Here is a 138463-nt window from a genome sequence, read left to right as displayed (position 1 = left end):
CACGAAAGCAGCCACTCGATCTCTTAATTTTCGGAAGAAGTTCTCATGCTTGCTTGCTAGTTTCCTATATTCTTTGCTCATAACAATCATATGGATTGACTGGGAGACAAATTCTTGTATCACGTCCTTAACAACCTCAAATAGAATAGATTTTTGTCTAGTTAAGACAAAGATATCCTCGGTGAAAGATGGAAGAAAATCCTCAAAAACAGATTCATCATCATCATCATTTATGTTCTTTCTATGTGATTATGTATTCACTAACTAGAAACTAAGATGAAATATGAGTCTCGAGTTACCATCTGTATATTAATGTTCGTTATCATTAGGGGTGATTTATATTTTACTCTTCCTATTTAAGATATGTAATAGAAATTGATTTTCCGTAATGCATCAGTCACCAAAATAGTTATACTATTATAATGGAACCAATCTTCTCAATTTTAAAATTCTCAGCGCCTGGATATGATTCAAAATAAAAAAAAAAAATTACACTAATATACAACGAAAATTATAGGAATTATATATTTATATATATATATATATATATATACCATTAATGTTACTATTAATTATATATACTATTAATATTAATCTTATTATAATACTATATTATTAATAATATTATACTATATTCATATTTATATATGTAGTAAATTTTATATAACAATATATTTAGCATAAATATATTAATATAATAGAAGGGTTACACATACAAGTTATTTTGGTTTATAAATCATATAAGTTGGACCAAATCTAATAACAAGGACGCTCACCCATACGAGCGTGTCAACACGCGTGCTACTCAATGGTTTCTATAGCGCGCTTCGCGTTCTTCCTCCTTCTCCTCCTTCTTCTTTGCACTTCTCTTCATTTTTCTTCACGTGTTTCGTCTTTATTATCCTTTTTTACTACTGTTATTGTTGCTACATTTTTTTCCTTCTTCTCTTGCTATTGTATTTTTTTTTTATTTGATTTTTTTCTCTCAAGAAAAATGATGATAATATAAAATAAAAAGATGAAGAAGAAAAAGTAGCAGAAGATGAAAATGAGGAAGAGGAAAAATTTTAAATTATGCAGACTTATCAGAATAAAAATACACCCAAATATTTTCGTGTTACACCCAAATAATTTACTGCAAATACAGAAAAATATTTCTTCTAATGTTAGATTTTTTCTTCTGAGTTGAACCATACCTTAGCCACTATTAATTGGATTCAAAACAATAATTAATTTTATTCTGATCCAACTGACAATCTGAATCTGAATTATTCATTATTTTTAACAACGAGATCACTGAAGATGAAGGAGAAAGAGAAAAAAGAAAGGAGAAGAAGAAATTCCAATGAAAAAAGAAGAAGAAAGAGAAAGAGGAGGAGGAAGAGGTGGTGTTGATGACGACAATAACAAAGAAGAAGAAGAAACAGTAACGGTACCAGTACGAAACGCCTGAATATAAATGACTTGTATAAAAAAACGCATTTACGTGGAGAATAATTCTTAATATATATATATATATATATATATATATATATATATATTTTATTAGCATAAATATATAAAATACTTTAATATTAATGAATATAATAACTTTCACATTCGGTAACAGTTTAATATTGATTTAACATATGCATTATTAGTATTCAAAATTTCTTATATTAATACTAATATAATATTTTTAACGATCATAATAATATATAATATTTAGATTATTACACATAATAATATTAATATAAATAATAATATTAATAATAGAAAAAAATAAAAAATACTAGTATACATGTAATTGGATAAAAAAAATACTAGTAACATATACTACAAAAAGGGCAAATATTTGAATTATATATATTACCTACTAATATTATTATTTAGGATACATGTAATTGGAAAATTATTCTAATAATATATATGATTTCATAGTTAATTATTCGTATAAGTTATTAACATTAACATTAAAAAATAGCAATTTTTTTTTAAATTTATCCAAAATATAATACAAGAATAAATATATACATGTCAGTACTTACATTATATAAAAAATAAATCATTACAAAAACCAAATTATATTAATATTAATATGATATATAATAATGTTAGTTACTTAGAAAGAAAAAAAATACATGCATAAAAATACATTGCTCATTGAGTCATAGAGTTATTAGGATATATTCTTCATGTTTTTATATGTCAATATGTCATACAAGCAAATGAGCAAGTTTTATGGGAGATGTGCGTGTCTAATGTCTGACATGATAAAATCACTGAGTGTGTAACATTATGAACAAATCTTTAATTGGATTTACTAGGTGAAGTTGAGCGTGATGGAAGGTTTGAACAAATTCCATCAAATCTTGAATGCAAATATGCAATACACATATACACAAATAAATAGAATGCTTTATTTGAACGGCATGATGAGAAAATAAACATGGTACGTACTTATGGTGATTTTATTTGACAAATTAAGGGTTTATTGTACTGATACAATAATTTAAAGGTGAAAACTCACGTGCAATCGACCTTACGTGAAGTTGATAACTGAGAGTCATTAGATGAAAATTTAATCAAATAAATCAAATCATCTAACAACTCTCAGTTATAAACTTTACGTGAAGTTTAGTGTACCTGAGTTTTTACCTAATTTAAAAAGAAAAACACGCATGGGGATGCAGCAGATACAAGTTGCAGGGTTTGATGATACACTAGTACGGATCAGTAGTGTTGTTGATCAATAGCAGTTGGCGTAAATTTGTGAGGAGATCATGGAGTGTCATGGTGTAAGCATCTCCCATCTTGGCAATGATGGTAATACCCAGAGTCGAATTCCCAAATGGCAAAACGCTGCTGCCGGTCACACTCAGATGAAGATTTTCAAGCTGCTCCAATATCTTCACCTCAATTCCATTCTCTTTCTCGCAGTGGATCTCAATCAGCACCTCCTTCTCCTTCTCCAGCATTCTTGCTTCAACATCTGGCAGCACTTGTTTTTCCTCCTTGCTACGCCAATCCTCCACTTCCTCCTCGTCTTCCTCGCTGGTGCTGTCTTCGTTGTTCCGACACAGCAGCTGAGTCTTGTTGAGGAATATTACTGGCTCTGTTGGGCCCCTCTTATTATCATTGTTCCGCTTTTCCAGCTCCCTCACACGTTCTTGAAGCTGTTTCACGTAATTAATGGCTTCCCCAAGTATAGAAGCCTTGTCCGTCTACACATACATATACATATTGATCATGAGAAATTACTAGCTACAACACTCCTTATCTATTGTTAATACAAGATGATCTACTTAATTAGTCCGCTAGTAACCTGTGATAGTATCTCTTTGGCACAATAAAGGCCACAGTAACTTTGTGTGATTATTATATTAATATTATGTTATCTGGCACATGTGATGTGATGATATTATTCTAACTTTTAATAATCCATTTTTGTTTTACTCTATCTCCACTCTCTAGTACATTTTTAACATTTCTGCAACTGGCCTTTTCTCGAAAATAGCAAGACCCGCAGCTCGCAGCTTTGATGCTTGTGAAGATCCAGAATATGGATTCTATTCTCTTATAATGCAACTTATATGGAATTTTAAATTTTAATCATGTCACTTAATTTGAATTTCCGAGTTTTAATCAACTATATATATATATATATACATCTAATAAACAATAATGTAATCGGTAAAAGGGATCTCGTATAGTATAGTAAAAGATTTAGATTCGTTGAATGCTGAAAGGTTAAGATAGCAGGATCAAGTATATTTTATGATCTTGCTTCCAAATGAACAAGCAGGTATATTGATTAAGAGTGATGCATGTATATATAAATCCGATTTGATTTAGGCGAATTATAGGAATAGGTAGGTGAAATTGAGTAAGTGATGGGATAATTAGGGAGGTACCTTCTTCAAGCCAGGAATAGTGGCGGAGAGTGCTATGAACATCTGGGTGAGTTGCTGTCTTCTTTTTCTCTCAGCCATGATGTGATCCACAATCTGAGAGTCGTTTCGACTCCTGTTTGCTGCTCCTGGCTGGGAGTGAGGGACGGGGATCCTTGCTTGCTGCGGCTTCTGAGGAAGGTTCCGTTTCTTTGATAAGGAGGGCGAAGGGGTGGTAGTGGCAGCACCCGAACCCGCACCCGCACCCACCCCCAGCGGTTGTTGTTGCTCTGCCATGGCAGGTATTATGGTTGAGTTATCGAAGGAGAGAATGAATGTTCGGGGCCTTTTTCCCTCCGCGCTCTTCGCCGTGCCGGTGGTGACGAGATCCACAGTAGAATGATTGTCAATAAAATCCGGTGGCATCTGCAGGATTTCTCTGAGGAAATCGTCATCATCATCAGGTGGCTTCTGGCACTGCTCCAATGATAAGAAGAAATCTCCATGATCATGGTGCTCTATTTCCTGTACGTTTATTAACAATTACCTTAACAAATAAAACTATATAATACTAGCACTTTTCTCTTAGCTTTATACTAGTTGAGTTGGTTGTAATTAGTAATTACCGTGTGTAGAGGCCAGTTCTCCCAACACTGCTCCATTCTTATTTTTAATTAGTGTGTTTGTTTTGTGGTATGAAGGGAAGAAGAAGAAGAAGGATGTAAAGGAGGGTAGAGAGAATGACGATGATATATGTGGAGGGAAACTCGTTTATCATGCAGTATGATGAGGATGGATTCGGTGAAATGATTGAGGAAGGCAGGGGTCTGTGGTGGGGGCCCATGCTTGTCATGTAAGAGACCACATGGGACCTCTTCTTCCTCTACACACACCAACCTCGCCCCTTTATTACTTTTCTATCTCTTTCCCTAACTCGCTTACTATTACTTTTCTTTTCTCAATCAAACACACACACACACACTTTTTTTAGTAATGGAGCATCCAACTCTTTTTCTAGGGTACTTGCAACAAGTTACAAGGCTACAGTGGACCATCATTAATATGATGCACATCGCGGTGGACGAGCCTCACATGGGAGCATCCCTCTCCCAAAATGCTCTGTTTTAGTTTTGTCTCATTGGATTTTTTTTATTTATATAAATAGAAAGCCAAAATCAGTTCTGTCAGAAATAAATAAATAACACAGGTGACCAAGTCCCGAAATAGCATCTTGTAAAAGCAGTATCCCTCTAACTATATCTATATATATATATATATATATATAGTCCCGCTAGAGACACAAAATGAATATCCACATACTATCTAGAATAATTATCTGAGTATTAGGAATAATAAACATCTTTTCAAAAATTTAAACTAATTTTAGGGTTTATTGATTTTTTGAATTTAGCGCTCTAATACTATGTCATGATACCACTCATCCCAAAAGTTTCGATTGATAGAAAAAAGATAACACTAATGATTATATCAATATCCCTAATGGCTCCTCATACTTTCTCGTATATATAATTCACGGAGTCATTCATGAAAAGATTCACCGTTATGCCACGCACTGATGAAGTAATAGGCCTAGTGCTTTTTATTAGTTTTTGCGTGTATCTTCATGGACTACTAGTAATGAGTACATGTAGATATTCCTATATATAGTTTAATTAACTTATCCATTCATTCATCTAGCTGTGTTATAATTACGTTTTTACATGGTTAATTATTGGAAAACATCTTATTATGAGGCAGGAATGTATATTGAATTGAAAACAGTAATTTCTCATAAAAAAATATATATGTGAAAATGGTTGGTCATCACGAAAAAAAATATGATTGAATTGGAATATATATATATAGAGAACATATGTGAACAAATAAATGGAATAAAATCCACGCGGAAAAAAACAAGGAAAGACACGACGAGAAGAGTAGAAGGGACCAAAGAATGAGATATGAGATAAAAGAAGATAGAAGTATATGTTTTGGTTAACAAGAACAAATAAAAAGACAAGAGAAGCTACTTATCTCCTTGTTGACTCCTCAGTCCTCACCTCACAGGCTGTAAATTAAATATGCAGCCATTATTGAATGAATATTTCTTTTTTTTTTTTTAGTTTTAATCACTACCTATATAGTGTATATATAATTTTTTTTGTGTGACCATTATTACTCTTGTCTACAAATCAAACTTACCATGCAATTGTTGTTATTCGTACATAGTGCAGTATTTATTTATAATATATTAAACAGAACTTAAAGTAGTTTTTCTAATCTTTTTTAATTTTTTATTATATTATGTCAATTTAAGTGGCTAATTATTATAAATTTATTTATTACTTATGTAATTGAATTATTTTTTAATATTTTTGTTTTTAATTGAATTATTTTTTAACTTTTTTTTTTAAATAAATACAATTCAAAACAATAAAAAAAATTGTTAGTTCTCATAATTTATCAAAAGACAATTAAAATCAACATAATTGTCTATTATATAATGAATCACTATAACCGATTACAAATAAATAATATCACCCATCACAACACGAATAATATAAATTTTAAATACAATTAATACCAACATAATTATCTATTATGTAATATTATAATGAATGATTATAACGACTACAAATATCATAGAACAACATAAATATTTGTATACCTAAATAATGCATATTTTTTATTTTAAAATATCCACTCATATTCGCTGTATAACTATTTTAACAAAAATTAAATTTTTATTTTTGTGATCTTATTACATAATATATTAAAAGAGATACCAAGAAAGTTGAGAATTATTCTCAAACATTTAACTTTATTTCATATTTTTTCACAATCCTAAGTTATAGTATAAAGAATGAACTATTATATTTTTATCTAAGATCGCTGGCATAGTCTAAATTCATTTTTTATACTATAATTTAGGTCTTTTTTATTTTTTTTTCTCATTCTTATGATATATTTTTTTAAGTTATCCAATAATTTTCATATTTTTTTATTCTTTACTTTTATAGAATACCATATGATTTCAATGTTAATATTATTTTTTTTAGTAAATATAAATTGAATAATAAAACACAATTCATCTTCTCCTTTTATACCCACTCTTTCTTATATTTACTATATAAGATTATAATTTAGGGTTTTTCTTCATTTTTTTTTCTTCCTCTCGACATCTATTTTTCTTTAGGTTACTCTATATTTTTTTATATTCACTTACTCTTTATTTTTATATAAGATACTATATTTCTTCAATGTTAATATTATTCCGCTTTAATAATATAAGTATAAATTAAATAATAAAATAATTTTTTTTCATTTCATATTCACTCTACTTCTTATATTTACTATATAATTCACTTCACATTTTTTTATCTCCTCTCTTCACATAATCTCATATTATTTATTTATTTATTTTTTTACCAAAGATAGGAAGATTTGAACTCACGACCTCTTAAATAAGTAGAGACTATGCTATTTGAGCTATAACGCATATAATTTTATTCCTTTTTCTTTACTCTTACTAATATTTTAATAAGTATTTAAAGAATATAGTTGATGACTCTAACTCTTTTTTAGATTGGTAAATGTGTATATTAAGTGCTAAATACTTAAAACACTAGAATATATAGTGTCTTTTGTAGTTTCTTTTTTTTATTTTTAATCTAATTGTATTTATTAGATATATATATATATATATATATATATATATATATATATATATATATATATATCACTTTTTTTCCCTTTTAACAATTCATAATTTTTAGTATCATTTAATTGTAATCAGTGGTGAAGCTTAGTTCAGACAAGGGGTGCCCATGCCCCCCCCAACTTTTATAAAAATATTAGTAATACTTTTTCAAAAGATAAAAAAATAATTCAATTGGCTTACATACTTTACTATGATTTAAAGTACCTAATAAGTTCAATAAACAACACTCTCTCTACCTTTAAGTTCAAATATAAAAAATTACATATTTTTTATTTATTTAATTTAATATTATTTTATATTTTACTATTTATTTAATTTAATTTTTTATATAATAAAAAATAATAGAATATTCAATAAGTATTAATATTATTGTATTTGTATAAATTGATAAAAAATTCAATAAATATAATAAATTTTAATATTTGCCCTTCTAACTTCTTATTTACATATTCTATAGGATATATATTCCAATTTTTATATAAAATAATAATGAAAAATCAAAAAATTGATGCATTTTTTAAGAGGAAGGTTAATATTTAAGGAGAACATATAACTTTTACAATATCAACACCTTTAGATAGTTCTTCTACTTTAATGAATCACGAAGAAAGTGACATACAACATTCAAAAGTTCAAAAAGTTACATCGGATGAGTTTGACCTTAATTTTTTGGAACGAGACTCTGACAAACGGCTTTAAAATTTGGCAATATCATCCAAATCAGAGAGATGAGATTAGACGAACTTATCTTAAATGGGTCCATATCAAAAGCTTTTTGACAATTATTTTCTATATGGTCCCCCAAAATTTTGTTTCAAGTTCCGCCACTAGTTGTAATGTTATTAAAAATATATGATATTATTATGATTCATAAAAAATAAAATTAAAAAATTAAATATTAATTTTAACTATTGAAATATCATTTTGTATTTTATCTAAGAATTTTATATTTGTATGATAATATTTAATAAAAATATTATTTATACATTAAAATTAACTATTAATATATTAGTATATAAATATATATGGTTTAATTTATTAAAAAAAAAACTATACCAAAACAATATCTATTTTGCTTCTGCCCATAACGCGAGTCTAGATCTACTCATTGAATCATTTTACCCGGTACGTTTTGGAGATGGAAATCCTGATTTTCTCCACCCAAATAGTTTTGAAGATAAAAAGCAGTCAATTGAATGACAAGTGAGATAGCCTTGCACGGAATCTATATATATTATCTCACTCCTTCAATTAAAGTCGGTTTTGATGATACAAAAACGTCAAACTCTTTCAATTATTGCGGGACCATCTACTACTTAATCAATGAAACGAGGTACGGTTACAATAATTTACCATAAGAGATGTCACACATATAAATTTAAATTATTAAATCAATTGTTTTGTTTATGTGAGCAATAAGACACCCTTCACTAAAACACGCTCCGTTTTGCATACAAGTACACTGTACACGTGCTGAATTTGTTTGGTTAGTTTAATTTGAGTGATGAAAAATTGTAAAAGCAGCTCTTAAATGTATCCTACTCGCGTTGTTCTACTTTTCAGCAATCATTGTCCTCCTATGACAGTGATGTTCTTAAGTAAAACATTTATTAAATAAAGTAGCAACTTCAAGAAACATACATGCGTTGTACTTGAAATTTATTAGAGTTGTGAATTAATGGTTGAAGTTAATAAGGTGAAAAGAATGTGAGCTATGTACCATGCACCCTTTCCCTGTCCCTAAAGTAAATTATAACTCAGCAAGTAGCAACTATGTAGAAATTGTTAGATTAAGAAAGCCATAAAGAGGAAGGGACAAACCGTTAATTGCCCATCGCAATTTCAATTTCTTTTTTTTTTTTGTGTCTTACATTACACACACTCATACAGACTAGAAGTAGAAAGATTTCTATATTCCATTGGGCTGCAATTCTAATTATTTTTTGAAGTTAGTTTATTTTGGACAATGGTTTGGGGTCGGGTTGATACTCTGCCCAAATCTAAGCCACGTTAAATTCTTTGATCTGATGGGCCGACGGAGATGGCATTATATATTTTGTTTTTCTGTTTTAAAGTGATTGTGAGGGGCACAAAACCCTTAAGCCAATTGTGCATCCATGTTACTAATGGACCACCTTTAATTTAATTTGCTTTAAGCAAAATAATAAGGAATGAAGTACAAAGGCTGTTCCTATTAAGGAGCTAGCTAGCTTGGAAAGAATGAAATACAAAACTCATGCTAAAGCAAGCTCTATCTTATCCAAAAGTGGAAGTTAATATATTTTTACACAATTTAAATTATTTAATACTCGTTCTACATGCAGTTGTATATGTAGCGTTAGATTGTGAGGCAAGAAAAGGAAACTCAAGTGAGGGACGAGAAAGTTGATATAATTCGAATTAAGTTAATAAAATAAGGGTAATGCTAGGTAATTAATAATTTTTTGAACAACATCTCCAAAATATCCACCTAAATCTTAATAATAGAATAACCTCTAATACCATGTCATGATACTACTCGTTCCAAAAGTTTCAGCTGATGGGAAAATGTAACACTATTGATTATATCTCTAATACTCTCTAAACCTCCATTGTACACATTGTACAAATATTCTATTAGCTCCTCATACTTTCCCAATAATTAATAATCTAAGATCTACACTCTACATCAGTTAGTGTGTTGTGTATACAATAATCATGTGACATGTCTTGCAGCACTCTGCACTCTGCATGCAAAGAAGGAGCGTTTTGGTGTGAATTATATTGCAGATGGCGGAAGCAAAGTCGATAGACGACAAGCGTTTTCATCCAAAGTAAAAGGAGGAAATTAAAGCGATGATGGAATCAATGAAAAAGTGATGTACGGGTTTTCAAACCCCTCTATATATCTAATATCTTCCTTTTCGTACCTCCTCTACAGTCACTTTTGGATCAATAATATATTGTATGATTTTCTTATCCCGTTTCATATCCTTAGAATGATCACGATATGTCGTTGCTTTTAAGTGCCGGAGAAGGACAGAAAACGAAAATGCAACATGTGTATATGTCCCTACTCCATTCATGGATCATGTGAAATACTTGACATACACGCATCTCTAGTTAGCTGCGCCTGCTAGTAATATAACAAACTTAAATTGGTTGTTTTTGGAATTTATTTATTAGAAAATGGATGATCAAGTGAATGAATGCCTTTGCCGCACCAACAACTTTGATGAAGATTACCTCCTGAGAGAGACCCTCCAACAGCCGCAACAAAGCAGCCAGACGGCCATCGGAAATAGGGCAACAAGTTCTTATATACTGTCTTTCGATAAATCGGCAAGTAAGAGGAGAAGAAGCGCTTCAGAGACGGCGGATCACATAATGTCAGAGAGGAACAGGAGACAGGAACTCTCTAGAAAGTTCATTGCACTTTCCGCAACTATACCTGGCTTGAAGAAGGTCACCTCTGATCTATCATCATCACTCTTCTAGTTATATCTATCAATGCATGTAATTGTGATTTATTTATTATTATGTAGACGGAGAAGGCGCACGTACTTGAAGAAGCCATAAAGTACGTGAAAGAACTAGAAGAGCGTGTGAAGGTGCTAGAAGAAGATGGCGAGATAAGCATAACGAGATCTCATGTGTGCGAGTGCGGCCACGAGACACTTCCAGAAGTTGAAGCAAGAGTATTGGGGAAGCAAGTGCTCATCAAAATTCATTGTGCCACTCAATGCGGCATTCTCATCCAAATATTCTCCCAACTTCAACTCCTTCATCTTTCCATTTCCAGCAGTAACGTCTTGCCATTTGGGAACACTCTTGACATCACCATTATTGCTCACGTAGGTAAATCCACAATTCTATATTCTCTTCTCTTCATTACTCACATTCACAACTACTCCATCGTTCTACAGATGGGTCACAAATGCAGCTTCATAGTGAAGGATCTAGTCAGAAACCTCAGACAAGTGGCTATGCTCAAAGAAGAAGAATGTCAGAACCTACCAAATATACCAACCAAGGTCACTCATTAAGACTACATCTCATGTATGAATTTTATTTTAAGTTATTCAGTATAACTGAAATTCATATGCTTCGACTCTTGGAGTAACGTCACTCTTGTCTACATTCTTTGACCTCATAGCTGTATTTCCCTGTATACAAATAATAACATTACTTCCAACATTTTCTTTTCTTGTTTGAGTCAACACTAATAAATATTTTATTTTTATTTACTAAAAATGTTGATCTAATCCCCTAACATTTTACTCTTCTCTTCACAATTAATATCATGTCTTTTGTATACGATATGATATGACGGCGAATATTTTTCTTTACTCTCTAGCCAGTAGCAACACTGTGTCAGAAAAAAAAAATAATAAATAAAGACAATAAAACATTTTGGGAAACAAGCTTCACTATTGGTCAAAAGGTGAACAAATCCATGTATCGTGAATGTATCATCTCGTTTTACTTAATTTATACGTGAAAGATAATATATACAAATAGAACTGAAAGCGATCCGAGTTGCTCGACTTATGAATGGCATTAACGTGTTCATGCATTACATAATACACTAAACTGTGATGGTAATCTCGAACGACATTTCTTCAATTGAATATTATCTCTCCACTCAGCTTCCATTTCATGTGACTTGCTAGTTTTACATTTTATCCTTAGTAGTCAAGTCAAACAGTTACGTAACATTGAACTCAATCAACAGTGTCAAATAATAATAATAATAATAATAATAATAATAATAATAAAAACTCATTAACTTAATCAACTAACAATTAATCTGTTTTTTTTTTATCAACTTGCGCAATATGTATCCGTCATAAAATTTATCTGCAATTTTATTGACTTTGCCATACCTTCGTTGACATGATTTGTTGTTTGTTTGCGTTTTTATGGCATTATTCCAATATTAGTACTCTCTATTTACAGAACTGAATAGATTCAAGATATACACCACAGTTCGAAACAACAAAATTTCAGGTTGAAACATCTATACTAATGGATCCATATGCACAATTTTTATGAACATAACACGAATGATTCAAATCAGTGTGAGGACTTTAGCCGGATGATTCTTGTATTTATGGATTTTTGCCAACCTGAGAGTTATTAGTTGACGAGGATTCCTTTGATGAGGCAGACACAAGCCCATCTTTGATTTCGTTATGCTCAGGCAACTGTTGTTCCGGCTTCGCATCATCTAGACAAGTCATGAGATATCTAAGCTGCAGAGTTTAAGACAGTATCAAATAGCCGATCCATTTGTGTTGTATAATAAGCATAAGTATGTCACCCCTTATAAATATTAAATAACTACTGTACAAGTTTAACTCTCACATCAACCAATATAAAAATATATTAAGGAAAACGGTATTTTAACCTGCTCTTCCAGGCTTGCTACTCTCTCCTCCGACAGTTTTAAGAATTTTCTTTCCCTGGAAATAAGTCACACCATACAGTTTTCAGACCTTTGGACCAAATTTCCAACCACTCAAGCTCAAGTAATAGGCATCAGTAGCACCAGAATTACATAATCGAAATTGCTAAAATTGCCAAACAAACATGAAAGCAGCAATTATGGACATTTGATTTAATCAAGGAATCCTCATACTAAATAAGTAGTACATAAAGTTTAACTATTTTACAAAGAACACATCAGCCATAAGAAAGATATAAAAGATAAAACAATACCTCTCCTCAATCTCAAGCAACTTTGCTTTCCAAGCATCCTCATTTTTAACAAGATTCTCATTAAGCTGCAGACACAAAACACACAAACATTTGCAATACAATTTCCTGTCCTTATGATATATTAATGAGGTCCTGTGATTATGGAATGGGAATTTTTCATAAGAAATTCTTAACAATGGATTACAACTTATTACCTCCTCCAGAAATTTCTTCTCTTTGTTACATCTGTCAATCTTGGCCTGAATCTTCTGCTGTTTAAGACTGACGGCCTTCTGAACAGCTTTAGAGATTTTGGTCTCAGTTTCTTCTTTTACCTCTTGTAACAACGACTCAAAATACTACAATTAACACATAGAAAAGTGAGCAATTCGGGTATGTTGGACATGATGCAGCCTCAGCAGATTCACTGCAACTGACTACTAGAATCCACTTACAGATTTTTGGTTTTCAAGTTGAGTAGCAAGCAATTCATTGTACTCATTGACAATCTGCAAATGTAAAAAATAAAATTAAACTTGCAGAAGAAGCCAAGATTTCAGAAAAATAATTTGACTAGTTTTGCAACATTACTGCTTCAACTTTACTATTAAGTAACGCCTCGCTCATAGAATTATCTTCACAGCTGCAACTTCCACACCCATTCTCTGCATGAACACAGTGAGTGTTCAGCTCAACCAACTTCCCATCGGTTTTGGACTGAATAAGTCTATGAACATAGTTGTCTCCCGCAAAATCCCACACACGCTTAGTTTCCACGTCTAGGGCATAGCAATGCTGTGTCTCTTTCCAGTGCATGATGGCATGTCCTGCTTTATATCTGAGACACCATTGTCTCAGGAATAAGATACATATGGCTGGGATACATTCAGCAAAGAAGCAGTATAAAAAACAAGGGTTGAAGACAAATTCCCTCACCTTCCACAGCCAACAAATCCGCATATGACACATATCCAAAGGTTCTCAGTGGTCCGACAAACAGAACATATCGATTTTTCAGCTTGCTGTTGGCAATAGCGGCACACCTGAATAAAATAGCGGGAAATTACTAAGCAGACAAGTACAGAGATTCAATAACTAGCACTACATCAAACTTATTTAGACATGCTAGCTAAATTAATGAAAAGTCCGAAAAGAACAATGAATTCAAACACCCAACAAGGCAAGCACGCAAAATAGTTCAAACAGCACAGTCAAGTGTACGCTATGTACATGTTAATAAATGTGAGGCACAGAAAAAGATTGGCTCTGGAGGGACTTACAGGACAAGAAGAATCAGCCCATTTTGATATGCACGAACAATGAAAAGAATGATTACATATAGTGGTGAGAATTCCACTGGTGTCTTGATCTAACCGCTCTGCAGACAACACAAAACATGGATGGAGTCATAGATGGTGATGGATAATATAATAGTGAGAGTGGGCAATGCATATCTAAAGGGGAGGTTTTACCAAGGCAAACTGGACATGTGGGCTGTTCAGTGGAGGTAGCATTGGATGGTTGGGCATGTTCAATGGAACCAGTGTACTGCACATCCAACGTGAAAAGAACACGGCAAACCTCAACCTACAATTGAAATAAGAAGAACAAGTAAGAGGCAGTGAGAGAGGCAGCTAATGGAGAAAAGAGAATGGATAAGGACCTCCAGAGAGGAGAAACGGCGGCCATTGTAATGCTTGAAGAAGCTGTCGGTGGAGTCTTGATCGTCGAAGCGGATCAAAACGCTGTACTGATCTTCCGTTCCATCCATTCTGAAACAAGAAGGAAAGAAAGTGAGAGAGAGATCAGTGAAGGGAAGAACAGAAGGGGTAAGGAGGGAGGGTAGTACCTGACAATGCGCATCTCAAGGATGTGGTGAAGGAAGGAACCACAGAACTGGCAGAAGTCGGCGTAGGTCATGTGATTGGGGACGCCGACGACGCAGACGAGGGGTTTGCGTCCAAAAGGGAGGGTAGAAGGGGAATCTTGGTCGGGGAAGAGATGCATGAGGCCGCGGGTCTCCTCGATCCTAGGGTTTCCGGAGGAGAAGTTGAAGACGGAGGTGGAGAATGATGAAGGCTCCTCGTTGGGGATTGGAATTGGAATTGGAATTGGGATTGGCGGTGATGAAACGGCAGTGCTGGAACGCCAGCTAGTAGACATGGCTACACCTAATATTCAACCCTTCTCGCGCACACACGTCTCTTAATCTTAATCACCTTTCCCTCCTGCTCCTGCTCCTCCTCTCCTCCTTCACTCCCCGCTTTCCTAAAAAGTAAATAATATACTCTTCAATTCACTATTCTACAACTCAATGTTTCCATAAATCATAATCCATTTCTTTTTCCTTTAAAAAAATTCAAAGGAAAACAAAGCCCATCTATATCTAATAACTGATTTTTGTTTTTTAAAAAAACTTTTTTGAGTTTAAATAGTTCAGTTTCATAGTAATTTTTCGGGATTAAGCTTGCTTTCAGCTAGAACAAAACCTGCGATTTTTCATTTCGGTGTTTATTATTATTTTTTAAATTGTTAAAAGTTAAGTAAAAACTCAGGTGCAGTGGACTAAAGTTGATATCTGAGAGTCATTAGATAATTTGACGAATAAATGACCATTTGTACCCATGAAAGATGAAAACGCTGACATTTGTACCCATGAAAGCTCGAAACTAATCTTGTACCCATGATAGATGCTGTCCGTGTGACAAAAGTGCCCTGGCTTGGATCTGAGCTTGGTTCGTGGGTTTCCGAACCTACGTGGCACTCCTAACCTCCTCCCCCCCAATCTGAGCCAACCATTCACCATCATCATCTTCATCTTCATCTTCTTCACCATCACCATCACCATAACCTCCATAACCTCCATCACCATCACCTCAGCACCGTCACAGCCACCTCCCTTCACCACAACCTCCGGCGACAACGACTTTAAATCGAATCAGCAGCAGTAGCGGCATTAGCCGCACCAACAGCTTCCCGCAACAACAATGCCATCGAACAACTTACAAAGGTATTGACATAACCCTAATGCAATAATGTCTCAAAATTCTCAATCAACCATGAAAATAGAACGGTAACAATGAGGGTTTTGGAATAAGGATAACTTACTAAAACTTGAAAAGAACAGAGGAATGAAGCGGCAGCAGTATTAGCTTCGTTTAAGCACAAACAACCCCACGGCCACCACCACAGCAGCAGCGATTTCAGCACACAAGAGAGGAATCAGAAACAGAGACAAGGCTGAGCAACAAACGGAGACAGTGGTTTCGGCAACAGCGGCGGCGACTCCCGCTAGTGACGACAACGAGCTCCCGTGATGATGACGGCGACTGGGTGTGGCAGTGGTGACAGGATCGGCTTTCCCTCTCTCTCTCATCTTCGCGCACTTTCTCTCCCTTTTCGAAGCTCGACAGTGACGCATAGTGAGGCGCGATGACGGCCCTAGCTCGATGGTGGCTGGACAGTGGCGGAGCACGACGGCTCCTCTTCCCCCTTGCGGCGTCTCTGGCTCGCGATGGTGGTGGTGCGCGACGGTGGCTGGTGACGGCGCGATACCCCCTCTCTCGGATCTCTTCTCGTGCTCTCTCCTCACTCTCTGAATCTCTCGTTTCTCTGCTCTCTTATTTCCTCTGTTAGTGTTAGTGTGTATGTCATGTGTTTTTGTCGCCGGAGGTTGTGGTGAAGGGAGGTGGCTGTGGCGGTGCTGAGTGATGGTGATGGAGGTTATGGTGATGGTGATGGTGATGGTGAAGAAGATGAAGATGAAGATGGTGAATGGTTGGCTCAGATTGGGAGGGAGGAGGTTGGGAGTGCCACGTAGGTTCGGAAACCCACGAACCAAGCTCAGATCCAAGTCAGGGCACTTTTGTCACACGGACAGCATCTATCATGGGTACAAGATTAGTTTCGAGCTTTTATGGGTACAAATGTCAGCGTTTTCATCTCTCATGGGTACAAATGGTCATTTATTCATAATTTGACTGAATTAACTAAATTTTCATCTACACTCTCACATATCAACTTCACATGAATTCGACTTCACCTCAGTTTTCACCTAAAAGTTATTGGTTTTTCTTTTTGTTGAGGGACACAGCCGATTTACTCAACATTTTGAATTAAGACCTAGTCAACCTAATCTTTAATATTTAGTAATAAGATTAAGAATCCAATAGAAAATAAACTTTAGTAGAAAAAAATATTAAGAGTTTGTTATAGATGACTCATACACTCATTATTCAAACCAAAATTCTAAAAACCGGATCGATCATCAAATCATTTTAGTTATTGGTTCATTAGTTTATTGGTCCAACCAGTCTAACCGTGGTTCAATAAAAAAAACTGTTTTATAATAAAATAATAAATAAATTATAAATAAACATTCTAAATATCTTTCAAATTTCAAATTTAAAACCTTCCGTAAAATTCCACTAACTAAATGTAATTAATCATCAAAATATGCAATAACTTGCTGCAAATTTGTTGACAATTTATATAATTATACTTCCATTAAAAATAGTTAGATTGAATTAAAATACACAAGTTAAAGATAGAGAATATAATTTTAATGTAACTAAGTCAAAAAGTAAAACAAAAAAATGATAGTGTTGCACAATAAACACACAACAGAGCTCGAAACATACACACAACACAACAGAGGCTGAAACAAAAACTCAACAAAGCCTGAAACAAAAAGAATCCAAAACGGAGGACAGGGACAGTGCAACAAACAATGAAAACAGAATTTTGTTTATATAACAAAACAATCAAAACATGAATCATACAATCACTAATTGCAAATTTTCTCTTCATAAGAACAGAACAATGAAAACGTGAAGCATATAATAAATCAAAAGATCACCAATTGCAAATCTTTTAATAAGAACAAAAGTTAGAATAGTGAAAAATGAAGAAAGATTAGTAGTTTTCAATCCAATTTTAACAAAGCTCATCACAATGATTAACAACAAAAAAAAGCAATGAAGGAACAGTGAATCAATAACATAGGCAGTGCAAATTCAAAAAACTTTAATAAAATTTAACTACAGAAACAGACAGTAAAGCAGTAATAGAGTTATCAATTTAAAATTTATCATTAAATACATTCAGTGAACAAAACCAATCAACCAAGTACTCACTGGGCATTTGAAAAAAAAAATCAAAAGAACATTTAAATCACAGCAAAAACAGAACAACAATAGGAACATTTAAAACAAAGCAACCCAAAAAATATCTAAAAATCACTATTGCTGAAAACAATGATTTGATCCGTGTATGCTCAAAGAATTAAAAGCTAAGCTTACAGGAAAGTGAAGAATACCAAAACCAAAGAACCTTAAATCACAGCTTAAATCAAGAACAGAAAATCACAACAAAAACAAAAAAAAATTAAAAGTAATAGAAGAACAACAGAACAACAACACAAGAACAATTAGCAAATTCACAATAACAGTTAAAATTTACCAGAAGAACACTAATGCAAGTGAAATCATCATGCTAATATGTTTTCTGCAAAGATGCTATTTGTGCAGCTAAAATTTCCTAATTACTAGGATCCAATTATTCTAATTTCACATGCAATCAACTTAGTAAGTTTCTAAAAGCTAGAAATTATAAAATCAACCAAATATGGTTAAAGCATTTCATCAAACATGTTGAGTGTGGTAAAATTTAAACAAAATAACAAAATTCAAAGCTTAATATCAATGTGATAGAGAAGAGATCATAACTATTGTAACTTTAATTCAGTCTATGAAATAACCCAAACCACTACCAAATCAAATAGTTACTTATTATAATAGAAATCAGAAGTTGCAGAGTTTGAAGCAGAGTATTGGTGTTGTTTGAGTGTATTGTCTGGTGGCAGGTTTAGGGAACTCACGGCGGCGACAAAAGAGAGCAGTTCGACGGCTAGGTGAAGCGCGCGGGTTGGTCGCAGTGTTTGAAGCAGAGCAACGTGGCTTCCAGACGAACACGAATGCGATCTCGAACGGTGAACGGCGAGTGAACGCGAACAGTGAACGCCGAAGAACGCGAACGAAGACGACAGCTGAACGAAGACGCGAACGTGAACGGCAAACAAACGGCGACGGAAGCGCGGCTGAGCAGACAAAGACGACGGACACCGATCTCGAGGAAGCAGCCGCGATCGGTGACAGCGAACAGGGGTTGAAGACTTCGATCACGAGGGAAGCTAGATAGACAGACGGATGGCGAACTTTGAGTGAGACGGACGCGGCAGTATGCCACTCCTGGGGTTGTGTGATTTGATTTCTTTCTGAATGAAAGAAAAAAGGGGGAGAGGGAGAAAGAAACGAAGGAGCTTCCGTTTTTGTGTAAACCGGGCGGGTTCCGGTTCGGTCCAACCAATCGGTTCTTATCCGGTTCAACGATTTTTTACCGGTTTTTTAAATGACAGTTTTACATACCTGATTGGACTGCTAATGTTGTCGGTTTGCAGTTGAATCGGTCTGATTAGTCAGTCCAATCCGATTTCCAGAACATTCATTCAAACTTTCACCTCTTATTTATAGTCATTCACATCCGTTAATTAACGATTAAATTTAATCAAAATTCAAATAGAGTGTCCAAAACATTCATTACAAATATCTAACATACCATATTTTTTAGATACTTCTAGATTATTCTACACTCCTCTTTATATTTTTATATACATTCATCTTCTTCTAAAATATTCTATAACTTTTCATAGTCTTTTAGAATCTTCTAAAATATTTCAAGATCTTTTAAGACATTTTAAAATATTCCAAAACCATCTAAAACAATCTCAAAGACGCTAGAATATTATACAAATACGGTTAAATATAACATTTTAAAATTTATTGTGACATATTGCCTGATAGAGTATGTTCTCGCTTTTATATTCTACAAAGGGCCTAAACCAAAATTTTATTTTGTTTTAAAAAATATGAACAGATTGAATTTGAAAACCTTGTTAAAATAATTAATAAAAAAAAAAACTGAACTTTCATTCACTATTAGTTAATATCAAAAACAATAAAAGTTAGGAGAAGGATGGTGAGAGATGTTCCAGACGAATCGGCTACTGCTACTGCTACTCTCTTACATTGATGAGAATTATCAATGGAGGTGCTGTAATTTAAGATATCAACTATGTATGGTATTTGCAGCATAGGATCTATCCGCCAAACATGAAATTATCATTTAAGAAATAAGATACTTTTAACTTTCGCATATTGGCTTGTAATTGTTACAAGTAAATGAAGCCTCGGATTTCAAAAAAGAAAATAAAATACCGCTAATTATATCATCGTTACAAGCAGTTTCCAACGACTAATCATATGGGTAAAGAAAAAGGAAAATTGCCACTTTTCAGATAAAGCACATATAGAATGGGTAGGATATGAAACCAAAACACATAATGTAGGAGAAAGCCAAAACTCTGGAATAGACAAATTCTTTCGGCTTTGATAGTCATTTATCACCCACCAGAAAATAGAGATCTCCGAGCCAAAGCAGGTACTGAAATGAACTGGTCTATATATCAAACTGCAGCAGCAGGAATATGTGATTCTACTGACTTCAGTATCTCTTCACCAACTTGTTTGCATCCAACCAGCTTCTGCATAACACAATCCAAACATCAAGTTAGTCACCAAGGAGAAATTCCCTGTAGTGAAGTTTCATTTGCTTCCATGTCCATTTTCGTTATATAGTGTCAAGTGTTCAAAATAATAAAACAGAGATGCATACTGTTCCAGCAGAATATATGTCCGCAGTTCGAAATCCCCTGTTCAAAGTGTCCAGAACTGCTTTCTCTATTCTTTCAGCAGCCCTTTCTTCTCCAAGGCCATATTTCAAAAGCATAGCAGCACTAAGAACAGTAGCAAATGGGTTTGCCTTGTCCTGCATATAAATAATTATCGTGGTAGCAACTTAGTATCTGTGTTACATGAAGGGAAATGAACAACGTGAGTGTACCGGAAACCAACCTGTCCAGCAATATCAGGTGCAGAACCATGTATAGGTTCAAAAAGTCCAGGTCCCTGCTCCAACAAAAATCCAGTAAACTCAAGTTGAAGTGGAAATGTTAACTTGCTCAAAAAATAGTCCAAAGAATTGCAAGATAAACTCAAGAAACATGCTCATCATCATCTATATTCTAATTCATTAAGAATACTCTTTTCATACCGAAGCACCAATGCTAGCAGAAGGAAGCATCCCAATGCTTCCAGTAATCATTGAAGCCTCATCTGATAATATATCGCCAAATATGTTGTTTGTTAAAACTGTGTCAAACTGCAAGATTCAGAATGAGATATTATAACCCCTACATTTATACATATTTCTTTTGTAAATATAACATTGCATTACAAATAAATGAAATACAGATTATGCTAACTTGTTCCAGAAACAAACCTGCTTCGGGTAGCGAACCAGTTGCATTGCGGCATTATCAACATACATGTGTGTGAGTTCGACATCAGGATATTCCAGTGCTAGTTCTGTAACTATTTTCCTCCAGAGCATTGATGCCTGAAGATTTAAAATATAATTATATTGTCAAATCTATCTCTTATGGCTTAGAAATATTAAATATACCATCAGAACTCAAGGCAAGTGACTTATACTTATTTGTCAAGGTTTCTGGGCCATATAACATAAACAGATTGTTAAAAGATGACAAATGATACAATCTTCCGGATTTCAAGTATAAGCAAGTTATGGCATGCAGCTTACCAATGTAAGAAAATGTAGATCATCTTAAAATACTCAGTATATCAAACCAGACTCAAGAAGCCATGGACATTTCACAAAATTTTGCGGTAAGTGTTACGGCTAAAACCAGCACCACATACCTCTAATACATTGGCTTTGTCAACAGAACAAAGTTTTCCACGCCGCTTCCGAGCAATCTCAAATGCCAGACGAGCTATCCGATCAATCTGTCATATATATTGATGATCATGATCATTAATTAATTAGAGGATCATAGATCCATTGAGAATGTACAAAATAGTTATAGAGACAAGAAAGGAACAACTTCTCACCATAAGAAAACTACAAGCTACTTCAGAGCAAACCAAGAAAAAAAAAAGTGAAAACTATAAGCAACACATTAACTTAGATGTCCCTTCCACACAATCTTTTTTCCATCCTTCTTTATGAAAAATAATCTCACATCAAACAATTGTGAATGTTCTGAATCATTGGATATATTTTTCACAACATGTGTTGGCTCAATCGACTATTCTGAATCACTGTATAATAATAAAATCTGTAATCAAATAGTGCACATGAATTCTCTTCCACTTAAGTATTCAACCAAGGTCAACAACCTTGACAAATTCTATTGCAACCATAGCTTTTGTTTATATTTCACTCGCAAATCACAAGCAAGTTATAATTCATGCAGAGAAGCATGTCCAATTAGTAAGATACCTCATGAGCAGAGTAAATCTCAGTGTTAAATCCAGTCTCCTGGCCATTTTCATTGGTCCCAAAGCCCCTGGGTTTTCCAAAATATATACCTGAATAAGCAGAGAGCACGGACAAGAAGATTTAACCCTAAGAATCAGGGGACAGCAACTAGAAATTGAGTATAATGAGTGGGGAAGCGAAGGAGGACTAACCGCCAGTGAGTTCCCTCACAACCATGAGATCAACACCTTCAGCAACCTCTTTCTTAAGGGTTGAAGCATCCACCAACTAGAGGATAACCAGCACAAATTAAAAGGCATGCAGATTATTTCCATGTGAGAAGAAGCAGCAAGAGCTGATTAGTACCTGTGGGAAGACAGTGGCTGGTCTGAGATTTGCAAAAACTTGAAGGCCAGACCGGAGCTGAAGCAACCCAGTCTCTGGCTTCAGATGTTTCTCGTTTTTATCCCATTTATAGCCTCCAATGGCACCAAGAAGAACAGCATCGGATTGCTTCGAAACAGCAAGGGTCTCGTCGGGCATGGGGACTCCGGTGGCGTCCAATGCAGCGCCACCCAGAAGCATCTCTCGGAACTCGTATGTGATCCCTGACGCAATAAGGGGGAGAAAGTTGGGAAAATTGTGGGATTTTGAAGAGTGAAAGACCGGATGAAGTTGGGAAAAGGGAAATGGGGAGGATACCTTCGAAGGAGCCGGCGAGGACAAGAACGTCTTTTGCGACGGAAATGACTTCGGGGCCGATGCCGTCGCCGGGGAGGAGGGTGATGGTGTAGGAGCGTTTGGAAGGAGGAGCGGCGGCTGCAGAACACCTTACGGAAGCAGGCCTTGAGGAGGTGGATGAGAAGCGATTGAAGTGCGTGAGGGGCTTCGGAGGATGGAACAACTGCAGAGAACGCGCCATTATTTTTCTGGGTTTCGAGCTCGACTCTTCTCCCACACTCTTTAGTCTTCAGCTCATTGGACAATGGCCGACGCCTCCGCACCAACCTTTTCTTATTATTTTTTTTAATTATTCTTGTTAATTTTTTTTTGGTGTCTTAATGTTTTTAATTTTGTGGTTTATTATTATTATTTTAAATTTAGGAATGAGACTCAAATTCGCGATCACAGATAAATATAAAAAAATTATTCCATTTGAACTATAATTTGTTGGCTAATTTTGTAATTTACACATATATCAATCCTAGTGTATATATAGGGCAAAAAACCAGTATAAGCCAATGCCATCTCAAATTGACATATATAAGCCAAACTGAAAATCGTTTCAATAATGCGCAGGATCTTGTATATATATAATTCGAACCGATATGGTTCGAACTGCAAATGAAAGTAATTCGAACCGGGGCAGTTCGAATTACAAACTGAATTTTCTTCATAAATCGAACCAGGTCGGTTCGAACCTTGAGTGCACATAATTCGAACCAGGGAGGTTCGAATTATAGAGAGAAAGTGTAGCCTTAGTAATTCGAACCGAGCTGGTTCGAATTACACAAACCATAGTTCGAACCGGGCCGGTTCGAATTAGTGGGAGAGAGACCTCTATATAACCGTTCTAAACGTGAGTTGGTCTCATTAGATGGAGTATAATGGCTAGTGAGGAGAGTTTTGTTGTTCTGGTTCACCACAGAGGATCCATTAAGAGGAAAACTCGTTCCAGAGTGAAGTTCACAGATAAGGATCCTCTCTGTGTTGTCGTGAATCCAACGACAAGGTATGATGACCTTGTTAGATCAGTGCTGATGAAACTTGGCCTGGAAGGTGTGAAGCGGGTTAAGAAGTTTTTCTATCGCATTCCAGTCACGATCCAGCACGATACGGTGAAGTATGATTGTCTCACGATTGGTAGTGATGAGGACCTGCAAGTCATGTTTCTTTGTCGGAGGCAGTTTCCGGAGGTGAGGACACTAGAATTCCTGGCAAAGCTGGTTGATGTGGTATCCAGCTCAGGGGGTTCGAACCGGAATACCACCGATGTAGCCACGGCAGCTGGTTCCAGTTCCAGGGCTGTCGTGGCTTCTTCCTCCGTCCCAGTGTACGAGCCAACGGTCGAACTTGTCGCCTCCCCGTCTTTTGCTGTTGATCTGAATGACGGCGTAGGCGACGAGGTAGGATCCTTTGATATTCTGCCGAACGCCTTACAGGGCGTTCCACCGGTTGGCGTCGGAGACGGAGTCTTGGGTGATGCAGAGGAGGACGACGTCGAGCCGGATACGATTGAGGATGACAGCGTCGACGAGGTTGGAGCGAATGGGCCTGCTTTGGCGGGCGGTGGTTCTAGCTCTGGCACACAGCAGTATCCACCACATTTTTCCTCGTTGGACCTGGACGCCATGAGACACGAGGGGGTTTTAGGGCACGCTGTTGGATTCGGAGCTAGAGAGGCGGAAGGGACTGCTGGTCTGACAGAGTTCCAGGTTGGTCAGCAATTCCAGGATAAAGATGAGGCCCTGTTAAGCGTGAAGACTTACAGCATCCGGCGAGGGGTACAGTACAAGGTGGTGGAGTCAGATCACCGCCGGTATGTGGGCAAGTGTTCCGAGTTTGGGAATGGGTGCATATGGTTGATTCGACTGAGTCTTCGGAAGCGCAAGGGCATTTGGGAGGTCAAACGGTACAATGGACCTCACACTTGCCTGGCCACATCCATCTCGAGTGACCACAGGAGTTTGGATTATCATGTGATTTCGGCGTTCATTATGCCAATGGTTAGGGCTGACGCATCCGTGAGCATAAAGGTGCTCCTGAACACCACGGCAGCGCACTTTGGTTTTAGGCCGACTTACCGGAGGGTTTGGATGGCAAAGCAGAAGGCTATTGCCCTCATCTACGGTGACTGGGATGAGTCATACAACGACATACCTAGGTGGGTGTTGAGTGTCCAGCTGACGATGCCTGGTAGTGTTGCGGTCCTTAAGACGAGCCCGGTTCGAGTTGGAGGACAGGTGGACGAGTCTCAAGCGTACTTCCACAGACTTTTCTGGACTTTCCCGCCATGCATCGAGGCATTCCGTCATTGCAAGCCGTTAGTCAGCATTGACGGCACACATCTGTATGGGAAGTATGGGGAAACGTTGCTCATCGCGATTGCACAGGACGGGAACTCCAACATTCTACCTGTCGCATTCGCACTAGTAGAGGGTGAGAATGCGGAGTCCTGGACATTCTTTCTCTCGCACCTTCGACAGCACGTGACCCCGCAGCCCGGTCTGCTGGTTATATCGAACAGGCACAACGGCATCAAGGCTGCGCTTGAGGCCCCTGACGGCGGTTGGTTACCGCCATCTGCGTACCGTGCATTCTGCATACGACACGTAGCGGCTAATTTTGCCCTTACCTTCAAGGGCAAAGACGCTAGGAGGCTTCTAGTGAATGCGGCGTATGCGAAGACCGAGGTTGAATTTGATTACTGGTTTGATATTCTGCGATCTGAAGATCCGGTGATGTGTGAGTGGGCGAACCGGATTGATTACTCCTTGTAGACTCAGCATCGTGATGAGGGGCGGAGATTCGGTCACATGACGACGAACATCTCCGAGTGTGTGAACTCAATCCTCAAGGGGGTCAGAAATCTCGCTCCCTGTAGCATCCCTGGTGAAGGCAACATATGGTAGGCTTGCGGAACTCTTTGTTCGCAAGGGGAGAGAGGCTGAGGCCCAGATGGGAACCGGATAACAATTCAGTCAGCATTTGGTGAAGTGTATTGAGGCCAACTTGAAGACGGCCAGGTGCTTCACGGTGACGCTGTATGACCGGGATAACTCCGAGTTCACCGTAGCAGAGACCACTCCGACTGGTTCTTTCTCCTTGGGTACTTACAGAGTATCACTTGCCTCTCGGACATGTGACTGCGGGTACTTTTAGGCTCTTCATTTCCCGTGTCAGCACGCACTTGCATGCTGTGCCTACTCACGGGTCACCTGGACCTCTTACGTTCACAACGTCTATCAGATTAGCTCGGTGTTCAGTGTGTATCGGATAGGATTCACAGCTCCGATCCCGGAGGGCTTCTGGCCACCTTACGACGGGCCCACGGTGATTCCGGACCCTGACAAGAGGCGTGCAAGAGAGGGTCGTCCTAGCCTATGTCGCCAACCGGACACACCGGACTAGGATAGGGACGAATATGGATGAGGCAAATCCCAATCGGCCAAAGAGGTGCGGCCTATGTCGCCAACCCGGACACACACGACGTAGTTGCCCACAGGTTGGAGGATCGTCTCAGACAGGGCGCCATTAGTGCGCATGTTGTTAGTGTTAGTATTATTTACATTTAAGTTTTCCTGTTAGATGCAATGTTTAAGCACGTATGTAACTAGTTGATCTTTATACATTGTACTTTGATTGTTGCGAGTAGTAATGAATATGTTTTCTTTCATAATGAGTACTGCTGCATGTTCCGTAGATGCAAAATTTAATAAGTAAAAATAAACACTAAACTGTTTCATGATTGAATGATTCTAAATAGTCAATGTCCCACAACACAAATAACAAATAACATAGGTAAACAGACTATAACATAACAAGAAAAGTACATATCACTATCATACATGATTGAACGTTAGGGAACATAATACATGAAACGTGAATCATCTAAACAGATGCGAGCCAGTACCACAGCGACGGGCTACCTGTGCCTTCTGACCTTGGGGGATAAACGGCTCCTCATCCTCGATGTCATCCCCATCCTCCTGTGGGGCAGGCTGTGCAGGTGGCACAACATGCAGGGGTGCCGCCGACGGCCCTGCGACAGACTCTGATGCAGCGGTAAAAGCGAATGGAGGGGTACCTCCGAGACAGAACTGGTGACCAGCGGATGAGGATGGAGGCTCATTCAGATCAACATCTAACGGGGCCTGTGTGCCTGAGGTCTGACCACCACTGCGGGGAGTCACGTCCCCCTGCATGATGGCGGTGATCTCCTCTAGGAAGCGTGGACTCCCGAAGTCCCCAACAAGCGTGTCTGACCCAATAAAGTCTGACCACTGTGATCCCGAGATGCGCCAAGGTGTACCCCCTGCTCAGGCTGGTCATCGGCTGGCACACCAACGAAGTAATGTCCAAGAGGGCCCGATCCAAGTCCAGCGTCACCTGTGTCAGCCCCGTCACTGATAAACCCCATTTTTAGGGTTTATCTTATATTGAATTTAGGGTATTTTGATAACCTTTTCTCGCATTTAACCTATGAATTGGCATGGTTTTGTAATCTCTCCCGTATTTGTGCCTAAGTGTAAAAATATGCTTTTTAAGCCTTATTTTGATGAATTCTAGTTCTTCTTTGATTCCATAAGATGCCTTGATGTGTTTGCTAGTAATTCCAGGATTGAAATAGGCTAGGCATGGATCAAGGGAGCAAGGAAGAAAGCATGCAAGTGGAGAGAAGCACAAAAAGCCAAAGAATTGATCTAGGCCATGCACGCGCACGCGCACAAGGCGCTCGCGCGCACATTGCGAAACAAGCCTGGGACGCGCACGCACCTGTGCGCGCACGTCGATGACGGCACATGACCTCACTAATGCACAGTGCCTGGCGATTTGAGAGGGTTTCTGAACCATTTTTGGCGCCAATTGCTAAGGGAAAGGGATAAAAGGATGAAGGATTCTAGAGAGAGAAGCTCACTTCTCTCTTGAATTAGGATAGGTTTAGTTCTTAGATCTAGGTTAATCTTTGCTTTTTCTACTTCTATCCTCTTAATTCCTTGTTGTTACATTCATCTTCCTCTTCTTTTGTTGTAATTTTCTTTATGTGTTCTTATACTTTGTTGTAGATCCACTTTTGTTCCTTCCTTTCTCTTTCATTCAATTCAAGGTAAATCATAATAATTGTGTTCCTTTTGATTTGTGTTGTTAATTCCTTTCAATAATTGTTGTTAGATTTTGTTCTTGTTGTTGATTTACTATGTTTTCCTTTTATGCCTTCCAAGTTTGATGAATGCTTGGTTGGATTTTAGAGTAGGATTTTATACTCTTGGCTTGGAAGGTAACTTAGGAACCTCTTGAGTTATAATGTCCAGTGATTGATGATTGGGAGCCATTAACCCTAGTTCTCACTAATTGAATTAGTGGAGAGTTAGGACTTATGGACTAGGATTGATATAGCTCATTTGACTTTCCTTTACTACTAGTTAGAGGATGATTTAATGAGATTAATCTTTGCCAATTCTCATATTGTGATTAGTGATTAGGATAGAGATCCTTGACCACCAACCCTTGCCAAGACCTTTTTAGCCATTAGTTTACTTTCTTGCCATTTATCTTTCATGCTTCATATCAAAACCCCAAAATAACTCACAACCAATAACAAGATACTTTATTGTAAATCCTAGGGAGAACGACCCGAGGTTTAAATACTTCGGTTTATAAATTTTATGGGTTTGTACTAGTGACAAACAACTTTTTGTATGAAAGGATTATTGTTTGGTTTAGAAACTATACTTTACAACGAGATTTCATTAGTGAAATTCTAAACCGTCAAAAATCCAATAATCAAAATGGCGCCGTTGCCGGGGATTTGCAATGGTGTTATGTTATTGGTTATTGTACATATGTGAATATTGTAAATAGCTTGTCTTTTGCTTGTTTACTAGATTTTGTTAGTTTTATTTTTGCTTTTCCACCATGAATTCTCACTTTGGCTATGAGTTTGGTTCCAACTATGTTGTAGGAAATGAGAACTACAATGAGGATGTGTATCAAGGATGGGACAATCAAAGGTGGAAGGAGCCATATGCGTATGATTAATCTTCATGGCAACAACCTCCAACCATGCACTATGAAGAAGAGCCATTCTATGATGCATATCAATCCAATGGCTATGGTGAATTACCTTGTGACTTTCGAAAACCACCATCATATGCCTATGAATCTCATCCTCAACATGAACCTCAACCATACTCACAAGCCTCTCCATACCAAGCACCTTCCTATGATCCATATCCATCATATGACCAAACCCCCATACCATACTCTTATGACCATTATGAGCAAGAACCCTTAGAACCACCACAACCTTATCAAGATTACTCCCAAGAACCACCTCGATACACACAATCTCCACAACCTTACCAAGAAGAACCACCTTCCTATTATGAACCCTCTCTCCAAAATGATGAGCCTTCTTACCCACCACAAGCCCCAATAGACGATCCTCTCACTTTGTTACTTCAAGGACAAGAAGCCATGAAGCGGGATACACTTGAGTTTGTGACCAATTTGACCAAGGTGGTGCATACTCTAGCCCACAAATGCTTGAAGACTCAAGGCAATTCCGTAACCACATGTGAAAGATCGAAAGAAGAGCAAAGTATGAAGGAGAAATTGGAAAATTCGGTGGAAAAGGAGGAATCAAATTTTGTGTTGGACCAATTGGAGAAGCCTATGATCATTGAGGAAAAGGGAAAAGTGGTTGAAGATTTAGGAGATGTTGGAAGTCCATGGGAATGTAGCATCATGGAGCACTCTTCCAAGAAGCTTGATACTGATGTTAAGGAGGGTGCGCAACCTCCAAGGCATACCATCATTGGAGATTTGGAAGAAGCTTATCAAGAGATGGATTCAATCATGGATGAATTTCTCTCTACAATAGAATCCTCTCCCATTGGACATGAAGCTAAAATTATAAAAGAGTGTGCACAACCTCCCAAGGAAGACGGAAATGGCATGGTGTATATTGAAATTGAAGATTATGAAGAGTTTGATCAAGAGATGAATTCACTCATCCATGAATTTCTGTCCAAAATTGAATCACCTCCCATTGGGCAAGATGAAGTTCTTGAAGACAACACCAAGCCAAGTGGAAAAAGGGAAAAGGTTGAAATTGAAGAAGCTTGTGAAGAGGTGGAAATAACTAAAGAAGAGCCTAAAGAAGTAGACCTTGCATTGTCTAAGTGTGGGGAGGTCTCCCTTCCCAAAGCACCATCCATCATAAGATTCAAGTGGGTAAAACTCTTATCCCTAAGCTTCACTTTCCCACTTGAATATGGTTTAATCGAAAATGATGGTCAACTTAGAGCTCTTTATGGAATTAAGAATAGGAAAGAGTTGTGTAGTGGTTGGAAATTCGGTATAAAAATTATAAAGGCCAAGACTCTAAGGTATAGGAATGAGGATGGAACGGAATTCACCGTGTATGGGTCTAGAAGGAAGCATTGGTGGAATAAAGAGAATTCTATGTGTCAATCACCCTTATGTCAACCAACCACCCGACAAAATCATGAAACTCAACTAACGGACGGGTGTGAAGATAAGATATGGGATCCCGGTTCGCTATGCGAAGACCAACTATGGGGACTCATATCTTGGGTAGAACTTTGTCCAAGCTTGATGAAGACGGTTGGAAATTCTGTCAACCAATTGAGAAGCATGGATCCTTGGAGATTCAAGGATGAGTACAAACATAAACCACCATGACAATAAGCCTCTCAAAATGTCCAACTTAAGGACTTAAACTAAAAGTGCTAGGTGGGAGACACCCCACCATGGTAAACTCTTTCCACTCTCTTTTAAATTGGCTTAATAAGTGATTTGAGTTGCCATTGTAGGTAGATGTTTCATACAAATTTGTTTTTACAACTTAATTATTAGCTTAGTCACATGTATGTTGTGTTTAGTAGTAGATGAATAATATCAAGTTGCATTTTTTGTGAAGTGTATGATGGTTGATTGAATAAAGAGTTGTGAACAGTATGGGAAGCACCCAACAAAATTTTTCAAAAAAAAAAAAGGGGTGGACGCGCGCGCACCATGTACGCGCACGCGTCCCTGTGCGGATGCATCATCGCCCACGTACCCGAGAGTTGGGCCTCTCTTGGGCAAACATTATGCCCTGAGCCCAACCGGATCCACGCTGACGCGCACTACGTGCGTGCGCGCCGATTATGCGAACATGGAAGTTCGCGCGGACGCGCCCCTGCCGCGTCCGCGTCGATTTGCTGCTGCAAGATTCTGAGCCAAACCCCAGAGAGTTGAGCCAGCTCTGGGCCATCCTTAAGCCCTTGGCCCAACTCAACTCGCGCGAACGCGTACATGCCGCGTTCGCGTCCGTACGCCACGAGAAGAAAAGAACGCGAGCGCACGCATCGCGCTTGCGCGCCATATGGTAAACTGCCAAATATACGCGGACGCGTACATGCCGCGTGCGGGCAGGTCTAGTAGCGCAACCTCCAGGCCATTTTCCAGAGAGTTAGGCCTGATCTGGGCCAACTCTAAGCCCCTAGCCCAACTCCAAGCACGCGTGCGCGCATGGTACGCGCACGCGTCCTTGCCTATTTTGCTCATCCACGCTTAAGCGCGTTGTACGCGCACGCGTAGGTCCCTCGACTCTTCAATGCACGCGGACGCGCAAGGTGCGCGCTCGCGTCGATTCAAAAATGGGGATAACCCTAATACGCGAAGAGTGTTGCGCAGTCGCGCACTCATCTTCTTCCCCCTCTCAACCTCCATTTCCATCTTCTTCTCCCCCATAACCACCGCAGCTCCGCCATCGCCGCCGCCGCACGACCTACCTCCGTTCTTGACCATCAATTCTCTTCTCCTCTCATCACCACCCGTTCTCTCTCACCCCTCTCACCGTAACCACCCTCTCCGCCGCCACCCCGTCGTCACTGCCGGCGACTCTCTCTCTCTTCTCCCACCTCACATTCGCCTATCACTCTCCTCCTATCACCACTGCCAGCTTCTTCTACTTAGTTTCTTATCCCTCCGCAACACCACCGAACGGCCAAAACACCGCCGCCGACTGTCCTCACCGCCACCACCCACGGCGGCGCCACTTCCCTGAATCTGCTGCCGCCGCCCCTATCCTAGTCCACCTTCCCATTCCTCCCAGCTCCCAGGATGTCGGATAAAGGAAAGGCTATAGCCACTGCCACCTCTTCCAAGAAGAGAAAACACTCTACCCCCTTCATTCTCTCCATCTACAAGCATTATGCTAAGAATCCACTGAATGACGAAGAAAAAGAAAATCAGCAGTTACCTTCTACCGATCCAACTAAGTTTCCCAATCTCTACTGTGAGCTTCGATTTTCCAAATATCGAACAACAAAGCTAAATATTGAGAAGAAATTGCTCCTACCTAATGATGTGAGACGGTCGATTACTGGTCGGATCCTTGAGTTGGGCATAGATTTTGTTGATAGAGATTTGGGGGATATCAATATATCTTGGGTGAAGGAATTCTACTGCAACTTCTTCCATCCCACCTTGGATTCGGTTCAGGTGAGGGGTAAAGAGATCATGATTACTGAGACCGCCATTAGAGAGGCATCACAATGTCGACATATTCCTGATGACTTGTGTACCCATCAGCAGGCAGAGATAGCCATCCATACCATGATCTTCGATTATGAGGCGCTTAGGCGCGTGATTGGGTTACCGGATGCTGCATGGGTCATGGATGCGACCAACACCAAGCCTAAGGGGATGCTGTTTGTTCACTTGACTAAAGAGGCCAAGACTTGGCAGATGATCTTTGCCCACTACGTCTTGCCTACCACTCACTTCTCTGAGATCCCCATGGAGATGCTTCTGCTGATTGGGTGTGTTATGGAGGGGAAGGATGTCTCTTTTCCTCGACTTATCCGACAGTGCATGTGGCGGTCGCATATCCGTGGCCTACTCCCATTTTCTACTTTGGTCACGAGTATGGCGGCCCTAGCTGAGGTCCCTTGGTCAGATGACGATGTGATACCACCACCACCTGATACAGATGACAGGGAGGTTACTATTCCTTGGGGTGGTTGGGTGCACGAGAAGCCCCCAGCTAGACGCCGTTCTAGGGCCAGAGCAGTAGTGGGGACACCTTCACCATCAGCCCCTACAGCAGCCCCATCCTCTTCCACGGCAGCAGCTCCATCTTCATCTACAGTTCCTCCTGCAGCACCTGAGCCTACCTACCTACTGGTCCAGCGGCTATTTCGGTTTTTAGAGCGCGAGAGGCGCCATGTCAGACGCCGACTGGATCGGATGGACTAGGCGCTCATTTCTCTGGGTGCTGAGTTACCTCCGCTTCCCGACTCTCCGGCCTCCGATGAGCAGGATCATCAGGAGGAGGATGCGGAGGCACCGATTCAGCAGGATACCCCTCCAGTTGCGCCGGACACCACAGAGACACCACAGACACCTGCAGAGCCGGTCCCACAGCCACAGCCAGAGCCAGAGCCTATCATTGTACTTCCCACTGATCCTCCGGTTTAGCATCAAGGACGATGCTTGATCTTAAGTGTGGGGAGGGCACCGGTAGCATTATTTGGGGACCGGTGAACTTTTCGGCTACTCTCCTAGTTATCTTATTTTGCATATCTATTGTATATATTTTGATGCATTTTGAGTTTATTTTGGACACATTTACTGCTTATTTTGGATTTTAGATATTTTGATGTTTTTGATGCTTATGGATATTTTTAGATGTTTTGGATGATAGATTTTATACTTTTAGTTGGATTTTTCTTTGTGCATTCTTGCTTATCTTTCTTTTTAGTTGTGGTTGTGATTAGAAATCATACTTTGAATTGCAAACTTAGTGTCACCCTTTTTGCATAAGAAATTGGTTTTAAGTAAAAGAAAATGGTGAACTAAGAAAATTTTTGAATTTTTCAATCACAACAATGCTTAGTCAAACATTGAGATTTTTCAAGAAGTTTAATTGTAGGGCATTAACCCAATTGATTGAAAGAAAATTTTTTGTGAAACTTGCTTGAATTTCATACTTTGTGAAGCATGTATTGAACTAAGAACACAAGCTTGTGAGACTCGAGCCTATTGATGTGGTTACATTTTATAACCACGTATCTTCCATTCTTGTGTGAAATTGTTCTCTATCTATGATTGTGATCCTTGATTTGCTTGATTCTTTATGTCCATTTATCTATTGTATTTGTGCATTTATATGATTGAGGCCATTATTTCATTAGCCCACTTATCCAAATAGCCAACCTTTTACTCCCCATTGTTAGCCAATTTTGAGCCTATGCTTAACCAACTTATTCTCACTTTAGCACATTACAAGCCCAAGGCAGAAAACCAATGAAAGTCCTTGTTTGAATCTTTGATTAGCCTAGGCTAGTGAGAGTGTTTATTATTCAAAGTTGGTGAGGCTTGGGAACATTGGATGGGATAAAAAAGGGGTAGCACACTTTCATGTTTAGGAATTGGGTACATACTCATGTATTGATTAAATGTATAGACCTTATACATTGATGTTCTTGTATATAGTTTGAAAGAAAAAGAAAATAGAAAAAGAAGAGAAAAATAAAATGAAATGAAAAGAAAAAAAAATGTATATAGAAAAAGAAAGAAAAAAAAAGGGAAGAGCAATAAAGGGGACAAAATGCCCCAAAGTGAAGTTAATAAAAAGGGAATCAATGCATAAGTGTTGTGAAATGAAAAGAAAATGCATGAGTATGTGAAAAAGTGAGGAATGGGTAGTTAGATTAGTACTTAATTGTATAGGTCATTATATAGGTTAGGTGGGAAAGTTTAAGTTAATCAAAGATTCAAATCCTAAGTCCACTAGCCATATATGATCCCACCTTGACCCTAACCCCATTACAACCTAAATGAAAAACCTCATGATGAATGTATGCATGCATTGAATAAGTGGTGATTGTTAGAAGAAAATCAAATTTTGGAAAGCATGATTAGAAGAGAATTGAGTGAATTAACCCTTAAACACTTGAGTGAATAGAGCGGATACACATCCGGTGAGGGTTCAAAAGTTCAATCACATGTGTTCACCCATATTATCTATATTCTTGCAAGTTTGAACTCTTTTAATAATTCAATACAATTGTGGTTTGAACTTAATTCCTATTGCCTAGCTCTTGTGCTTATACATGCTCTCTTGGGAATTGATTTGTTTGAACTAAGCATTTCCATTTGCTTAGACAATTGCATTTAGATAGGATTCATATAGTTTAGTTGCATTTAATAAATGTCATAACCCTTAGTTCTTTCTTATTTTAGCATGAGGACATGCTAAGGTTTAAGTGTGGGGAGGTTGATAAACCCCATTTTTTAGGGTTTATCTTGTATTGAATTTAGGGTATTTTGATAACCTTTTCTCGCATTTAACCTATGAATTGGCATGGTTTTGTAATCTCTCCCGTATTTGTGCGTAAGTGTAAAAACATGCTTTTTAAGCCTTATTTTGATGAATTCTAGTTCTTCTTTGATTCCATAAGATGCCTTGATGTGTTTGCTAGTAATTCCAGGATTGAAATAGGCTAGGCATGGATCAAGGGAGCAAGGAAGAAAGCATGCAAGTGGAGAGAAGCACAAAAAGCCAAAGAATTGATCTAGGCCATGCACGCGCACGCGCACAAGGCGCTCGCGCGCACATTGCGAAACAAGCCTGGGACGCGCACGCGTACCGTGCGCGCACGCGTCGATGACGGCACATGACCTCACTAATGCAACACGTGCCTGGCGATTTGAGAGGGTTTCTGAACCCATTTTTGGCGCCAATTGCTAAGGGAAAGGGATAAAAGGATGAAGGATTAGGGGGAAGGCATAGAAGGATCAATTAGGAATCACTTAGGGAAATATATAGAATATACTTAGGATTAGTTTAGAATTCTAGAGAGAGAAGCTCTCACTTCTCTCTTGAATTAGGATTAGGTTTAGTTCTTAGATCTAGGTTTAATCTTTGCTTTTTTCTACTTCTATCCTCTTAATTCCTTGTTGTTACATTCATCTTCCTCTATTCTTTTGTTGTAATTTTCTTTATGTTGTTCTTATACTTTGTTGTAGATCCACTTTTGTTCCTTTTTCTCTTTCAATTCAATTCAAGGTAATCATAATAATTGTGTCCTTTTGATTTGTGTTGTTAATTCCTTTCAATAATTGTTGTTAGATTTTGTTCTTGTTTTGATTTACTATGTTTCCTTTTATGCCTTCCAAGTGTTTGATGAAATGCTTGGTTGGATTTTAGAGTAGGATTTTATACTCTTGGCTTGGAAAGGTAACTTAGGACCTCTTGAGTTACTAATGTCCAAGTGATTGATGATTGGGAGCCATTGACCCTAGTTCTCACTAATTGAATTAGTGGAGAGTTAGGACTTATGGACTAGGATTGATATAGCTCATTTGACTTTCCTTTACTACTAGTTAGAGGATGATTTAATGAGATTAATCCTTGCCAATTCTCATATTGTGATTAGTGATTAGGATAGAGATCCTTGACCACCAACCCTTGCCAAGACCTTTTTAGCCATTAGTTTACTTTCTTGCCATTTATCTTTCATGCTTCATATCAAAACCCCAAAATAACTCACAACCAATAACAAGACACTTTATTGTAAATCCTAGGAAGAACGACCCGAGGTTTAAATACTTCGGTTTATAAATTTTAGGGGTTTGTACTAGTGACAAACAACTTTTTGTATGAAAGGATTATTGTTTGGTTTAGAAACTATACTTTACAACGAGATTTCATTAGTGAAATTCTAAACCGTCAAAAATCCAATCATCAGTCACCCATCCCTGTACCATACCACTCACCTGCATGACCGCCATCGTGTGTGCTAGTACCAGCAGCTGCAGCAGCCCCTGAACCACCCCCGCCAACGTGCCCATGCTGATCGTCGCCGTCGTCCCCATGGTCAGCACGCCCCCTCGCCCTACCTCCCTGGACTCGTCGTCCGCCTCTAGCGGGACTGGCGTCGTAATCATCGTGCACAGCATGATCAGGCCACCTCCACTCATGTTGGCTCCGTCGTGTCCCCACACCCATCCTCCTCTCAACCCTACGCCTGTCCGGCACGTCCTCAGGACGATCCATGTCAGGAACTCGCCCCGGACCCCGCTGTGAGGCCTCAACTGGAATCGGAGCTGCTCTCGAATCCCCCAACTGTGTCTCCGGAGACAAGAACCTCTTCCCATGTTGACTCCACCAATCAAGGAACGCATGGGACGGTCCGGGGTCGACAACAACGTTGAACCTCAGCACACACTCCTGACGAGAGTCCAAGTGGAGATGCCACTTCTGGAAAGTAGACGGGAACCATCGATCGCCGTCTCTCCCGTCCTTCGACATCAGAAAGTCGATGTTCAGGGCAGGATGCAGAGGGGGCTGCACCCCTCCAAACTGCGGAAGAACACGATCTATCTGATGCCACTCTATGACAGCAAAGTAGATCAGCGCGGTCACAGATCGCCACAACGCCATATGCCGAGGCTCCAAAACCTCTGGATGCACAACCTGAAGTACGTCGGGGCTACTGTACGGCATCCATATAAACTGCAAAAGGAACTCACCCTTGTCAGGCCAATTGTAGGACACAACTAGAAAAGTTTGATTATAAAAGGACACTTGTTAACTAGCATACTCACCTCCCTGTCCTGTAACCGGTCTATCCTGAGCCTCCACATCTGCACTCTAGGACCCTTCTCGCTCCCGAAAGGGTTGTAACCTGACCATCTGCACCATACACATGTGTTACATCTACTGAAATATGTGTTCAGATTATGCAATAGAATATTAATGAATACGCAGTTATGTATGTCAAATTGAAATAGAGAAGGCCTAGTATAGTACCTCGAGGCCAACGGCCAGCACAACGTCTCATATCCTGCAGGCCTAAACCGAGGAAAGCGCCAAAAGATCCAAGACTGAAGTAGCTGAAGCGGGCCCACTAACTTGACGACATGTCTGTTCGCCACTCGGCACATGCACCGGTACAACCAAGCCAGTGCTGCAGAACCCCAGCTGTAGGTACCCAGCTCCTCCAGCCTCGCTACGTACGGAAGCCATCTGATGTGAATCCGGTTCCCAGACTTGTCCACAAACAGCTGCGTGCCCAACAACATCATGATGTACGCACGTGCATATCGGCGCACAGTGTCATCATCTGCATCCTCAGGGCACTCACCGAAAGTCTCCTGAAACCAGCTGCAGTTCACTGCGTACTTCTGAACCTGACTGGGAGGAGGTATAACTCCGAGCAACTCCTGGAACCAGACCCAGGCTGGACGGCCACTCTCGATGTATATATGGAACTCTGACAAGCACCCGCTCACGTAACGGCTGTCCACTGGCAAACCCAGCTGGTATGCCACGTCCTGGAGTGTGATCGTGCACTCTCCGAACGGCATATGGAACGTGTGCGTCTCGGGACACCATCACTCCACGAATGCACTGACAAGGGCCTCGTCTAGCCGAAACCATCGGTCGTTCAGCCTTGCAAGATGGTATAGACCTACCATCTGCAAGTACGGAACGTATCTGTCATCAAGTCGCATGCCCTGCTGCCGCCGCATGCTCCTAATGCATCGCTGGGGCTGCGCACGAAATGAACCGCATAGTTAGAACCAGCTTAAAAAACCAACCACAACCGTAAGCAGCACGATAAATCATCAACAAACCATTCTGCTAAATAAAACCCCATAACATTACATGAAAGATAAGCAACTGGAAAACAAACCCATAGACCGCACAACTAAACCGCTAACATAAACCAGCTTAACGAGATCCACTAACAAGAAACAGCTTAACTAAACCGGTTTACATAAAAGAGCTAGCGTAAAACAACTACCATCAAACAAGTCAAACAAATCATCAACATAAAACCACTAACGAAAATCACCTACCCTAAACCACTAACATAAATCGCTTGCATAAACCACTAACATAAACCACCAACATAAACCACTAACAGATACCACTAACTTAAACCACTAACATAAACCACTACCCTAAACCACAAACCTAAACCACTAGCATAAACCACTAACTTAAACCGCTAACTTAAACCACTAACATAAACCACCAACATAATCCCCTCACATAAACCACCTGCATAAACCACTAACATAAACCACCATCTAACCCACATGCAAAACCACTAAGGCACAAATACCGCTAGAATCAAAAATATTTCCGTACTAACCTCGTCGTTGATGACCCCGGCTATATGAGCGACTCCGTCCAAGCGATATAACCGTGCCGGATCGTCCCCCATCAGCAGAGTATTCCGTTCAGGTCTTCTTCGGAGAGAATCTAGGTCGTTTTCTCTGATATTTTGTGGGGTAGGAGGGAGGAATAATAGTTCGAATGAGGGTGATTCGAACTCCTTATATAGCCGAATCACCCCTAATTCGAACCACCTTGGTTCGATTTATGAAGGAGCACGCCAAGGGTAATTCGAACCAGCTTGGTTCAAATTACATGCGTTGCACACTTGGCTATAGTTCGAACTTGCCTAGTTCGAATTACATGGGGTTGGAGTTCGAACCACATTGGTTCGAATTACATTCAAAGTTCCTCTCCCCTAATTCGAACCTCCCTGGTTCGATTTACTTGTGTTTGTAGTTCGAACCACCCTGGTTCGAATTACATAAAAATAGCATCTGGCTTATTGCTGAAACGATTTTCAGTTTGGCGTATTTACGTTACACCTTTCTTGATGTGGCTTATTAGGGTTTTTTGCCCGTATATATATATGTATATAAAATATAAATCAACAAATCAGTTATGTATAAAAATAAATTAAACATTATATAATATATATATATATATATATATATATATATATATATATATATATCTCAAAAGGATTAATTTATCAACAATAATACTTTGTGTATAAATCTATATTATTTTATATAACTTTGATATTAATTTGTTTTATATTTAAATCATCTAATTATTAAGTAATCTTTTTTAATGTAAAAATAATAGGATTAGTTAGTTCTATTTCTCGATAGGGATCCGCAAGAATGAAACTCAAAGGAATTGACAGGGACCCGCACAAGCGGTGGAGCATGTGGTTTAATTCGATGCAAAGCGAAGAACTCAGTTTTTATTGACTCGGTGCTCTTGATTTATTTATTTTGGGAATATATATATCTATATATGAATTTAGTTAATGTTGATGCTTTATTACACTTCCCCTTTTTATGAGATAACCATAAAACCTTTACATATTCGAATTCTAAATTTTAAGTGACCCCAATACATCTTGCTTGCATATACCATATACTATATATAAATATTGATATATATGTATCTCCAATTTGAATCGGTCTCAATTGATCCCTTGTTACTTCTCCTACGATAAGTATTAGTTCGAGATAGGGATGACAGGATTTGAACCCGTAACATTTTGTACCCAAAACAAACGCGCTAAAGATTTTCATAAATAGTGACTTTTATCTAATCACAAATTCACAAGTTATTTTATCTTCATTGAAGCAAGAATTGGAGTGGTTTTGTGTGTGATTGCTTAATCTAGTTGCAGCGTAAGTAACTTCAAATTTATTCTCCTTCCTTTGAGCTTCTCTCCCTCTTCCTTTCTAGCTTAGTTCAAGTCTAATGAGTTGTTCCAATTGTTGCTATGACTGTTTTTCTGCTGTTGTCACTGCTGTTCTTCTCCTTTTTGGTTAGTGGTTGTCAAAAGTCAAAACCGAAAAAAATATAATAAATGTTATAATGTCTAAGACATAATACCTAATTTATTAAAAAAGACAAAAAAATAATATTTAATAAATTTTAAATATTTTACTTTTATTTTATATATTTTATTTTTTACTTATAAAAATAAGTTAGATAATTTAGACATCACAATAAAAGGCACCATAGAATTCACCAAAAATATATAAGAAGAGTGAAGCTTGTTGTTCTATCGCTTTATGGCTGAAGCTTTGCTGTCTATATAGATTTAGTGAGTTGTGATGGAAGAAAAATATTAAGATAGGAAGAATTGTTAGTTAAATTGTTAGCTTGTTAATTATAGAGATTAGTTTGTCATAGTCAGGTTAGTAAAATTAGTTATTCTCACTTACATGTATGTATATATATGTGACAACAGGATTTGTAATAGTTAAGAAAAGTAAATGAAAAATACTGAAGACAGTTTTACCTCCAATCTTCTTTCTCTCTCGAATTGTCTCTCTCACCTTCTACAATCTCCTTCTTTTTTAATCTACAATTGATTCAGTCATGGACGCAGAATAAGTATTTTCTCACTATAGTAGATGACTACAGTAGATACCCTTGAATATTTTTTATGAAATTAAAATCTGAGACAAAAAGACCAATTAAAAACTATGTAACCATCATTGAAATTCAATTTCATAAGACTATAAAGTGCATTTGGTCTGACAATGGCAAGGAGTTCTTAATGCATGACTTTTATGCAGCCAAAGGCATATTGCATCAAAGGTCATGTGTGGCAACTCTACAATAGAATGGAATAGTAGAATGCAAGCACCAGCACATACTGTAGGTAGCTCGATCCATTCTATTCCACTCCACTGTCCCTAATTGCTATTGGGACTTTGCCGTCACCCATACTATCCATTTGATCAATAGATTGCCAAGTTTCATCTTAGAAAACAAAACACCTTTTGAAATGATTTTTAACATCAAACCAGATTTTAAACATTTAAAAATTTTTGGTTATCTCACTTATATCTCAACACTTGCAACTGGTAGGATGAAACTTGATAAACAGGCCAAAAAGTGTGTTTTTTGGGGATATAAGGAAAGAACCAAAGGTTACATTGTTTTAGATATATAAAGCAAACAATTATTTGTGTCAAGAGACGTCGTGTTTTTTGAGTCAAGTCTGCCTTTCACTGAGGCAGCGCCTCTCGCACCTCCTATATCTCGCACAATATGTGCTAAGCCCATTGACCCATTTCTATACATTAAGGCTTATGATGCCACACCACAACATCACAATGACCACAATTCACCCAACATTTCATCACAATTGCCTCTCATTTGACAAAATTCATGTTATCAGATCACCCACACACCACTGAGGACTCACACGGGGGCTCTCTCACAAACTCCTACATCAACTCCACTCAGAAGGTCCTTAAGGATCCACAAACCACCACGCCACCTAGCTGATTTTCAGTGCATGCAAACCTCTAAACTTCTTATTGCACAATCATCATCATCCTTGTATCCTCTTTCACATTGCATATCATACCATAAACTCTCATCTACTCGCAAGGCATTGTCATTGGCTGTTTCAAATGCATCTTAACCTTCATCTTGTGAGGAAGCTGTAACTCAAAGATGCTGGAAAGAGGCTATTAATATAGAATTAAATGCTCTAAAGTCAAACCAAACATGGGACCTCACCCCTCTTTCTCATGGCAAGTCTGCAATTGGTAATAAATGAATTTTTAAACTGAAATTGAGGCCTGATGGATCTGTTGAACGTCACAAGGCCCGGTTGGTTGCAAAGGGTTATACCCAAATTTTTTGTTTTGATTTTTTTTTTTATACATATAGTCCCATTGCAAAGATGGCAACCCTTCGGACTCTCTTGACAATTTCAGTAGCTAAGAATTGGTATTTGCAACAACTCGATGTCAATATAGCATTTTTACATGGCGATCTAGATGAGGAGATTTATATGAGACCCCCTAAAGGCCTTCATCTACCAAGACCAGACCTAGTCTGCAAACTTAGAAAGTCTCTCTATGGCTTAAAACATGCCAACAGGCAATGGAACGTGAAATTGACTTCAATGTTAGTTAGTTTGGGGTACAAGAAATCCATCAATGATTACTCTCTCTTCACTAAACAATCTGACAAGTCGTTCACTACTGTTTTGGTTTATGTGAATGATTTAATACTGACAGAGGATGACCAAGATGAAATAAGAAAAACAAAGATGGCTCTAGACAAAGCATTCAGCATCAAGGACATAGGTGATCTCAAATATTTCTTAGGATTGAAAATAACTAGGAGCAACAAAGGTATCTCTGTTTGTCAAAGAAAATATGTCACTGGTTTGTTGAAGGACTATGGCTTGAGTGATGCCAAACCAGTTAGTACTTTCATGGAGTATACATCAAAACTATCCAGATCAGCTGCACCTCTGTATGACGACATTTCAGCATATCGCAGATTGGTTGGGAGATTGGTGTATTTGACCACGACAAGGCCGGGCATTTATTATGCAGTTGGCAAGTTAAGTCAGTGTTTGGACTGCCTCAACAATAGCCCACTATCAAGCAACGATTGGTGTGTTGAAATACCTCAAGAATGCCCCTGCTACTAGCCTTCTATTCCCTACCTCTTCTGACCTCTGTCTGAAAGGCTTCACTAATGCTGATTGGGCATCTTGTCCAGATACCAAGAGGTCAATTTCTGGGTATTGCTTCTTTTTAAATGATGCTTTGGTTTCTTGGAAGAGTAAAAAGTAACTTACTGTAGCAAGGTCATCCTCAGAAGCCGAGTATAGAGCCATGGCAGCTGGTGTGTGTGAGGTTTAATGGTTGTCCTATCTTCTGCACGATCTTAATATTCCTATTACTCAGTCTATTCCCTTTTATTGTGATTACCAGTCTGTCCTTTATATTGCTGCGAATTCTGTGTTTTATGAAAGGACTAAACACATTGAGGTAGATTGTCATGTGGTGCGAGAAATAGCTGTGCTTGGGTTAGTTAAGTTGCTACCTATCTCAAGCAAAAATCAAACAGTGGATATCTTCACCAAGGCCTTAGCACCTGGTCCTTTTCAGAACTGTTTTAGCAAGCTAGGCCTGTTCGATTTGTATGTTCCTCGATTGAGGGGGAATGGTACCATTAATTTTGTTATTTGATGATTGACATCTTCCCTTATTGCAAGTTAGTGATATGAAATTCTCCATTTCTCCAACTTGAGGGGGAATATTAGTTAGTTAGATAGTGTCATAGTTAGATTGCAGTTTTTTTTTTAATCTAAGTTGATATTATGACAGTATGCATAACTATCAACTTAAGGGGGAATATTAGTTGGATAGTTAGCTTGTTAATTGTAGAGATTAGTTTGTCTAAGTCAGGTTAGTAAAATTAGTTATTCTCATTTACATGTATGTATATATATGTGACAGCAGTATTTGTAATAATTAAGAAAAATAAATGAAAAATACTGAAGGCAGTTTTGTCCCCCAATCTTCTCTCTTGAACTGTCTCTCTCACCTTTTACAATCTCCTTCTTCTTCTAATCAACAATTGATGTAGCCATGGACGCAGAACACAGCAGTTTTAACAAAAATGTTTCTTAGAAGAGAAAATGATTTTCTTGCCTGTGATGATTTGTGTTTAGCGAAGAGAAAATGTATTTATTTGGAAATTCAACTCTTAATCTTTTTATATAGGCTTTCGGGATTGAATTCTTTTCAAAAAAAATATAGCATTTCATCTATTTGTATTGAGTTTGATATTTCTTAAAAGAAAAAAAAAGTTAAGATTATGTAAAATTTATTATTTTTGGCTAGTACTTTTAGTTATAAATTTAATATTTTTAATTTAGTAATTTAATAACATATTTTTAACTCATATTTTTAAATATTGTTGTTATTTGTTGAATAAAAACAATAAATTTTGCTATTTTTTTAGCATTTTTCATTTTAAAATATATGTATCTGTATATGTATGTATGAGATATATTTGTGTTTAGCGGAGAGAAAATGTATTTATTTAGGAATTCAACTCTTAATCTCTTTATATAGGTTTTCGGGATTGAATTCTTTTAAAAGAAAATATAGCATTTCATCTATTTGTATTGAGTTTGATATTTCTTAAAAGAAAAAAAAAAGTTAAGATTATGTAAAATTTATTATTTTTGGCTAGTACTTTTAGTTATAAATTTAATACTTTTAATTTAGTAATTTAACAACATATTTTTAAATATTGTTGTTATTTGTTGAATAAAAACAATAAATTTTGCTATTTTTTAGCATTTTTTATTTTAAAATATATGTATCTGTATATGTATGTATGAGATATATGTTTAAATTTATATTTTAAGGGAGAATGAATATTATTAATATTTTTATCAAATTATAATATAGAGTATTATTATTAATATATATAAGCTTCTTTGGATGGATTTTTTAAAAAAAAATAATTTTTGAATAAGTCAAAGTTATTTTATATTTGAATATAAATGTAAGCCTTTTAAAAAGATATATTTAAAGATAATCTTTTAAAAAAAATATTTTATCATTGATATATCATTTTTATGTTATAGGAAATATGCTTATCAAAAAAGGAATTTTATAAAATTGAATGAAATATAAAATTTTTTATATTATATGAAAATAATAGAATATAAAAAATAAAGAAGTTCCTATACCAATTAAAATATCAAAATTTTACAAACTAGCTACTATTTTTTAGTATTTTTAAAAACATAAAATGATTATTAGTTAGAGAGATAGCTAGTACAAGATAGCAGAGAGAGAAAAAATAAAAAAAACTTGTAAATTATTATACCTTTTAATGATTTATGATAGTAGCTATGTTCAAAAAAACTTATAAATCCTTTAAAGATTTATAATGATAATCAATTTTTATATAAATCTTTACACTCTATAGTGATTTATAATGATAGTCAATTTTTATATAAATATCTATAAATATAATAATTTATGTTTAAATTTTGAAATATTTACATCATGTAACAATTTGTATAAAATAAATACAAAATTAAAATGTAACTATTTTAAAAAAGTTATAATTGAATAAAATTAATTCATTATTTATTTATTTATGTAATTTGTCCTTCAATTTATGTGGTTCTAAATAAGATTTTTGTTAATGAAAATTTAGGAAGCCATAACTTAAGTAAATATACATAATTGAATATTTAAATTAGAGAATAAAAAATTTAATATGAGGTCCTAAATCAGATTTATGCAATATTCATAGTAGAATATTTTTCATATTTAGTTAAATAATTACAGGAAAATAAAAAATTATATATTTTGTTATATGTAGAGAGGTAAGTGATGGACAAATTTTTTCTTTTCATCTTCAGTTATTAATTTACTATTTTTTTTATTGATTTTTTTAAGCCATTTTTACTATTTTCCGGAACCCAATATTTATTTAAATTGAAATGTACAAAATAGTTAGTTCATCAACTCATGCAGTCCACCAATTAATTTTTTTAGTAGTGCCATTAATAACTAATTAGACAATTTTTTTGATACGGAGACAGAAAATAAAAAAACGTCTAATCTATTAATATCATTCGTGATTATTGTTTTAACACCAATTATCCACGCGTCACCTTCTCACATTTACACTATTTGTAAGTATACTATGTTGATAAAAAGGATAAGCATTACAGAACTTTTCTATTCTTTATAATAGAAGAATATATATAAAATTTTGTCTGTATATAACTTAACATAAATAGAGAAAACGATAAATAAATTTCTAATTTTTTAATTCGAAAACAAATTTATCTCTTAGGATTAAAAAATACAAAATTATTTTTTATCTTATAAAATACGTGACATTTAGATCTTTTTGTATAATTGCCTAATCAAAACATAACGGAATGAGCTGATGTGTCGTCCATATGCTTGTTACGACACTTACGTGGTCCGTTGTAAAAAAGTTTGAGGACGAATAAGTTTTTAGACTTCAAAACAATGTCATTTTAGGATGAGTCTTCTTCGCTTGGCTTCATTTTTTCCCTTATGTGAAGCATTTCTGAAGGCCTTGCAGCTGAAATTTTGTTCATAAATAAAGAAAAGGATAAATCTTTATATCTCAAATTCTCCATTGAGAAACAAACTTGAATCAATGGGATCTTTTTTCTATATTTCAATTTCCATGAAAAAAGGTAAATTTTCACACAAAAAAAAGCTCAAGAATTAAATTAAATCAAATAGAACCTACTCCACTACCAAAATTATCAGATACAACAGAGCACGTTCATGTGACTGTGAGTCCTAATATGAGTAAGAGCACTTTTAATCCTCTCATGTCCTTGAAGTTGTAGATAAAATAACTCAAATGAGCAGCTTTCCTTGCAAAGTCAACATGAGACAACATGAAAACTGCAAACTGTTGAGTATTTTCATCCAATCTTAATCAATAATTAAGATTTTCCCTTCAAATTAATAATTACAAAATCTATTCTAATAGATTCTCCCACATCAAATAAGTGAAAATTAACAGAAGAAAATATATGAGAATGAATAAGTTAGGAGGAAAGTTGAACCTAAGGAAGAGAGGCAGAACAACATGCTAAAAAAAGGATCCGAAAACGAATGTAGATGATGGCGGCGATGGAGACAAGGAAACAGAGGTGCGGAATTGAATGAAAATTTGATGATGGAAGAAGATTCATTCATTCATTCAACAAGGCTCAGACTGGATCCTTCCCCTTGCCGCGATTCTTAGTCGACAAATAACACACAAACGAACAAATCAAGTAGAACCACCTAAACGTGCTTCTTTCATATATGCTTCGTTTTCTGCCGATGTGATAATTGGTCACGCAACCACCATTCGCCACCATCGCTAGCAAGAAATCCCTTGTGCGCTGCCGTTGTTGATATCGTCGGAATACACTTCCACTTTGTTTTCTGTCGAGCCGCCATCGTTTTTGACTTTTCCATTAACGGTCTCTACCACTCTTTTCTTCTTTTTCAACATTTTCTTTCGTAACTTTCCGACTAATAGCACCGTTGATGAGACGATGACGACCTCCCTATCTTGTTGGTGGCGGTGGATGGAGATTCCAATCTAGGGTTTCTCGAAATAGAAGTCCCGCCTTTGTGCTTTTAACTTCTTAGTTCATCTAGAAACAAAACCTTAGTGATAAAGAGAATGCTTCAGATAGAAGGGAAAATGAAGATAGAAGTCAATGACTTATCACAAAAACGACATGATTTTAAATTTTTTAACACGTAAGTATCAGCTTATTCTGTTATATTTTGATTAAGCAATTACACGAAAAAATCTAAATATTACACATTTTATAAAGTAAAAGATAATTTTATATTTTTCAATCCCAAAAAATAAATTTATATTCGAATTAAAAAATAAAAAATTTATTTGTCCTTTTTCCGTATAAGTATATGTATACCTTTTTATTTTATAAATTGAAAAATAATAAAAGTATATATTGAACAGTATACCATGCCGTAAAAAACGTAATTCATTGTGTATAAAAGCTGAATTAAGGTTCTCTCCGCAACTGATTCCCGTATACGACGCTCCCGAAAGATAACGAACTTAACAAACTTATAAGTTATAAATCCTAACAGCTATCTTTCTCTCTTCTCATTTCTCACTGCTAAATGCTCATGAAATATCGCACACACTCTCTTTCTCTCTTTACTTTCTTTCTTTACACCGTTTCACCCACATCCAATTCCAATCAATTCAACAATGGCCGCTGTCGCTTCACCTTCCTCCAGAAACCAAACGCCGTCCTCCTCACGCTCATTTTCCTACCCCTTCGCTTCATACACCTCCGCCAATTTCGCTCCCGGAGTCTCCCCCATCGTCCCCACGCGCTTCTCCTCCTCCTTTGGCCACCATCGGCGTTGTTCTTCCACCTCTTCGCCGCCGTGTCCAGCATCCGTGAGATTCTCCTCGGAGCAACCACCAGGTTCCCCCGGGCAACGCTCCACGGCGATAAACAAGAATCAGAGGAAAACCGACGCGATATCATCTTCGACGTCGAATCACCAGAGGAGGACGTGCATGTGTTCCCCTACGACGCACCCTGGCTCCTTCCGCTGCTCCTACCACAAACGCCTCGCCGAACAGCAGCAGCAGCAAACGGCGTTGCTTCATTGTGCTTCTTCTTCGAGTGGTAACACCCTAAATCTTCGAAGATTGGCGATGCAGAACTCGCTGGTGCGAATCGGAGGAGTGGAGGGCGAGCTGGTGAAGAGAGCTCTGTGTGCTTTGATCAGACCCTCCTCCCACAGCCATCGCCGCCGTGAAGCCTTTCAGCCAAGGCCGAGCCGCCTCTCCGTCATGTCCAAGGCAGAACATTACTGACATTCTCTTCTTTTTGTTTCTTTGTTGATCAAATCATCCTTTTAATTTTTTTGCAAAAGGAGGATGCATTAAAAAGAAAAAAAAAAGTTATAAGTGTGTTCTGAATCTGAGGCATATTGTTACTCTCTTGGAAGACTGGGAACCTTTATTTTTTTGGTACTCCTAGTGGAAAATTAGGAAAGAATTAGTTGTAAAGTTAAGTTGAGTAGTCTCTGTGAATATATTTTTTTGTCCTGTGATTGTGATGTTGAATTTGTGAATAGTATTTCTCTTTGAAAAGAAATAAGAAGGAAGACATTCATGTTTCTAGTTTTTCTCTTTCAATTTCGTTGAATAGATTATTTGTTTTATTTGTAGAAGGTAAGGCTGAACGTGCAACTACAAGAGTGGATTATTGGGAATCTAGCATTGTAGTAGGTCAATTTGATTAGATAGATTAGATATACTCCAAGAGTAAAAGAAAGTGTATGAAAATAGTAGGTGTTTTTGGACATCCAGAATCCTTGTCCTATAGGCCATTGCTACCAAGTTGTGAAGATTTATCTAAAAACCAAGAAGGTTAGGTTTGGACTGTTTGGTAAACTGAAATTCTTATCAAGACTGAGATTGAGATTGGTTGAAAGAAAGCAGTAACGAGGAGTAAGAAAAATGGTTGTGAAAGAGGGGAGCAGACCACCCTGGGTGGGTCTTGGCGCCGCTGTTTGGGTCCAAATAGCTGCGGGAAATGCCTACAACTTCCCGCTCTACTCCTCCGCCCTCAAATCCGTCTTGTCCCTCAACCAGCAGCAGCTCACCATCCTGGGAGTGGCCAATGACGTCGGCGAGAATGTGGGCATCCTCCCTGGCATTGCATGCAACTTCCTCCCTCCTTGGTCCCTCCTCCTCATTGGTGCTCTCCTCTGTTTCTTGGGCTATGGCGCTCTCTTCCTTGCTCTCACCAGAACTCTCTCTACCTTCCCCTATGTCCCCCTATGCCTTGCTCTCTGTGTTGCCACCAACAGCAATGCATGGTTTGGAACTGCTGTTCTTGTTACCAACATGAGGAACTTCCCTCTCTCCCGAGGCACCATCTCCGGCATCCTCAAGGGCTATGTCGGGATCAGCGCCGCAGTCTACACTCTCATATACACCTTGTTGCTCAAACACTCTGCATCAAATCTTGTGCTCTTTCTCGCACTTGGAGTTCCCATTGCATGCTTGATCATCATGTACTTCATTCGCCCCTGCACTCCTCCTTCTGGTGAAGACTCTTCTGTCCATGTCCATTTCCTCTTTGTTCAAGCCGCCAGTGTTTTACTTGCCACCTATCTTGTTACAACCACAATACTCTGCGACATCTTTTCTATCACTGGTGCTCTCTCTTACGTCCTAGCTGCTATAATGCTTCTGCTTCTCATGACTCCCCTTGTAATCCCTCTCAAGATGACACTATTCCCTTCCCATCCTCTTCATCTTGTTACCTCAAATCAAACCGATCCCTTGCTGGCACCATCTTCCTCGGCTGCCAGTCTTGTTGACGAGGATGCTTCGGATATTGAGACACTTCTTGCAGAGGGTGAGGGAGCTGTGACGGGTAACAAAAGGAGGCCCAAGAGGGGAGAAGACTTCAAGTTCAGAGAAGCCATAGTCAAGGCTGATTTCTGGCTTCTCTGGTTTGTTTACTTTTTTGGGGTTGGTTCAGGAGTAACGGTTCTCAACAATCTCGCTCAGATTGGAGTTGCTTTGGGAGCCGATGACACAACCATATTGCTCTCACTCTTCAGCTTTTGCAACTTTCTGGGTCGTCTTGGTGCCGGTGCTGTTTCTGAACACTTTGTTAGGTAAGATTAGCAGATTTTTGCGCAGTGGAAAAGTCTAGAGAGCCAGCAACTTTTGTGTTTTGTGGCCAGCACTTAACCATCAAAAGAAAAGTGAGTGATCTTTTACCATTGGATGTAATCTCACACCATTAAAAACATTATTGATGGCCAATTGATGGTTATAAACCACAAAAGTTGCTAGCCTCCTAACACTCCTCTTTGTGCAGTATTGTATAGCATTTGTTAGATTTTTAGCACAGCAACAGCATCAAATTGTTGTAACATTTGACAGGTCCATAGCTCTGCCTCGAACAATTTGGATGACATGCACACAAATAATAATGATTATAGCATTTTGCCTCTATGCTTCAGCTCTTGACGGCACTCTCTATGCAGCAACGGCTTTGCTTGGGGTATGTTACGGGGTTCAGTACTCTATAATGGTTCCAACTGTGTCTGAGCTCTTTGGTCTCAAGAACTTTGGTATTACAAGTAACTTCATGATGCTAGGGAATCCAATTGGTGCCATTATTTTCTCTGCTTTGCTTGCTGGCACTGTGTATGATGCAGAAGCTGCTAAGCAAGGAAGCTCAACATGCTATGGTGCAAATTGCTTCAGGCTCACTTTTCTTATTCTTGCTGGTGTTGTTGGACTTGGTACCATCTTGAGTATCATTTTGAGTCTCAGAATTCGCCCGGTCTATAAAATGCTCTATGCTGAGGGTTCATTTCGTCTCTCTCACACTTCAAGTCACTGAGGCTGCACAATAAGCATACAGCAACTACTACATCATGTTGCTACCCCAATCATCCTTTTTTTGTGTTACTTTGGCAAGAATTTGAGCATTAGGGTCCTTATTTTTGGATATGAGTTTCATGTATTCTGCTTTATACGTATCAAATTAGCTTCCCTTTCTCCAAGGGGGGAAAAATATCGAATAGAATCTTTTGTCAAAATTAGATGATTTTGGTTCGAGTATGAGAATCCTCTGAAATCTGCAGCTACTGATAAGATGATGTATTTCCATAATTTCTTCAAATTAAACGAAGTAACATGTGAATAATTTACCATTAAGGAGAGTAGCTCAGGAATTCAGAGACAGAAATGCCAAATAATACAATAAACATCAAAATATACTCTGTTAATTATGTACTGTGAGTGTGACAGTAAGGATTATTAATAGTACAATACAGTTCATAAACTCAGACCAGGCACACTCTGACCCTAGCTACTTTTTGAGCTGACATGTAACTTACATTTATGAAAACAAGCACACAATCTCAATATTGAAACAGACATGAGCTAAAACTTACCATCTGATCTGGGTAACTAAGATTAAGAATGGAACTGCTGAAAGGAAAGGAAAGTAGGAAACCAACCTTATGCTACAAATCTCTCTGGTAGAAAAACCCAGAATACCCCTCTCAGACTTATAATTTCCAGTGATGGATTGAGTAAAATCCCAGGGGAAAAATTAAGAGGAAAAAAATGCAAAAATGTTACTCAGTTTGGCTTTAGATCTTGGAACATGGTATCCCATTTGATCTCTTCAACAGCAGCAGACCAGTAACCATCATCATCATTATCAACATCTCCAAGGTCCATCTTTTCCTCCTTCTGGAAATGGTAGACCACAGGACTAGAATACCCTTCAAGAGCAGGCAGCACGGTAGGACTTCCATTTGTGAGGAACAGTCTCTCTTGCTTCTTAGGAGGCATCATCTTCCTCTTCATCAAAGCACTCTTCCATCTTGTCCCTAAACCACCACTGCTAGGCCTTGGTGATGGCATCAACACAATTGCAGAGGAAGATTCTTGGCGTCGAACCAACGTTCTAATGGAATTGGCGAAGCTCTTCTTTGTCCTCTTGATAGCCAACATGAGCCTTGCCACTGGATGAGGACTACTCTTCCCTTTGTCCTTTCTTGCAATCTTGAGGATTTCTAGCCTGTGCTTGGCTATGGAGATGCCCATGCTTTGGAGGAACTCATGGTTCAAGTATATTATGTCTTCTTCTTCAAGCTCATTCTGAGCAAAGGCAAGGCCATACTCATACACTAGAGATGGCTCAAGGCTAGTCTTTGAGAGCCATGAGAACCAATCCATAGCTGCTCACTTCACACTCTGATTTTGTATTATTATGATATCTCTTTGTAAGTTTGTATATAAGGATTTAGCAGCAAAAAACAAAAACTATAAAAGAAAAAAACTTAGCAAGTTTGAGGAGTGGCTTACACTTTGTGGGGGTTGTGCTATATATGCTTTTAGTTTTTAGAGAAATTGGGTATTGGATGAATCTTGAGTGTGACTATATTTTAAAGTTAGAACTTAGAACTTAGCAGTGGCATGGGCATGTGGGGCATGTCTAACCCATGTTCTTGTGTTTACTCACACAATAGTCCAATTTCTATTTACTAATGCAATTTAATTACCGGCAATCAAGGCTAAGAGGGAAGAGAGTAGTGTTATCCACACCCTATTACACTTTTGGTGTATGTAATTAGTAGCATAGAGTGTGTGATTAGTGGAAAAACATAATATGTTATTTGTGGAACATTGATACTTTGATTGAGACATAGGTTAATTGAACGGTAAGCAAGGCATTCTATATATTCTTCTCTGCTACCAAAGGTTGTGAATAGTCTGAACTAGCTAGATATGGTTCGGTTGATCTTCCTTTACTTGTTGAATTTCTCAAAAGTATTACACTAGCTATTCCATTTATGGGTTGTGATGCACTTTCCAAAAGTGAATAACACACCAGTTCATATCCACAACTTCCTCAACTTACAACTTCGACTTTTCCACTTGTGAAGATATTAATTGAATAAGTCAGAGAGAAGAAAACTTAGGACTTGTGACATAGCTAGACAACCTTTAAACAAGTCAAGTTGGGGGCAAAAAGAATTTTCTTTTTTCTTTCTGGAACTATCAAGGAACCACTAACTATAATCAATTTATTACCTTGATTAGTATATGTATATATCACTATTGGAGTCTGCTTTTTCTCGATACACCCGAAAACAGGATGAAAAATTAAATGAGAAAGTCACAACTCACTTAACTATACAATTAGATTGAATTTGATTTGTACTGTTGAACTTGAATGAGCACCTTATCTATGTCTATTTTCCTTTCCTTTTTCATTCTCCACCTTCATGTTTCACTTCATTTTTGTTCAATCTCGACACAGCTGTATATCAAGCTTTGTATCGATAATTTCAATTCGAAAAACAAATACGACTCCTCTTAAGAAGTGAGCTGGATGCGGGACTTATCAATTTTAATGTCGATATAAACTTTACATATAGTGAATAAGTATTGAAATTCTTGTATTAATGATAATAAAATTGTACAAACAGATATTCAACAGAACAAAGATTAAAATAAAATCAAATATAATTAAAGTGCAACCAAGACAATCTAGAAGAAGAAAAAGAAATTGCTTAAACAAAATAATTGAACAAAAAATTAAATTGAATCAAAGAACTAAATCGAAAAAGAAATAATTAAAAGAAATAAACAAAATGAATTAACTTCTAATATTCACATGCATTTGCATTCTATGATTTTTCAATATGTCGTTTTACAATCTCCTGATTGAAATCTTTGTTTTGCTGAGCTTTCCTTGACCATTATCCTCTTTATCCAAGTTCTTGTTCTTACTTGCTCCTTAAGAACAACTACCCACGTTTTCTTACCACAACTTGAGAGACAAGTAATATTCTCTAAGTTCAAATTAAACTTATCCATTGAGGTCTAATTTATATGCACACATGTTAATTGTGTCTCATTTTCATCCCTCTATTCGACTATCCTGTATTACCATTTGTACTAAGTTGCTTGGGTCGATACCTTAGCCAACACGTCTTACGTCGACCAACATGAGATCTATCTTCATTTGCTTTGCTGTCGAAATTACTCATTATAATCGTTGTCTAGCTAGCTAGCTAGGCCATAAGTTTGAATTACTGTGATTTCAGAGATTTAAATTTGTAATAATGAGGATTTTTACCCTCTCATCATCATCAATGAGGAATGATTAAGCCTTTTAAAATGATAATGATATAGGTTTATAGGCACCCAAATCCCAAACTATCCTGAGATATGAATTAAGGATCGTCTAAAGTGAAAAAGTTAGTAAAGTGACTGAAGAGTTAATTATTCTTAAATTAAAATAGTAGAACACGCATTTCATGAAAGTTACAAAAACCAATGATATTAACCTTTTACTTTATAAATTTCTGATATATTAATGTCGGTTCCAAAGTGCCGTGATGCTCATTTTCTTGTTTAATTAATTTGCTTTTTGCAAAATCATACAGTATTATTGATTAAGTTGCATATGATTTGATGCTGCTTTCTCCAAGATAAAATTGAAGCTGAAAGTAATAAGAACAAAAACGTAATCTATAACTTGTGGTAGCTGAATGACAAGTCACTTTTTTCGCCAAATCGTTAGAGCTTAAACACTGTCCATTATTGTCTCCACTATTGTTGTTTTCATGTCCCAATTTTGCTTTTAATTAGGAACATGCTAGTGTGCTACTATCAATAAGAGTTTGGATCTATACAACTTCACGTGCACAAATAACGAATAACTATTCCCATGTGTGTTACATTGAGTTGGGGCATAGTTGAGTTCTAGCCTTCTAGGTAGAGTAAGAGTATACTAAATTCACATGCTAATTAATTCCTTAATTTACACTCTTATTTTGCAAATTACTTTATAATAAGAGGACAGAGTTTGTTTAGATATTTAAGCCCAATGACTAATCCCTCGGGGTACTGCAGAAGCACACAAAGTGGGCGACCCTCCCAAGCAAGCAAGCTCAATTCCCATTCTCCAGTGAGTATCAAACCTGGGAGAAATGATTAAGGGACACAGACCCTCATCCATCTGTACCAACTTGCATTGGTATCCCATATGAGACCATCACTATCCTTCGGCCTAGTTTTGGGTTGAACCACATATATGCCAATTATTGGAGTCGGATTTGGAGGTTTTGATGCAAACAAATGAGGGAAAAAAATGATGCATGAACTACTAATCAAGTATGTAACCAAAATAAATTAGACACAAGACTCCATGTTCCTTATTTGTCGCTTGCTACTACCTATGAAAATAATGGATTGTTTTGATTTATCTGCTTGGTTCGGAGTACCAAATCAATTAAAAACATCTTTGGCATCAACCTAACATAAGTACTGAACACTCTTGGTGGCTTTCATGCTGTGGAAATGAGAATCTAGTTAGACAGGAATAAAAGAATCTTTAAAATGAACATTCTCAAATGTTCATCTCTTAGTAATTGTCTTATACTTTGTTTTGACAAAATATCATGAAAGAAATTAGCAATGGTTGTGGTAAAGGTGTGTTTGTAACTTTGTGGGTGTCGAAATAATAATTGACTTTCAAAATCATATCCGATATTGCTTTAATAAAAAATCCAGCAGGTTGGCACTTCATATATTATGAACTTAATGCCCATGCAAGTTGCAAAGGTGTAAATTATTACTACATTACCACTACTTCATATTTACTTAATAATTTCGTTACAAAAAATTGAAAGAAAGATCTCAGCAAGAGCATTTATCATGTGGCTCTTAAATATGGATCATGTGAGTATGAGAATCCACCATTAAGAGTGCTTCTGTTTCCACCAAACAGAGAAATAAAATGATCTGTGAAATTATGGGATTATTAAACTTGCATGAGATTTAGTGGGACAAACGCCATGTTACTGCATTAGAAAGAGAAACTAGATGTGTTCTCGATATTCGAATACCGTTCATAAGCTGTCCACTATAATATATCTATATTTCTATATTAAAATATTAACTCACTAAGCAGAAAGTCTTCTCCCTGCTTTTTATGGCAGTTTGAAGTTAACTCAAGTTGTCAACTCCATTTTTTTAACAAATACCTTGGATACTAACTTATAGATAATAATAGCATAAACGTGTAATGCGACTAAATCTCTATAGTGGTCCCCCAAAATCAGCCCGTGCACCGATTTAGCCCCTGAGATTCCAATTACACTATTTATGTCCTCCAGATTGCGATTCGGGCAACATAATGGTCCTTCAGTGAAATTCCCGCGTGACTCATACCTTGCTTTATGTTGCCCAGATTGCAATCTGGAGGACATAAATAGTGCAATTGAAATCTCAGGGGCTAAATCGGTGCACGGGCTGAATCTAGGGGACCACTATGGGGATTTAATCCGTGTAATGCATCACTTTTCTACAATTTATTCACATCAAACGGAGTTGGGCTAAGCTGCTGAAGCCTCGAAAAAGGAAGATACAGGATAGCATTTGAACTCAACACACCTCCATGGATCCGTTATTGAGGATCCTAAAGGGCTAAAACCAAGAGGTTAAGATCAACTTCTGAAGGGTTACACCAACGATGAATCCATTCTACACTTTAGAATCCCTTAAGAGGTTAAGAGCAAACAATTAGTCAGACTAGGAGGGCATGGGCATGTAACAGATCAGTGAATATACAACGAATGGAAATGGACATCATGTTTTTAAGACGTAATAATGATGCAATGATTTTATTAAAGAGTATCGCAACTCAGACTACAATCTATTTCCAATGTGATACTGTTATAGTAGAAAAATTTACAGGTGTTTATAAGGGTCGAGTTTGATTCCCTTGGTCAATTATATTGCAATTCACAAAACCAAAACATTTATATAAAACTGTTGCCAAGAATAAGTTTCTGAACCATTGAAGACTTGAAGTTCATCAGTGAACAGAGATCAAATTAGGTTCAAATGTTTCACCTAGTTGAAAGAGTTAGTAGAGAAAATTGGTAAATGAAACCATTGGCAGCATACATTTTCTGCTTAAATATGATAACAGATCATGAAAGTATACCAATCTATTATTAACTGTTACAGCACTGTTCTTCCGTAAAACCAATGGCATAATTAAAAATTAAAAAATATATAAAAATAAAAAAGAAGAAGCAGCAGAAAGAGCCAAAAGAACTGTATACATAGCCATATCCATGGCAAACTAATCCGCCAGAAAATAATCCTCCCAATATGAATGAATCAGTCATCATTCCTCAAAGGTAAAGGCCTTTAGAGGCATATGTGCATCACATAGTCCAAATTAGCAAAGCCCAGGGTCTAAAAGGGAACAAAAATGTATGCCTTTCTCACCTAAATAGAAGGATCCTACCTACTCTGCCTTCTCTTTTCGTTTCACATACGTAGCAGATCAGATGAATAAATCACCTCCCTCTGCCTTATACTCCAAATTCCCATTTGATTCCTATGAAAAGCAACAAAACCAAAAATGTCACTCAGACTTGCTCTGAATGCTATACACATTACCAATGACTCCAATTACACTAACAACCACTGAAAGTATCAGCATAAACCATGATAGAATCCATTCTCCATGGCTCAATCCCCCCTGATGGCCTAATCTCAACACAATAATAGCAGGAAACATAAATCCCAATGTAAGAGCCGTCGTTGCCCCCGTGAACTTAAAAGCTGTCCAGATGTTTGGAATCATGGTAGATCCAATATATATGAGAACCAACAAAACTGCTGTCAGCCCCAAAGATCTCTTCCTGCTTTCTGATAGAGGAGGTGATCCCTCAAACAACAAAGCATCCACTGTTTGCCTCAGAGAGAAATGAATGACAGGAAAAACAAGTATCAAGTGGAGAATGTAGCCAACCCTGACTATGTAGTCTAAGGCTGCACTATAACGAACTCCAAGATCCTCGTCAAAATTAGTCAACACGTCAGACTCTGTGTCTTTCCCAAATAGCAGAAAACCAGACATTGCTGTCGAGATATAAACTAGGACGCACAGTATTAAGGTGATCCTTCCCACTCGATTCATCTTCTGAGGAGACCGCCCGGCGAGCTCATTGTATATTGGCTGCACGTTAAAATGGCAGACAAATGCATTGGTCATGATTGGAATCACCACAAGCAAGTCCAAGATGGCCGTCTTTGAGCTCAGATCAGGACCCAACCGTGGAGCCTCAATCCGTCCTTCAACAAGCTTAATGAACGCAACGGAAAAAGTCACTACGACAAACACGACGGCAAGAGCCACGGAGGCAGCCGAAGTCATGCTCAACGAATCGATCTTGTCCAAGGAACAAAGTGGGGCAAGGAAAACCACCATGACAACAAGAATAACAAGCTTTCTCTGATCCCAGACACCATTCCCCATTAGCTGGTCAAAAACCCCCATATGGTGAACAGAACCGGACATAACATCCCCCATGATTATCAAGTAAACCACCAGAACACCGCCATTGTTGACTATGATGCAGATCTCAGACATAATCCTGGCAGTTTTTCCCATAGCATGTTGAACAACCTCCCCATAGGTGGATGCTTTAACCAAAACCGAATATCTAATCAACAATTCTACACTAATCTCCGATAAAATCCCTATAAGAATGATTAACACAATCCCCAAAACCACTCCAAGAACCTTCATGGTAGCAGGGAGGGCCATCATCCCTGCACCTATAATGGTGGTAGTCAAATTAAACACAGCTCCGGGCACCCCGGAACCATGGTTATGGCCAATGACAACAAGCGGGTAATTATCAATGTCGATTTCGAAATCATCGTCAGCGTCGCGGTCATGAACTGCAACCTTAGACCCCAAAAACTCGGTTTCATCATCAAAAGAGAGCCTATGGAGGGATTGAGGGGAATCATTCTGAGGTTGCAATTCTAGATATGAGCTAACGGGTAACGAAGAATAATTAGTATCCTTAGACATGATATCGAAGATGAAAACAACAATGCTGCGGACAAGGGAAGAAGGATCTGAAGATCTGTGCGGAGGGGAAGTGAAATCTGGAAAATATTGAAATAATAAGAATCAAAGACGAGAAAACTTACAGATATTAGAGATGGAGGTGATTCAGGAATTTTGCAGAGTAAACCTAGATCCCGGGGTCAATGGATAATGTATTGGGATTCAATAACATTCATTTTCTCTCTCGGACTCAGTCTCTGCACAGCTATGGAAACAATCAGAGGCACGCCAATTTTGAAGGAGAGAAAGGTCATTGGCTCTGCTCTTCTTATTTTTCCTACGTTTCCTTTTCCCTTTTTTTTTTCCCTATTCATTAATAAGGGCCCCGCTACACATACAAGCAAATAACGCATACAATCCTTACAAGTTGGCCCAACTCAGGTTTAATCCACGCGCACTCCCTTCCTTTAAATGGAGCGTCAATTTCACGCGCGTCACTCGAACGATTACGCTTCGAAAAAACCGCTCGTTATGGCTCACTCTTCCTCTTCTCCTTTAAAGATAACACAAATCCTCAAGTTTCAAGCAACATTCCAAACTGAAGAGACATTTGAACTCGTCGCGAATAATAGCAGAAACCATCAACAAAATATTATTCAAGGTACGTTATTGTTTTACTCATCTTGTACATTTTTCACATTTCTGTTTCTGATTTCGAAATCGAAGAACTATGTTTTACTGTTCTTCTATGTTCTTCTAGGTTTTATTGATCTTCTTGTTCTAAGAAATTGAACACATGGTGTAAATATATTTGATCCAACTATAAGTAAAATTTTTTTCCATAATTAAACTCTCTCTGGTGTATTCAAAATGTCTGATTTACAGGTACTATAATATGAAGTGGTGATCCAGATAGATTGGAACCCATATATGACGGTCTGCATAGAGATCTGCATAATACACCCAAACACAGACTATAAATACACCCGATAAAAAATTAAATTTACACCCCTGCTGCAGATTTTAACCCAACACTACCTGAAAGCCACTTGTTGTCCACAAGTCCAAAATTAATTAAACTCTCTCTGGTGTATTCAAAATGTCTGATTTACAGGTACTATAATATGAAGTGGTGATCAGATAGATTGAAACCCATATATGACGGTCTGCATAGAGATCTGCATAATACACCCAAACACAGACTATAAATACACCCGATAAAAAATTAAATTTACACCTCTGCTGCAGATTTTAACCCAACACTACCTGAAAGCCACTTGTTGTCCACAAGACCAAAATTAATTAAACTCTCTCTAGTGTATTCAAAATTTCTGATTTACAGGTACTATAATATGAAGTGGTGATCCAGATAGATTGGAACCCATATATGACGGTCTGCATAGAGATCTGCATAATACACCCAAACACAGACTATAAATACACCCGATAAAAAATTAAATTTACACCCCTGCTGCAGATTTTAACCCAACACTACCTGAAAGCCACTTGTTGTCCACAAGTCCAAAATTAATTAAATTCTCTCTGGTGTATTCAAAATGTCTGATTTACAGGTACTATAATATGAAGTGGTGATCCAGATAGATTGGAACCCATATATGACAGTCTGCATAGAGATCTGCATAATACACCCAAACACAGACTATAAATACACCCGATAAAAAATTAAATTTACACCTCTGCTGCAGATTTTAACCCAACACTACCTGAAAGCCACTTGTTGTCCACAAGACCAAAATTAATTAAACTCTCTCTGGTGTATTCAAAATGTCTGATTTACAGGTACTATAATATGAAGTGGTGATCCAGATAGATTGGAACCCATATATGGCGGTCTGCATAGAGATCTGCATAATACACCCAAACACAGACTATAAATACACCCGATAAAAAATTAAATTTACACCCCTGCTGCAGATTTTAACCCAACACTACCTGAAAGCCACTTGTTGTCCACAAGTCCAAAATTAATTAAATTCTCTCTGGTGTATTCAAAATGTCTGATTTACAGGTACTATAATATGAAGTGGTGATCAGATAGATTGAAACCCATATATGACGGTCTGCATAGAGATCTGCATAATACACCCAAACACAGACTATAAATACACCTGATAAAAAATTAAATTTACACCTCTGCTGCAGATTTTAACCCAACACTACATGAAAGCCACTTGTTGTCCACAAGACCAAAGTTTAGCAGAAAATCATTCCAATTCCTATCAAATGAGTCTTTGCTATGAGAGTTTCATTTTCCCTCTCTGCTACATGTAATCAATTGATTCTTAATCTCGTTTTTCTTTCTATTTGTGCTCCGAACTCTTGTAGAAAAACCTACAACCTTGGTATAGTTCCTGTAAAATTTTTCAGCATCTTCAAGGGTGGTAAAGGTCATTCCAACCTTCGGAATAAATTGGTCATCAACAACAGAGAGGTTGCAGAATACACCATGTCAAAACGAAACTGGAGTTACAGAGAGAAAAACTAACGTCAATGACGAAGAACAAACCAATGAGAAAGGAGAGGAAAAGAACGATCGAAAAATCAGGGGAAGACGTGCGAGAAGAAGAACGATGAAATTTGAAAAGAAAGAAAACAAAGAAGGAAACAAATCTTTTAAATTTGGTAGTTATACAAACGCGAGATCTTTGTATAGCGCGTGTAAGTGACGTAGAAGTTGCAGCGCGTTTTAGTGGATTAGGCGTTAATGAACTTGTAATAGTTACAAGCCCTAATCACTTGTATACTAAGCTTTTCTCCATTAATAATTAGCTCTTAGCCTCTTACTCGAGGTCCTTAAAGTTAATTTTTCCCAAAGTAAATATCTCATGTCTTTCTTGTTTTTTTTTTGTTTAATTTTCCACGTTATCTCCCACGACGTCAGGACTAATTCGTCGCAGATCTGAACTTCATTTAAGGATTTATCGTTGGTTCATGTCTTTTTTTGTTTCTCGGAGGATTTTTTTTCTTTTTGTAACGATTAGCCTATCCAAGTTCAAGTTCAAGTCCACAAAACATAACCAACAAATGGACAAATCAAGGCCCATCCATTCCAAATCTACATAATACTATCATTGGGATAAATAAAGGTAGCTAACATAACTAAGAAACCGTGATGTGTGATATGGTGATATCTCATTCCTTATATTATATAGCTGAGGTGCTAATTTCTATCAATTTTTATTTATAATTGAGTAATTAAAATATTTTTTTGTAATTATATTTAATAAAAATGTCTTTATAGATATATTTTCTGAATGTATCTCTTTATATATATGTTTAAAATATAATAATTAATTATTATTAACAATAAATTAATAAATAATATGTTAATATCCTATACTTTTCCATAAAAATATGTGACATTTCATCACCAGCCGATCTAGCTCTTAAAAAAACCCCTTTTGTTTAGTCCGGTTCCTTAAAGAAACCAAAAACAAAAATAAGACGGGACTCACTAATGAGGACATGAATTATTCCCATGTTAGAGATGTATTTATAGGATATAGAATTATTCTTTCAAATTCATAGATATTTTGACATGAATAAGCTTTTGTTTAATTTGTTTACTTGAAAACAAAGTAACTTTAAGTAAACACAGAGTAGTGATTGATAAACTTCCAAAAAAAAAAGTTTAACACCACTTTTCTGGAAAGATAAAGGAAAAGAGAGAGAGAAATGGCAAGTTAACCTATTTTTATGTATTGACTATTGAGAATAGAAGAAAATATAGTGTGTTGAGCTTAATTATTATATTTTATATTTGATTGAAAGAGAGAAGATAGGGTGAAGAGTAATTGATTGAACAATGTGGTACACTTTCTTTATGTGCGACTGCCAGCTGAGAAAGCATTGTGCGTACGCCACACAAGAACAAAGAAACAACTAATACACTGCAGTCGGTGACGGTTTTCTCACCCATTCGTCTCGTCTCGTCTCGTCTCACTTTTCGTGCTTCCCCTTCTCCACTCACTTTCACTTTAACGCCTTTTATCGCGCTATTTTCAATAATATATAATCAGAGTGCAAGGTTTCCTAGATGAATATTGTTAATTAGGGTGTTTAAATCTAAACCGACTCAAATTAAACTGCTCATCCAATTCAATTCAAATTGAAAATCGATTAAAATCGTATTAATTTGGATTTGATTAGATTCTATTTTTCACAAACTGCTGGATCGGATCGAATTTCGGATCTATTTTTCATACCTGATCCAATCCAATCCAAACTGCACAATGTACTATAATATTATTATTTTATTATTATATTTACAATTATACTTATAACATGTTTAATTTGTTATACTTTTTTATATTACTCAGTATTATTATTATTTAATAAATATTTTATGTTCAAATGTTATTTATTTATTTATTTTAACTAACCTATAATTTTATTTCTATTGTTATGTTATCGTCAGCTTTTAAAGATATTATTGAGACTTGTTATGTTATTGTTGATTATTTAAAATTTGATGTTAAAACTTGTTATATGCATTTAATTTTTTTAATTTACAAAACCGTAAATCCAATTCTTCAAACCGTACCGCGAACATATCTATTAATGTTAATCATACGGGGAAGTTTTGAAATGTATCTAAAATATTAGCAGTTAATTTTAATTATTATATATTTTTATATTAAAATTAATTATTAAAATTATTTAAATACCAGTATATTTATACATTTAAAATTCTTCTCGTTATATATATAAGAACAAATTTGGTAAAAAGAAGGGGATGGAGGAAAGCCTCATCTAAGAACAAATCTAGAATGAAATAGGCTTTATAAATAGCAACACAGCAAAAACAAAACAAGTGATGACAAGACAATGGCAAGGTGAAGCAGAAGAGAAGCCCAACCTACTTTCGCAGCTGCTGGTATGGCGGCGTCACTGAGCTTCGCACTTTGCAGGAACAGCACGGAGAGGTTCGCACTTTGCACGTTGAGCAGCAAAGCAGCGCAAGAAAAAGCCTTCGGCGAGCAGAGCGGCGCCGATGCAGATAAGAAGATTGAGTGATACTGGTGATGGTGTAAGTGTTTGGGAGAGGATTAAGCATGAAGAACATACAGATTGAAAACTAAGAGAGGACTGAGAGTGAGAGGTCTACCTAATTGAGACTTGAGAGGATAGTGAGTCTGTGAGTGCAGTATGCAAGTTATGTTTTGTTTAGGCACTCTCTCATCAGGCAGGCAGACGAGGGTGACCCGAGTTTTAGCCCGACTGCAGTTGAGTGATTTTCTCGGGTTTTGTTTACCAATTACCTAAAATGGATTCTCTCCATTACTTTTAGAATGAATATCTCATCCGACTCCTAAAAAATTATCTCGAAAGAATAATGAGATGAAAAAAAATACTTAATCCGGTTTCTGATAATTTTTTTTGGGATTGATTAATTTTTGTACCAAAATAAATAACTTTGTTCATACCCTGGCCCAATACTAAGGCCTAGGTCCAATCAAAAGGCCTAATCCAAAGGATTAGAGCCTAGCTAAGTACCGACCTTCACACAAGAAGTCGGTATCAACCACGACTTGGTACGAAGAAGTCGGTTGTGAGATTAGCTGGCAGATAAATACTCATTCAAATGAGTAACCGCCCCTAAAATCTCTCTAACCACTTCATAAAGCCGTATCTTAACCTCCCTAAGATAATGGGACGGTTACCATCCTAAAGATACGGCACTACTCCAACGGTGGTTATTGGCTCACCACTATATATACACTGACACCCCTCAGGTATCACTAAGTCCAATACTCTCTAGACCTGCTCGCACCCTTGCTAACTTAGGCATCGGAGTGTCTTTGCAGGTACCACCCCCCATTCATACGCGAGCACAAGTCAGACGGAGCCTCCCGAGTTGCGGACCTACACGGAGTCCTCCTCCACTATACATTTGGGCCGCCGAACGCCATCCATTGGACTAATCTCCGGTTACCTACCGTAACATTGGCGCCGTTGCCGGGGACCCGAGAGATCATCCCTCGATGGCAGAAAGATCCCATGAAGAAGGCCATGTCGAAACGGATTCTGAGCAAGAGAATCTAGACATGGGCAATGACAATGAAGACACAGCCCAACATCAAGATAATGACCAACACAGAGAGGGTACCTCTGGAATGAAGAATCCAAAGGTAAACTCCTCAGATGGTCGTGAATCAGAAAAGGGTGGACCATCCCACGTAACTGAATTGATGGGACTAGTCCATAGCCGCCTGGAGCAATTGGAACAAGAACGGGAGAGGCAAAAGGAAACCGAAAGGTACCTTAAGGAAGAGATGGAACGGCGAAAAGAGTTAGAAAGAAAACTCTTGCAGCTAGAATCCTCTCTCAAGAACTCCCGCGACGAAGGAGAAGATCAACTCCCAGGCGGAGAAGATCCTTTCAGCGAGGACATAATGAGGGCAAAAGTTCCAACGAACTTCAAAAGCCCTGATATGGACCTCTATGATGGAACTACGGATCCAAAGCATCATCTTAGCAACTTCAAAAGTCGGATGTACCTGGCTGATGCCTCCGACGCTACGAGATGCAAGGCTTTCCCGACCACTTTATCGAAAGCAGCGATGAAGTGGTTCGATAGCCTTCCCCCGAGATCCATCACCAGTTTTGAAGACCTCTCAAGGAAATTCTTGATGAGGTTCTCCATCCAAAAAGACAAAGTAAAACATGCACCGAGCCTCCTGGGAATAAAACAGGAGGTCGGAGAGTCTTTACGAGCCTATATGGAAAGGTTCAACAAGGCATGTTTAGAGATCCAAGACCTGCCCACAGAGGCAGTAATCATGGGGTTAGTCAATGGACTCAGGGAAGGTCCCTTCTCACAGTCCATATCTAAAAGACACCCCGTCTCTCTAAGTGATGTACAAGAAAGGGCCGAAAAGTACATCAACATGGAAGAGAATGCCAAATTAAGAGACCTAAGTTCACGACCTGGACCTACTTCCTCCTCTAGGGAGAGGGAAAGGGAAGTCAGGAAGAAGGAAGAACCCGGCCTCGAAAGGCCCAGAAAGTATCACTCTTATACTCCTCTAAAGACTTCTATAGTGGATGTATACAGAGAGATCTGCAACACTGAAAGGCTGCCACCCCCAAGACCTATTAAAAACAAAAAAGGGGGAAGTCGCAGCGAGTATTGTGAGTACCATAAAATATATGGTCACTCCACCAACGACTGTTACGACCTCAAAAATGTGATAGAAAAGCTGGCTAGAGAAGGCCGGCTTGACAGATATCTCATGGAGAGGTCGGACATCCACGGAAAGAGAAAGCGGGATGACATGGACAGGAGAGATCCGCCACCACAAACCCCAGAGAGACATATCCACATGATCTCAGGAGGATTTGCGGGAGGTGGGATCACCAAATCTTCTCGCAAAAGACATCTCAAAAGAGTCTATCAGGTCGGGGATGAGACACCCGACCTCCCCACTATCTCATTCACGAAAGAAGATGGGCAAGGGATAATCCCCGGGCATGATGACCCCGTGGTGATAACTATGATCCTAGCCAACGCCCATCTCCACAGAACCCTAGTAGACCAAGGAAGCTCGGCGGACATCCTTTTCAAGCCCGCCTTCGACAAACTAGGGTTAGATGAAAAAGAGTTGAGAGCTTACCCCGACACCCTATACGGGTTGGGGGATACGCCAATAAAACCACTGGGATTTTTGCCCCTTTACACAACTTTCGGAAAAGGGGAAAAATCGAGGACTTTGAATATAGATTTCATAGTCATCGATGAAGGGTCAGCCTACAACGCCTTAATTGGCAGGACTACCCTTAATCGACTCGGAGCAGTGGTATCAACTCCTCACCTCTGCATGAAATTCCCAACTCCAGGAGGAATAGCAACGGTGAGGGGAGATCAAAAATTGGCAAGAAAGTGCTATAACGAAAGCCTAAATCTGAGAGGAAAGGGCAAAGAAGTCCACACCATAGAGCTGGGCGGCACAAGGACAAGAGAAGAGCTACGACCCCAGCCGGGTGGAAAAATCGAGGAGATACAAGTCGGTAAAGAGGAAGGAAAAACGACTTACATAGGAGCCAACCTAGGTGAAACCCTGAAACAAAGGTTGGGTGAACTCCTAAAAGCCAATTCCGACCTCTTCGCCTGGAAGGCTTCCGACATGCCCGGGATTGATCCCGAGCTCATGTCTCACAGGCTCTCGGTTTACCCAGGGTCCCGACCTGTACAGCAAAGAAGACGCAAGCTCGGCCCAGAGAGGGCCTCCATAGTAGAAGAGCAAGTACAGGCGCTCCTGGAAGCCGGCTTTATCAGAGAGGTCAAATACCCAACATGGCTAGCCAATGTAGTGCTAGTCAAAAAACAAAACGGTAAATGGAGGATGTGCGTCGACTATACCGACCTGAATAAGGCCTGTCCTAAGGACCCTTATCCCTTACCAAGTATTGATACCCTGGTAGACTCCAGCTCAGGGTACCAATACCTATCATTCATGGACGCCTACTCGGGATATAACCAAATCCCGATGCATGAACCCGACCAAGAGAAAACATCGTTCATCACACCAAAAGCCAACTACTGCTACGTGGTCATGCCATTCGGATTGAAGAATGCAGGAGCTACGTACCAAAGGCTGATGAACAAAGTGTTTTCCCCCCACCTAGGGAGCCTAATGGAGGTATACGTCGACGACATGTTAGTAAAAACCAAGCAAGAAGTCGACCTCTTAACCGACCTCTCACAAGTTTTCGACACTATAAGGTTGCATGGGATGAGATTAAATCCCGCAAAATGCGCCTTTGCAGTAGAAGCAGGGAAATTTCTAGGTTTCATGCTAACACAAAGAGGGATTGAGGCCAATCCCGACAAGTGTAGAGCCATCCTAGAAATGAAGAGCCCGACTTGTTTAAGAGAGGTTCAACAGCTCAATGGCCGACTTGCAGCCCTCTCCAGATTTATGGCAGGATCGGCACTAAAATCCCTTCCATTATTCTCCCTGTTAAGGAAGGGATGCCAGTTTGAATGGACTCCGGAATGTGAGGAGGCGTTCCAAGAGTTCAAAAATTTCTTAAGCCAACCTCCTATCTTGACCCGACCAATACCGGGAAAAGACCTCGTCCTATACCTATCCGTCGCAAACAGGGCTGTCTCATCAGCCCTGATCACAGAAGACGAGGTCGGTCAACACCCGGTCTACTTTACCAGTAAGGTTCTACAAGGCCCTGAGCTAAGGTACCACAAACTAGAGAAGTTTGTTTATTCCTTAGTGATAGCCTCACGAAGGCTACGACCCTACTTGCAGGCTCATACAATAAGAGTCCGTACAAACCAACCCATGAAGCAAATCCTCCAAAAAACGGATGTTGCAGGGAGAATGGTTCAATGGGCGATAGAACTCTCCGAGTTCGATTTGAGATACGAAACTCGGACTGCAATTAAAGCCCAATGCCTCGCCGACTTCATCGCGGAATACGCAGGTGAACAAGAGGAAAAACCGACCACATGGGAACTCTATGTAGACGGATCCTCCAACAAGACAGGGAGCGGCGCAGGCATAATATTGGTAGATGAAAAGGGGACCCAGATAGAGGTCTCCTTAAAATTTGAATTTCCGGCTTCAAACAATCAGGCAGAATATGAAGCCTTGATTGCCGGATTAAAGTTAGCAGAAGAAGTTGGCGCTACAAAGGTGATGATCTACAGCGACTCACAAGTGGTGACTTCCCAAATAAGTGGAGAATATCAGGCGAAGGACCCCAACATGAAGAAATACTTGGAAAAAACCTTGGAACACCTAGGGCACTTTGCGGAAACCGAGGTTAAGCACATAACTCGGGATCTAAATAGCAGAGCTGACGCCCTGTCCAAGTTAGCAAGTACCAAACCCGGAGGGAACAACAGAAGCCTGATTCAAGAAACCCTCCAAGAGCCCTCGGTATCAAAGACAGAAAATGAACAAGAGGTACTCGAGGTAGTCGGCCTAAACCTCGGATGGATGAATCCCTTAGTCGAATACCTGAAATTCGACATCCTCCCCAAAGAGGAGAAAGAGGCTAAGAAGATCCGAAGGGAAGCACAACATTATACATTGGTGAGAAATGTCCTTTACAGAAGAGGGATATCAACACCATTGCTGAAGTGCGTACCGACCTCAAGGACCACCGAGGTGTTAGAAGAAGTACATAGTGGAATCTGCGGAAACCATCTCGGAGCAAGATCGTTGGCCAGGAAAGTAATCCGAGCAGGATTCTATTGGCCGACCTTGCAGAAAGATGCCACAGACTTTGTGAAAAAATGCCAGCCATGTCAAATGCATGCAAATTTCCACGTGGCTCCACCAGAAGAGCTCATTAGTATAACTTCCCCCTGGCCTTTCGCAAAATGGGGAATGGATTTGTTAGGTCCTTTTTCCCAAGCACCAGGGCAAGTCAAATACTTGATCGTGGGAATAGATTACTTCACAAAGTGGATCGAAGCAGAACCACTAGCCACTATCACCGCTCAAAGAAGTCGCAGGTTCCTCTACAAAAACATTATCACAAGGTATGGAATACCTTATTCCATCACCACAGATAATGGAACTCAGTTCACCGACGCCACCTTCAGAAGTTTGGTAGCCAGTATGAAAATCAAACATCAATTCACCTCGGTAGAACACCCACAAGCCAATGGGCAAGCCGAGGCAGCTAACAAAGTCATACTGGCAGGACTGAAGAAGAGATTACAGGAAGCAAAGGGAGCTTGGGCTGACGAGCTCCCCCAAGTGCTATGGGCTTATAGGACGACCCCCCAATCCGCCACAGGAGAAACACCCTTCCGACTAGTTTATGGCGTAGAAGCCATGATTCCTATAGAAATCAGTGAGCAAAGCCCAAGGGTAATTCTCCATGATGAGGTCGGAAATGTACAGGGGCACAAAGAGGAGCTTGACTTGCTCCCCGAAGTCCGAGAAAACGCCCAGATAAGAGAAGCGGCACTAAAGCAAAGGATGACTACCAGATACAACAAGAAAGTCATTCGAAGAGCATTTGCCTTAGATGATTTGGTCCTAACCAGAAACGACATTGGAGTCGACAAATCGGGAGATGGAAAGCTCGCCGCAAATTGGAAAGGGCCATACAAAATCAAGGAAGTTTTAGGAAAAGGTTATTATAAAATAACCGACCTGGATGGCATTGAACTACCAAGGTCGTGGCATGCTTGTAATTTAAAAAGGTACTATAGTTAAAAGCGAACTCTACTCCCTGATGTACTCTTTTCCCAACTTCATGATTTTTTCCCAAAAGGGTTTTTTCTGGAGAAGGGTTTTTAACGAGGCATCATAGTAGAGGCTAAGGGAAAATATGCTGTCAAGACCCTTAGTAGCAAAAAGGTACCTTCCCGATTAATAAAGATCTTTTTGCATTCATAATATCTCTTATAATATCCTCCTTTATTTTTCTAAGTCTTTCTACGAAACGCGCCGACTTAAGCTCGACAAAGCGTGAAAATCCCATGAATCGACCTAGATGGTCGTCAGGATAAAACGACGAGGTACAAGTCGGTGTAAAGAGGTTATACAAGTCGATCGTAAAAACTCGTGAACTAACCCGACTCATAAGTCGGAAAGTGATCCCGAGTAGATAAACTCGGAAAACTTTGATCCACAGATCAGAGTATAACACCGAGTAGAAAAAAAAACGCATCGCAAAAATAACCTAAGTCATAAAAACTCACTAAAGCAAAGTCGAGTATGAAGGATAACAAAAGAGATATGACAACCTGAAAAGTTTAAAGCTTGCATACAAGCCTTTTCCACGAAAAAGGTTCGAAAAAATAATGCAAGCTAGCAGAAGGTTTTCCGAAAAGATCAAACATATCCAAAACAGAAAAGCATGTGCACGCATAAGGTAACTTAAACCCTTATCTAAAAAAGGGCGTTTATTTTGTTAAAAACCCTTATCCAAAAAAGGGCACGGATCATTTTGTTTATGGCCTCAAAAGGCCAAGAAGCAAATTGTTCAACACCACCAGCAAATAAATAGAAGTTTAAAAAAGGGGGGACCCACAGGCCGGGCCCCCATATAGCCATAAAATTAAAGAAGTCATTTTTTGGAATCACCACCACCATGAGGAACATCGCCAGGGCTGGAAGGAGGAGCCAAAGAGGAAGTCAGAGCAGGAGTGGAAGAACCCGGAGCATCTTTGGAATGAGGAGGAGACTCTATAATCCTCTGCCCCCGAGTCTTTAGGTCTGACTCTGAAAGGACCTCGGGAACAGGAGGATCAACAATGGCGCCATCAATCACCACTTTGTCAGGATGTAATGGAGAAAGATCCAAGTCGGGGGCTATAACCCTGACCTGCTCTAGGAAAATTCTCCAAGACTCCTCGGCGCCATCGGCGATAGAGTCCTCCAAGTCAGCATAAGCAGTCCGAGAGTTCAGCAAATCCTTCTTCACCTCCACCATATCTTTAAATAGGCTTTGGTAACTCTCCTGGGCTGCCTTCCTTAAATTTACCTCCATAGTACATTGGGCTCGCAGCTCGCTCTCCTTCTTCCGGAGGTCGTCTCTCTCCTTCCTCAACTTATCCCTCTCCTCCTTTAACTCCTTCTGATGTTTTTCAAACATAAGAAGCCTCTCCTCCAGCTCCTCGACCTTTGGAGAAGTCCCCAGAGAGCTAAGAGGAGTTTTCTCAAACATGTCCAAAAGCTTGCCACAAACTCCCGCCGCCCTAAAATTTTCTTCGGCCAGAGTGGCAAGGTGTTTCCGAACAGAAACATCATCCATATTGATAAGTGGGTAGATGTTCTTTCGGACGAAGGCAAGAGCCTCCGCCCTAACACCACCTTCCCAAGAAGGGCCAGACTCTGAAGTCTTGCGCTTCTTACTCTCTGGCTCGGAGAACGGTTGGGCAGAAGGGAGTGGTTGAGCCAAATTTGAGGAGGAGGAAATAACAATAGGTTGAGAGGGAGTACCCACGTTCCTAGGAGGAGGAGGAAGAGGAGGAGGAGAGACGACCGCCTTACCGGACCTAGCCCGGGACTTCGCCTTGGCTTCCTGCACCCGCTGGTAGGACTCTTGAGCATTTTTCTTTGCCATATCTACAAAAGGAACAACCAAGTTACAAGCCGGTAAAACACAAGTCGGCAAAATACAAGTCGGTAAAATGCAACTCGGAAACAAGAAATGCATGCACTACCTATGCAAGATTGAACAAATACCGACGTCCCCTGGAGGACTTTCCTCGTATCCAAGTATGGGGCCCTCCCCCATGCTTCTCGGAAAAACCCCACAATGGCCGCCTCCACCTCGTCTAGGTCATCTAGACCGATCTTTTCACAAGGGGTGGCCGGCAACCAATAAAGGGGAAAGCGAGGGGAGGAATGCTCGTCCAGAAAAAAGGGATGGTGACCCTCTACGGCTTGGACCTTGAAGAAGAAATTTTTGAAGTCGTGGAAAGACTCGTCGAAAAGGGTGAAAATCCTCCGACCTTGAATGGCTCGGAAGGATACCCATTGTTGTTTGTTGTTTAGCCCACTAAAGGGCTTAGTCATATGGAAAAGATAAAAGAAGATTCTCAAGGAAGTCGGAAAGTCCAGAGCGTGGCTTATAAACTGGTAAATCTTCAAAAAACCCCATGAATTGGGGTGGAGTTGAGTAGGGGCAACCTTACAGTGGTGCAAAACAGATACCTCGAAATCAGAGAAAGGAAGAAAAACACCTAAACGGGTGATCATGCATTCATACATGAAGAAAAAATGAGGGGCCGCCTCATTAGCTCTCCCAAAACAGACCCGGTCTTCAGGACCCGGGATTATCAGTTCATATTTGGGCTCGTCCTCGTCCGAAGTACAGAGCCTATGATGAGTACGAAGGTGGGTGATGAACTCAGCGTCAACCAACGGTTCCTCCCCAAGGACCGTATCATCAACCCACTGAGAAAGAATGTCTACAGAAGCCATTTTTATAAAGAAGAAAGTGGCAGAAAACCTACAAAAAGGAAAAAGAAAAAGAAAATCAAAAAATACGGCCACTAAAGAGGAGAGATTCGAAACTAGAATCTACGGGTCAACCTACCTACTCGCAAAACATGCAAACATAAAGCATGGCATGAATAAAACAAAACTAACCTTTATCCGAAAACGGAGGTTGGAGAAGAGCAGAAGTCTTCGAATGCAAGGATGCAGTACGAACAAGATAAGGAAAAAGTTTGAAAGATTGCAGAAACGGAAAATGGAAAGAGAGGGAAAGAATTTATAAAAAAGGATAGGGGGCATAATGGTAAAAAGCGAGGCAGTCATTAATGAGACTGCACCGTTACCAAAGCCCTCAATCCCTCAACGGACACGACGCTTGAATTGACGTAACTGTCAGAAATCAAAAGTCGCGAAAATCACGTCGGTTCCCACCATCCGTATTCTTTCAAACAAGTCGACTACGAACCCGAGTTGAAAACTTGAACCCAAACTTTAAAGAAAATTTGGGCTCAAGTAGGGGCACTGTTCATACCCTGGCCCAATACTAAGGCCCAGGTCCAATCAAAAGGCCTAATCCAAAGGATTAGAGCCTAGCTAAGTACCGACCTTCACACAAGAAGTCGGTATCAACCACGACTTGGTACGAAGAAGTCGGTTGTGAGATTAGCTGGCAGATAAATACTCATTCAAATGAGTAACCGCCCCTAAAATCTCTCTAACCACTTCATAAAGCCGTATCTTAACCTCCCTAAGATAATGGGACGGTTACCATCCTAAAGATACGGCACTACTCCAACGGTGGTTATTGGCTCACCACTATATATACACTGACACCCCTCAGGTATCACTAAGTCCAATACTCTCTAGACCTGCTCGCACCCTTGCTAACTTAGGCATCGGAGTGTCTTTGCAGGTACCACCCCCCATTCATACGCGAGCACAAGTCGGACGGAGCCTCCCGAGTTGCGGACCTACACGGAGTCCTCCTCCACTATACATTTGGGCCGCCGAACGCCATCCATTGGACTAATCTCCGGTTACCTACCGTAACAAACTTAAATTTTTGTTGGCATAGAAGCTTCATTAATTATCAGAGACTATTTTAAATTTTATTCTTCCTTTTAACACCTAAGAAAATAAAATATAATCTTTCACTTTTAATTTTATAAATAAGACTAAAAATAAATAAAAAATAATAAAAAAAATAAAATTAAATACTTGACACTATTTAATTTTTTTTTACTGAAAAAGTTCCACTCCCCCAATTATTAGATCTGATCTTGATCATTTTAGAATTAGACCAAAATCTACCAAAATATTTCGGGCTCCCATGGATCTTGGTTCAGATTGAACCGTGTACGTTCCTATTTCTCACATAGGTATATATATATATATATATATATATATATATATTAACTAGATAATAAAATATTATATATATCCGCAATAAAGAACAAAAAGTCAAAAACACTAAATTATTTATAAAATCCCATGAAATTAAAAGTGAATAATTATTTATTAATAGAAAAAATTATAATTATTAAAATAAAAATAATTATAAATATTTTTGAAATACATATTAATTAAATATACTAAAAATATCTACTCATCACTATATTTATTCAAAAGTTTGTAGTTCTAATTTCTAACACCAATTTAGATACAATAGTTTTATTTTTAAAAGGGCAAAGGTGATGGTGACATTTATTTGTCGTCTAATTAACATGAGTATAAACGAAAACAATCCAAGAAGAAAGGAGGATATGTAAAATACAAAGATAAATTACAAAGAAGAGGCATCATAAATCAATAAATCTGTGTATTTTATGAATCAATGAAAAAATGATAAATTCTCTTCTCTTGTATTGTTTCTTTTTTAGTAAATTATAGTAGATAACCTTAAATAAAGGATGTGTACAATAGATAAGTGCCAATAATATTAAAATTTAATTTAAAAATTAAATGCAATAAGATGTTAAGGGTTATATAAAAACAAGTAATATAGATTATTATTTGCTATTATTTAGATTATCTGAAATATAAAAAATTTTAAAAATAAAGTATCTGATATTAATAACAGTTGGCAATATGTTAATACACTTGTACATCAATAGAGTATAATAAAAGGAAAAAATATGATGAATTTAAGTTAACAAGGATGGAGAAAATTAATGGAGTGTGATATTGAATATGTAAAATGTATATTCCTACGTGTAATAATTTTGTTGTTGGTGGTTATTTTAAAGATTTATATGGTATGATAAAGTATTTTTATGAGAGAGAATATTATTAAAAAATTTGATGGTAAAACTATTATTATAAGTATAGAATTAGTGCTTCAATTTTTACGGAGGAATTATAGGCCAAAGAAAAAGATATTGTGATTTTTATCGACAATAAAAATATAGTAAAGTGGCTAAATAGAAAGAATGGAACTTAAGAAATAAAGCTCATGAAATAAAATATTTGGTACAAAATATTAGGATAAAGCATAGGAACACGGAAATTTTAAGAAAGGAATGGGAGAGTGTGACTGTGACAAATAATAATTATTGAGTGAAATAGATCACATAAATATAAGTGCATGACAATAAAGGTGGGATGAATAAAATGAGTCCGACAAAATTAGAATGATATGATTGATTAGTATGGTAAAATTATTTGGGAGAAAATCAAGAGAAAGTAAACATAACATTTGGAGTGCTCAACAATAGACATAAAGAAATTTATTCGTGTTTTGTTATATAATTACTCATTATTTGTTTGTTTGAAGGTTTATTATATTTTAATTTTTTATTTTTAGACATTTTTAGTGTGATGTGTATTTTGTTTAACTTGGATTTATCTTTGATGGCATTGTCGAAGAAGATAATTCATAAATTAAATCTTCTCTTACCAACTTAGGTTGAGTTCTATAACAACGATCTAAAAAAAGAAAAGAGGAATTCAAGGCATAATCATATCAAAATTGCTTGATATTTTTGTTAAAAAAAATATTTTTATTCAAGGAATAGCCAAACGACATTTACAATGTAAATTATAGAAAATACATTAGATTTAATGCTAGAAAAGAAATTAGATAATATCTATGTTAAATTATGAATTAAGAGAAGACATAATATTTAGTTACAAAGAATCTTATAAGATAAAAATAAAACAAATTAGAGACTTTTTTTGTGACTAAATTAAAGACTCTTTGAATAGATGTGAATGCTTTTTGAAAATATTTTCATGGGAAAGAAATTTCATTCTATCATTATATCTTCGTCCTAAGTTTGTAACAATACATCTAAAACATCTATAAAAAAAAATTAATACACTATAAAAAAAGAGAATAACCCCAAAAAAATTATTTGAGATCCAAATTTGAATTTCAGATGGTTAAATCTAAATCTATGACTAAAAACAAAGAAATCAGAAAAAGGGAGAAAGATAGAAGAAAAGGAGGGACAGCGAAAATAAGAAAGAAAAAAAAGAAACTAGTAAAGTTAAAATAGAAAAAAAAATGAAGAAAAAAAAGATAATGAAAAAAATATACATAAAGAATATTAAAAAGACTAACAAAATAGAAAACAGAAAAAATGTGGAGACAACAAAGAAAAAATGATAAGAGAAGAGATTGAGTAAAAAGGAGAAAAGAGAAGCGGAGAGCCATCACGTTGTAAGATTGAGGCGGTGACAATTCTTTTAGTAGAAAATCTTAAAGAGAAGACTACAAAAAAAAAAGACATTTTTTTCTATGAAAAAATTTTAACTTAAAAAAATGCTTGATAATAATAATAATAATAATAATAATAATAATAATAATAATAATAATAATAATAATAATAATAATAATGTGATGTACTGTACAGTGTACACTACAGTACTACACAGGTCAAATGTGGCGGGTCATACTCAGACACACACATACAACTATGAAATTGGGTGTTTATAGTCTAATTAAATTGAAATGTTAATATTCATAAAAATTAAATGGATCCATTTTTCAATATAAAAAGATGCGAGAAGACGTCCTTTTTGTGGATCTCTGCATTTTTGCCAAAGAAAGATTCCAATTCATACACCAATAAAGTGTTAGAAACAAACATATCACATAACGTTTAAGTGCGTCAGCCAACCTGTATATTTGTATAGGATCCCTCTAGCGCTCTAATACCATGTCATAATACCACTCATTCCAAAAATTTCAACTGATGAGAAAAGATAATATTAATGATTATATCTCTAATACTCTATAAACCTCTATTGTACACATTATATAAATATTTTATTGTATAAATATCACATTGTATAAATAAAAAAAAAACTCCTATTTTATTTACTCAATTATTCAATTACCATCTAATAATGTAATAGTAATGGTGATAACATAAAGATTATCATATCCCATCGTATTGGTTTAAAATAAACACATAAAAAAATTAAAAAATAAAATCCTAACTCATCCTTCTAAGTTATAATTATCACATCCAAATATTATTAGAAATAGGTAACAATGTACACCATTTCATGTTAGTGGCATTTTTTTTCTTATTTATATAAATTGAAGAAAAAATATGTAGTTTGAACTTTGAAGTTTGAATTATGGAACTTTTTATAAGTGATAATTTGAACTGGACAATAATAATATTATTAATTTACAGAAAGGATTACTAAAAGCTATAAGAGAGAATCTGGTTGCGCGCATTTGATGGCTACGTTGGAGAAGAAGATGCAGACGTACACACCTGACAGGCCCAATAGCCTACACAACCCTCTGATCACACATTTAATTCACTCCACTTGCATTATTAAATCACCATTTGGCCCCACCCTTCATCTCATCTCGTTATTATATCGTATCACAATCATCAACTCTATCACGTGATACAATAAGTTCTCCTCTCCTCTTCTGCTCTTCTCTTCATGGCAAATTGGCAATGGCATTCACCCGTAATATTCTCCAAACTTCGACACCAAACTCTTCCGGGGACCCGTCTCAGAAACTTTGTCGTTTCTCCGGGGATCTTAACCCAGTAAATATCGCTTTCCTAGCTCTTATCCTCTGCTTCTCCGCCCCACGCTATTCCTTTCTCCTCACCCCTCGGATATCATCGATCTAAATCCAACAGCCATCGCTACACGACCACCGAGCCGTGGTGAACTACACAATCACAGCCCTCCTTCTGATCTTACTACGAGCTGAAGGACAGCTGTCAGCTCGAGATTCCTAGCCGGTTTAGTGGGCCCCTGTTTAACTGCACTTATGAAATAAGCGGTGTTTCCTATCTCACAGCTTATCATCTATGCAATAGCCTATCACTGATAGTCGAGTGCGCTTATCATCTCCCTTCCCTGTCGCCTCGCATATAAAATACTTCTATTTCTGCAAGTTCAAGTGTCCTATTTATAAATATATAAACATAAACATAAATAAATAAATATGAATATATCTGTAGAGAGAGAAAGTGGTGTGTGTGAAGCGAGAGAGTGAGTATATAATAGGCCATTAGTTCCAAGAGAGAGAAAAGTCCAAATAGAAGCGAAGAGAGAGAAAGGTTTGGGGGTTTGGGGTTTGAGTTCTGGTGTGTGTTGGTGTTGGTGGTGCCTTTGTTGGGTTCCATATTCGGGGTCCCTTTCTTCCCATGTGTGGAGCTCTGCACGAAGGTGAGAGCTTCTCAAACTTTCTCTCTCTCTCTTTCAGTTTCCGAATCTGTTGCTTTAAACTTTAAAGTCTTTGTAGCTTTTTCCCGACGTAGTATTTTAATTTCGACTTTTTATTTTTTTGTTGGCTTGTTTTGTTTTTCCTTTTTGAACACTTTTATCAGCTGCATCTTGGATTCCCCTGTGAGATTAAAGCTGCTTTCCTTGTCTCCCTTTGATCCAAGAGTCAAATTGTTTTCTCTTTCATTTTCTCCCCCAAAACCTGATTTACACTATCTTCCTGCTTTTACTCCATAAATGCTTTTCTGTTGCTACTTGAATGATTTCATTCTCGGTCTGGATTTTAGTTTATTTTTTATACACTTTTTTTAGACTGTTTGTAGCTGGTAGGTATGGAATTTCTCTAAGCTTTTTCTTTGTAAATTATTATCTGTTCTTATTTTACAATATTTTGAGATAAAAATGGGATTTTTGTGGCAGATCTAGTTTAGAGTTGCTCATTTGGGTGCATATCTAATCGAAGGACGTGGCGGTTACGATGTCGTCCCTCAGTAGGGAGTTGGTGTTCCTGATCTTGCAGTTTCTGGACGAGGAAAAGTTCAAAGAGACTGTTCATAAGTGGGTTTTCTTGCATTATAGTTTCTTGTTTATTGTTATTTTTGGTTATGTGCAATTTATTTATTTTTTCACATTAATTGATTAATCTTTTTGTTTTTATGGGGAAAAAAAAAGGCTTGAACAGGAGTCTGGGTTTTTCTTTAACATGAAGTATTTTGAGGATGAAGTGCACAATGGCAATTGGGATGAGGTTGAGAGGTATCTCTCTGGTTTCACTAAAGTAGATGATAATAGGTACTCTATGAAGATATTTTTCGAGATAAGGAAGCAGAAGTACCTGGAGGCATTGGATAAGTAAGTTCACTAAAGTTCACATTTGCATTCTGTTGACACAATAGAATGTGTATGTAACTTGAGCTGTTTTATGTTCTGTTAGGCATGATCGGTCCAAGGCTGTAGAGATATTGGTGAAGGATTTGAAGGTCTTTGCAACATTTAATGAAGAACTTTTTAAGGAAATCACACAGCTTTTGACATTGGAGAATTTCAGGTAAGAATATATAATTTTAGCTCTGGTTTTCGGGGTTAAACCTCTGTAAGATGATGCAGACATTGACTTTATGGTATCATAGGGAAAATGAACAATTGTCTAAATATGGTGATACGAAGTCTGCAAGAGCAATCATGTTGGTTGAGCTTAAAAAACTAATCGAAGCAAATCCTTTATTCCGTGACAAGTTGCAATTTCCCAACCTTAAAAACTCAAGGTTACGTACTCTCATCAATCAAAGGTAATTATCCGAAGTCCAATGTACTGCTTTGTCTATCAATGTTGAATAAGAACTAGAGCACTGAGTTAACCTTAGAGTTGATGGAGCTTATGTCCCATATTCATATATCATATTTCTTTTTTCTTGGCTTATGCATGCATCATTGTATTTTTCTTTGCTATTAAATGATAAATCATTCTTTTGAAGTGAAGCTACCTCATATGCTTTGGCTCCGAAGAGTTTCTATATACAGCCGATTTGGTTATGTTGTTTTGTTTTAATGGATAACTGGTTATGTTTTCTGTTTTCTTATTTCAAAAATAAAATTACAGCTTGAATTGGCAGCATCAACTTTGTAAGACTCCACGTCCAAATCCAGATATAAAAACACTTTTTGTGGATCACTCATGTGGACAACCCAACGGTGCAAGAGCTCCATCTCCTGCTAATAATCCACTACTAGGATCCTTGCCAAAGGCTGGAGGGTTTCCTCCTCTTGGTGCACATGGGGTGGGTTACTTTACTGATTTGGTTTCGTAGGCATTACATATTGCTATCTTTTGGTTCTTATTTTGGTGCTGGACTATTCTGTGGTTAATGTGTATAGCCTTTTCAACCTACTCCAGCACCTGTGCCAACACCCCTGGCTGGTTGGATGTCAAATCCTACCACTGTAGCACATGCTGCAGTTTCTGGAGGAGCCACTATAGGTCTTGGTACTGCTACAGGTCTTGGTGCACCATCAATCCCTGGTAATACATTTTCTTGCGGCCTGCTATTCTCGAGTTTGTAGTGGTTTTAACATCTAATTGGCTATGGTTCTAAATTCAATCTCTTACTTCTGACGAGTTTCATTGTCTTGTTTAAGCTGCTTTGAAGCACCCTAGGACCCCTCCAACTAATCCTTCTGTTGACTACCCATCTGGAGATTCAGATCATGTCTCTAAGAGAACAAGACCAATGGGAATGTCGGATGAGGTAATCTGATACCACTTAGGGAAAAAAATCACTAGTGGTCTTGTAATTCTTATCTATACAAATTTTTACAACTCACATTTCTGGCATCAACTTTTCATCATGTTGTGCAGGTAAATCTTCCTGTCAATGTGTTGTCAGCCACGTTCCCAGGTCATGGTCATGGCCAGGCTTTTAATGCACCAGATGACTTGCCAAAGACTGTTATGCGGACTCTGAACCAGGGTTCATCTCCTATGAGCATGGACTTCCATCCAGTTCAACAGACTATACTTCTTGGTTTGCTGCCTTTCTAAGACCTTTCAATAGTGTTTTTCACTTGAGTTAATTGTGTGTATTTGATGTTATTGTTCTCAGCTAAACATAAGTCTTCCTTCTTTTCATGCAATGTATCAGTTGGTACAAATGTTGGGGACATTGCTTTGTGGGAAGTGGGTTCTAGGGAGCGGTTGGTCTTGAGGAATTTCAAAGTTTGGGATCTTAGTGCCTGTTCAATGCCATTTCAGGTTCCCCTTTTCTCCTTTATACATGAATTTTTATACCAAGCCCGGCTACTTGTAACTTATAGTTACTGAAATAAAGCTATATATGTTCAATTCAGGCTGCTCTTGTCAAAGATCCAGGTGTTTCTGTCAACCGTGTGATTTGGAGTCCAGATGGTGCTTTATTCGGTAAGTTGAAAGTTTTTAAATTATTCGTTTATGATATTCTCTAATGTATACTTTCTGAAGTCAGTGCAACCAATCATTAATATGACTTTGTTCAACAAACAGGAGTTGCTTACTCAAGGCACATTGTTCAGATATACTCTTATCATGGAGGCGATGAAGTACGGCAGCACCTGGAGGTAGACACAAACATTTGCATGCATACACATTGGAGAATTCTATCTTCTTACATTAGATTTTACTTATAAACCATTTGCAATGCTTACTTTTGAATCTCTTTTTGTAGATTGATGCTCATGTTGGTGGAGTAAATGACTTAGCATTTTCCCATCCAAATAAACAACTATGTGTGATAACTTGTGGTGATGATAAGACCATTAAGGTTGGTTTTTGTCAAAGCATGGACTTGGTTTTCTGAAGTGGAGATGAAAACATATTTTGCTAACTAAGTTATTTAACTTTAGGTGTGGGATGCTGCTACGGGTGCAAAGCAGTATACCTTTGAAGGTCACGAGGCTCCAGTTTATTCTGTCTGCCCACATTATAAAGAAAACATTCAGGTAGAAGTTTAGATTCATATGTTTGGGGAAATTCACTCGAGTCTGTTTGTGCGATTCCTCTAGCTCCATTTGCAGACTAACTCGGTTTTTATGTTGTAGTTCATCTTTTCAACAGCATTAGATGGAAAGATAAAAGCATGGTTGTATGACAATTTGGGATCTCGTGTTGATTATGATGCTCCTGGTCGTTGGTGCACCACCATGGCCTATAGTGCTGATGGTACAAGGTCCATATTCTCAACCTTGGATTCTTATGTTGATCTCAATCTTTTTATATGGTTGAAAATTATAGTACGTGTTTTTCACATTCATTGTTTCTGCTCTGAATATATACTATAGGCTCTTTTCATGTGGGACAAGCAAGGATGGGGAATCCTCTATTGTTGAGTGGAATGAAAGCGAGGGAGCCGTTAAAAGGACCTATCAAGGATTTCGCAAACGATCTTTGGGTGTTGTACAATTTGATACAACCAAAAATCGATTTTTGGCTGCGGGTGATGATTTCTCCATTAAGTTCTGGGATATGGACAATATTCAGCTTTTGACACAAGTTGATGCTGATGGGGGTCTCCCTGTAAGTTTCATTATTTTATTTCAAATTGCAGAGCTGGTCTCTGCAAACACTAGTTGCTAATTATAACCTTATCTGAATTCTAGGCAAGTCCACGGATTCGTTTCAACAAGGATGGAGCTCTTTTAGCTGTCTCAGCAAATGAAAATGGAATTAAAATCTTAGCCAATGCAGATGGTATGCGCTTGTTGCGTTCATTAGAGAATTCTATGTATGATGCATCAAGAACGTCAGAAGCCATGGCAAAGGTAGACTTGTAGTCATTATACTTTTATTGGTTGTCATTAATAAGATATAGGCTAACATGAATTTTGTGGTTGTGGCAGCCTACAATAAACCCAATTTCCGCAGCTGCTGCTGCCAGTAGTGCTGCACTTTCAGAAAGGGTCCCATCTGTGGTATCTATGGCTGGAATGGTCTGTTTTTCTTGCAGTTCCTCTTTTGAAATTTATTATTTCTGTAGATGAATATACAATTCTTATTTGTACCAGAGTGTATACTTTCTTCTGCTCCCTTTCCTTCGAAAGGGGAGTGGCATCTTACTGTAGTTCTTATGATGTATTATTATCATTGCAAGTGTTTTGGTGTTAGTATTAATTTAAGTACTTGTGGATTTCAACTCATTAGAATGGAGATGCCCGAAACTTGGGAGATGTTAAACCTAGAATAAGTGAAGAATCCAATGATAAGTCAAAGATATGGAAGCTTACTGAAATCAGTGAACCATCTCAGTGTAGATCCTTAAAGCTACCTGAGAATGTACGAGTAACCAAGGTATGTTGTTTACCTTAGGCATACAATATTGAAAGTTTAGTGAAACTTAGTTGTTTTATAAATCATTTTAATACCTGGATATCTTTCTCTTTTTTATAAAAGAAATTTTAGTATGAAGAGAAGAAAGGAAAATTAAAAGTAAAATAAACCTCACCTGCAATTTCCTGGAGAAGTGCTACCTTTGGTGGATAATGTTAAGCCCTCCCTCGAATTTCCTTCTTCTAACCCCCCTTACCCTCTTCAAACTAAGTAATCTGATGATCTCTATCCCTATTATGACAGATATCAAGGTTGATATACACTAATTCAGGCAATGCTATTCTGGCATTAGCTTCAAATGCCATTCATCTGCTTTGGAAGTGGCCGCGAAGTGACCGTAATTCTTCTGGCAAGGTGTGATAATATGTGAAGTTACTTATGCCAACTGATTACTTATGATTTGGGGACTTGGGAATGAATACATGATGTTTACATTTCTTTGTGTAGGCCACTGCCAGTGTGCCACCTCAGCTATGGCAACCTTCAAGTGGCATCCTGATGACAAATGACATTGGTGATAACAATACTGAGGATGCTGTTCCTTGCTTTGCTCTTTCTAAAAATGATTCTTATGTAATGTCAGCATCAGGGGGGAAGATTTCTCTGTTCAATATGATGACTTTTAAGGTGAGCTATAAGTCCTAGTCATTATCATTATTCAAGACTGTATTTGGCTTGTAACTGACCAATTTCAATCTTGCCCCAAGTGCAGACAATGACTACTTTCATGCCTCCACCACCTGCTGCAACCTTTCTTGCTTTCCATCCTCAGGATAACAATATCATTGCTATAGGCATGGATGATTCTTCAATTCAGATATATAATGTCCGTGTAGATGAGGTATGATTACTGTTCATAAACTGTTTCTGCCAACTTATGATTTGTGTAATTTGGTGTTTATGCATAGCTTTCTTATTTGCAGGTTAAAAGTAAACTCAAAGGCCACACTAAAAGAATCACAGGTCTTGCTTTCTCTCATGTATTGAATGTCCTAGTTTCTTCTGGGGCAGATGCTCAGGTAATAGTCGTTCAGTGTAGATTTGCCTCCAGAATCTGTTTGATGATTAAGTTGCATTAAAGGAACTAGTTTTGGAGATCCAAATAGTTCTCATCAATTAATGGCCTACTTTGAGCTTGATGTTGGCAATGCAATTGTCATTAGTTGCATATGGGAATTTATTCATCTAATGTGCAGATTTGTGTGTGGAATACTGACGGATGGGAGAAACAGAAGACTAGATTCTTGCAACTTCCTGCTGGAAGGACTCAACCAGTGCAGGCAGATACACGTGTACAGTTTCATCAGGATCAGATACGCTTCTTGGTTGTACATGAAACGCAGCTTGCAATTTATGAAGCAACGAAACTAGAATGTCTAAAGCAGGCAAATTCATTTAGCTGAGTTTTATATTTACTGCACATATTTTATTTATTTGGTCTTTTATCTGATAAATTATGCTAAATTGCAGTGGTTTCCACAAAGTTCTGCTGCACCTATATCGCATGCAACTTTCTCATGCGATAGTCAGCTCATATACGCCAGCTTCTTAGATGCAACAGTCTGTGTGTTTAGTGCTTCAAACCTCAGATTACGCTGTCGAGTCAATCCTTCTGCATATCTTTCTGCCGGTTTCAGGTAGTGCCTTGTTTGATGGATGTTTTATCTAAGTTTGCAAGACATTTCTTTCCTTGCATTATTAATTTGTTTCTCAGTTATAATTTTGCAAATACAGAACATTTTATAGGTACAAATTTTATGTAGAATTGTTTAATTTATAATCATTATTCATTCTCTATTGGAAGCAAGCAACTTGATACTCTGCTTTGAAGTCCTTCAAAGTCCACAGTAGTTGTATTTCAACCTGTATCATCTGTTACCTCTTTTCAGCTATTCTGTTTTATGCTATAAAGACGATCTGATTGAGGTCGGTAACATTTTACAATTGTTGTCTGTGCCAGCAGTTCTAACGTACAACCGCTTGTAATCGCTGCACATCCACAAGAACCAAATCAATTTGCAGTTGGACTTTCGGACGGTGGAGTGCATGTGTTTGAGCCCCTTGAGTCTGAAGGAAAATGGGGCGTGCCTCCACCCATTGAGAATGGGTCAGCAAGCAATGCAGCAGCTGTCTCAGTTGGTGCTTCTTCAGAAGAAGCTGCCCAGAGATGATCCAAAGTCACAGCCAAAGACAAGTTTCTTTTACATACTTGGCTTGCTGGCCCTTTCAAGAAGCAACCCACTAGTTTATGTACTGTATTTAAATGCAATTGCCAATACGTCTCAAATTCTTTTCTTTTCTTTAAGTTAAATGATGATATTTATAGATGTAGGATATGTTGAGTACTTCCGCCAAGTAACATTGGTTGGTCCATCTCCTTCCTAACTTGTTCTTTTGTGTAGTCATGTTAAGTATAAACTGCAGTCGCTTTCTAACTTGGCCAATCGTATTTTTATCTTCCTCATCGCCAACACTGATTTGATAATTTAGACATTGAATTATTGTATATTTACACTTGCAAATCCAGATGAATTACAATGGTTCTACATGAAAATAAATAAAGATTTGCGCCAAGCAGTGGCGACTCTAACAATAAGTCAACAAACATTGTAAAACGTACGTACAATCAGGATATAATAATCCTAAACTAGTCTTCAGGGCGAAAGCTTACGAGATTCGGGAGATATTTTGATTTAAGTTCCTTAATGTCATTTGCTGTCACCTCACATGACTCCATTGACAAAGACCTCAACTTGTGTAATGTTTTCAGATGCTGCAGCCCATCACGCGTGATCCTCGAATTTGAAACATTCAAAGAAACCAAACTAGTAAGCCCTGAAAATAGAGGTGGAATCGCATGCATAATATGAGCACTAAAAATAGGACACTGATTACAGACCAAACAAGAACATGCTCATGATCATGTTTTTCTCAAACAGAACAATGTACCCGAAATTAAGTGGAGTGCAGTGTCTGTGAGGTTGGAGTTTTGTGATAAGTTCAAGAACATAAGAGACGAAAGATTTTTTATATTTTTCACACCATCATCGGTCAATCCTCCACCGCATATTTCCAGCGACTGCAAGCTCTTAAAGTCTGTTTTCCATATAAATTAAACAAAGTAAAGATATGATCCAAAATCCAAATAATTCAAGCGGGATACACTCAAAGTATCAAAATCACTCTGAGAAATTAAAACAGCTGTTACTTTTGAGGTAGTTTGTTCCAAAATCTGTGATCTGTACCCCAAACAAATCCAGGTCAGTAAGCCCGGACAAACCTGCATGAGCATGGATGATGGAGATTATTGGTAACAACAGAAAGAGAGATAAAAAGAAAAAGAAAATCATTGCATAGAAACGTACTTGCAAGGGTAGCGAGTCCATAATCAGTAACACGGCGAGCATCCAAATTGAGTGACTTGAGAGATGACAGTCCACACAATTCACTTAAACCACTATCACTAATCATTGTGAATGACACATTTAGTTTCTCCAGACTATACATTCCTATACCAACAAAATATAAAATGAATAAATAGAATATCACTATAAAAAGATGTTCACAGAATTCTACTTACTCTAAGATATATAGCTCATGCATAGATAAATATATTATATGATCAGTTCAGGAAATAAACATGGCTGCATATTAAACCTGATAAATGTTGAAGTCCACCGCTTCCAATTTCTGTATCAGAGAGTTCCAGACATTTTAATTGCTGATGGCCTAAAATATATAAGCATTCAAATTATTGTAAATCCATTAAGCAAGGAGCGGATATGTGAATTTTCAATGACAAAACACATGCATGCAAAATAACCTAATAGATGCTTGGTGCATACTTCTAAGGCTTTTTGGATTTTCTTTCCTTAAGTTTGTGGCAAATTACCATCCAAAGCATATTTATGTAATAAATTCAAACATAAGTAATTAAGTACCTGCCAGGTGGACCAATCCATCATCATCAATTCTGCATGAATCAAGGTTCAAGCTCTTCAACTTTGTCAGTCCTGCTTGATAAAAAAGGTACATAAATTGATATTCAATTCAAACCTAGCAAATATGATGTTACTGAGTAGCGCTGTATCGGAAATGTTATGCTTACGAAATTAATACTCAATGACTGCAAGCAAGAATACAAGATTATGGGTCAAATTCCGCAATATTTCAACAATCATCACCTTTCAAGTGTCCTAGACATGGATTTGTTATTTCATTAAATCCCAAGTTTAACACTTCCAAATTTTCCAGTCCTGACAGAAATGAAGAAAACAAAGAAAAGAAGCCAATAATACAAACTTAGTATTCACAATCAAAAAGTGAAACCCAATAAGTATATACTGAGTAGCTAGCTGTACAAGTGACAAGTCTACAACTTACGTGAAAACATTTCACATCCATTGTTAGTAAAATTGCATCTACTGATATTCAAGTTCGAGAGGGCTGGAAGCTCTGGCAGAAAACAATCAATCACAATATTAACTTGTTGCTTGAATGATTCTCTAGTTAATCTTAAATCCAACAAAGAAAGTTCTCTAAAAAGTAACGTAAGTTGGTTCAACCTGAAACCTTCAATTTTTAAATGAATAAGAAGATACACCTAAAGCTCTTTGGCATAGATATTATCAAGATAAACTTATTCCTCCCCAACCCCCCCCCCCCCCCCCCCCCCAACAAAAAAAAATAATAAATAAATAAATAAATAAAAAAGGTCTGTGAAGTGATTCAACCTGCAAGAGTATCCAAGCATGCAGCTGTTACAAAGCAGCCTTCCAAATTTAACAGAGCAAGATTTTGTAGCCCTGAAATGAGGCAAGAAAAGATGAGTATGAAATTATGAAATTCATTTTCTCTTAAATTGTTAATCAGAAACACTCATACACAAGACATTTGGATGCCATTAACACAATATCAGTGCATTGTGGAAACAAATCTAGTGGCTATATGTTGGAACAGTTCTACAATGCAATGCACAATACCTTTTAGAAAACGGATGCCAATATCTGTGACTTTACTGGAGGAAATCTCAAGACTTTTCAGGTTTGTAAGCTCTGCAGGTAAATTCAATGAAAAATCTGTGCTGTTACTCATCTCACCATGTATGCTTGTGCAGTGAATGTAATAATTAGAATATGAGTGACTTTGCCTCACATACGGAAGAATATGAAACCAACCTGATAGAGGTTTCATATCGACATCAATTATGCAATTACACCACTTCAGATTCAGAGATTCCAACTTGGTTAAACCTGAAAAGCATGGACCATATCCTTGAATTGTGATGTGCAAACAAAACTTTGAACTGTACAACATTATGGTAAGGTATGAAACTCACTAACTTAACAACATTAACAATAAAAGAATTGAACCTCAATTTTTCTCAATTAGAATAACAAAAATGCTATTTGCACACCAAAATCACGTACTAAAATCAACCACCATGTATTTATGTATAAATACATGTGTAGTTTAACTCATTTTTAATGTATATTTTGTATTCCAATGTATATTCTATCTTGGTGGCTAGTGGCTACACCTAGCATGGTTGTTATAATAACTCAAACAATTATGTTCATTTCTTTCTTTCATCCAATGACAAATGATATGAACCAAAGAGTAAAATGATATTATCTCCTTCATGTTTTCCCAAAGTTGAATATATGAAACGACCTTGAAGATGAACAAGGCCTCCATGAATCCCAGGACATCTCTCCAAATTCAAGTTGACCAAGTTAACTAGACCAGAAAGGGCACTCATTCCTTCAGCAGAAATTGCATGGTTTCTTCCAAAACTCAAACTCGTCAAGTTTGTCAGGCCTGCAAGAGTTTTATTATTGTCAGATGTAAACCTTGATGGCATAAGAAGATTCTTATCCTTTATATGCAGATCAATAAAATTCAGAGTCACATAGATTGTAAGAATAGCATACCACAGATATAGAGCAGCCCATGATCTGAAATTAGGTCACAGAGATTAAGATTTAGAGAAATGATATGTTTAATTACCTTGTTGCAGATAGCTGAGTCCATAATCAGTGAGTTGAGAGGCTGATAGATCCAGATGAAGCAGAGATGAACCCTGTGATGAGACGATATCCATCCAAGAATCATCCACAACATCAGCATCATATTCTCCCAAGTAAATATCCTGTCAAACAATAACATGATCATCCACAAGTACACAGTACACACAATTGTTGAGCTAATAATAGCTAATACCTGGAGGGCGCAATGTCGAAAAGCTTGGAGGAAAGGGCGCGTGAGACGACGAGAGAAAAGTAGGTTGTTGAAAATTTGCTGTGTTAAATCCGGTGGGAGTTCAGAAAAGGTATGATATTGAAGTATGTCCTGTACAGGAAGGAAAGAATGAGTTAATGATCACCAAAGAGAAACAAAACGATAATGGTGGAAGGTGGAAGGTGGAGGAGGAGGAACACCTGGGTGGTTGCGTGGATGCACAAATTGAGAAGTGATGGACAGTGTTGTCCCTTTTGTGGATGAGAAGCCCAAGATTTGAACAATTTGGAGCTGCAAAGACGCTTGTGTGCATCTTCTCTACCAGAAACCACCATCGGATTCTGATTCTGATTCTGATTCTGATTCTTAGCAGTTGACAGTTATGAGAAAGAATGGGGTCGAGTTTGGTATTATGGCAAAGGAGTTACCAAGTTGGAAGGGGATGGGAATGTAAATGGGACCCACGACATCAACATGAACACTTGACATCTTAATTCAAAATAAGTAGTAGGTGTTCGTTACTTATACGGAATGCATTCATGAATAAGAAAGGAGTAATGTTAAGGTCATTAATTTTTGTGATTAGTAATTATCAATAATAATTTAATGATATGAGATTGGTGTGAGATTTTATTCAATAATTTATATTTTTACTGGTTACATGTTAATCAAAATTCAATAAAATGACTGATCCTAGATTTTTTCATAAAAAAAGAAATCAGTGACCGTGACAGGAGCCAGTTAAAGTTGCGTATTTATCTTCCTTACATTTGAACCCCTGAAAGGGACCAATCAAGCCACTTCATCAAATCAAATTGCTTTAGTTTTATAACAATCAGCTTGAAATGACTATTATTCTATGAAACGTTTATATAAAGACATTTAAAATATCTGTTTTAAAAATATTTTTTTAATAATTAAAATTTAATCTATATAATTGATTAAATTATGTTATTTTTGTTAAAATTAAATAAAATAAATTAGTTTAATTTTGATAAACTAAATTTTGAACTAATTTAAATTAATATTTTTATAAAAATGACTATAACATTCCTATTATAAAAAATGACTTAGAATATTTTTATTATATATTTTAAAAATTCTAAATTTTAATTTTTTTCTTTTCTCTATACCATCATTAAATTAAAATTTAAGATTTTTAAAATTAATATATATAATAAAAATATTTTAGTCATTTTTTATAATAAGAGTATTATAGTTATTTTCTATAAAAAAGAATATTAATTTAGATCAATTCAAAATTTGATTTATCGATTTTTCGGTCAAATCAATTTATTTTATCTAATTTTAACAAAAATAACACAATTTGATCAATTATATAAGTTAAATTTTAATTATTAAAAAACTTCTTTAAAAAAAGAGAGTCTCCCTTCTTCTATTTTTGTTTCTGTTATTACTTATTAATATACGTGATTTTCCGTTAACGCAAAGCTGTCAAAGTCAAATGGGCCAATTTATTTTGGGCCCAACAGCCAAGCCTTCAAGCAGTGCCAAAAGCCCAAATATTATGGCGGCAAAAAAAAAACTATGGCGGTTTGTTACGCATTTTCCCTGTTTCAGCAGTTGGTGCCTTGCAGTTCCGCTACTCTCTTCTCGAATTGAGTAGTAAAGTTCATATTTGGTATCGAAGATGATGGAAGAAGATGATGATTACGTGGAGTACGTGCCGGTGGCGAAGCGCAGGGCCATGCAAGCACAGAACATCCTTCAACAAAAAGGGAAGTACTTTGTTTCTCCTTCTTCCTCCTCCTTCGTTGGCGATGATGCGAGCGAAGCGAAACCGAGCCTTCTGGTTAAGGCTTCACAGCTGAAAAAGGAACAGCCGGAGATCAGTGCTACGGAGCAGATTCTTCAACAAGAGCAGGAGATGCTCGACAATTTGCCTGACAGAAAAACCCTTTTGTCCGTTCGTGAATTGGCGAAGGGAATCACTTACTCTGAGCCTCTGCCAACTGGGTGGAAACCACCTCTGCGCCTGAGAACCATGCCCAAAAGGGAAACTGATTTGATCCGGAAACAGTGGCATATCATTGTTGACGGTGAAGATGTCCCTTGCCCTGTTAAGAATTTCAAGGACATGAGGTTCCCTGATCCCATCTTAAACAAGCTGAGAGCAAAAGGGATACTTCAACCGACTCCAATTCAGGTGCAGGGCCTTCCTGTCATTCTATCAGGAAGGGATATGATTGGCATTGCTTTCACCGGCTCTGGCAAGACTCTTGTCTTTGTGCTTCCAATGATCATGCTGGCATTGCAGGAGGAGATTATGATGCCCGTTGTTCCCGGAGAAGGCCCTTTTGGATTGGTTGTTTGCCCATCTAGGGAACTTGCAAGGCAGACTTATGAAGTGGTTGAGCAGTTCTTGCAGCCTTTGAGGGAAGCCGGTTATCCGGAGCTGAGGCCGTTGCTTTGTATTGGTGGGATGGACATGAGATCACAGGTGGATGTTGTGAAGAAGGGTGTTCACATTGTTGTTGCCACTCCTGGAAGATTGAAGGATTTGCTGGCAAAGAAGAAGATGAATCTTGACAGTTGTAGGTACTTGACTCTGGATGAGGCTGATAGAGTATGTCAAGCAAGAGGCCAAAATAGTGTATCTCCTCGAGTGCCTCCAGAAAACCCCACCACCTGTTTTGGTGTTCTGCGAAAACAAGGCTGATGTGGATGACATTCATGAATATCTTCTAATGAAAGGAGTGGAGGCAGTTGCCGTTCATGGAGGCAAGGATCAAGAAGAGCGAGAGTATGCCATTGCGGCCTTTAAGTCTGGAAAGAAAGATGTGTTGGTTGCAACTGATATCGCGTCGAAGGGTCTGGATTTTCCTGATATTCAGCATGTCATCAATTATGACATGCCGGCTGAAATCGAGAATTATGTGCATAGAATTGGAAGGACTGGAAGATGTGGGAAGACTGGCATAGCAACCACTTTCATAAACAAGAACCAAAGTGAGACAACACTGCTTGATCTGAAACACCTTCTGCAAGAAGCTAAGCAGAGGATTCCTCCAGTTTTGGCAGATTTGATTGATCCCACAGAAGAAAATGATGAGATTACTGGCAAAACTGGTGTCAAGGGATGTGCATATTGTGGCGGTCTTGGTCATCGCATCCGTGATTGTCCTAAATTTGAGCATCAGAAGAGCATGGCGATTGCTAATACTAGGAAGGATTATTTTGGATCTGGTGGTTACAGGGGAGAAATTTGAAGGGTGTTACAATTCTACGGCTAGTTTTTAAACTTTAGTAAGTAGGATATAGTTTATAGCTTCTGTTTGATTCTATGAATCCATAGTTGTGGATTTTGATCCGTTTATGTAATCTAGGATGATCCGAACGTACACAAACATATTCAGTTAAGTCGTTGAGGGAACTGTTAGTGTATGCCATAAGCCCATAACAGAAGACTTGCTCATGTAACTATCGAAAAAGTAAACAAGTTTTGTTTTGATTCTGGAATGGCTCACAATGTCTTAAATCAACTTCTTAATCAATCAGCTTCACTTCTTCACCTTATAGCCTGCTACGTTCAATCATTAAGGAGCTTGAAATTAATCTCTTGTTCACTAATCACTTGCTTTGTTCGGATTCCACATGTACTAGCAACTTAGGATGGTAATTAGACATTAGAGTAGCATACTAGCATTATGGTGTGCAAGTACAAGAAATGGTGCTGAATGGTGTGCAGACTTTGACTATGATTTCAAACCATAGCTTATTATGAATAAATATTTTTATGCCAATCCCTTTTTTGAATTAGAGTGGTTTTATTTATGCATGTTTGTACGAGGTGCACTTCATCTTGCATGGTTATGTTTAGAATCTTTAAGAATCAAAATTCTCCATGTAACAGTTTTTCCATTTCACTTTTAAGATATTACTAGAAGATCAAAATAAATTGTGCAAGTCATAACATTCAAAGTTCAAACATGTTGACGTGAAAATTTGTTAACTTGGTTAGGGTGGGATTTGCTTCCATTTTGGTCTGATTTTGCTTTGGTTTTCACCTTTTTCTTTTTGCTCAATGAACTTTTAAGGCCCAATTTATCTGACCAAAATAAGGCCCTAATTGGAAGATGAGATACACTATAGTTTTACATTGTGATTTGTGACCAAGAAAATAAAAATAAAATGAAATAAGAAGATTTTCATTGTGACATCATATACTAAATTCAGTGAACTGAAGAATATATAATTACCCGGACGAAAAAAATAAAGAATATGTAATTACATGCTACTTACTACGGGTTTAGGTATATCCAATTCAGGGCTTCACCTTAGACTTAAGAGAGAGATGCCTTGTATTCGTTTATGAGGGTTTTAAATATGAGTCATACACACACAAATCAGCACAAAAGTATATATTTTTATTGTCGACTTATCCTTAAAGGATAATCTTTCATTTGTTTAAAAGTCCTCTATAAAACCCAGACACCTAACACTTGTCCATCATATCCATTCAAAGCATATGCAACACAAAAAATACACAAGAAACCAGTTCATCAAATTGGTCATAATTGTTTATATTGGATCAGATTCTGGTACGGTTAAAGCCACTTTAATTTGCTGGGTTGTCTGGCAATAACAAATTATTTTATTGAATTAAAAGACTTACAGTCACAACTACTTCACGTTTCCCTGATTTAGTTACCTTCTCTTATTTAATTTGCTGGCCATCATGATGCTCCCCACGTACGCCTCTCAACATTAATTTTTTTTCCCCATAGAAAATAGATCATAGATCACACTATTATGTGCATTTTTTTTAAATAATAATCACTACAAATATATATGTTGCTGCCTCAATTTACTGAGTATTGTTGCCATAAGGTTTCATGTCAAAGTATATTCATCTATGATCTATCTATTTAGATATATTAAATCAAAACTCGAAATAATCTTTTAATATATTTTTAATCTTTTATTTTTTTCATATTATGCACCATCAACATAAATAGATAATTAGCATAATTTATTTATTATTTAATTGATTAATTTTTTTAATTTTAATTAAATTACTTTTACATTTTTTTGTTTTTATTTTTCATGTATCTCATTATTATAGTTTAGAATTTTTTTTATTTTTTTTACTCTCTTGACATTTTTTTAATTATTCTATATTTTTTATATTTTTTAGCTCTTTATTTTTATATAAGATATTATATGCTGCTTATTATTTTTTGTGTGTGATGGAGAGATGTCTATCACAAAATAATGTGAGAAAAGAAGTGTTTTAAGTTGCTGTAGGTTATACAAATGGTGCCTCCGATTTCTTTGTATTGTTTTGTTTTTTAAATAAAACGATAATAAATTAGACGGTCCGATTTGTGTTTTTGAAAATTAAAAAAATTTTAATATTGAAATCAGATCGTCCAATTTTTTTTTTCAAAAATAAAAAAATTTGAAAGTATAAATCGAACCCTTTGATTTGTAATTTATTTTTTTCTTCAAACAAATCGGACCGTTCATTTTGAATAATATCAATTAAAAAAAAACGCCATATAAAAAAAACACTTAATCTTCCAATAACAACGTATTATACATATATTTAATCAATATAAAAAAAATTAGCTACTATATACCTTTAATATTAATATTATTTCTCTTTATTAAGTATAAACATAATTTATCTTTTTTTATATTCACTCTTTCTTTATGATTACCGTATACAATTATAATTTAGATTCTTATTCATTTTTTTCTCACTCTTATAGTATTTATTTTTCTTTAAATTATTCTGTATTTTTTATATTTTTATTCTTTACTTTTATATAAGATATATACTATATGATTTCAATGTTATGGTTATTTCTCTTTAATAGATATAAATTGAGTAATAAAACATAATTTATCATTTTCTTTCATACTTACTCATTCTTATGTTTATTATATAAATAAATATTCACTTTACACAATTTTTTTTCTCATCTTTTCACAAAATTTTATACTTTTTATTTTTTTTTCTATTCTTACTAATATTTTGCATAAGTATTTAAAGAATTTGGTTAATTACTACAATTTTTTTTTTAATTTCTAAACATATGTATTAGGTAATAAATTTCTAGAAAGGTTACTCTCCACAGAGACACGAGTCAAGACAGCTTATTCTCATATTCTTAGTTTTCTTTCTCCGATTGCATCACTAAATTTATGGAAGCATATGCTCTTGGATATTGGTGCCTTATCCTCTTCCGTGCGTAAAATGAAGTTGATTAGTGAAATCAAAAGTCTAATTCTGATTTTTTTTTCCATCCCTTTTTGTGGGGCAAAGTGATGCATGATGCTAGCTAGGATAGTTCTTCTCAAAGTAAACTCATGGTGGTTGTAACCATAAACCATGGAATCTTAAAAGGGTGCCGCGGAATTAATCACGTTGAAAATACTGTCTCCTCCTTCATTATTATTAGAGCTTATTATCTAGCTTCTACTGTTCTGATCATTTGCCTCTCAAAAACTGGCCGATAAACTACAGATAGCTAAAGTTTGCAATGAGAAAATAAATTAAAGAAACACATTATATAATTGATGAAGGTAAATAGATTTATTTATATATAATTTCATAAAGTATGTTATCTTGATTCATATAAAATTAAATTTAGAGATGGATATGAAGAGGTGGATAGGGTGAATCTAATGTGGGAAGAGGTAATATAAATGAAATTGTGTCAAGGTCCCCTATCAAATAAGAGGATTGCTAAGTAAACAATAATCATCTTAAATAATATCAACAACCACTAATCAAATAAAAATATATTATACTTTTAAATTATTTACCTAAATTTTAATATTAAAATAATTATCTGTACACCTAATAAAATGAACATACAATATATCTATTATTCATATCATTTAATATTTTTATTGTCTACTCATATTTTTTCTTTCAAATAATCTCTCTTACCTTGTGAATGCATGGTGTTGGCCTATATGGGCACACAATAGAAAGCATGTCAGAAATAAAATAAAGAAGAAGCAATTAGAAAAGAAAAGAAGGGTAAAGCAAATAGAGTGCAAAGAATAGAAGCAAAACCAAAAAAGAAGGCCCGAGACTAAGTACTACTTTTTTTTTTCTCCTGAATGTCAAAGTGCAATCCCTCACGCAAACTCAGAAAAGAGAAAAAGCTGCAACAAAATTTAACAAGCCACTGCAATGGCAATGGCAATAGCAATGGGCATGCACTGAAATATTTATTTTTATTATTAAAAAAATATGAATACTATTTTTGTTTAAAAAAAAAAAGAGAATCAGAAATCACATAAGTGAAGCCATAAGCTAAGGACCTATTAAGATGGTATCTGAGACAGTGACCTAACTATGAGAGTGTTGCAGCGCAAAATAGTGGTGGTTCCTTTCTGCTAGGTTCTTCAGTGACCCCCCTCTGGCCCCTGCCTGGTGATTATTCAAAAATTCAGAGTGCTGGACCACCAATCCATTCATCCTCAGTCTCACTTATTCTTGTTTTCATTGCTTCCAGTAAGAAGTAAATGTAAGTAGTGAAACCTCTTTTTGTCATTACTTCATTATTGCTAGCTATCCTATTAGCTTAGCTACCACACTCACTATTACTTAACAAATAAATAGTAAAGTATATTCTGTTATTGCTGTGAAATTGAGTAATGCTGATCCAGTCACGAGGAAGTTGTGAAGTTAGCATTAGCAGCATCACTTTTCGTTTTTACAAAGCAGCAGTAGCACTGTCACATTATTATTATTATTAATATTATATATATGCAGCCAAAATTCAGCGTTTCAGTTTGCACTCCATGTGCAGTGCCCTCTGAACACAGTTATGATTACGATCGATTAAAAAAAAGTCAAAAGTGTCACCCAGACTTGTCTGCCTGCCCTCATTATTATTAATTAAACATTAAATAACAGGAAATGGAACAGTAAATCAGAAATTATGAAATTGAACTACATTATTAAAGAAAGGTTATTAGGATATTATTTCATAACGAGCGCACTCTTAACATACTTTTTGTTTATATATTAGTAAAAACCTTGTAATTACAGATGAAAAAAATATAAATAATAAAAATAATACTTTTTTAAATAATTCTTCGTTTCTTTCCTAAACTTTTTGTACCATTGTAACACGCTCTCTTGCTCGCTCGTCATCCTTAAATATAACATAACATACATACGACACACGACGTTTCATTCCTCATCAATTAGAAAGAGAGAGAGAAGCATGCATATACATAGAGGAAGCTCGTCCTACAGTTGGGATGCAGCAAGAATAGGGAACACGACGTTCGTGCAAGCAGATCCATCAAACTTCAGGGAAGTTGTGCAGAAACTCACCGGAGCACCGAAGAAGAAAGCAGCAGCAGCAAGCTTCAAGCTACAGGAGAGGCGCCACGCCTACGCCGCAAAGAAGCTAGAGCTCACCATAGGCGGCCTCTCAGAAAGGCCACCTTTCTTCACCGACGCCACTACTCCATCATCATCATCCGTATCGTCGGCGTCCCCGGTGTCTCCTCTGCAAATGGAAATGGAAGACAGAGTCATAACTCACAAAGGCTTCTACTTACTGCCTTCTCCTTCTTCTTCTCATCATTATCGTCACACCACTCCTCAGTTACTCTCCCTCTTTCCTTTGCATAATAACCAAACCAATTCTCACTAAACTACACCACCTTTCTTAATTTATTTAATTAATAATCTCTCCTAACTTTCTACTCTCTCTACACTTAATTTATTTAAATATTTCAGTTTCATTCTTCCATATTTGCAATTTGCCCGTTAATCATACTTGCCCGAAGCCAACGATATTTGTCAAGATAGAGAAAAAGAAAATCATTCAAAATTTTAAGTTTTAAAGGCCAATCTAAATGGCAGTGAGGAACAAAAAAGGTGCAATGTAAAACTCTTTTGCGTGATAATTATCGAAAATGCTCCTTGTAAAATCTGAAATGCCAAGATTTTGTTTGAGACATATATTTGCTTCCACTATCGAAAATTATGATTATTATTATTGAATTTCAGCAACTTACTTTCTCACAACTTCTTAATAATCCGCTAAATCATTACACCATATTAAGCTTCGGTAATAATTAACACATCATACTAAGCTTCTCTTTCTTGGTATTAACTTATTTAGATGTAGCTTACACTTCAATAATACAGAAAATCGACAATGATAACAAAATCATAAATTTTCCCATTAAACGATTAACAAGCCCAACACAAGAGGAACAAATTCATTAACTGTGTCCACAAAATAAAAAAAAAACCTCATTCACAGAAAGCTAAGGCAGTAAGACACGGTTTGTAGACATAGCGAATGCAAAAGGAGAACGTGTATATGACACAAATTCTTATCGATCCGACCGAAAAGAAAATTTTCTAGGACATGAATTTGTTATCCAAATGATGTCCAGATTTTGGCGGGGACACGTTTCATGCTGATATGATCACATTATTCAAAGGACCGAAGCACATATGGGACTCTGCTGGCTATACAATCCATCTGTGAACTTGTTCCTGCTTCTTCTCCTCCTCTTCACAACTGTAAATCCTTCACCATCTCCATTCTTTTGCTTACTCATGTCAATTTCTTTTTCTTTCTCAGTGGAATGAGGCATCACCGCATCCTTTTCATCATTACATTCAGCAAAAGAATCATTATTTTCATCATTACATTCAGCAAAAGAATCATTATTTTGCTGAGCTGACTTGACAAGCAAGCTAAACAGTATCTGCCTTGCTATCTCTGCCTTACTGACATTAGCAGTGGTTTCCATTTGCAATGCATTTCTGGGAACAAACTCTGGTGCATGTGGATTCATGATTCTTCTTGTATCACTCCTGTCCCTGGTTTCCACATGCATGCCTTGACTAGCATTGGCATCATGTAAGTTTGTCACAGAACCTGAATCTGAATGGTCAAGTATGGACAGTGTTCCTGATGATGGATTGAATGGTTTGGCTGCAGCTGAAATCTTGCTAGCATTTTTTTGTATATGTCTTGCATCATCAGAAGCAACGGAAACCTCCTCAGCTTCTGATGAAGACTTCTCGTGTTGGCTTTCACCTTGGCAATAATCTCCCTTTGTTACATTCTCGATATTTACTATAGTGTTCTCTAACAAGGGCTTCAAAACTGTACCTGGAGGTGCCACAGCCACTTCTTTGTAAGATATGGACTTTGAAGCCATAAAGCTCAGAGCTGCTGGGCTACCAGAACTTTTGGCTCTAGTAGGTTTTGTTGGACTTAGTTGACCGGTAGAATCTTCTTTGAAAGCTAAGTTTTCAGGCTTTGATTGCCTAGATGAAGATAATATTTTTGAGAGGAATCTTGAACTTGATTTCTGTGGAGTTTTTCTGATAACAGTAGTGCTCAGCTTTGAGAGATGAGATCCTCTGCGGCCAAACTTGCGATTCGCAGTGTTCCCAGATCGCCCTTTTGAATTGGCTTCTTGCCAGCCTTCATCTGATGATATCTCCTCCTGGTGAATAGATTCACTTGACACTGGTGGACTATACATAGGGACATTATTGCCATTTTTGTTGAGAATCTCATAATCCACCATGCCAGATCTTTCTTCTGTTTTGTTTTCTGCCATACCAGTAGCATATTCCAAGCCATCATAGACAACACCCACATTGCTTGGTGCATCTTCACGTTGAAGGTTTTGGTCACTTATTGGTAGAAGTATCTGAAAGATTAGAGATATAATCGACAACTATCAGATGCATAATGAGGCAACACAACAGAAAATTTTACAAAACAAAGGTAGCAGCAGTTTATAATAATAAAGCAATTAATGTCAAATATATAAGGTAACACCATGTAAAAATTTAGCAAAGAACCTTCCCACGCTGCTGTTTTCTCTGAGCATGTTCATTTCTATTGGAATCAAGCTCGGGACTTATAAAATCCAGAAGATCTGACACACTGCATTAAAAGAGTCAGTTTTTTGGTGCCCTGAAATACTGTGTTGTATCTGAAACAAATAACATGGAGATACCAAGCCAGTACCTAAGGTGACCTTTACTTGCAATGGATGCATCTGACTTTGAACTTCCACTTTTGCCAGCTTCTTGCTGCTCTAGAGCTTTTGATTGTAAAAATTCAAGACATGCAGCTGCTTCCTGCATTAGAGTAAACATATTATATATAAGCATATATACAGCAACATTTGTCATTACATCTACCAAGTTATAACATTCTTTTATATATACAGACAACAAAAGTCACCACCTGTGTACGAATATCTTCTGATCCAAGCTTCTTTTGAAGTATCTCAAGATTGGTTTGCTCATGTTGCACACTAAGAGAATATGCTTCCATATAAGAAAGAGCTATGGCTATGGCATGATAGCATGTAGCAGTCTGTATATGATCTGGTCCTAATAATCTAATGTTGCATTTAAGAGCTTCATGTATGTACCGGAGTGCCAGATCATTATTTCCTATAGCCTCTTCCACCATAGCCACGTTTATATAAGCCGCTGCAGTGTTTGGATGAAACAGTCCACAGGTAAAATGAAGAAGGAATAAGGTACGATTTATATACCTGAGAAAAAAATACAACAATCAACAGAAATTCTTCATGGCATAGGCATTCTAAACCATTTTGAAGAGGAGAGTCATTGTAACCTACTTCAAAGCGAGCTCGTATTGTTGCATACGATAGTAAAAGACAGAAAGGTCTCCATAGCTTTTTATTGTGTCAGGATGATCAAGCCCAAGCTCCCTCTCATTTATATCAACCGCCTTTTGCTGATATATTGTGGCCTAAATAAGCAAAACTCGAACAAGTTCATTAGCAACAAAATGATGGAAAGACTCTACTTTCTACACTACATGAGAAGCAAATATAACAGAATCTTCACCTGATTACCATAACCGGCTTGGTAAAGAACCACAGCTAAAAGATTATAGGCACTTGCAGTAATTCGATGATAGGTACCGCAAACAGCCATCATCTTCACCAATGCCTGCAATTAAATAAACAAGTTGTGCATAGAAAATAACAGATCATGCTTAAGGCAGATAACAAACAAGATGATTATATTGTTACCTTTATTCCATAATGTACAGCTTCCACATTCTTTCCTTTATCGACAGCAATTTTGGCTGATTCTAACAAATTGCGTCCATCTACGGAGAAGCATGTTACATGCTGTAGAATCAAGTATGATACTTTTGGTATTTAGCTCAGTGATATGATAAAACTACTAGATCAAACATAGAATCCGCTTGGAGGTTGATAAAAATCTAAATTCAGTATCCCACCTTGCAAACAGGAACCATGCTGATAATATCATATTTCTTGAAGGGCATGGGGGAATCCAAGTCATAATCCCTCGTAACCAACTCCAATCCAACCTGTACGAGAAAACCATAACATATTATAAACTCATCATCTGAAAATAATAGCACAAGCACAAGCCAAATTGATGATACCTTGTGACAGAGCCCTCTGAGAACTGATAATTTCCTCAACTGCTGAAACTCATCGTTTAATGTCCATCCAAATTTTTTGGATATAACTACACGGAGCCACTCAATTCTGAGATAATGATCATCACTAAGATTTGTTTGGTCAGACGGCCTCATTTGGAAGCCTCCAAATAAGAAATTCAACGTTGATGCAATAACTGAAGATAAGTCTTCCACATAATCAACCGAGGCAATTACTGCTTTAAGTAAATGCTTGAAAGCTCGTGTAACCATCTCATGGATACAAAGTGATTGAATGTGTGGGAGATCCACTGCTAGTTTTACCTGATCCATAAAATGCATGACAAGATCAAACTGTAATACCAAACCAGTTTAAGTACAATAGTAGATTTTAAGCAGTGTAAGATGGAGGGATCTGAGGGAATAGAACTCTCACCACTTCACCCAATGATGCCATCTGTATTCCTCTTAAATGCATAAAATCAGTTAGTGTGCGACCATCAACCGGGGAAATCTCAAGCGAACCAAACTCCATAACCTAAGATTGTAAAGAATTCAGTTCTCAGACCATGTAATCATGTTATCCATAAAAATTATTATCTGTTGGAGAATCTGATGGTACCAGCTTTGGCAAAGCGATTTCATCATAATAATCATGTGCCATGTTAATCAGCTCGTCAACTTTCTGTTGCAACAAGAAGCCGCATTAAGTGATAGAATTAACAAAAATTGAAATGTAAACATTGGCATGTTGAAAAAAAAAGGGACGAAAAATTGAAAACATGGACAATTTCTAAGGAATGAAAGCCAAAGAAGAAGCAAGACAAAGAATATATAAGTAGTTTGTAGCAAAAGTTTAAAATGAGTTACAAACCTTTGAATGAAGACCAGTACCAGATACCTTAAGATGCAAAAATGCTGTGTGAGAAAGAAGTTTCTTCAACTCAGTAAAATTTTCTAAATCGTCAGTGATTGCTTCAACTTTATCAGATGACCCGTTCACATGCACAAGTTGGTAATCATTTGGCCCTGTCAAATCTGTACCACCTATACTGGTTTCTTCCTTTTCCCTCCTCTTCAATGATTTAAACTTCTTTCCAAGACCATTAATATTTTGTGCAGTTTCATTGCCACTATCTTTTTTGGAAATATTATCTTTTGATATTTCCTGTTTCTGCAGATGCTGTATCCAACTGGAACCAAGTTCCCATCGAATGGACCTTTTAGGAACAACTGCCTCCTCCTTTAACTTTTCCAAGGATTCTTGAACCTTCTTCTGAACTAGATATTTAGAAGAATCAGAATCATCCAAATTTGATAGAGATGTCACAGACCCTTCCAATTGATCAGCATCAACTGCAGACTGGTGATGAAGCAGTAGCCTCAAACTGTAAATATCTCAGATTCATTAAGATCAAATATTTATGCAGCTTATTACCAACATAAATGACAATAATATATATATTTTAGTTCTCCTGTATAATTTCCCCTTAGGAATTAGAAAGCACCAATAATGCCTGGACTAAAGAGAACGATCATAGTTGAAGAGAAGTTTCACATTTAGTATTGTATTAGATTAGATGTGCTCATACCTGTTGATATTGAGAGCATTAACCTCACCATCTTGCTGATCATCTATTTCAATATCTTGAGGTTCAGACTTGCTCATGTTGGTATCACCCACAACCCTCACCGTTGCAGTGTATCCGCAGAGCTGTACAACAACAACAGTCAACGAAGCAGTATCCTGCACCGAAGAAAGAAAAAAAGCATGGGTCTTACATGTGGAAATTTAAGCTCTGAACACATGAACAAGTGACAACTTACATGCACAATTACATTCTCATCTGCAGTCAATCCTTTGAGTAAATTCTTCTGTGCTTCCTCCTCCTGCTTACTATCATCATGCTTAAGGATAGTGTCTGCGGCATCACGTTTGACTACAATGGATAGGTCCCCTACATAATCCTCATGCACGATTGAACCCGGAGAACACTTCAACTTGGATGTTATTACGTGGTTTATAGCCGCAACAGCCTTAGATATTGAGGTGTCAAGAAACAGATTGTGAAGCAGAAATGCTTTTCTATCTCTGACCTCTCTCTCCTCCTCAGTTTCACAAGGAAGACAAGCCAGTGTAGCAAACTCTTTAGCCCATGGCCTAAGATCATGTTGACCATTTCGCCCCTGACCGCCACAGTATTCATCCTCATCATCAGCAGGATAGTTCCAAGTAGATGGAGGGAGAAGCCATGTATTAGCTCGCAACCCAAGTGGAAGATTCCCAAACTGATGATCATGAAGGACCAAAATGGTAAGAAGAAACAAACATATAGGTAAAGTTTATTTTGAGGTATTGAGACAGAGACTGAGAGAATGAGACTCAGTATCATGTTTGTTGGTTCAGAGACTAGTATTAAAATTTTTGTCTCTGTCTTCAAAATTTCAATATTTCAGTACAAAGTAGAGATACAGGAGACTAAAATTTTTAAAGATAGAAACTAAAACTTTAATAACATTTTATACCTAAAATACATTCATTTCAATTAATTAATTAATTTCAATTTCTATCTCCCACTTTGCACAGAATAATGAGATTTATTCTAATCTCTGTGTCTTAGTCTCCTCTCAGTCAAACGCTACCATACAGATATATAATTTTGAACGATAATTCAAGAGAGTTTCAGTGGCACCTTATTGCGTGCAAGAAAAGCTTTCATGAGAGCGCCATATGCCTGCATTAAAAATTGAACGTAACTGTGGCTCAATTATTATAGCGCGTGCTGCACAAACACAAAACAGAGTGCAAGTTCATACATACGTTAGCGAAAGCTCTGGTGAGGTGTTGGAGAAGATGAAGTAAAGAGTGGGTCCGAAGGGAGCGCTTTCCAAGAGAGTAGAACCCTTTCTCTGATGCAACCACCTCTACTACCTTCCCATTGCATATCTTAATCTACAAACACATTTCAATTCAAAAATAATCATAATTAATTACTATGGACTCAGGCTCCGTTACAGTTACAAAAGATGTCGAAAGCTGCAACCTGAAGTTCAAAGTAGTCTCCCTCACGTCTTTCATCTGCATTCTTCAGCTCACGCCTCTTCAAATCTGCACCAACACAATCCCATAACAATGTGCAATTTAAGCTAAGATTGCCACACAGCAACGAAGGAGGAAAAAATACGAACGTAAAATGGGAGGAGAGAGGTGAGAGAATGAGAAGAAGTCGTAGAATGTTGAGAGCATCGGCGCTGGGTGGAGGGCACGCCTGCCGCCGCCGTTGCCGCCGTTGGGTTTGTCCGGTGAGCTGGAAATGATGTTGTTGTCTAATTGGGCCTTTCCATTCTTCTTGGGCTTGTGGTTGGGTTTGGGCTTGGAGAACCTTGTTGTGCAGGAAACGATATCCAATAGTCGGCGCACGTGTTCAACTGCTTGGGACTCCTCTCTATAATCCTCTGAAATATTTTGAGGGACCATACTCGATTAGACAAAAAAAAAATAAATTAATTTAGGTGAAATCGATTACACTTGAAATTGATACTTAAAAGTCGTTAGATGATTTGACTGATTTGACTAAATTTTTATTTAAAGTAAAAACTCACGCGAAGTCGACGGCACATGAATTTCCACCTTAATCTAAATACATAATACTCATTTTATTTTTCAAAACATATATGTTATATTTCATATTTCAAGGAAATTACAAGACAAATTCATAATGGCCTGTCTAAGCTCTGGCCTTTCAGATTGCTCAAAGTCATCGACATAGTACATTCATAATTAAAAGATGGTACGTAAGTATTGAATGTGAGACGAATGTGGACACGCCTTTCAATTATTTTGATTTTTGAGGCTGATGATCAAGGATAAGAGAAACGCTCCTCTAGTGCTCTACCAATATAATATATTCTTTCTTAAAAGATTTATCTTGAAAAAATAATTATTTTATTTTATAAATAATAATCACGCAATTGGCATTCTACATATGGTTGAAGAATGGTGAAGGAGGAGTTTACATACACTTACCTTCAACCATTCTCAGAAAGCATGGCTTCAAAGTGACAACTTGTATTCTGTCATTTAGTCTCGGCCCCTTCACCTAAAGGAACACATTATTGGGTACTGGCTTAAATGCATTGCTGAAATGCATAAAAAAGTGCAAAAGAATGTAACCTGGTGTGATAGAGAATAATTGGTAAAGTGGCATGTCTCCACATTCTGAGCAAGCAACCTTCTCACATCAATTATCTTATCAGTAGATACACCCTTCACCAAAGTTTCAATAGACACAGCAACCCTAATCAGAAATGTATTTTAAGCCAAAACCATAATGCCAGTTCTGGAAATCAAAAACCGTACCTTGAGAACAACTTGTGAGTCATATGGGGTGACCACAATTATGTCAACTAAGGAAGGCTCTATTATTGCTGGAAAAGTAGTAAAAATTAAAAAAATTAGTCGTGAAAACCTAAAAGGATAATATAGTTTAGTTGAATGTTATTTTGAAGCGAAAAGATGATGATACTGTTTCGCAACAAATGGAGAGCTCTTATAACCTTTGTCTTCCTTTTTCTTCTTCGAGGCCTTAGCTTTGTTAGATTTCCCTTTCCCTGATCTGGGGGCCATTGACCTTTCCTTTTTGCCGTCACGGAATAAAGTGTAATTTTGGCAATGAGAAACTTCTGAAATTCATCAGCAACGCCCCCAAAATGATAGCTGAAAACACAAGAAATGGTGTGAGAAGAAAAGAAAAATAGTGTGCTTTGTGGGCTCCACTTTGTGCTAATAACCAGGCTGGCTTTTCTCATGAAGAATGAAGAACCACGTGTGTAATATAACGCCGAAGGGAGGAGCTGTGTGACCCTAGACTCTCATTCCATTCCAGAAGGTATAAAACAAAAATAATGTCACGGTATTTTTTGTGTGCGCAATGTGCTGATAATACGAGTTTTAAGTGGGAATATTTGCTTCAGAAATTAAATTCAAAAGTTTAAAGTAGGACTATTTCTTGGTAGGTGAACTTTTTGTGCCGTGTTACACGCCATCTTCTTTTGGATGGTGATATCTATCAAATAAATAAATATTTGATTTTTTGACAATTTTTGATGAAATTTTTAAGAAGATGGTTAAATATTTATAAATTTGTTTTAATTTATTTTTTTTATTTATCTATTAAAAACAAAATTTTATATATTCTTTAAACAGCTCGGCACATAATAATAAAAATCAATACCATTCCAAGCTAAAAACAATAAGAAAATTGTGATCAGTTACAAGCAACAACATACCAATGGATCAATTTCAAAATTTTTAACACATTTTTGTTGTTTTTATTTAGAATTAGAATTTTTAATTCAAATCAAGCCTCTCTGTTGCATATTTACTTATTTAGGGAGTACTTTTAATGTATGGTCAAATTAAATCTTGTGTTGGTGTATATCCTTATGGAAACATTTCAAGTATTTTGAAGAATACTGGTATTCCAATTGTTTTAACCGTTAATTTCAATTAATATATTATATATATTTTTTATAATTCAGATCAACGGTTAAAACAATTGGTGCATCAGTGCTCCCGATACACTTGAAATGTTTCCTATCCTTATACCCTAGACCCCTCTCAGTAAGCAGCACACAATCTTTATAAAGTGACGGGTCAATGCTGATGCAACGGATACAGCTACATACGGATGAGGAGATCATGGTGGTTACTTTCAAATAAGTGTTTGGGACATTTTTGTTTTTAATCAAATCAATAGCCTGTCATTATCTTTCCACTGTGAATCTGTGACAAATGAATATTTTTACCATTTTGTTTTTGGGCAACATTTTTCCCAAAAGCATCTGTGATAATGGAGCCTTTTGGACTCAAAACAAGAAAGAAACTCAGCCCGAGCCCGAGCCCAAGCCCAAGAGAGAAGTAAGTATTGGGCCAAGATCCAAATGGCATACCGTGACAGCAACTCACGCGAACGAAGTGATTGCATGTCTCTCGGAACAGGCGAACAGCCAGTAGTGAGAAACCAAAAAGGAAGGCGCGAAAACGTCATAGCAGAGTCAGCGTGAGAGAGTGGAATGCCGGAGCTTCCAGAAGTGGAGGCGGCCAGGAGGGCCGTCGAAGACAACTGCATCGGAAAGAAGATAGTGAAATGCATTGTTGCTGATGATCCAAAAGTCATCGACGGTGTCTCTCCGTCGGAGCTCCAAGCTTCGGTGGTCGGCAAGACCATTGTCGCAGCTCGCCGAAAGGGAAAGAACATGTGGCTTCAGCTCGATTCACCTCCTTTCCCTTCCTTCCAATTCGGTATTCATCCTCTTTTTCTATGTTGCCTCGTCATTTCGTTGAACCCTAGCGAAAAGAGTGAGCTACTTAATGCATTTTTACTCGTTTGTATCTCAGGCATGGCTGGTGCTATATACATAAAAGGCGTTGCAGTTACTAAGTACAAAAGGTGAGGCTACTTCTTACTTGGACAGTGATTATTATGAGTTTTCAAGTTGATAACAAAGGGTTTCTTTTTCTTATTTTTATAATTTCACATGCATATCTCTTTTATTGGTCCTCATTTCAAGAGGATATATCAGAGCCTTGTGTCAATTTCTTATTTTATTTTTTCAGCATCTATTTACAAATTTTATTTCATTCTTTGAGCTTATATAATTATTGTTATTCTTTATCCATGTCTATAACTGCTTCAGCTTTGAATGTTACTTCCTGGCAGTGGTTCTGCCCATGAAAGTCTATTGTTAGTTTATTGGGTGTAAACATGCATGCAGGTCTGCTGTGAATGACGAAGAGGAGTGGCCTTCCAAATATTCTAAGTTTTTTATTGAGGTAAATGTTGTCCCCACATTGATCAGTGGAATGCTAGAATTATATCACTAGTTCACTACTTGGACCTGTGATCCCTTGGAATTAAACACCAATTTCATTTTATGCAAATTCAGCTGGGCTAAAAGATGAAAATGCATGTTCTAAAGTGTTTTTTCCCCCCAACATATCGTTCTCTTTTCTCGAAATGGAATTTGTTGTTGTGGACGCGCATATCTTTATTCAGTTGGAAGATGCAAGTTGATGTGATGTTAGAGTAGGCTAGGTTATAGTTCTGGCAACTATGACATTTTATTCAATTAATTCATCTATTTCCATAAACTTGGTTTCATGCTGAGAAAATTAGTATTATCATCTCAATTCAGTGCTTGCGTTTTAATTATTAAAGGAACCTTACTGCAACTAGCTTTGTGTTCAAGTAAAATAATGAACTTTCTAGTTCATACCAATACTAACTAGATTATTGGCACAGCTAGGCGATGGCTTGGAGTTGTCTTTCACTGACAAAAGGAGATTTGCTAGAGTTCGCCTGCTTAAAGATGTATGGTGACTTCCACTTGCTATCCAAGCCTAATTTCCAAATAATTTTTATCAGTAACCTCACTTTTCTCCCATCCTTGATATAGCCAACATCAGTGCCTCCCATATCTGAACTTGGTCCTGATGCACTTTTGGAACCCATGACACTTGAGGAGTTCACTGAATCTCTGCACAAGAAGAAAACTGAAATCAAACCTTTGTTACTTGATCAGGTATTAGGTGCCTACGTTTATCATCACCTTTTAAAGATTATACATATTGTATTTATAGGAGATTTTAATTTTCCAATATCTGCAGAGCTTTATTTCAGGTATTGGAAATTGGGTTGCAGATGAAGTGCTATACCAAGTACGTACAAGCTTCACTTTCTTAATAATTTTGAATCTTTGAGACTCTCCAGTTATGTTTTTAATTTATTAATTTAGACTCTAAGAGTGATATTTAGACTTTTTATATTACATCTACAGGATGATCACTGGAAATCCGATTTTATTTAGGTAGAATTATGTTTGAAAGAATGCTCATTTGCATCCGTGTCTTATTACTATGAATATAAATTCGTATTTTTAACTTTCCATATTGCAAAAACACGGGGAGCCCCCTATCCCCATAGTCATTGTTGCAACTTAAACTCATCGTTAAGAAATGGCTATCCAGTGATATAATTCTTGTTACTGTATTCTAATATTCTGATTTGGCACTGTTATTGGTTTGCATTAACCTCAAATTGTTTTGGAATTGTATGCATTTCACAGTATTTAGCATCTGGCTTTGCATTCTTTTGTAGTTAGTAGTTAACATATTATCCTTCTAGTGTTGGATAGAGATCAAACTATAAAATTGCTTGATACCTTTTTCCTTTTATCCAGGCAAGAATCCATCCTCGGCAAACAGCTACTAGCCTTTCGGATGAAAGTTGTGCAGCTTTGCACAAATCCATTAAAGAGGTGCAGAATGTTGTTTTCTTCTTTGAAATGTATAGCTTATCAAATTTATATACTTAATAAAAAATATAGAGGATAAAATATGTAGGTTATTCAATATGCGGTTGAAGTTGATGCTGAATGTAGCTGTTTTCCTCTTGAATGGTTATTTCATTTTCGTTGGGGGAAAAAGACTGGAAAAATCAGTGGTGAGGCATACTTCTCTAATATGTATTAGTTAACAAATAGTTTCATTTTACAGGTCATTGAAAAAGCACTTGAAGTTGGAGCAGATAGTAGTCAGTTTCCTTCTAGTTGGATATTTCATTCACGTGAAAAAAAGCCTGGCAAGGCTTTTGTTGATGGTTTGCTTTCTTACTTTGTGTTGAAAATAAAATTAAGCATTTTGTTGGTACATGTAACATGGATTGTATCACACTGTTTCATTCATGCTGAAATTTCCAATCATCTATTTAAAAGAATATATTTACCTATAACATTTATTTCATTTTTAATAAATATAGTCTTTTTCTTCTGCATGCATTTTATATGAAATGTTCCATACTTCCCATTTCCCAAAAAAAATAAAATGTAAACCATGCTAAACATTTATGAATTTTCATGCGATGGCAGGGAAACAAATTGACTTTATTACTGCTGGTGGCAGGGTATGCCAATCTGAACACTTCCCTTGATTGTCTTTTGTCATTGTGTTTTCTATTTTTCTGATCTGAAGATGCTCTTGGTCCCTAGACCACTGCGTATGTGCCAGAGTTGCAAAAGCTGAGTGGATCACAAGATGTGAAAGAAATTGGAAAATCTAAAAGGCAAACCTCAAAGAAAAAAAGCATTGATGATGACGATGAAGATAATGAGAAACCAACAAATGGGGAAGAGGATGATTTGGGAAGTCTTAAATCAAAGAAGGCGAAAAAAGCAGGAGGTGGAGGTAGGAAGCCTTCCAAAAAGAAGTCTGAGGAAAGTGACTATGATAATGATGGCGATGCCGGTTCTGATGAGAATGATGATAATGATAATGTTGAGAAGAAGAAACCAGGAGGGAAGCAATCAAAGAAAAGAGTTCAAAGCAGTCAAAATAGTAGGAATGCTAGAAGGAAAGTTAAGTAGCCACTATTACGTAGCTTGCTAGCTGCTGTGCTATTCCCTCGAGAACAACAGAAGGATGGATTATTTTGTACCTGCAACTTAGATTAACTATCTTATGTGTTCTCTATGTTATCTATTGCCCGGTTGGGCTTCCTCAAATCAATCATGACCTATTTTAATTATTTCAACCAGAAAATTGGGATAAAGGGATCAGCTGACAGGTTTTGTACTTATTGTTAGTAGTCATGTCTCCAAAAATCATGATTATAGTTGTTTCTGAAAATAGAATGGTTAGAGTTATGAAAATACAGGTCAATTTTCATCCTTCATTAGTGATTCAACTAATATAAATTCGATAACCATTTGTGTAAGGAAGTGATTGAGATTGGATTAGCTCATGCCTCATCACATCTCAATCAAGTTTTTACCATATTGTTGCGAAAGCATCAAGGTAATAAGTCATCATGACCCTAAAACAAATAAAAGCCTGATCTGTTCTGAAAATACATTGCCATAGTATTGGTACCCAAACGCTTTGTTTTGTTGCTGCCGAGAATCACAAATGAAATAAAAAATCGCAATTTCTTCTAAAGCATTAAAGGAAACGGAAAGAAAACGAAAAGGAACAAATATAACACGACAATAATTCTTAGTTCTTTCGTTCCGTTTGCTTGCATGACGGTTAATTGTTCAAAAACAATTAATTTTCTGTATATATTACGGAGCCACTTACATTAAACCGACATTTCAGAATACGGTAGGAATAAATTGCAGAAAAAATAAAAATAAGTGAAGCAAAAGGGAGGAACAGGTCTATGTGTTTTTTCATTGAAACTTAGAATCCAACTGATATATGGTGTCCAAGATATTGAAACCAAAATGAAGTTAGAATGTAATTCAAGCTATACTATAGACAACTGCAAACCCTAACAGCTAATCACAGTAGTATCAATACTTCAATACCTAAAAAGCTACTTGAGAATCTATCTAAACGAGGTATTTGTTCTAAGATTTCTTCTTCACAAGAGCATTTGAAACATGCATAGGAAATTATTCGTACTGGAACCAATCCTTGGTACATGTAATGGCTTCAAGAGTTAGAGCCCCCAACGAACACCTATAGCTATCCATTTTTCTAATTTGCATGTCAAAAGCAGAATCTGCAGAAAGAGTGGATACAGGTATAGACAAAATATCAGATGCCATTCTAGACAAAGTGGGGTACTTCCATTCCTTTCCTCTCCACCAGTTTAGAATATCAAATTCTTGTACTTGAGGCTCCAGAGGTTCTTCCAAATACTCACTCAATTCTGAATTAAATTGATGGTCACCAGTGAAGTCAGATATAAAAAGTTCAATATCAAAAAGCCCATCTTCAGCAAAGAGAGATCCATTAAGTGACTCTTCATGGCAGGGCTTGGGCTCAGGCTCAGGCTCAGGCTTGTGCTCTATAGTAGCCTCGTTCCCTTCATCACCATTTGTTGCTGAAGAAGGAAGCATTTGTATGATATATTCAACAAACAGTTCATGTAGACCATCCTCAACAATTCTTAGCCGTGGTTCAGAATTCTGACCAAATATCCTCACAAAAGTGGATTCTACAAGTTTCATTTTATACCTTGGGTCCATGGCTACAGCAGCAGCCAAGATGAGGCAGCTTTCTCTCCAATACCGATCAAATTTCTCTTGCAAAGGCATAACCAGTGTACTGTAGAAAGGGTCCTGGCTGAATGCTGCGTGTGTCAACTCTAGCAAAAGGTTTGATGCTTCAGGGAAAAACAAGTTTGCAGTTGGGTATGGTCGAATAGTTAAGATGTTAGCTGCATCGTACAAATACTTTAAACACATGCAGAGCTTTTCCACATGCTTCCAGTCGTCCATAGTAAGATTCATTTTATAATCAGGACCGGAGTCATCAAAGCAACCAAAGACTTCCTTTAATTCACAGGCAGCAGCAAGCATTCGATAAACTGTATCCCATTTATTTTGATCATCAACTAAGAGCTCCATCATACTAGGGACTTGAAGCTGTCGCTTTAACGCAAAAAACTTCTCTTCATGAAATTCTGAAGATTTCACATACTTCACACTCTCGCGAATTTTACCAACAGTTTCTTTCATTGCCGACAGTGCATCTAATGCAAGGCAACTAAGCACACGGGCATAACAATTCTGGCTTAATAACTGACCATCAAAGATCACAGGGTTCTTAACAGAGAGGAGACATCTGAGATTTCCCATCAAAGTCCCATTTGAGAATAACTTATCAAGTGTGATGGTGAATAGCCGACCCTCCAAATGCCAATCATTTATGCAAGAGAGTATAGTTTGATTCAAGGAATTGTCAGAATCAGGAAAAGGCACCATCATAACACTGAGAATGGGATGATGTAAGTTCCAATCACCACCAATGAAGTGTCCTCGAAGAAAAACATAGGCCAATGTCTGGTTTGATGTCCAATAATCCACAGTAAGGTTGACTCGTCCAGGAATCCCATTGATGACATTTAAGAGGTTTTGCTTTTCTCTGAGGTACATTGCGACGCAATCCCCTTGAACATCTTTTAAGCTTAGTGGATTGTACTGAGGTTGAAGTAACCGCACAAAATCAATGAAACCTTGGTGTTCCACAATATGAAGTGGATAGTCATGCAAAATGATCATCTTAGCTATGTTGTCATTGCATTGCTCCTGGTCAAATGGTATGTGGGCATCGTGAGGCATTGCTTTTGTGAAATGTTTCTTTGGCGGCTGAACATTATCTTCTCCAGAAGGGGTTTGGTGATTTTTCAGACAGATTCCTAATGAAATGTGCCTCTTGAGATGGCTTGTGCCAGATTGTTTTGAACCTGTCATGTAAGCAAATTCCTTATTGCATTGTTTACAGTAAGCCTTAGCACATCCAGGGCTAACAGTTTTCACAGTGAAGTACTCCCAGACAATAGATTTCTTTCGGCTTCGCATATCGGTTTATGTTTCTGAATCAGTGACAGGGGCTACAAGATTATTAACGTCCACCATAGCAGGAATAATCCTAGAAAAACAAACAAAAGAATTAAAAAATTAGAAAGGAGTACGAAGGGATTATCAGAAAATATAATCATTATCAAAAAAGAACAATAGTTACAGCATACAATTAACAACTAACACGTAAAGTAGAAAATCACTTAGATACCAAACCCTTACGTTCTTAAGACCCAATACATTCTATCAAAAAGAAGGTCGTAACTTCTTCTTCCTCCCTTTTCGCGAATGGAGTGGTTGCGGTTTACAATGGGGGCTCAAAAGAAAGAAAGAAAGAAAGAAAAGAAGCGGGAAAGCATATAAACGCGCCACAAAGAAACCACAATAGGTAATCAATCAATGATGAGTCGAAGCAGTGCATTTGAAATTCGAACACCAAACAGACAGACAAAGAGAAAGAAGAACTATATGTGACGATGATTACAGTTTAAAGTGATTGAACCTTCAAGAAAATGCCGAGAGAACTGTGTAAACAGCGGCGGTTGTGGCGGCGGCGGTAGCGGGAGAGAAAAAGAGAGAGACGGCTGAGTTGTGTTGGCAGCAAAAAGGGATGTGCGTCGTTTCAGTTTCGGGAAAAGAAAACGAAGGCGGTTCACAGTAGTCACCACTCACTCCGGAGTCCGTGCGGCTGAAGCAAAACCCAATTCCAATTTAAGGGTTCTCACTTCTCACTTCCCTACCTTCAGTTAATACGTAATACTTAATAGTTAATACACATCTTATTCTTTACTAATAAAATTTCAACATTAATTTATTAATGATATAATGAACAACATTAATGGGATCATCATATATTTAAATATAAATATATATTATCATAAAATTATAAATTGATCGACACTTGTGCCTAGTGTAAATTTTAAAAGGTTATCAATTTCACGTGAAATTGACTTCATTTGAGTTTTTATTATTTTAAAAATAAATATTTTAATAAATGAATTTATTGACTTATACAAATTTATGAATAACTTTATATTACTCACATTAATTATAATTTCATTATAAAAACATATTTAAAAGAATTTTTAATTTTTAAAAATTAAAACAAAAATTCCAAGTAGTAAAAGTAAAAGAAGTAAAAAAAAAAACTCTCAAAATTTTAATTTCCTTATTATTAGTTTATTACACTTAAAGAAATGGTTCAAGTTCAAGACTCTAAGCAGCTTGAAAAATATCGATAAAAGCAGGGTGGTGGTGAAGTTGGAAGTTGCAGAGCTGAGTGAGACAGAAACAGTTAAACAGAAACGGAAGAGAGACGATGCATCCGTACGTACACGACTTCTCTGTATTGGACCTCAATTTCAGCTGCGCTTACGCTGACACCGTCATCAACCCCTTCGCTTATCGTCGATCGCTGCTAAACGACGATTACTTTCTTCCCCAAAACGACGCCACTTCGCTCTCTCCCAAGCATCGCCACGATGGAACCTCCCCTCTCCCTCTCGGCATGGATTGGAGCCCTCCCCCTCGCAAATGGGTATCTTTCTTCAATTTTAGCTGAATTTTCCCCCTTTTATGTTTCTCTATCCATTGTGTGTGTGTATTTTAACTATAATTCGACTTCTTCAAGTTATTGATTTGTTTCAAAATCGAATTCAGGATGGCCGCAACTCAGTTTGGCCTCATGATCCTCACACGGGTTGGAGTTTCTGTGTCACTGTTCCTTCCTGGGTTACTGTTCCCCAATCCGGTGGTTCTGAACCTGTTGTGGTAAAATCTTCTTCTTCTTCTTCTTCTGAACTTATAAGTTTTTATATTTCACTTCATCAACAATTTATATAAAAAGTATCATTTTTTATTAATGAAATGCAACAAATTAACATTAGCTTGCATTCATAATTTGCTCCTGTTCAGTTGAGTTGGTCTTTCTCAACCAAAAAGTACTTTAAATTGCAATTGTGTTCTGTTTTACCCTTTTTTTTCTATTAACTTTCTTATGTTATAGTTTTACAGGGTTCTAGTTGGTATACAATCCCCGGAGGGAGTCACTAGTACGCGAGTGATATTGCGCAGATTTAGTGATTTTTTGAAGCTTTTTTCTGATGTAAGTGTGTTTTCTAACCATCTGTTGTTCTAGTCATGAATGTGCTATTTAATTGTCAATATTGAGGTGATGATCAACTTCTTTTTTTCTCTCTTGTTTCTTTTTTGTTTTCCATTTATCAGCTGAAGAAGGAATTTCCTATGAAAAACTTGCCTCCTGCTCCATCGAAAAAAGTTTTGAGAATTAAAAGCCATGCACTTTTGGAAGAGGTAGATAAGTTATCCATCATTTGTTTGTGAAGTAGTTCTTTTATGCACTTCAACACTGATAAACTGATTATTTTCAGCGAAGGTGCTTATTAGCAGATTGGATGGAAAAACTGTTATCAGACATCGATGTATCAAGAAGTGTCCCAGCAGCAATGTTTCTTGAGCTAGAAGCTGCTGCTAGATCTGGTATGTTTTCCTTATCACTTCATATCAGCTTTGAAGCCGTTCCTCTTTATTCTAGTGAAAAATAAGACCTTCATGTTATTCCATAAAATTTTAATGCCTTTCTGTTGATATTTTTCAGCATTCCATGATGTGAATCAGCATATATCAGAGAAAACATCTGCTAGTGGTGCTACACCATCAATTATGTTCCGTGATAGTTCACATGGTTCTGTAAATGCTGATAATTCATTCATTACATCCGAGTCTGGTAACGATACCTCTTATGAGGTTTCTGAGCTGGGATCACCGCGGCATGGAAAAGATAAATGCTCTGGTCGTAGCATGGAGAATTCAACATTGGAACATAATTTGATTAATTCGACTCAAACTCATGATCGTGCTGCATCCAACAAAGGTTTTACTAAGGAGGATAGTAGTGCGGACAAGGTCACTGCAAATACTACTGATGCTATAGCTCTTCGCCTGGATGGAACTGAGTTTCAACCTGGAACACAGAAGTCTAAGTTGAATGTTCATGTCAAGAGACTATCAACGGAGAGTATTGACAGTGATTTTAGTTCTGTACAGAATAGCGAGACATCAAATTCAGCTGCGAACAGTTTGCTTCAGGATGCTTCTCATCATCATGAGAGCTGTGAACCATCCAGAAACTCATTGATGACTTTACCACTGTATGAGCGACACAAGTTGAACAGAGTACTTACTACTCAGCAGCAAAGACTGGTCACAGCGAAAACGGATGTCGAGGATCTTCTAGCAAGGTTGAACCAAGAAATGGCTGCAAGACAGTATCTCATGACCAAGGTATCCAATATCCAATATATATTCAACGGTTTTCCTTTATTCTGATTTTTTAGATAGATATTATCATTGGTCACTTGCTTAATTCATTCCTCTGTGTGTTTAGGCTAGCTTATTTTGCATCTAAAGTAGCTCATAATTGAAATCTCCCTGAGATAGCTTTTGAAAATTAAGCAATTACTCACCGAAATTTAATTGAAACATGTAAAGTGCTTTAAGTTTATTTTTAGCATACAGCTATCTTCTAATTTTATAATGATATAAACTGTTACTTCTATTGAATATAATGTCATTATGCAATGCATGGGTGTGCATAGGCAACATTACATTAATAGAATTGCTTTAATTTTTATTAAAATGACTGGTCATTAAATAGAGATATAGTAATTAGTAGTTACAATGAAATGACTTCAATTACAATGATGGAAAAGCGAAAACAAGTGATGATATCTTTTTGGACTATTTATGTTCATCTATTGAATGTTGCTTCATTTTACTTGTAGGTCAAAGATTTAGAAGTTGAACTTGAAACAACTCGATTGAACTGCAGAGAAAACATGCAGCAGGCTGTTTTGACTGAAAGGGAAAGATTTACGCAGATGCAGTGGGATATGGAGGAACTCCGGAGAAAGTGCCTGGAGTTGGAAATGAAATTGAAGTCTGAAGAGGTTTGGTTTTGATTATTGATTCTAATTATTACTTTATTTGATACCATTTTGGTGACCTATAATGAAAAGTTATAATGATCTAGGATGAAAGGGTGCTAGCAGAATCAACAAAAGAATCTGTTATCCAGGAGAAGCAACTATTGCAGCAAGAGCTAGATGCAGCTAGAGAACAACTTGAGCAGTTGCAGAAATATCATGACGAATTTGAGACAAAATCAAAGACAGATTCAAAGTTGCTAGTAAAGGAGGTCAAGTCACTGAGAAGCTCTCAGTTAGAACTGAAACAGCAGCTAAGTGACTTGATGAAGGAAAAGATAGATGTGGAGGTATGGTCCTTTCTTTGCTAGTATGAAGAGATGGAAATTGGATGCATTTAATCTAATTCTGACTAGTGATTTGTATAACCTTATGGACGAGTATTTTTCTTATGATGCACTTGATATTTCTTAGTTGTGATGCTTTTTTAGCGAAAAGAATTTTTGAGTCTCTGTTTTGGTATTGTATTTGTTAGTAAATATAATTAATTTCGTCATATTTTTCATGCTGTATCTTGTTCAGAGAAATCTCCAGAAGGAAAGACAAAGAAAGGAACTTTTACATAATGCTAATTCAAAGTTGCTGCATGAGTGTGGAATCCTTCAAAGGAGGCTTAAGGAGTGCAGTGTAAACTTCCTTGTTGAAGAGGAAGATAAACTGACTGTTGACGCTTCACCATCTGATGCTTTGGATTTATTAGCAACATCTGATAACCGGATTGGTCTTCTGCTTGCAGAGGTATTATGGTTACCTTTAACTAACTTTTGCCCTCGCATATTAACTCTTTGGGGCCTTTTACTTACTATTATTCGTTATGTACTGTTGCCTCTATTCACTGTTTTTATTACATGCCGTGTGCGAATTGGGAACAGGCACAACTATTAGCACAGGATGTAGAAAATGCTGGTGTTGCTCTGGATGAGTCAGGTGATACAGCAAATTCAGGTGCGACAGGAACAACTCCTCCTCATGATGAGTTGAGGAAGATGCTGGCAGATGTGTTTGTAGACAATGCCAGTTTAAGGAAACAAATAAATTCTGTCATTCGTTGTGCTCTAAATTCCGATATAAAATCAGGGGAGGGCGAGGAAGAGGAGGAGGAGGAGGAGGAGGTCCATTTGCAAAAAACCGTTCTAAGCAAGTTCTTGGAAAGATGACGTGTTTCTACTTTCCATACTGCATGTATACCCAATGGCAATGCTCGAGTCTTTTTATGTTATAGGCTCTCATGATTATTAGCGTATTTAGAACGATGGTGATGCAGCAGGATGCTGTTAGAAAAAAACTAGGGTGAAATAGAAATTAAAGATAAAGATAAATATGGAGGACGAAAATTGTATTTATTCCTGGATTAGTTTTAAGGTGTTAGACCATAAAAACGTTTGTTCATTTGTTCATTTGTTCATTTGTGGCGGTTTTGGACATGTTCATTTTGTTAGGGTTTCGCATCCCCACTAATGTATAATTATTTAGTGTTTTTAAACCCAATATATATAAGGTTTGACTCTTAAACCCTAAAAATTGTTAGCTTTTTGGAAATTCTATCCAACTAATATATAATTCGGTAAATATTTATATAAAGTTATCTTTATATAAAATTAATAGTTAAAATTTTTTAAGTAGTTTGATATGATTGATTAAATTATCTTCTAATAATCTTTAATTATTAGTTTCAAATAAAAACAACTGTATATGAGTCTTTATTTATTATTTTAAACACTAGTGCATTTACCAGTATTATTTAGGATATTAAATTTTAAAAGAATATGTTTATTTTACGAGAATTTTAAATTCTAATTACAATTAAATATTTTATGCCTTAATAATATATAAATTTGGAGTTTTAAATATTAAAATGCTTATATGAATTTTGAACTCTTATTACATATTTATTATTTAGTGTTTCATATCCATAAAATTACTCATTTTATGGAGTCTTCAACCCCACTAATCCACTATCATTAGAAAAATTATTTAAACTCTTCAAAGTGTATAAATTTGTAAAGGGTAAAATTTATTTTTTGTCTCTTAAATTTGGCCAAAGTTTTAAAAATATTTCTAAGTTTTATTTTATTTAAACTTTATTCCAAAAAATTTTTATTTGTATCAAATATATCCTTAACAACTAAATTTTCAAAAAATTTAAGACCAATCTAATAATAATGCATGAAAATTATGCTTAATTTACTTGTGTTGAGGATAGTTCTTATGAAATTGTTGTTAAATTGGTTTTAAATTTTTTGAAAAATTAGCCGTCAGGAATATATTTGATGCGGATCGAAAACTTTTGAAACAAAATAAAACTTAGAGATATTTTTGAAACTTTTGTCAAACTTCAAAAGACAAAATATACTTTGAACTTGTTTGGGTGAACTTCTATGAAAAGATCTTTTTTCAAGTTCTTTTTTTAAAAGATCTTATAAAAAATTAAAAATAAATTTATATTTACAAAAAGATCTTTTTATCTATCAATTATATTTGAATATAACGATATAAAAATATTTTTTATTTTTTTTGTTACATAAAAAATATTTTTTTTAAGAAAAAAAATTTTTTAAAAAGAGATGCAAATTACTTCTCAAAAAAATATTTTTTTTATTTTTCTAATACTTTTATTTTTACTACTAAAAACTTACCACACGCTAAAAAATTAAAAAAAAATTCATTGAAAAATTTTTTTTTTATCAAAATAAGAGCGTCCAATCAAACACTTTACTCGTTTAAAAATTTAAATCCTAAAAAGGCACCAGGAGGTTTTAAACCTACAACTACAAAATTATTCAGGATTTTAAACCAGAACATAATATCAATTTGAAATTTTAAACACTAAAATAATATGCTCATTTTGTGTCATTTTAAACCATATAATGTATAACTTAATGGAAAAAAAAATCTGGTACAAGCAAGAAAAAACCAAATCCAGAAAGGCAGTACCGCTTTCGATTTCACTCGATTTTGAAAATTATGATTATTCATAAATGTATGGCTTTAGCTGCTATCTGAAAACTAAATAAATATACACAGAAAGGACAAGTGATTTTTGATGTTACAAATATGAACTCGCGCGCCCATTGGGGCTTCTGCGTAAAATGACAGCACAACTAACCAAAATCAATGTGAAGTGCATAACCGGACCGAGTCCAGTTCTAATGCATCGTTAGTTATGGTCAGAAACGATCCTCAGATCATAAGGCCAGGTTCATTAAACTAATTGCCACCACCAAACATTCCCATCATGTCTTTTGCAGATCCCATCTGCTTCATCAAGCTCTGTAGCCCGCCCATTCCACCTATTTGCTGCAGCATCTGAGGAGGGAGGACTTTGCCCATTTGTTGGGCATTCATATTTCGAGATAGGGCACTCATGTCACCCTTCTTTGGGAATTTAAGCCCTTTCATTTTGCTCCAGATTTTCGCAAGACGCTTGTATTCTTCCAACATCTCCATTACTTCCCTTACTTGACGACCAGAGCCCCGAGCAATTCGCATTATCCGAGATTCATTCATGATCTTTGGGTTTGAACTGTCCAACTCTGAAACATAGTACTAAAGGGTTAGGTTAGCATGTGAAAAATATAACCAACCGAATCCGGTACACAGTTTATATTTGCAACCACCAATTGATATTGCTTGCCTTCATTTGTCATTGAATCCATCATTGTCATGTAACGCTTAATTTTTGCCTGGCTTTCTTTCTCACGGCCTTTTGGCATTAATTCAGCACTAAATCCTGGAAGCATGGAAAACACCTACATAAACCAACCAAGAAATAAGTCAAAATGAAAACAGCAGCAATAATCACACAGGAACCAAAGCAAAAATAAATTCAATCATACTTCATATGGAGCTAATAACCTGGCTGATAGGGCCCATTTTAAGTATGTTTTGAAACTGCTCATACATAATCCTCAAGGTGAAATTTCCTTCAGACAGCTTTTGAAGCAGTTCTGGCTGTTGATCCATAGGAACGACTTCATGAATTTTGTCCATAAACCCAGACCAATCACCCATGCCTAGTACAAAAGTCCAAAAGATTAAGTAAGAATGCTGGATGAGAAATATAATTGACAAATAAATAACTAACAGGATGAGGGGAAATAAAACGGAAAATTATGGGGCACGACAGAGAATTCATGAGCCAACGATGACAGCCCAAGAGCACATACCTAACAGTCGGCTTACAAAAGGTTTAACATCAAAAACTTCAAACTCATCCATGTGTTCTCCCGTCCCAATGAATATGACAGGACTCTTTGTTGCCGCAACACTGAACATATAGAATTAGTGGGTAGGTTAGGTGTGCAAACCATATAATAAACGATGCATTATATTTAAACTTGTACACAAAATATACACACATACACATCCATTTCAGAGGCATATAACTTATCTTTTGAGATCATGCAATAATGCAAAATATAATATTATATAATGTAGAATTGAAATGCGGTTCATATTCAGTTGAAAATATTGTCGACTCTTTGAAACGTGGTTCATAATGAACTGCTAAATTCATTGGTCTGCAGTTTCACACTAGTAAAAGGTGATATTAATGATGATAAATTTGTTCTAGTCAAGTAGTTAACACTTACGCACTAAGAGCACCACCACCCTTTGCATGGCCATCCATTTTAGTAACAATTACAGCTCCAACTGCAACACTCTGCTTAAACGCTTGAGCCTGATCAAAAGCAGCCTGACCAATACTGCTATCCATAACAAATATGACAAGATCTGGTTTCTGAACAATGCAAAGAAAAGGCATTATTATTTATTGGAATGCAGTAGCTAATATCAACACACACAGCTTATATAGATAATACCGTTGCTTCTGAAACTTGACGCATTTCTTCAAAAAGAGCAGCTTCTTGTTTGTGCCGTCCACTGGTATCAACAATTATGAGATCACAGTTTTCTTTTTTGAATCTTTCTACACCGTCCACGGCGATTTTCACAGGATCTGACTCCATGTAACTGTACAGTCATGGGGCACAACCCAATAGTTACTTACACATTGAGATCATGCAACTCATACAATAGCAGCCAAAGTAGATGATATTAAGGAATTATATGCTATAAAGATTGAATGTGATGCCGGAAAAGAAAAAAAAGGAACCGGGGGGGGGGGGGGGGGGGGGGGGGTAGAAATCATAAGTTAACACTAAGTAGATACCCTCGGGCATAAAACAGAACAATGCTTTTCACAACTTACTTCAAGTTTATCTTAATGAAATGACATGTACCAAAAGGCCTATGTCCTTAATTTCTTTGAAACAACATAAAAGGAGAAACACAAGCAAAAATGGTATGACTTTTCAAACCATTAAAAATCCATGCATAGAAGTTTAGTAGTATGATTCAACACAGTGGACATGATAGAGTATATTAAATTCTAAGATGATAATCTGCCAATTATTTGACATGCCCCAGACTTAGTGTTGTTACATGGGATAATGTCCAAATCGCAACAAGTACCTTCCATAGAAAGGGATCTTAGCTTTAGTAGCATTTTGCTTCAATTGATCAAATGCACCAGCTCTGAATGTATCTGCACATACAAGTGCTGGCTTCCAGCCCTTCTTCTGATGATAATACGCATACTTTGTACAAGTTGTGGTTTTTCCAGATCCTGAATTCATTTAAGAAATGTACAGGTATCAGTGCCATATTGCTTAGGAGTTAGGAATATGCGTAAACCAAATGTGTAAGGATGGCTAATTCACCTCCCAGGTTCCCAGTACCATTTGTGCCAAGTTGAACATAAAAACACATCATAAATAGTCAGAACTTTCAGCTTATTTAATAAGCAGCATACCTTGTAAACCAACAAACATGACGACACTTGGCTTCCCCTTTTTTGGAGTGAAAGAAGGCTTCCCAGCATCCAGCATTTTACATAGTTCGTTAAACACAGCCTAAACAATAGCAGAGAATGTAATGAGAGAACAAAAACTACAAAGCACAAACCCACTCTTGCTAATGAATTCAGAAATTGACGAACAAAAGCGATGTTATGATACAGTGCACGAAATAAAAGAAAGTGACAAATCCAACAGGAAATAACTTAGCAATTCCATACATTCTAACTCTTTCTATGGCATCACACCACACTTCTTTCCAAAATACGAAGGAGTATCATCATAACTAACATCAAATAAGTATTCATATGAATGTGATGAAGGAATATGACGTTACTTGTTGGATGATTTTGCGCTTGTTGTGACCAGCGGCGAGATCTTCGAGGTTAACAATCTTCTTGATGTTGGTCTGCATGTCGCGCACCAGTTTGAATTGAACATCGGCCTGGAGAAGAGCTCGCGTGATCTCGTTGAGGCACTCGTTCAGAACCTTCTCGTCGATCACCGTCGCATTGCTCATCTGCTGGAGAGCACGCGAGATGCTCCCCCCGAGCTGTGCGAGAACCATCTTCGCGTCTTCCGATCAAAAAACGCTCAAGCAGAATCTGAGGACCGTTTGATTGATCGATCAATCTATCGATTCAGAAATTGGGTTTAGAGATTTAGGGTTTGGGGAGCAAGGGTGGGAGGAAGAGGAAAATAGGGGTGAGATAATGGATGAAACTTTCGACAGCAGATTGGTTTTTCTTTTCTTCCAGTTCACCGCCGGTTAAAAGAAGCGGGGTTTTATAGGAACCAAAAAAGATATGTGAAGGCCTGTGTTGGGCTGAATTTAAATGGCCCAATGAATCTTTGAGGCCTGTGAAAAACAAACATGTGACTGGGCCTTAAAGATAAAGAAAAGAAAGATTTGTGTCTATTTTCGTAATTATGCCTTCTGTTTAACTGGTGGTTGTGAAGTTGTGAACTGTGCTAGCAGCATCTTATTTGTGGTAGCAAGTTGAGAGAGACACAGAGATGGGAGTTTCAGTTGCAGAGGTAGTTGGTGGTTGGAGGTTGTTGTGTCAATCAGGGTGTTACCAGAATCGGCGAAAGCTTAACCAGCCAAAGACGCCGTTGTTCCTGAAAAACGCAATGCCAGTTCGTTTTACTTTAAATTCAAGGACGAGGCAGACTTCTATTATTGCTCCTCGAGCTGAAGGCCGCCAAGCAGGAGATCAAAACCCCGAAACATCTTCTCAAGTAAAGAATCCTTACTCTCTATTTTTCTTTGTACTTTTCAACGGATATTGTTGGGTGCGAATGTGAATCAATGAAAGCTAATAGAGGTGTTTGTGAAAATAGGAGGACTTATGGTATGTGGGGAAACTGGTGGCGGGTTCAGTTGCCGGTGCGGCTGTAATAAAGTATGGCAGCGCTCTATTTCCTGAGATAACCACACCCAACATAGTGTTGGCTCTCCTTATCATCACAGCTCCTGTGCTTCTTGCTGTTGTTCTTTTGATCAAGGAGAGTCTCCTAAAGTCGTAACCAAATTCATTATTCCTCGTATGGTAAAATCATGGTAGGATTATTGCATTGCTTCTCTTGTGCAATGGATGACGTAGGCAAGTAGATATTTGTAAGTTCGCTGTTGAAAACGAGCTCGATACAAGTTACTTTACAATTAACTAAACTTGTTTAGGATTAGAAATCTATAATTTATTTGATAAAATGGGGTTTGTCATCAAGAGAAAAACTTAAACCAGTTTTTGACAATTACCTCAAAAGACCCTTTACAAAAAAATAATCCAACCCGACTCTTTTTTTTTATTTACTCCTGTACCAAAAAAAAGTCAATATTGTTTTTTTAACACAGGGACTAATCAGTCCAAAAAAGTTCAGAAGCCGGGTTGAGTGATTTTTTGGAAGGCCTCGTTGTCAAAGGCCGGCCGAATGAGGTATTCACTCTAAAATCAAAATCATAGGGGCCGAATGAGGTATTCACTCTAAAATCAAAATCATAGGATCCACTCGCGACGTAGGCAAGTAGATATTTGTAAGTTCGCGACTTTTCAATGACACTACTTGTCATTAACAGATGACAATCTTGAGACTCATACAAGTTACTTTACAGTTAATTGAACTTTTTCCGCACAAAACAGCTAAATAAACCGATTCAAGGATTTGAAATCAGGAGTTTTTAACCTCTTCAAGCTCTTATTAATTGGAAGGTTTTATACATCAATTAAACGCATGAATCCGTAGTATACTATGCTAAAGGAAAACAAATCACCCGATGCAACTAACTACACATAATATATCATTAGCATCCAATAGTCAACTATGTTAAATCAGCGCTTTAATATATGAGTTTCAAACTCAAAGGGTATTATGAAGGGCACTTGGTGGTTTTAACTTTGAAAAATAAAAATAAAGAAACTGAATTTGTAAACCTGAAATGGGAAAATGATCTACGAAGCTAAAACTACATCCATACTGAAAACAAGTATATTCACGTTAATCTTTAAAAACAACTAAGTAGGGTAATTCAATCAGAGCTTAGTCTTCCTATCAGATATACACTAGCAGACTAGCTTTCCTAGTGCAACCTGCTCATGAAGAAAACTTGAGAACCAGTTTTTCTGTATGAATGATTCTGTTGCCAAAATTTACAAGTAAAACCAATCAAAGAATACGCATCAATTCTTTTTGGCTGTGCATCTAACAATGTTCAGTTAAAGCATTTGAAAGCAAAAATGTCCAGCGTACTTCCTTCCCTTGTAGCTATCGATGGAATGATTAAGACTCTAGCCCAAATCAGATAATTACATCCTTCAGACTCGGGACCACATAATCCATGGAACTAAAGATTATCTTTCAGCCACTTAAGGGCACCATTGGCCACTGACCTGCAATGAGTTAGTTTAACTAAAATTTAGAAAATACACCATTGAAGCTGACGGCACACTCTACAAATTGATGAAAACAAAGAAAGAAGAAAACTAAACAAGAGAATATTATTACCCGGCTAAGTCCTTCAATTTATTCCATAAATCATTTTGGTCATCTGATTGTTCAGTTTTTTCTTCAACTGCTGCTGTTGAACTTTCGACCCTTTGAGCTGCAGGAGCTTCCCTACTTATTGCTGCAGAAGGTAAATGTCATAATTCAAAAGTCAAATACATTTATTGTATTGCAACTTCTAATAGTCTTAGGCTTGATTTGATAAAACTTTTTCAAGAGGTGCTTGTGCTTTTCACAAGCACCTCATTTTGCGTTTGGTAAATTAAAAAGTCCAAGTGCTTGTACTTGCGTCTTTTAAAAGTTAGGGGTGCTTTTGAAAACATCTAAGCGGGAGCTTTTCAAAGCTGGCTTGTGCTTATCAAATTTTATTTATTTTCCGGCACATATTTTCCGCTATTATATTGCCATTGAAATCCTCATATATTTCTAACTTCTCATCCTAACCTTCACAAATTCTAACACAGTCTTTATATATTTTTTATTTTTCAACCTAATCTTCACAAATTTCAACACAAATACATCTCTATCACATATTAAGTATGAACTTCTTTCTATTTATATTATTTTTTTGTGTGTTATTTTTGTATTTTTTCAGTAGATCTATGATATTTGTTTATTTTTTTATTTGTTCTTTGAAATGTGAAGAGGTTGACTTAGTTTATGAAAACCAATCATCAAATTTTCTTTGCATGAACATTAGTCAAAATTATAATAACAATATGTATATACATATGTAAATATAGATATATAATCATAAGAGTAATTTATTTGAGATATATGTACCATTTTTGTGATCTGTAAAGGTGAGCCAATATATAAAAGAATTTTTTATTTTAAAATATTATATAAAATTTTAAAGAATTTGAAAAAAGAAATTATTCTTCATTATAAACATGTTTATTATAATTTTTTTAAGTTTTAAAAGCTGTTTTACACTTTTACCAAATACAATTGTGGTGTTTGTACTTATTAAAAGTCATTTTTAATTTGATTTTATCAAACTTTTAAAAAGCTGTCTTTTAAGCTACTTTCACAAAGTAAAAGCTTTACCAAACCAAACCTTAAAAGAACCCAGCCAAATGTCGGTCATGATAGATTCAAGACACCAAACTAAATGTTGAACAGATTTTTCGAAACAAAAGAAATATATATGAAAACAAAGAAGCCACCTACTGGAAGAATGGGTTCTAGAACGGGATTTTGAACGGCCACTTGTATCTCCCAGAGAAGCAAGTTCTTCAAGCAACTCACGCTCCTTTGTGCTGAAGATGCATAGCAGAGGTAATTCATATCAGACAGAGACCATGAACAATGCATAGGAAGATGGGATGACAGAGAAAAAAGCAAAATCAAATTGTAACCCACATTACCTAATACGCTTTGGTATTGTAACTTTAACTGTAAATAAGTGGTCGCCGCGTATAGATGGTTTGTTTAGTTTTGGAACACCTTTTCTTGCAAGAACAAGGACATCACCAGGTTGCGTGCCAGGAGGTATTTGTAGTTCAGAGGTGCCTTCAACCGTCTTGACCTATTTAGGTTCCAAAATTTCAGTGAAACAGGAGAGAATGTGGATATTATTTTGTATCAGTGCGTTAAAATCACAAGAGTACATTACAACACTTATTTGATATATCTAAAAATTGTTCAGAGACATCAATTCTGACTGTTTCACAATGTGACACTAGCAGGGGAACAAAAGCTTGCAGCTGTATGACAAACTATTGCATGTCTAGCTATAATCAAAGACCGCTCACCATATTTACCCCACAAAAACTCTTCCTCATTATTCTATCATGCCATATTGCCATAAATATCGTACCATAACCACTATATGGGCTGATATAGCATTATTAATGCCAAGGCCATAATGGAATATTAGGTACCATCATGCAAAGTGTGTTTATACAACGACAAAATAACATTATAACAACTTAAAATATATCAAAATCAAACTTCGCTGGAATCAAAAGGACCAAGAACGGAATTCAGCTTGTAAATGATGGAGAAAAATACCCGCTAAATTACTTTACCTTCACAACAGACCCTAATATAGCATCTAGGTAACTGACTGATATTGTTGAGCGGAGATTGATGTCATCTCTTTGGATTCCTGGTATCTCTTCCACATCTAGATAAACATAAAGATCTCCTGGAGGACCCCTGCAACATTAAGAAGATCAAAACTGGCTCACCAATCATCTGATCAAGCAATCATAAAGACTAAATTGTTCCATTTTGATAAAGTGAACAAATTGTCAAGACTAATAAATACTTGTCCCCACCTCCTTTTCTCCATAATTCAAAAAGAGATAAATTCTTACTTAAGAACATAACAAAGAGAAAAAGGCAGCAATGTTTCATAACCAAACACATAAAACTTCCATTTCTCTTAATGATAGCATTGGTAGCATACTTTGTCCCATGTGTAGCTCTTCACATTTGTTTCAAAATTTCCCATCAGATATTTTTTTACATAGGAGGCCTATTTTTTGGCAGTGTTCTTGTATGCTACCCTTCGGTGTCAACTGTCATCTGCTGCAGCGCTCTTTGTATGCTACCCTTTGAAGGGACAATTCTCTCTAGACTCTGCTCTGGGAATTTTATGGCTTTTGAGAAAATATCCTTTATTCAGATGCACAGGGATTACAATGCACTTTCACATAAAGGTTTTTGTGTTGCCTATATTTCTGATATATAGTCCAATAAGGATGAATAATATAACTCTCCTTTTACTCTGCCATATCCTTCTTTGCTTTTGGGAAACTTAAACTCATACTTCTATCCTATAGTTGGCCATTGACTTTCACTGCATCATGTTGAACATACAACAAAGGCAATACATACAATTTTATAATATCTTCTATCCTTGGCTTTCAGAACCCCTATAGTAGATAAAAATATAAATGTCATACCCTCTTGGTCCAGCATCACCTTCCCCAGTAACTCTAAGAATACTGCCTGAGCTAACACCTGGAGGAACTTTAACTTTGATATTTTTCTTAACTCGAATACGTCCTTCGCCACTGCATTTGCGGCAATACTCAGATATGATTTCACCATCACCTCCACAGGTCGGGCAAACTGAAACCTAATATTGAAAAATGGGATTAGAAATATGTTTTCATGTACACATCATGTAAGAAAACCTGCATAAGAATAAAGAATAACTAACAAATTAATATAAGCAATTGATAAAAACATAACTAATTATTCTCAAAGGTGAAAATGAGGCAGGTATCAGTAACTCAGGAGAAAATGCACATGCCAAATCAATGTAGAAACTTCTTTGGAAGACACAGGTCAATGCATCAATCAGACAACACATTATTAAGGGCTTCTTTTTATTTCTTTTACTTCATATCAGGCAGCAGGGCATACAAATCAAGAAAAAAAAAATGATGATACAGTCTCCCCTCAGACATATAACAAATTACCTGTGAGAACAATCCGAAAGGTGTTTGTTCAGTCCTCATCACCTGACCCCTCCCACCACAAGTTGAACATATTTTCATCTTAGAGCCAATCTTTGCTCCAGTACCACTACAGACTTCACATGTTTCCAAATGAGAAAGGTCAAATTCCTTCTCTGTTCCGAAAATTGCCTCAGAAAATGTCAAGGAGAAATCATACCTGTTGACATTTGAATCAAACTTTTAAACACGGATAACGTTTACCTTATCAAGCCATGTATAAAAATTATTGAACTGACTAACATGGGCACAAGAAATACCCTACTAAATACTGCATAACTCACCGGATGTCTTGACCCTTAGTAACAGTACTTCTACGTGTTCCAAATCCAGTAGGATCCATGCCACCACCAAAGCCACCCATACTTGGCCCAAAAAAAGTCTCAAATAAATCAAATGGATTGGTCTGCAAGAGAAAAGATTATTAGATATGAATTCCTAGAAAAGCAACTAAAAAATAAGTAAATAAAATAAAACACAACTTCAACTGCCATGCATTCCAACCCTTTTTCTCCAAAAGACTACATATGTGTATTGGGTTGGTGGCTTGAAGCTATTAGTTCATTAAGCAAGAATTTTCTTGACCAAAACTTTCTATTATCCTTTAATAGGTGCTGCTCCCTAAATGTACAGTCCTACACAGGAAATAAAAATACAAAATTCATTCAGAATACCGTATAGGCACTTGATCCTCCTCCAACGGTACTTTTAACTCCTGCCTCACCATATTGATCATACAAAGCCCTCTTTTTATCATCTGATAGCACCTGACAGTGTCATACTATAGAATTCAAATTCAAAAGCTAATATCATATGTGTATTGGGAAGAAAAGGAACTACAAATTAAATAAGTTACAGGTTAATGGTGTTGTTCCAGAATAGAGCAACAGTTACTACTTATTATACATGTCCACCAACTCAGTTGCGAGTAACAACTACAACAGAGATTTGTTGAGTAAAAGTTTCAACCACAGTACTTGAAAAATAAATAAACAAGAGAAGTGGGCACTACACTATAAGCACCTATGATTTTGTGATATCACTTTTGCTTATCTACACATTAAAACATGAACCCTGCAGTAATTTATTCTGTCATCTTCCTTTAATTGAGGTATTATTTTTAAGGCCCAAACATGTATCCATATAGATTGTCATATATAACATATGCTACTAGAAGTTGCCAGAAAATTATTAAAGATAATCTTGATGCAAGCATTGGTTGAATAAGAAACTCCCAAGGAGTTAAACGGAAGAAATTAACGAATCAAGCCATCAGCAGCTGAAGCACACTGCTCAATGGGTAAAATAAGGAGCAATGGCCAAATATTTTAACGTAAATTTATGCACAAAAACTGAAAGAGGGGATATAGCACACATGTTGGGACCCTAAACCAAACACTTTATAAAATTAGACAATTGCATTTTAAGGCAAAATAACATTCAGTAGTGTACTTTTCATGCACACCTCATAAGCAGCACTGATCTCTTTGAATTTTTCAGTTGCTCCAGGTTCCTTGTTTACATCGGGATGGTACTGAACGGAAAACAATAAACATGGAATCAGAGGCTTAAGAAGGAATGCTTTCACATTTAGCTGCACAGTTCAAATTCCAACAAGTAGCCACGAAACTGTAACAATTTGTATTCAAAACCCGAAAACCTACTTGAAGAATTCCATTTCAAAATGTGTCATAGCGTGATTGAAAAGCGGATGATACCTGACGAGCTAACCTTCGATAAGCTGCTTTGATTTCCTTGCCGGTGGCGGATTTGGGGACACCAAGAGTAGCATAGTAGTCAGCGGAGGCAGAAACCACCGTGTGAAATCGCCGGCCAGAGCCGCCACCGCCGGAGAACTTGGAATTAGAAGCGAGAGAAGGAAAGGGAGAAGCAGAGTGAATGGAAAGGAAGCTTTTGTGGGAACGGAGAGGGATCCCCCCACAGAAGCACGAAGAAGACGAAGACGAAGAAGAAGGTGGGAGCAGAGAAGGGACAAGGGAAAAAGAAATAACCGCCATTGAATGTGGAACGAAGAAAAAAAGCGATTTAACTGTAGAATTTCTATTTTCTAAGATGACAACAACGAAAAGAGGAGGTTGCTGCGCTTGTATTTGGTCATCGCTCTCTCGCTTTCTCTCTCTCTCTCTCTCTCTCTCTCTCTCTCTCTCTCCCCAACTCTATTGAGTACTATTCTACTGCGTTGGAAATTTAAAGAAAATAGAAAAAAGTTGAGCTTTTAGCTTTCATGGTTTAATGGGTAGAAAGGGAAGAGACTTGGTGAGACCCACAGGATAAGTTGTGGTACCCTGAGGGTGCACGTCTACTGGACATTAAACAAAAATGCTACTACTAATTCCGCCAGTGTCTTAGTCTGTAAATAGGAAAAATCCACGTGCAGATTTTTGAAGTAGGCAAGATAAAATCAAATCAAATAAGTAGCCACTTAGCACAAAAACCACCGAGAATAATTTTTAGTTGTAATTTGAAACCTAAATAGGAGAATAAAGAAAGATGATTTACAATTCGATGTTGATCCTGTCCGTGTAAATTTTGCACAGCCATTATTACCATGTAGTTGCTGGCGGCATATTCGGGTATATTCATTTAACCTGAGTTGTAATACTAGTTCGATTTTTCATCTTAATTAGTACCTGAAAATGTTTCATAATCTGACCCTGCTATTGGTACATTTGATAAATGATAAGCATGCAGTAAATAAACTCCAATGACCATTCAAGAGCTACAAAACATAATAAGAGCAACAAAACATAATTATAAGCAATCAGGTCTTGAACATTCTTGGTAATACACTTGATGCCAAAAATACGATAGTCATACCGTAGGCAATAATAAATAATTGAATTAACTGAACGATTTATCTTACTTGCAGAGTTGTAATTTCAAATATTCTATAACAGATTGATATGATAGAAATCACCCCTGAACTAGGATCAGCTACAATTCCTTGACCTACAGGAGCTACGCACACCGTAACAATAACGACATACTATTTTTTGGTACAAATCACCCAACATAATTTTAAGTAAGCAGATGCAGCTCCCTTTGTGCGGCTGCAATTATACTATTCTTCTATGCATTAAAAGGCATCAGGAGGGAAACGCCCAGGAAAGGGGTTGTACTGTTGAGCCTGATTCAAATGCATTCGCAAGGCATAGTTATTCACCTGTCAACAAAGCCATGGATAAATATTCATCAGCATGTTTCAAAAGAATAAATAATACTAAGAGGAGAAGGAAGAGGAAAAACAATTAATACTAATACAATCATTTTAACGAAAGATTGTTATCTCATATTTTCATCCAACATTTCCTCAGTAATGCTCTGTCTAAAAGTAAGCAGCTAACAGTTGACAAATTTTGACATAAAGGACCATCTTAGGTCAAGATCCAATGCACTGCACCTGCCACACAGAAGTACAGTTGGGAAGAAGGCAGGAAACTGGGATATGACCACAGAAGAAATTATTTTGCTACTCAGTGATTGATTTTAGATTGTGTATTAAATATCGAGTTTCAATCTCATTGGGAAGTGTACATGTCAGGGATGCAATGCCTTTCGAAACAGATCCATTATTCTATGCATCTGTATCCCAACCAAATTTGGATTCAGGAACTCGGACCATTGATTTCCATAATATCATTTGTCATCACTAAATCATTTCTGTTTTCATAATTTATGCACTCCCATCATTCCTTTGTTTCTCTTTCTTTACAAAGAAACGGGACTAACGTTGGTTTAATCTCCAAAATTCTTTTTGAACTGTTATGAAATGATGGGTCAAGCAGTGAATTATGAAACATAACAAGCACAAAGCTAGGTTTCACCTCGAGAGTTCTGATCTGTTCCTGGTATTGAGACACCAATTGCTTCAACTGTTGCAACTCTTGGCTTTTGACCTCATAGTCAGACAGCCTTTCATGCTGGATTCTGAAGGCACTTTTAAAACAATTTCTCTCCTTAGTCAAGGCTTCAATTTGCTCCTTCAGCATCAGGTTCTCCTGGAAAAATAAACGCTCTTGATGAACCATAACAATTACTATACATGTTCAACACTTTAATGTGCATATTGTATATCAATGCATTTAAGTTGCCCCTTTCAAAGGATATTCACATAGCTAAAGCTAGATGTCAAAACATCATACAGATTGTGAATGGTAGTGTACCTTGCGAAGTGCAATTGTTTCCTCGGAACTTGCAAGGGCACTGATTGATTTCTCTAGAACCTCCAGAAGTCTAGCAGCACGGGCTCTGGCATCATCGATGCTGGTAGCACATGTCATTTCTCTAACAAACAGGTCAATCCACTCTGCTCCATCAGAAGGAAAGTTGCTTGTAGCTGACTGGTTCCCAGAAGCAGAAGCAGAAGCATCCCCATTAATATTATCTTCCAATACACCTACAAGTTTCTCAAAACTCCATCAGATTGAGGTGTTTAACAAGAAAGCATCATTAACATCCAATTTTCATAAACCTAAGGATTTTTCCGAGTTGGCAATTACTAAACACACACAGATAAAGCCCCTATTGAAGAATATGTCTCTCCATCTCTTAAAAAATGTCACATTCATCTAGAAATTATGATCAATAATCCCTAAAATTCTTTCGGGAGATTGAAAACACCGATCTACCTGTCTCCACGGCAGCATCTGGTTGCTCAAGGGTAGCAGAACTTTCATCTGCAGATCCCAGACAAAGGCCATGCAACCTCTTGATGGCAGCATCTAGATCATTTCCGCATTCTTGGAGCGCTCTCTCGAGAACCTGAAAATTAAGAGATAAATAAATAAATAAATAAAAAGCATCACAATAATTTACATATTGATGCTCAGATTATCGTTATTAACCAATGAAATGAAAAAAAAAAAAAAAGAGGGGATAACAAAAATAAAATAAAAAGGGAACCTGGTCATCCATATGAGGGAAATGATGGCGAAGGTGATCGATGAGAGTAGGAAGGGAGAGACGAATTGGGGAAGAAGAGGAGCAGCGCAGCCTCTTGGAGACAGATGTTGGTGGCGAAGAAGGAGGAAGCTCTTCGAAGAAAGATCTCTTGCTTCCGCACACCGCAGCAGACATCGTTCAAATTACGGTGATCAAAAGCCTCCTCTTCTTCGTTTAGGTGTTCTTCTTCTTCGTCTTTCACGGATACCAATTCAATTCAATTCAATCCAATTATCCCCAAAACGACGAAGAGTTAGGGTTAGGGTTGCCGCTGCCAAATAATTAGATCTATGTATCTAAGTTGACGGTGATGTTCTTGGGGTTAGGTTGCTCTGCCATTCAATCAAATCAGAGTCACAAAGTATATATGTTTGCTTGTCTTGGATCGGTGAACTTCCTCAACAAAAATGATTTGAGGCTGTTGCAAAATGAAATGCCAGGATTTTATACCCTATACGGAAAGTTTCTGTTTTCTGACAGGAAACGTTTCCCATGAGAATTGCCTTTCATTTTAGGGTTAGCAAATTCCTTTTTCTTTTTTTTTTCCTTTTCAAAACAACTTTTCCTTTAAAAAATAAACCAATATATAATATGAGATTTATTTTTAATTTGTTATAAACTTATACACTTCAGTATTAGAATAAAAAACGATCATTTCAATTTCAATCAATGAAATTGTAGAAAATATCTTTAAAAATTGATATTTACATATTTTTTATATACGTATTTCTTAATAAAAAATAGAAAATATATATAAAAAAAAGAGTGCATATAATATTCCTTAAGTAAATTAATTGCCAAAAGATTTGTATGGGGCGTGTAAATTAGATGTAACGGTGATAAGTTGCTTGGGACAGCAATTTTGAGGCAACATGAAAATATATCTACAAATATTGTTGTGTGGGCATTCCATAATATAGTTTGCCTTTCATTCTACAATAATACACATGGTAGAATGGCAAGGGGAAAAGAAATGCCAAGCCTTGCAACAAAAGATCAATAAAAATTTCTCAATGCATCTTATTTTTATTATAGGTTGTATAAGTTTTTTAGTTTTTTTAATATAAATGAAAAGAAAAGAAACAAGAAAGTAAAAGAAAAAAAAGTACAGCCGAATTAAGAGTAAATAATCAAATTAGTTCTTAAAAGATCATTCGATTTTTAAATTGATTTTCAAAAGATTAAATTAATCAAAATTGTCATCAAAAGATTTAAAATTAATCACGTTAGTCCTTCCATTTATTCTGTTACTAACGACATTAAATTTTACTGACGTGGTAGAACTTCAGCTAAGACGAACAAGCTGCTGAATGTGGAAAAAATAAAATCTCATTTCTTGCTGGTTTGGGTTTGGTTTAATGCGGATAGGATCCGAATTCGGATTAGATTGCCAAGCTAACGTTACTAGTGACAGAATAGACAAAAAAACTAACGTGATTAATTTTAAATCATTCGACAACGATTTCGATTAATTTAATCTTTCGAAAATTAATTTGAAAATCGAGTGATTTTTCAGGAACCAATTTGACTATTGACTATTGACATGTATAATTTAATAAGATGATAAAAATGATGTTACGATTGAAGTTATTTCACATAATATTTTGTTCC

At 37.0% G+C, this 138463-nt stretch overlaps 20 protein-coding genes and 1 pseudogene across 28 annotated transcripts; 10 read left to right on the top strand and 11 right to left on the bottom strand.

Moving 5' to 3' along the window:
- Positions 1-2402: 2402 nt before the first annotated feature.
- LOC130941513 (transcription factor bHLH18-like) lies at positions 2403-4646 on the bottom strand. Its single transcript, XM_057870047.1, has 3 exons — positions 4496-4646; positions 3894-4394; positions 2403-3203 (listed from the first exon to the last, which is right to left on the bottom strand). Exons 1-3 carry the CDS (start codon positions 4529-4531, stop codon positions 2703-2705), a joined length of 1038 nt encoding a protein of 345 aa, XP_057726030.1. The 5' UTR covers positions 4532-4646; the 3' UTR covers positions 2403-2702.
- A 6112-nt stretch (positions 4647-10758) lies between these two features.
- On the top strand, positions 10759-11615 carry LOC130940141 (transcription factor bHLH18-like). The gene is made up of 3 exons (XM_057868189.1): positions 10759-11034; positions 11115-11423; positions 11496-11615. Exons 1-3 carry the CDS (start codon positions 10759-10761, stop codon positions 11613-11615), a joined length of 705 nt encoding a protein of 234 aa, XP_057724172.1.
- Positions 11616-12410: 795 nt separating this feature from the next.
- Positions 12411-19548, bottom strand: LOC130941787 (BRAP2 RING ZnF UBP domain-containing protein 2). 2 transcript variants are annotated; one of them, XM_057870377.1, is made up of 12 exons: positions 19148-19548; positions 15119-15537; positions 14933-15041; positions 14742-14856; positions 14550-14647; positions 14206-14312; positions 13861-14107; positions 13725-13778; positions 13485-13628; positions 13291-13355; positions 12980-13034; positions 12411-12824 (listed from the first exon to the last, which is right to left on the bottom strand). In XM_057870377.1, the coding sequence occupies exons 2-12, from the start codon at positions 15430-15432 to the stop codon at positions 12681-12683; spliced, it is 1452 nt and encodes a 483-aa protein (XP_057726360.1). In that variant the 5' UTR covers positions 15433-15537; positions 19148-19548; the 3' UTR covers positions 12411-12680. The 2 variants fall into 2 exon arrangements, with proteins under 2 accessions (XP_057726360.1, XP_057726359.1); XM_057870376.1 differs by having other exon boundaries at positions 13291-13628.
- An 862-nt stretch (positions 19549-20410) lies between these two features.
- On the bottom strand, positions 20411-23666 carry LOC130940149 (3-isopropylmalate dehydrogenase, chloroplastic). Its single transcript, XM_057868198.1, has 10 exons — positions 23371-23666; positions 23035-23276; positions 22881-22956; positions 22690-22778; positions 22107-22193; positions 21667-21783; positions 21439-21546; positions 21240-21293; positions 21001-21153; positions 20411-20869 (listed from the first exon to the last, which is right to left on the bottom strand). Exons 1-10 carry the CDS (start codon positions 23588-23590, stop codon positions 20792-20794), a joined length of 1224 nt encoding a protein of 407 aa, XP_057724181.1. The 5' UTR covers positions 23591-23666; the 3' UTR covers positions 20411-20791.
- A 609-nt stretch (positions 23667-24275) lies between these two features.
- On the top strand, positions 24276-26168 carry LOC130940140 (uncharacterized). The gene has a single exon (XM_057868188.1). It carries the CDS (start codon positions 24276-24278, stop codon positions 26166-26168), a length of 1893 nt encoding a protein of 630 aa, XP_057724171.1.
- Positions 26169-48798: 22630 nt separating this feature from the next.
- On the top strand, positions 48799-49685 carry LOC130940053 (uncharacterized). The gene has a single exon (XM_057868102.1). The coding sequence runs from the start codon at positions 48821-48823 to the stop codon at positions 49439-49441; it is 621 nt and encodes a 206-aa protein (XP_057724085.1). The 5' UTR covers positions 48799-48820; the 3' UTR covers positions 49442-49685.
- Positions 49686-49908: 223 nt separating this feature from the next.
- Positions 49909-52009, top strand: LOC130940138 (protein NUCLEAR FUSION DEFECTIVE 4). The gene is made up of 3 exons (XM_057868187.1): positions 49909-49999; positions 50082-51261; positions 51533-52009. The coding sequence occupies exons 1-3, from the start codon at positions 49909-49911 to the stop codon at positions 51996-51998; spliced, it is 1737 nt and encodes a 578-aa protein (XP_057724170.1). The 3' UTR covers positions 51999-52009.
- A 333-nt stretch (positions 52010-52342) lies between these two features.
- Positions 52343-53917, bottom strand: LOC130941594 (uncharacterized). Its single transcript, XM_057870154.1, has one exon. It carries the CDS (start codon positions 53345-53347, stop codon positions 52745-52747), a length of 603 nt encoding a protein of 200 aa, XP_057726137.1. The 5' UTR covers positions 53348-53917; the 3' UTR covers positions 52343-52744.
- A 4152-nt stretch (positions 53918-58069) lies between these two features.
- Positions 58070-60339, bottom strand: LOC130941647 (amino acid transporter AVT6E). Of its 2 annotated transcripts, none has more exons than XM_057870208.1 (2): positions 60146-60339; positions 58070-59985 (listed from the first exon to the last, which is right to left on the bottom strand). In XM_057870208.1, exon 2 carries the CDS (start codon positions 59751-59753, stop codon positions 58563-58565), a length of 1191 nt encoding a protein of 396 aa, XP_057726191.1. In that variant the 5' UTR covers positions 59754-59985; positions 60146-60339; the 3' UTR covers positions 58070-58562. The 2 variants fall into 2 exon arrangements, with proteins under 2 accessions (XP_057726191.1, XP_057726190.1); XM_057870207.1 differs by having other exon boundaries at positions 58070-60048; positions 60146-60313.
- Positions 60340-79360: 19021 nt separating this feature from the next.
- Positions 79361-86973, top strand: LOC130941495 (topless-related protein 1-like). 2 transcript variants are annotated; one of them, XM_057870026.1, is made up of 26 exons: positions 79361-79597; positions 80075-80212; positions 80327-80506; positions 80589-80702; positions 80785-80943; positions 81255-81432; positions 81530-81674; positions 81791-81900; positions 82011-82176; positions 82294-82403; positions 82499-82568; positions 82671-82744; positions 82852-82947; positions 83030-83125; positions 83225-83352; positions 83465-83699; positions 83783-83944; positions 84023-84112; positions 84324-84470; positions 84753-84863; positions 84957-85136; positions 85222-85350; positions 85433-85528; positions 85706-85894; positions 85980-86146; positions 86473-86973. In XM_057870026.1, the coding sequence occupies exons 2-26, from the start codon at positions 80133-80135 to the stop codon at positions 86678-86680; spliced, it is 3420 nt and encodes a 1139-aa protein (XP_057726009.1). In that variant the 5' UTR covers positions 79361-79597; positions 80075-80132; the 3' UTR covers positions 86681-86973. The 2 variants fall into 2 exon arrangements, with proteins under 2 accessions (XP_057726009.1, XP_057726008.1); XM_057870025.1 differs by having other exon boundaries at positions 86470-86973.
- Positions 86974-86983: 10 nt separating this feature from the next.
- Positions 86984-91223, bottom strand: LOC130941496 (uncharacterized). The gene is made up of 15 exons (XM_057870027.1): positions 90950-91223; positions 90732-90860; positions 90519-90660; positions 90183-90329; positions 89687-89761; positions 89492-89563; positions 89243-89314; positions 88893-88964; positions 88694-88765; positions 88451-88522; positions 88167-88238; positions 87875-88018; positions 87718-87789; positions 87459-87605; positions 86984-87344 (listed from the first exon to the last, which is right to left on the bottom strand). The coding sequence occupies exons 1-15, from the start codon at positions 91082-91084 to the stop codon at positions 87157-87159; spliced, it is 1611 nt and encodes a 536-aa protein (XP_057726010.1). The 5' UTR covers positions 91085-91223; the 3' UTR covers positions 86984-87156.
- Positions 91224-92368: 1145 nt separating this feature from the next.
- On the top strand, positions 92369-94162 carry LOC130942172 (DEAD-box ATP-dependent RNA helicase 35A-like; annotated as a pseudogene).
- A 4800-nt stretch (positions 94163-98962) lies between these two features.
- On the top strand, positions 98963-99400 carry LOC130940137 (VQ motif-containing protein 11-like). The gene has a single exon (XM_057868186.1). The coding sequence runs from the start codon at positions 98963-98965 to the stop codon at positions 99398-99400; it is 438 nt and encodes a 145-aa protein (XP_057724169.1).
- Positions 99401-99911: 511 nt separating this feature from the next.
- On the bottom strand, positions 99912-107984 carry LOC130942220 (protein REDUCED CHLOROPLAST COVERAGE 3-like). The gene is made up of 22 exons (XM_057870928.1): positions 107741-107984; positions 107544-107611; positions 107358-107450; positions 107211-107283; positions 106373-106639; positions 106228-106292; positions 106005-106136; positions 105877-105918; positions 105011-105472; positions 104776-104930; positions 104058-104571; positions 103806-103868; positions 103620-103721; positions 103187-103507; positions 103016-103108; positions 102801-102902; positions 102613-102717; positions 102381-102514; positions 101978-102293; positions 101756-101868; positions 101587-101671; positions 99912-101432 (listed from the first exon to the last, which is right to left on the bottom strand). Exons 1-22 carry the CDS (start codon positions 107808-107810, stop codon positions 100197-100199), a joined length of 4611 nt encoding a protein of 1536 aa, XP_057726911.1. The 5' UTR covers positions 107811-107984; the 3' UTR covers positions 99912-100196.
- Positions 107985-109165: 1181 nt separating this feature from the next.
- Positions 109166-112818, top strand: LOC130940784 (formamidopyrimidine-DNA glycosylase). 4 transcript variants are annotated; one of them, XM_057869028.1, is made up of 11 exons: positions 109166-109487; positions 109584-109635; positions 109961-110018; positions 110488-110556; positions 110642-110767; positions 110853-110903; positions 111425-111502; positions 111588-111684; positions 111754-111843; positions 112112-112146; positions 112232-112818. In XM_057869028.1, the coding sequence occupies exons 1-11, from the start codon at positions 109259-109261 to the stop codon at positions 112604-112606; spliced, it is 1260 nt and encodes a 419-aa protein (XP_057725011.1). In that variant the 5' UTR covers positions 109166-109258; the 3' UTR covers positions 112607-112818. The 4 variants fall into 4 exon arrangements, 3 of the variants coding, with proteins under 3 accessions (XP_057725011.1, XP_057725009.1, XP_057725010.1); XM_057869026.1 differs by lacking the exon at positions 111588-111684 and having other exon boundaries at positions 109167-109487; positions 111741-111843; XM_057869027.1 differs by lacking the exon at positions 111754-111843 and having other exon boundaries at positions 109167-109487; positions 111588-111687.
- Positions 112819-113384: 566 nt separating this feature from the next.
- Positions 113385-116274, bottom strand: LOC130940783 (zinc finger BED domain-containing protein DAYSLEEPER-like). Of its 2 annotated transcripts, none has more exons than XM_057869024.1 (2): positions 116034-116274; positions 113385-115619 (listed from the first exon to the last, which is right to left on the bottom strand). In XM_057869024.1, exon 2 carries the CDS (start codon positions 115547-115549, stop codon positions 113636-113638), a length of 1914 nt encoding a protein of 637 aa, XP_057725007.1. In that variant the 5' UTR covers positions 115550-115619; positions 116034-116274; the 3' UTR covers positions 113385-113635. The 2 variants fall into 2 exon arrangements, with proteins under 2 accessions (XP_057725007.1, XP_057725006.1); XM_057869023.1 differs by having other exon boundaries at positions 116052-116274.
- Positions 116275-116774: 500 nt separating this feature from the next.
- LOC130940782 (PX domain-containing protein EREX) lies at positions 116775-121046 on the top strand. Of its 2 annotated transcripts, none has more exons than XM_057869021.1 (10): positions 116775-117086; positions 117209-117319; positions 117555-117653; positions 117776-117862; positions 117940-118048; positions 118167-118852; positions 119353-119517; positions 119601-119843; positions 120076-120291; positions 120426-121046. In XM_057869021.1, the coding sequence occupies exons 1-10, from the start codon at positions 116868-116870 to the stop codon at positions 120708-120710; spliced, it is 2220 nt and encodes a 739-aa protein (XP_057725004.1). In that variant the 5' UTR covers positions 116775-116867; the 3' UTR covers positions 120711-121046. The 2 variants fall into 2 exon arrangements, with proteins under 2 accessions (XP_057725004.1, XP_057725005.1); XM_057869022.1 differs by having other exon boundaries at positions 116800-117086; positions 117563-117653.
- Positions 121047-122471: 1425 nt separating this feature from the next.
- On the bottom strand, positions 122472-126180 carry LOC130941322 (signal recognition particle subunit SRP54 2). Its single transcript, XM_057869788.1, has 9 exons — positions 125749-126180; positions 125369-125468; positions 125029-125182; positions 124377-124527; positions 124146-124294; positions 123720-123820; positions 123409-123566; positions 123188-123302; positions 122472-123086 (listed from the first exon to the last, which is right to left on the bottom strand). Exons 1-9 carry the CDS (start codon positions 125977-125979, stop codon positions 122761-122763), a joined length of 1485 nt encoding a protein of 494 aa, XP_057725771.1. The 5' UTR covers positions 125980-126180; the 3' UTR covers positions 122472-122760.
- A 172-nt stretch (positions 126181-126352) lies between these two features.
- Positions 126353-127174, top strand: LOC130941323 (uncharacterized). Its single transcript, XM_057869789.1, has 2 exons — positions 126353-126653; positions 126756-127174. Exons 1-2 carry the CDS (start codon positions 126429-126431, stop codon positions 126939-126941), a joined length of 411 nt encoding a protein of 136 aa, XP_057725772.1. The 5' UTR covers positions 126353-126428; the 3' UTR covers positions 126942-127174.
- A 691-nt stretch (positions 127175-127865) lies between these two features.
- On the bottom strand, positions 127866-134218 carry LOC130940421 (uncharacterized). The gene is made up of 11 exons (XM_057868550.1): positions 133609-134218; positions 133356-133424; positions 132565-132657; positions 132175-132296; positions 131855-132050; positions 131333-131508; positions 130451-130580; positions 129788-129948; positions 129591-129679; positions 128418-128538; positions 127866-128302 (listed from the first exon to the last, which is right to left on the bottom strand). Exons 1-11 carry the CDS (start codon positions 133906-133908, stop codon positions 128257-128259), a joined length of 1503 nt encoding a protein of 500 aa, XP_057724533.1. The 5' UTR covers positions 133909-134218; the 3' UTR covers positions 127866-128256.
- A 425-nt stretch (positions 134219-134643) lies between these two features.
- LOC130940422 (uncharacterized) lies at positions 134644-137346 on the bottom strand. The gene is made up of 5 exons (XM_057868551.1): positions 136814-137346; positions 136540-136672; positions 136075-136307; positions 135736-135909; positions 134644-135074 (listed from the first exon to the last, which is right to left on the bottom strand). Exons 1-5 carry the CDS (start codon positions 136985-136987, stop codon positions 134988-134990), a joined length of 801 nt encoding a protein of 266 aa, XP_057724534.1. The 5' UTR covers positions 136988-137346; the 3' UTR covers positions 134644-134987.
- Positions 137347-138463: the final 1117 nt, after the last annotated feature.

Source organism: Arachis stenosperma, chromosome 7 (assembly GCF_014773155.1).
Source record: "Arachis stenosperma cultivar V10309 chromosome 7, arast.V10309.gnm1.PFL2, whole genome shotgun sequence".
Taxonomy (NCBI): Eukaryota; Viridiplantae; Streptophyta; class Magnoliopsida; order Fabales; family Fabaceae; genus Arachis; species Arachis stenosperma.
This window is presented reverse-complemented; position numbering and strand designations above follow the sequence as displayed.

Coding starts and splice junctions, on each gene's coding strand:
- LOC130940783 (XM_057869024.1), bottom strand. CDS start 115,549: ATGCGAAGCCGAAAGAAATCTATTGTCTGGGAGTACTTCACTGTGAAA.
- LOC130940137 (XM_057868186.1), top strand. CDS start 98,963: ATGCATATACATAGAGGAAGCTCGTCCTACAGTTGGGATGCAGCAAGA.
- LOC130940141 (XM_057868189.1), top strand. CDS start 10,759: ATGGATGATCAAGTGAATGAATGCCTTTGCCGCACCAACAACTTTGAT. Junction 11,035..11,114: donor CTATACCTGGCTTGAAGAAG/GTCACCTCTGAT, acceptor ATTATTATGTAG/ACGGAGAAGGCGCACGTACT. Junction 11,424..11,495: donor ACATCACCATTATTGCTCAC/GTAGGTAAATCC, acceptor ATCGTTCTACAG/ATGGGTCACAAATGCAGCTT.
- LOC130941323 (XM_057869789.1), top strand. CDS start 126,429: ATGGGAGTTTCAGTTGCAGAGGTAGTTGGTGGTTGGAGGTTGTTGTGT. Junction 126,654..126,755: donor ACCCCGAAACATCTTCTCAA/GTAAAGAATCCT, acceptor TTGTGAAAATAG/GAGGACTTATGGTATGTGGG.
- LOC130940138 (XM_057868187.1), top strand. CDS start 49,909: ATGAAAATAGTAGGTGTTTTTGGACATCCAGAATCCTTGTCCTATAGG. Junction 50,000..50,081: donor TTTATCTAAAAACCAAGAAG/GTTAGGTTTGGA, acceptor AGTAACGAGGAG/TAAGAAAAATGGTTGTGAAA. Junction 51,262..51,532: donor GTTTCTGAACACTTTGTTAG/GTAAGATTAGCA, acceptor AACATTTGACAG/GTCCATAGCTCTGCCTCGAA.
- LOC130941647 (XM_057870207.1), bottom strand. CDS start 60,023: ATGTCTAAGGATACTAATTATTCTTCGTTACCCGTTAGCTCATATCTA.
- LOC130940053 (XM_057868102.1), top strand. CDS start 48,821: ATGGCCGCTGTCGCTTCACCTTCCTCCAGAAACCAAACGCCGTCCTCC.
- LOC130940422 (XM_057868551.1), bottom strand. CDS start 136,987: ATGTCTGCTGCGGTGTGCGGAAGCAAGAGATCTTTCTTCGAAGAGCTT. Junction 136,308..136,539: donor AGATGCTGCCGTGGAGACAG/GTAGATCGGTGT, acceptor AGAAACTTGTAG/GTGTATTGGAAGATAATATT. Junction 135,075..135,735: donor AACAGATCAGAACTCTCGAG/GTGAAACCTAGC, acceptor CTTTGTTGACAG/GTGAATAACTATGCCTTGCG.
- LOC130941594 (XM_057870154.1), bottom strand. CDS start 53,347: ATGGATTGGTTCTCATGGCTCTCAAAGACTAGCCTTGAGCCATCTCTA.
- LOC130940421 (XM_057868550.1), bottom strand. CDS start 133,908: ATGGCGGTTATTTCTTTTTCCCTTGTCCCTTCTCTGCTCCCACCTTCT. Junction 132,658..133,355: donor AGATCAGTGCTGCTTATGAG/GTGTGCATGAAA, acceptor TGACACTGTCAG/GTGCTATCAGATGATAAAAA. Junction 132,051..132,174: donor ACTAAGGGTCAAGACATCCG/GTGAGTTATGCA, acceptor AAATGTCAACAG/GTATGATTTCTCCTTGACAT.
- LOC130942220 (XM_057870928.1), bottom strand. CDS start 107,810: ATGGCCCCCAGATCAGGGAAAGGGAAATCTAACAAAGCTAAGGCCTCG. Junction 105,919..106,004: donor TCACCAGAGCTTTCGCTAAC/GTATGTATGAAC, acceptor TTTTTAATGCAG/GCATATGGCGCTCTCATGAA. Junction 102,903..103,015: donor GCATGGTTCCTGTTTGCAAG/GTGGGATACTGA, acceptor TTGATTCTACAG/CATGTAACATGCTTCTCCGT.
- LOC130940140 (XM_057868188.1), top strand. CDS start 24,276: ATGGCTAGTGAGGAGAGTTTTGTTGTTCTGGTTCACCACAGAGGATCC.
- LOC130940782 (XM_057869021.1), top strand. CDS start 116,868: ATGCATCCGTACGTACACGACTTCTCTGTATTGGACCTCAATTTCAGC. Junction 117,863..117,939: donor GCCATGCACTTTTGGAAGAG/GTAGATAAGTTA, acceptor GATTATTTTCAG/CGAAGGTGCTTATTAGCAGA. Junction 118,049..118,166: donor AGAAGCTGCTGCTAGATCTG/GTATGTTTTCCT, acceptor GATATTTTTCAG/CATTCCATGATGTGAATCAG.
- LOC130941495 (XM_057870025.1), top strand. CDS start 80,133: ATGTCGTCCCTCAGTAGGGAGTTGGTGTTCCTGATCTTGCAGTTTCTG. Junction 84,864..84,956: donor ACCGTAATTCTTCTGGCAAG/GTGTGATAATAT, acceptor TTCTTTGTGTAG/GCCACTGCCAGTGTGCCACC. Junction 85,137..85,221: donor TCAATATGATGACTTTTAAG/GTGAGCTATAAG, acceptor CCCCAAGTGCAG/ACAATGACTACTTTCATGCC.
- LOC130941787 (XM_057870376.1), bottom strand. CDS start 15,432: ATGTCTACTAGCTGGCGTTCCAGCACTGCCGTTTCATCACCGCCAATC. Junction 14,313..14,549: donor GGGCTGATTCTTCTTGTCCT/GTAAGTCCCTCC, acceptor TATTTTATTCAG/GTGTGCCGCTATTGCCAACA. Junction 13,035..13,290: donor TTGCTTGAGATTGAGGAGAG/GTATTGTTTTAT, acceptor ACTTATTTCCAG/GGAAAGAAAATTCTTAAAAC.
- LOC130940149 (XM_057868198.1), bottom strand. CDS start 23,590: ATGGCGCGTTCTCTGCAGTTGTTCCATCCTCCGAAGCCCCTCACGCAC. Junction 23,277..23,370: donor CCTCGCCGGCTCCTTCGAAG/GTATCCTCCCCA, acceptor TTATTGCGTCAG/GGATCACATACGAGTTCCGA. Junction 21,294..21,438: donor CTGCTAGCATTGGTGCTTCG/GTATGAAAAGAG, acceptor TTGTTGGAGCAG/GGACCTGGACTTTTTGAACC.
- LOC130941322 (XM_057869788.1), bottom strand. CDS start 125,979: ATGGTTCTCGCACAGCTCGGGGGGAGCATCTCGCGTGCTCTCCAGCAG. Junction 125,469..125,748: donor AGCGCAAAATCATCCAACAA/GTAACGTCATAT, acceptor GCTATTGTTTAG/GCTGTGTTTAACGAACTATG. Junction 124,528..125,028: donor AAGATCCCTTTCTATGGAAG/GTACTTGTTGCG, acceptor ATGACTGTACAG/TTACATGGAGTCAGATCCTG.
- LOC130941513 (XM_057870047.1), bottom strand. CDS start 4,531: ATGGAGCAGTGTTGGGAGAACTGGCCTCTACACACG. Junction 4,395..4,495: donor AGAACTGGCCTCTACACACG/GTAATTACTAAT, acceptor ATAAACGTACAG/GAAATAGAGCACCATGATCA. Junction 3,204..3,893: donor CTATTCCTGGCTTGAAGAAG/GTACCTCCCTAA, acceptor ATGTATGTGTAG/ACGGACAAGGCTTCTATACT.
- LOC130941496 (XM_057870027.1), bottom strand. CDS start 91,084: ATGGTGGTTTCTGGTAGAGAAGATGCACACAAGCGTCTTTGCAGCTCC. Junction 88,766..88,892: donor TGGATGTGAAATGTTTTCAC/GTAAGTTGTAGA, acceptor CATTTCTGTCAG/GACTGGAAAATTTGGAAGTG. Junction 88,239..88,450: donor TGGATTGGTCCACCTGGCAG/GTACTTAATTAC, acceptor TATATATTTTAG/GCCATCAGCAATTAAAATGT.
- LOC130940784 (XM_057869028.1), top strand. CDS start 109,259: ATGCCGGAGCTTCCAGAAGTGGAGGCGGCCAGGAGGGCCGTCGAAGAC. Junction 111,503..111,587: donor TGCACAAATCCATTAAAGAG/GTGCAGAATGTT, acceptor TAAAATATGTAG/GTTATTCAATATGCGGTTGA. Junction 111,844..112,111: donor TGGCAAGGCTTTTGTTGATG/GTTTGCTTTCTT, acceptor ATGCGATGGCAG/GGAAACAAATTGACTTTATT.